Source organism: Vigna angularis, chromosome 5, assembly GCF_016808095.1.
Source record: "Vigna angularis cultivar LongXiaoDou No.4 chromosome 5, ASM1680809v1, whole genome shotgun sequence".
Taxonomy (NCBI): Eukaryota; Viridiplantae; Streptophyta; class Magnoliopsida; order Fabales; family Fabaceae; genus Vigna; species Vigna angularis.
In genome coordinates this window covers 33,613,973-33,744,154 of record NC_068974.1, presented here as the reverse complement: position 1 = coordinate 33,744,154, position 130,182 = coordinate 33,613,973, and the positions used below count along the sequence as shown (strand labels likewise).

At 32.4% G+C, this 130,182-nt stretch overlaps 7 protein-coding genes, 2 long non-coding RNA genes and 1 other non-coding gene across 13 annotated transcripts; 3 read left to right on the top strand and 7 right to left on the bottom strand.

Moving 5' to 3' along the window:
* Window positions 1-12,618: 12,618 nt before the first annotated feature.
* Window positions 12,619-18,112, bottom strand: LOC108322010 (uncharacterized). 2 transcript variants are annotated; one of them, XM_017553954.2, is made up of 10 exons: window positions 17,773-18,112; window positions 17,339-17,389; window positions 16,129-16,245; window positions 14,853-15,299; window positions 14,087-14,526; window positions 13,851-13,950; window positions 13,710-13,769; window positions 13,445-13,534; window positions 13,094-13,213; window positions 12,619-13,001 (listed from the first exon to the last, which is right to left on the bottom strand). In XM_017553954.2, exons 1-10 carry the CDS (start codon window positions 17,821-17,823, stop codon window positions 12,684-12,686), a joined length of 1,794 nt encoding a protein of 597 aa, XP_017409443.1. In that variant the 5' UTR covers window positions 17,824-18,112; the 3' UTR covers window positions 12,619-12,683. The 2 variants fall into 2 exon arrangements, with proteins under 2 accessions (XP_017409443.1, XP_017409444.1); XM_017553955.2 differs by having other exon boundaries at window positions 17,339-17,386.
* A 9,035-nt stretch (window positions 18,113-27,147) lies between these two features.
* On the bottom strand, window positions 27,148-33,441 carry LOC108322008 (ABC transporter G family member 28). Of its 2 annotated transcripts, XM_017553949.2 has the most exons (14): window positions 33,085-33,441; window positions 32,906-32,982; window positions 32,359-32,628; window positions 32,094-32,157; window positions 31,854-32,000; window positions 31,671-31,705; window positions 31,306-31,379; window positions 30,088-30,956; window positions 29,591-29,887; window positions 28,744-29,232; window positions 28,511-28,659; window positions 27,945-28,234; window positions 27,718-27,857; window positions 27,148-27,641 (listed from the first exon to the last, which is right to left on the bottom strand). In XM_017553949.2, the coding sequence occupies exons 1-14, from the start codon at window positions 33,324-33,326 to the stop codon at window positions 27,485-27,487; spliced, it is 3,300 nt and encodes a 1,099-aa protein (XP_017409438.1). In that variant the 5' UTR covers window positions 33,327-33,441; the 3' UTR covers window positions 27,148-27,484. The 2 variants fall into 2 exon arrangements, with proteins under 2 accessions (XP_017409438.1, XP_017409439.1); XM_017553950.2 differs by lacking the exons at window positions 27,148-27,641; window positions 27,718-27,857 and having other exon boundaries at window positions 28,070-28,234; window positions 28,515-28,659.
* A 1,971-nt stretch (window positions 33,442-35,412) lies between these two features.
* On the bottom strand, window positions 35,413-35,922 carry LOC108322003 (transcription factor TCP15). The gene has a single exon (XM_017553939.1). The coding sequence runs from the start codon at window positions 35,920-35,922 to the stop codon at window positions 35,413-35,415; it is 510 nt and encodes a 169-aa protein (XP_017409428.1).
* Window positions 35,923-47,657: 11,735 nt separating this feature from the next.
* LOC128196827 (small nucleolar RNA R71) lies at window positions 47,658-47,764 on the bottom strand. The gene has a single exon (XR_008249233.1). It is a non-coding gene; the product is annotated as a small nucleolar RNA R71 (small nucleolar RNA).
* An 11,701-nt stretch (window positions 47,765-59,465) lies between these two features.
* Window positions 59,466-62,707, top strand: LOC108322024 (ruBisCO large subunit-binding protein subunit alpha). Its single transcript, XM_017553968.2, has 8 exons — window positions 59,466-59,643; window positions 59,767-59,941; window positions 60,032-60,153; window positions 60,266-60,473; window positions 60,566-60,711; window positions 60,942-61,248; window positions 61,551-62,002; window positions 62,365-62,707. Exons 1-8 carry the CDS (start codon window positions 59,587-59,589, stop codon window positions 62,650-62,652), a joined length of 1,755 nt encoding a protein of 584 aa, XP_017409457.1. The 5' UTR covers window positions 59,466-59,586; the 3' UTR covers window positions 62,653-62,707.
* A 15,513-nt stretch (window positions 62,708-78,220) lies between these two features.
* LOC128196733 (uncharacterized) lies at window positions 78,221-78,710 on the top strand. The gene is made up of 2 exons (XM_052878246.1): window positions 78,221-78,599; window positions 78,676-78,710. The coding sequence occupies exons 1-2, from the start codon at window positions 78,221-78,223 to the stop codon at window positions 78,708-78,710; spliced, it is 414 nt and encodes a 137-aa protein (XP_052734206.1).
* A 14,113-nt stretch (window positions 78,711-92,823) lies between these two features.
* On the bottom strand, window positions 92,824-95,774 carry LOC128196538 (uncharacterized). Its single transcript, XR_008248953.1, has 2 exons — window positions 94,900-95,774; window positions 92,824-93,106 (listed from the first exon to the last, which is right to left on the bottom strand). It is a non-coding gene; the product is annotated as an uncharacterized LOC128196538 (long non-coding RNA).
* Window positions 95,775-95,789: 15 nt separating this feature from the next.
* Window positions 95,790-97,402, bottom strand: LOC128196732 (uncharacterized). Its single transcript, XM_052878245.1, has 2 exons — window positions 96,217-97,402; window positions 95,790-95,854 (listed from the first exon to the last, which is right to left on the bottom strand). Exons 1-2 carry the CDS (start codon window positions 97,400-97,402, stop codon window positions 95,790-95,792), a joined length of 1,251 nt encoding a protein of 416 aa, XP_052734205.1.
* Window positions 97,403-108,508: 11,106 nt separating this feature from the next.
* On the top strand, window positions 108,509-113,871 carry LOC108322023 (P-loop NTPase domain-containing protein LPA1 homolog 1). 2 transcript variants are annotated; one of them, XM_052878499.1, is made up of 8 exons: window positions 108,509-108,652; window positions 108,818-108,957; window positions 110,351-110,685; window positions 111,315-111,396; window positions 111,554-111,979; window positions 112,073-112,810; window positions 112,946-113,056; window positions 113,285-113,871. In XM_052878499.1, the coding sequence occupies exons 2-8, from the start codon at window positions 108,823-108,825 to the stop codon at window positions 113,654-113,656; spliced, it is 2,199 nt and encodes a 732-aa protein (XP_052734459.1). In that variant the 5' UTR covers window positions 108,509-108,652; window positions 108,818-108,822; the 3' UTR covers window positions 113,657-113,871. The 2 variants fall into 2 exon arrangements, with proteins under 2 accessions (XP_052734459.1, XP_017409456.1); XM_017553967.2 differs by having other exon boundaries at window positions 108,519-108,692.
* An 11,263-nt stretch (window positions 113,872-125,134) lies between these two features.
* Window positions 125,135-129,480, bottom strand: LOC108321997 (uncharacterized). The gene is made up of 6 exons (XR_001831558.2): window positions 128,446-129,480; window positions 127,952-128,232; window positions 127,679-127,836; window positions 127,320-127,531; window positions 126,910-126,943; window positions 125,135-125,683 (listed from the first exon to the last, which is right to left on the bottom strand). It is a non-coding gene; the product is annotated as an uncharacterized LOC108321997 (long non-coding RNA).
* Between the last annotated feature and the right edge of the window lie 702 nt (window positions 129,481-130,182).

Genomic DNA, 130,182 nt, shown 5'->3' with positions numbered 1-130,182 from the left:
CTGTCACTGTCTCCTCCACCCCTTCTGCAACATCCTAAAACCCGAAACTTTGAGGCAACAACATATGAAACATGTATGTATGGAGGAAATAAAATAACAGTTTCAATCATGTAATAATGGTTTGTAATTATTATCCATAGCTTTAACCTCACTTTTTGGGATAAAGTTAAGTTGTGCAATAATAATAAATCCTAAAAAGGAGAGAGAACTTCTCTTCATAATTATCTAAAGTCCTGAAAAGGATGGATTTTCTTCAACTAAAACATATTCAAACCTTGTCTCAACAAGCTTCTCAAAACCCACACTTTAACCAAGTAGCCCTATAATTGAAAAACTTTTCTTTTATGAAAACTAAAATCGATCTGAAACAGTCAAAACTAACCTTTTTTTCTCTCCTACCTAACGTGGGCCAAACATTTTCAAACCCAGAGAAAAATCCGAAAAATCTATACGCATGCTCCAAACCAAGAAAGTCAATTATTTTTTTCTCAAATATATAAATTTTCTTTTTCAGAAGTTTTACAGAAAGTGAATGACCATTTATAGAAATAAATAAATAAATCCAATCATATAGACCCACCCGTCTATGCTTCCAACATACAGATGTATGCAGATATGGATATCATTATTTAATATATGAAACTCTGGGTGTCTGCTTCAAAACATGAGGTTGAAAAGCTTGTATTTGTAGGTTCTAATTTTGCTTTGCTAAATATAAAATTAATAAACTCTTATCTTTTTGGCTTATAAAACGAAGATAATGGTCCTTTATATCCATGATTAAAACCTCTCATGAGAAACAAGAAAAAGCTATAAACATAGAATATTAAATTACGAACTTTTTGTTTTCTGATATGATTTAGCTTCATGTAAATATCTCAGGTTAAAAAGCATATCTCATTGTGAGAGTAGCCTTTCAAGCACTACGGTGTTCAGGAGGCTATTCCATCAATCAACTTCTTCAAGATTTGTAGCTTTGTACTCTATTCAACACTCTCAAGCGCAGCTTACTCATATTCTTCTATTCTCAATCTTTCAAAAAACAACTTGTTTCATAATATTAGGAAGTCATCCAACATGGCTAAATCAAAACACTCTGATACATCATTTTCTTTCCTTTATGTCATCTTTGATGCAGATAATGACACTGATATGGATGAAAATAAAATAAATGAGAAATAAAATAGTTAAAAAATATTTGTAAGATAAGATAATGAGAGATAGATATATGTTCCATGTGTACACAGTAAAACAGACTCTTGATGTTAATCATTGTCAGTAACAGTGTTTAACTCAGAAGTTTTCTTATATGTTTGTTTTTTTTTAACTGATAAAAGTTGGAAGTATTCTGGCAAGTCCTGGCCATTCATTTTCCGTAAACAAACAAACGTTGTCTCATCTCTCGTGTACTGTCAGTGTCTTTTGATTCTGTCACCGTGGGCTCTTTCTTCGCCTCATACTTCACCAAAATACCAAGTTCTCTTTATGGAAAATGGAACAAGTTATCTAGGAAAGAAAAACAACCAAACTCAACATTTCTTTTCACCCTTTTTGCTTGTTTATAAATTTTGTTAGCTTTAAGAAGTAAAACAACGATAATATTAGTGAGAGACAATATGCAAAAACTTTGCTATAATTAAGCTCATGAAAATCACAAAACTCAACTATATTTCAAAAATTGTTTTGGTAATGATAATAATAATAATAATAATAATAATAATTTACGGTCGTTTACATATGCATTGGTGTAAAAAAATGTGAAGAAAGTAGAGTGAAAATGGAAAATATCATAAAAAAAGGAAATTAGCTAAAAGAAAAAAAAAGTGTGCGGATCAAGTTTCTTCCTTTTTAATTTTTATGTTTGTAAATATAAGTTTGAAATTCTTTCAAGTTTATTGAAAAAGGAGTCGCCCCTAAAAAGTTATCATTATTTGTCAACTAAATTAAATAACTTGTATTATTCTACGAATATAAACATGGATTCAATTAGACTGAAAAAATCGAAAACATAGATTTAAAATAATAATTTAAATCTATAAAAATAAATATTGATAATTATGAAATTCACTTTTTTATATTTATATTTCTTTCGATAAAAAATAATTCAATTTAAATATCTTCATTCGTTTCCACTTTATTTAACTTATTTTCTCATCGAGAAAAAGTGAAAACGGTGATTGAATGAAAAATAAAAGAAATACTTAGAAGTGAAAAGGTATTTTTAGTTAAGTTAATAATGTCAATATAAAAAAATGGTGATAAACAATTGAAAAATATAATTGTTTTTTGTCAACATAACCTGGTGTTTAAATCAAATTACCCTAATGTTAATTGAATTTATTGGTCTGAAAAACAAGAATATTCAAAGTAACCAAACTGTCTGAAAATTGGAGAATGAGATTGAAAAAGATAGTTTGTTTTGTGTTATTGCAGAAAATGAAAATGATGAATAATGCAGTGTCAGTAACAAATCCCAAGGTTTAAATAAGAGTAATATAATAAGTGAGTGATTTGATGATTGAAGCTTACAAATCCACAAATACAGCTGACAAAATGTTGAATGGAGGAACTAATAATGATTGCGGTAACCGGAAGTGAAACGGAGTTAAGAATGTGACCGGCTTTTCAGTTTATCGGTAAATGGAGATATGATCACTGTCGTTAAGCAAAAGATCTGATCTGCTGCAGCAGGTGCAGGATAGGTTGGAATTGGAACCCAAAACGAAAAGAGAAGAAAATAATAATTAACAGTAATTAATGAGTGTGACAGAGAGACAGACAGAGTATAATCCACAGTTGACGTAAGCTTCATCAGATGAGATGCCTCGTATGTTGAACTCAACTCATCTCTTTCTTTTTCTTCTTTTCACATTTCAGCTCAGAATCTCATACCTATAAATTAAGCAAACTTGTAAAAATATGTCTGCATATTTCCACACCTCTGACATGCAACCTACTGTTCATTATACACTGCTTTTTTCTTTTACTTTCAAAAATTACATATCTTTGGAGACTGCTTCCATATCTTTTATCCTTTTCTTCTAATATATCAGGAACATATAGGTATATATTAATTTCTATATTTGTTTTGAATGTGCATATTTTATAATTTGAATAAAATAATATTTAAGGAGTAACTTAGGTGAAGGGGGGGGGGGGGGGAATATATTATAAAATAGTATAAATGCGAGTATTTATTTTTAGTGAGTAAGTAATTTGTATTTATGAATTTATGTTTCTATTATTCAAAGTTCAAAATATTATAAGTTTAAAAGATAGTTAATAGTAAGACAAGAATATAAAATACATAGGTAACATTTCAATGGCTTTAGTTAGAAAGATTCATTTTGTTGTGTGATATTCAATATTTTCTAAAAAAATTCAATGTTTTTTACTCGTCTTTTTATCCTTAATATTTATTTTTATTTTTATCATTTTTCATCAATGTTACTTATGAATTAGCAAAATTATTGTTTCTATTTATAACTCGAACTTAACTAAATAAATATTTTAATCTATACATATAGATTAAATTATTTGTTTACGTAAGTTTTAATTATATTTAATTTTTAATATATTAAAAGTTAAATAAACAATATTAATATATAAATATCCTGTGGAAACCAAATAAGATTTTAACATTAAAAACTGTAAAGTTAATATTATGATTTGAGATGCTATATATGTATAAGCTTTGATTATATTCGTAATATTTTCTGACAACCACTGAGATAAAACCATCCACAAATTGCAATAACCTACCTAACTACAGTATCGTATGCCATTAAGCCATACATACGAACAAGTGGCTAAGACGAGGAACTGTACGACAAATTTCTCAGAAACTACTGGAATTCACCAGAGTAAAAGAAAGTGAAAGATACAGTATGAATTATAAATTATAATATAAACCGCAGCCTGTTAACTAATTTTGTAAGATTTACAGTTTATTAGTTAATATTATTGTACCCACTCAAAGTGTAACTTTTCTAAAATAATATTCTCAATGGACTTATGGTTTGAACTAATCAATAATTGACTATATTTTTTGTGGTATCTTAAAAATATATTTGTTAGTATATATTTTTCATCTGTGAACAATTTCAGTAAATATTTTCCATGATATCTCTTTTTTTTTTCATGCTTCAACTTTCATAAAAATGTCTCCTGAAAAAAAATACTGTTTGTGACATACATTCTTTTTCTTTCTTTTATAAGTCCAAACCAACATTTCTAGCTTTCGTTGATGAATCGCGTTAATAAAGTATTATTTACATTATATTAAAGTAAAATAAGGAATTTATATGGTATTTAATTTAAAAAGTATTAGAAAAACAGTGAATCACAAAACATGTGTATCAATGAGAAATTATTCAAGCTTAATTAGCTATATAAAGTTATACGTTGAATACAAAAACAATATTTATAATAATATATTCTTTCAGGAAGATAAACCCCCGTTCTGTACAAAGAATGCAAGACGATGAAGCAGAAAATGAAAGTGTAACATAAATATAACAATGTTGTTTTAAAAAGAAGAGTTGAAAAAGAAGAAGAATTTGGATAATTGGAGGAGTAAACTGAAGTGAGGTCATAGCATGATGTCACTGCAGAAACCCTAGATAGGTTCCTATGCTAAGTTGTTGCAGGTAACACTGTAAAATAAATAAATGAAAGCACCAAATAATAAACAAATAAAGGTGATAACTAGCTATCTAGGGTTTGAAGTATGAAAATGTCACCTTCACTGTAAAATAAAACCTAGTTAGTTATTATTATTTGTAAATGAAAAATAATTGGAATGAAAAAAGGAAAAAAGGAAAAAAGAAAAAAGAAATAGCATTCGAGAGAACACATGTGGGGGCAGTCTGAGAGAGAGGAAGGGTTGGTGCTGAGTGCATGTCACTGTCAAGCTTTCATTTATTCATTCTCCTTTTTTCTCTCTCTCTTTGTTCTCTGTCTTTGGCACCTTGGTTTTCTTCTATTCACCCCACTGCCACTCTTCAATGGACGTGATAGCCTGTCCTTTCACCAAGACTGAATGAACACTCAACCATTTAAGCACTTGCACCTTTTTCCTATGCAAAAAATCCCACACTCCATAACCACAATCCCCTCTTCTTACATGCATTTTTCACAACATCTTCTAACCATACCACCTTCTCTTTCTCATCATTTTTTATTTCACTAATCCTCCAACCTTTCCTCTTTTACATTATCCTTTCATTCTACTCTTATCATTACACATTTTTCTATTTTATTAGTAACCTAACTTCTCACACAATTTCTCCAAACTCATAAATTATCTGCATGATGACCATGATGTATAAATAATCAAGTTGTTTGAAGATTAATCAGATAAGAAGAGAAAAAGTTGAAACGTGATGGATTTCACTTTGAAATAAGTAAAATTTGGAACACGAGTATATCACTTTCCTAAAATGATCTCTATCTCTTCCTATAGTTCTAAGATTTTTCCGTTTCTTCATGATTGGAGCCAAAACACAGTTGATTCTGTACACTATCATATATGGTTTAAATTTTATTTTTTCCATCAAATCAGACATGCCAAATATGTGTTCATACTGGGATGAAAGTTTTGTAATTGTTGCATTAGTGGCTAATTGTGCTTTTACTATTTTTAACACAACTTTTGAAGGAGAAAAGTGACAAAATGAGGTATATTCATGCACATGTGTAGTCAACAAGATAGAAAAGATAGGGTGAGGGATGAGATTCTGATGTACAGCTAGCTAGAGAATACAGTCTAACATATTTTATATATATATAATATGGTATGAGAAAGGAGGTAGAATGGAGGATTTATCAGTCAGATTGACCATTCATTTGCTTAATGACATGAAAGCATATAGATAAAGAAGTGGGGTCTGTGATGGACGGAAGATGTTGTGTTTAAGTTAATTTTTGAAGATGTAAGGTAGAGTCACAGTTCAATTGACATAATTAAGATGAGGAAGCAATGAATGAAGTGAAAGGGGTTGCGAATCACAATGATGAAGCTAATAAGCAAAGAGAATTTTGTGTAATGTAGGGATGTTGTTGAAACGCCAGCATCATAGCATGCGTTCTGTAATGTGTTGTGTTTTCTTGGCCCCTCTTCTTCCTCTTGGTGCTTAATTATGCTTTACTTTATTCTGCATCCCTTCACAAATCATATCCATCCATGCATCAACACTTTTCCCTTGTTTACTTTTTCATCATCATCAACAAAACTAAACTAAATTACCCTTCTTATTAACTTCTTCCCTTATATAATAACATCCTCATTTTATATAACATGGATGATAAATTTAACTTTTTTATTACATGCAACAAAGGTGATTTCGTGTAAAATTAAGCAAGTTCTTAAGTTTCTATTTTTTTTTCTTACAAAACATATTTTATCAATTTTGCATGAATCAAAATATGTTCAAATACTTCACAAATTAAATTTATATAAAAAAAAAAAAGCATCTTAGTTGTCAAAACTACTCTTGTTTTAAAATCTGCTCATTTGATCATTTTCTCTTTCTATTCTAATGGTGTCTTTAATTATTCTCACCACCTTTCGGTTCTCCTATTATTCTCGTCTTACCCCCTTCATTTAAAATTATGTGATTGAGTTTTATTTTTAAGGATTAAGAAAAGCAATAAGTACCTAAGTGAATAACCTTTTTAATAAATTGTCTTTATTAATCAGTATTTGGGAAATTAATGAATACAGTACAAAAAATAATCGTACTTGTCGTTTTGTTTTGGGTGAAATTAGCATAAAATATTTTTATTTTATTGAAAATGTCACTTTATTTTTAATTTAAAAGAATTAAATATTTAGTGTTTTAAAAGAAAAAATATATAAGTATAGGCATATCTAATGAAAAGGAGGAATAATGTTAAGAAAATATAGAATGGTTAAATATGATGGAATTGAAGTTAAGAATAATTATACAATAATATTTAATGTTTTGTAAATTTTTAAAGTGGCATACAAAAAAACAAGAAAAATGTAAGGTTTAATGTCTCCGTAGGTCCCTATTTTGGTCATGAATGTCAAATAGGTTCTCTTTCTTTTCGGCGTTTCAATTGAGTCCTTGTTTTTGTAAAATTGAATCAATTACAGGCCTGCCGTTAAATTGGAAAAACGACCGTTACAGTATTGGTTACGTGCAACGGTTCATTGCAATTACTATTCAGACGTGGCATTTAAAACGATTTTTGTATTAAATAATTGGTATGCACAGATGTATATTAAGTTTTGGGTAAGGGCAAACTAGGAAATTTGAAAAAATTAAAGGGCAAGACGACGATGAAGATTGCCCGAGATTTTGAAGAGGCCCTGCGCGGCCTAGGGCTGATGGGATTGACAGCTGCAAAAACCCCCCTCTCATGGGGTCGATCGGTGGTGGCCAGGACCGAGTTACCGCGAAGTAATCCCGGAAGGGCAAGTCCAGTTGAAAGCGTCGGGTCGGTGAGGCGTGACAGTGCGACGGAGGCGAGCCGATGTGAGGCGAAAATTATAGTGGCACCACTTGAGGATGGCGGATTTAAGGGCGAGGTTGGGGATGAGGGTGGAGAAATCGGGGGTAGTGCCGTCGGGGAGTTGTGGTGTAAAGTTGAGATTTTTACAGGCTTCGACGGAGGAGCGTTCGAAGGAGTGGCCGGAGGAGACGATGACGGGGTCGAACATGAGGGAACGGGAAACGGGGCAGAGGAACTCATCTGGGGGGGTTTGGATTTTGGGTTTGGTTTTAGTGTGAAAGAAGATTTTCTTCCATTTGAGCTTGGGAGTTGCAGTGGTGTTTATCGGTTCTGAATCTTTTGATGTTTTCTTTGGTGACGATGGCCATTTCTTGTGGATGGTGAGCTTCAGCGATTGTTGAATCTCCATGGATGGTTGAGGCTGTGCCCTCTCTCACACCGTTGAATGTGAGAGAGTTAATCGGAGGTTGTCATTGGAGTTCCAAGGATATAAGAACATTGAGCTGATGATGTTACTGAGGTTAGTGTTTTTTGGGCTTGCAGACGTTGAAGAGTAGAGGGTTTTGTGAGTGAAATGATGATTTGGTGTTGGGAGAGAGAGATTGGATTCCTTTGCTTTTGGAAAATCTGCCCAATTGGAAAGGGGTTAAAGGCAAAGTTAAGAACTTGTATGAGCAGTGATGATGATATGAAGAAATATCTTCAACATCAATGCAATGAGCACTGCATTAGCCTGTCATTATAATCAATCAGTATACTCTTTAGAAGTCCATCTAACCAAATTTTCTTTGTTTTTAGTTTTTTATAGGAAACAAAAGTCAAGAGAAATCCCAAAAGGAAGAACAAGTAAAGTTCAAGTCTTTCACTGGAAAGAAGCATACGTTAATGGATTGATCCTTAATGTAATTTATGGATTTTTAGAAGCATGATTCTGGGAGTTTTCGTCTTTCTTCAAAGCATACTACCTTTGCCTATTGTTTGAAATAAATATATAAAATTCTCCAACAACATCACTCCCGTAATTCGAACAAAATTTTCCATGAACCCTAAAACTCATATTTCCCCCTTCGAGTTCCAAATTTCAGAGAAGAATGGGGCTTTCAGTAGGATTTCCCTACTTTGCCCTTACTGAAATTATATTATTATACCACTCTGTACACATTATTTCTTAATTCAAAAATTAAAAAAATAAAATTAAACCACGTTTTTAATGCCACGTATATTAAATCTACATTGTCACCATGCCACGTACTACCCTCACTCACGGTGTTTGATCAATTTGGCGGAAGGCCTGTAATTGATTCAATTTTACAAAAACAAGGACTCAATTGATACGCCGAAAAGAAAGAGGACCTATTTGAAATTCATGACCAAAATAGGGACCTATGGAGACATTAAACCAAAATGTAAAGATGAAAATGGAGTGTAAATTATTTATATAACATTATACTATGTACAATGATAGTATGTTTTTATATGAAGTGACAAATACAGTACGGATATGTCTTGTCTATGATATTATTTCAATCCCTAATGGTTTTTGGAGCAATGAAGTTGGCAGAAGATTAAGAGCGTAATGGATAGTTAGAAATGACGTGGTGGGATAGACACTTAAAGCAGTCTCTAATGGCAGTCATCTTTCACTAAAATTGGTCATCACCTATGAAGACAAGATATATGTTCCTTGTCACACTTTGTTCCTATTAGCCTCACATTAACACCACACTTTAAAAAATATACAAACATGTTATAAGTGCTTTCTGCATACACTTTAATCTTTCTCTTTCTCGTAAAGTGCAATCTAAGTTAACACTCACCAAAATTTTTGTAAAATAGAAAATGATTTAGAGATAAAAATATTTCATAATTGTGTAGACTAGTTTAAGAAATATTATAAAAAGTTAAAAAAAAATTGGTCTTCAAATTATGTTGTATTGCTATTAAATGATTTTTCAAACTTACCAGTAATTATTCTTTAAAATTAGTTGTAAGCATTTTAATTATTTTGAATTTAAATTTATATTTAGTGTCTCTTTACTATAATAATTAATTATATAAATATGAAAACATTTATTTTGTAAGACCTCATAAGTAACTATAAGTACAAATGGACTCTTATAAATAATTTTTTAACATTTGTTATTAAAATACAAAATCTATAAATAAAAAAATATTAGTCAAGTTTGATTTTAAATAAATTAAAAATACTTCCTTTTTTTACGTTTTTTGTTCATTTATGTCCGATCAAAATTTTTATTCAAGTAAGTTTATCTTTATCTTTTCTTTTAGTTGATTTTTAGAAGTTTTGCGTTCATAAGTATATATATATATATATATATATATATCTCAAAATGAATCATGGTTTGTGTAAGACTTAGTATGTGTTAATATTATTCATATGAGTTTTTTTGTGTCCAGGTTCCATCATGTAAGACTTTCTTGAGGCTTTTTTAAAGTCAAATTTCGTCTAAGTAAAGGAAGCTAGTTTATTTTTTTACAAGTTTTATAAGTTAGTTTATCTATTGGTAGAGATGTTATGGTAATTATTAAAAATGTTTTTAACCTATTGATAAGTTCTTTATGTCTCGTGATTATTTGATTAACTGAAATATAATGTTTTGAATTGAGAATGTTCTTCATAATATAAGTTGAATTAAAGTGGTTCAATATGAAAATTTATTTTATGACTAAATGTATAATTTCAAGCATGATAAAAGATAGAAATACCCAATGGGAACAAATTTGATAGATCATCCTTCCACTAGAGGATTCATCCTCTCGTTGAGCAAAATTTGTTTATTCTTTGTTGTGTATGATTAGTGAATAAATTTATGTTTGAATGATATCCATTAAATTGAATGGATGAGAGTGCATGTTTGAATGGATGTTTAAATATGTATAAGTGATTGAAGTTGTTTTTAAAATAAATCTAACTTATCATTTTTGTGTTATTTATGTTGTTTTTCAACTGTGATAATTATGTATTATATGTGAGAAAAATATGTTTTTGAGTAGAGGATCTCAATAGTAAATTGTGTGAATGTCTACCAAATATGTAATTGTTAGAGAGGGTGTTATATGTTTAATCTTTAAAAGTAATTCTTTTAGCCATTATTATTATTTATTTTTCTAAAAAAATTTCAAAATAATATTAATACTATATTTTTATAATTTTTGAAAATATAAAGAATATATTTAATAAAAGGAATATAAATATGAAAATATCGTGTATATTGAATTTTTTTTTATATTTTTATTGCAAGAGGGAATGTATACATAAAAGAGTTTTACAAATTGAAGATTTTAGAATGATATTATAAGTACTTCATTTTAAACTCCAATATTAAAATATTATTAGTGACGTGTAGGAAATCTACAATTGAAAAAGAGGTAGTTAGGATTTTAATCATGAGTTTGGTCTAACATTGAATAGGAACGAGCATGAAGAGAAATATATAAGAAAGAAGCATACATATTTGTTTTTTAAGATTTTGGGTTGAAAATAATATTTTAATCTTTTTTCATGAAATGTTCATAATTCTTTGGTGTTGAATTTCTTTGATATTTTTCTCTATAAGAACTCAATAAAGAAAGATTTTTAAGATTTTAAAAATGAGTTTGGACTTGAATAAAAATAAGACTAATAATATATAATTAAAAGACTCATAAATATGTTATCTTAAAAGTTTGAATTTTTGACAATTTTTTTTATAAACACTCAATAAATGAATCTTACATTAAGGAGGTGCATAATTGAGACATGTTAGATTCTTCACCTCCTTCTACAATACTAACTAATGTAATTAAAGTTAAATAAAATAATGTGAACTAATCAAATTCTAAACTCAATTCAAAGTACTATTCACTAAAGCTATTTTCTTACACACATAAATCATTGTCTTAATTATACGCATCTTTTTTATATAAGTAATATATGCAACGATTGAACATATTTAATTTTCCATCACAACAATTAGATTTTTTTTTTTCAAAATACAATCTCAATTTAAAAAACATTGACTTCGTATTGCAAAGTTAAATAAATTATTATAAATAAAATATATACAGTTTACCAAAGAGACAACACAAAAAAATCTAACAAAAAAACTTAGACTCGTCAAATTATTTATAAACTCAATTCTACGTTACATATGAAACCACTCTAACCTTTTTTTAGACAAATTGTTATCACTTTTATTTTCTCGTTTTTTTTTGTCTTGTATAATTTTTATTTAACTATTCTAAAATAAATTATTTTGACTCTTAGCAAACAATTATGCAGTTTTTGATATCATACACCTATTTAAACAAATTCAACGGTGAGGACAATTCAAACTCGCTTTCATAGAGTAACCGAAGCAATGCCTTTTACGTTTTAATTTTAGATTTAGAGTTTAAAATTTAAGGTTTAAATTTGTATTGAACCCATCAAATTCAGTGTTTAGAGGTTGAAATCGTTTCTATTTTTAATTTTAAAGAAAAAACATTTGGGAAACAGTATAACAATTATTTTAAAATTTAAATAATAAAAATATAATTAAACCATAAAAATTATTATCTCTGGAAAATATAAAATTGATTGGATAAATTGAGGGAAAGGGGTATGCATGAAAATGAAACATATAAAGTATATATGCTTAAGAACTGTATTCTTGTCCTAACCTATATATAGCCTAGGCCCATGGGTCGTCATCAAATATTGACTGGGTTCAGATTTTGCTGTTCAATGCGCTACATATTTGATTCTTTAAATTAAAAATCAAGCATGGAATACTTTACAATTAAATTATTTAGATTAAAAATATGGACTGCAGCCAAATTATCCAGAGGTAACAATGTTCATAGAATTAAACGAAAACTTATTTAGCAAACTCACAGTATATTTCCTTTTTAATTTACAAAATAAAATTAAGAAACTTTGTTAACTTAATCAGCAGCATTAAATTTGGTAACAGTTCATATTATTTCTAAATTATACTTTTTTGGGTCATTTTAACTTTGTCTGATTTCTTATTTAGTTTTTAATAATTACGTATCAATAGATAAAGTTTCGATGACTGTGTCTGAAAATGGTGGCTCTGCAGAGTTTACAAACAGAGGAAGAGAGAAAGAGAATGGTGTAGTGCGAGATGGTTCAAGAATTTTCCTTTATGTTTTGTATACTCAGTTTTATTGGCTAACAAAAGAAGTGTTACAATGTACATTTATATTGTCAACAAATACTGGAATTCATAGTCATAGGGTATCTTTTCAACAATGGTAGAAATCTTCACAGAATTAGTATTATTGTGGCCTCTGAAGCAATCCACCATTGATTTCCTTAGAGTGCCTGATGTGGGTAACTGGCTACATACCCACTCCACCAATGATTCTATATCTGCAGCAAAATCAAGCATGTTCATGAGAAGAAGCTCTGGAAATCCTATTCTTTTGGTGCTAGTGGCTAGAATTGAAGCTTGAAGATAGTCTAGTTTTGATTTCTCCAATTCACTTGTAATTCCATCTGCCGTGTATATCCTCACCTGCATCAAGTGCACATCATTTTCCTTAAATTAGAAGCAATATTTTAAGAGGGAAAACCAATTCATAGATGTTATTGAGCTGAAAAACTTACACAAGGAGAAGAACGAGTTCCACAACACAGAGCAAATGTGACATTAGGATCAACAGACTCAAGTCCATAAAGTTCACGAACAACTGATTCTTTCTCTTCCCACTCACCCTTATGCTGAACCTAAACCACAACATGTATACATTGCTTTGGAGATATATCAATTGCAACAAAACTAAAGCTTAGTTTGGTTCAGTATTATAAGAAACGAATTTTAAGCCTAACTTAACTCATAAAACTGGTTTATAAATTAAGACTTGCATCCACTTATATACTATAAATTGGTTTTACCGTTATACGATGTAGAACTTCCAACACGGTGTTGAAAAGAGCTTATCATGTTTCATTGTTTACCTCTTTCATGCTAGAAATATCTCGTTTCCTCAAGATGAAATGCTCTATTGCTTGAGCATTTATTAGGTTGCCTCCTACATTGAGGGTTGCCTGCACAGAAGTGAATTCAGCATCAAGAAAATGTTTCTTTCAGACATGTTTAAAATTTGTATTTATATGCTTTTCAAAACAGAAACATAAACATAAACAAATTGTCTTAGAAAGTTAGTTGTCTTCTGTCAAGAAACAGGATAAGTAACATGTATATCAAGATTTTTTAATGTACCTTGTTCATCAGTGCAAGTAGTTTTTCTGGTGTGGATGGCACTCCATATTGGATAAATCCCTGAAACAAGACAATACATTAAGAATAGTCCTGATCTGTGTCCTATAATTCCCATTCATCGGATTGAAATTATTACTATACATGCATGATACAAGCATTGTACACGTTGATCCAGAATGCTAGTTTCTGTTGGTTTGTGAGGCTTTTCAAGTCAACTGTTTGAAGATTGCTCATCAAGATCCTGCAAACCACAAGAAACTAACTGTTACTTCAAAATTTGTTCACTTTACTATGTACCTCTTCATTGTAAAGTAGAACTTACAAAGTTTTCAACATTTTGACTCTTCTCATAAATGTAGATATCATCCATGCCATACCTTAGCTTCCTAAGTAATGGTATAGAGGATGGACTTGAGATAAACTTGGGATCCATAGAGCTGGAAGTGAATATAACCAGGTTCTTGTAAGGACCAATGTCCCTTGGAATGGACTCTTCTGTGTTAAAGATACCATAAGGGTCTTGCTGCCTAGATTCCTTTTGCAACAAGAGGCTTGGTTTTGGAATTGACCCAGTATCCACCCTGAAGCTTCTTGAACTTAAAGAAGAGTGCACAGACCTTGAAATTGGCCCTGATTTCTCCAATTCCATTGCTCTTGAAGTTCTGAGTAGTCTTACATATATGAAATTCAAACACTTCATGATGCTCTCAGATAGCTTGTTGGGTTGCCACTTGAGATCATTCTCTTCTGACAGAAGTGGATCCAACAGTGATCTAGTTGGAAGATCCAAGTACATCTCTGGATTGCGTTCCCGCAGCTGAAAATAGTCAAGTAATTGCAAATTAGCGAATTCACACTGTTGACAACAATATCTATGTCAAAGTAATACTGTTTTTTTTCAAATTTTGATAGTGTGTTATAGTTCATACAGTTCAACAATCAATATATGGTCTGAGATTAGTACATATATATAGTTTTGGTTAATCTTCACATGAGATATAATCAAACTTTTATAATATGTTCTTTTGAAAATGAACTTTATGGTAATTTTTTTCACACTAACAAAATGCTATGGCCTAAACATATTCTAACGTAGGAAAATGAAGCTACAACATGAATAAAAGGGAAAATTGTCATGCATACCTTGGGTGATGGATGACGTGGGTCACGCATAGGTGAGGGAGGTTTTACTGTCCCATTTTTTCTTGGAATTCTTTCATGAAATTTCACATCTTCTTGGAACTTATTTTCTTTCTGTTCTACGGAAGTTTTCAGAAAAGCTCTGTCATTTAGACTGAAATCACTGAGATTGTAATCACCCTTTATAGCTTTGCTTATGAAATGCAACGCCTTTGTTTCAAAGGCCATCCTTTCTTGAACACTTCTGCGAATAGGACTAGGATTTGGAACCGGAGAAGTTGATAAGTGATTGTTAGAATTACTCAAATTCCCTTGATTCCACGTTTTAGACTTTGATTCCTTGGTCACTTCTTGTTCATGTTTCAAACCAGCTTGAAGTTGGCTTATTTGGCTTTCTAGTCTTGCAATTTCACTCTCAACCATCACTAGCTCTCCTAACAGTTCTCTCATCTGCACAAATTGCATAATTAATTCCTAAACCAAGGTCAATGAATAAAGCCAAACAGAAAATAACTATGAAATACTTTGATAAATTTTGGCTAATCTTATTTTTGGTTTAATGAGTGTTTTCCTTATAATTTTGTAACTTTGAATAAATTTTAATCAATGATAAAATATTATCAAAATATATATCAGAGAATAAATTATAATCATTCTTCAATCAACAATATGCACATCCCTACTTACCCTTTTAAAGAATTGATTAAATCAACAATATGCAATCAACTATGAAATACTTTAATAAATTTTGACTGATCTTATTTTTGCTTGTTTTCCTTATAATTTTGCAAATTTCAATAAATTTTAATCAATGATAAAATATGTATTAAAATATATATAAGAGAATAAATTATAATCATTCTTCAATCAACAATATGCACATCCCTACTTACCCACTTTCTGCATAAATATCTTTACTTTAAAGAATTGATTAAATAACTTCTACCCACCTTAGATGTGCTCAACAACATTGAATTGAGATCAATTAAAACACTTTAGGAATTCAGTTGGTGAATTTATAAACCTTTATCGATATACTTAAAAAAGAAAAAGAAAATATTTCTTTTTTCAATTTTAAAAAGTAGGTCATTAAGAGCCCTATGCAGACATCACCATGGTCTAACTTGCTGTATCTATTGAGCCCATATCCCTACGCTCACTATCATAAGCCCATAGTACTTACCAAAACCAAATTTTGAATAAAGGGGTCTACCACTCTACCCAGAGAAAGAAAGAAAAACAAAATAGAAAATTGTGATTGTTAAGAGGATTATATTACCTTGGGTGGAAGAAAATTGGGAATTGATATAGCCGATCCATTTGGTCTATTATGCACCATCTCCAAAATCTCATGAAACTTTTCTTCTTTCTCCAACAGCCTTTGAAGCATAGCAACCTGTTATTACATAATAAAAAAAATCATGTAATGTTCTCACCATGTAGAATGGTCACATATGTCAGTAAAAACAGTGCACATTTCACAATTTGTCCCCATTAATTGTATGCACTTAAACGGTTGAACATCTAAACCATAACACGAACGTGTAAAATTTTTCCCATTTAAGGGTGTGCCTTCGAGGGTATGGTTCTCATTCACTGCTAGTACTCTGCATTGTCACAAATAGTAAACCTATAGTTCGAAAGTTTGTACGAAGTATTGCTATACTTTGACATAATGATGAATCCAGTGGTAGCTTTTTCAAAAGGAGAGCGACACTTTTCATTCCTACTTTGATTGACTAGTAAAAGTATCGGTTACTGTTGCAGACCAACAACTATGCCTAAAACCTATACAGAGCCATACTCCACCATGATCAAATCAATAATTTACTGCATATTTTTGGTTATGGGTGGCGTTAAATGGCAAGTGTTATGTTAATTAACCTTGATATGTAGATCAAATTATTGTGCAAATTGCAATTAGTATGCATACTCAAATTCTTAAATGTTGATGACCAGAGACAAAGAGGAGTTATATATATATAAAAGTGAATGCAAATTTTAAAATGGATTTTTTCAAGTTAAATTAGGTTTAAAATTCATTTTTTAACATTAAATTATAGTTTATTTTATCAAGATTTATTATTTGATGAATGTGATATTTGTTATTGAGAGATTTATTGTTTGTTGAGTCTATTTTAGGATCATATTATCAAATTATTTATTAACGTGTAATTTCATGTTAAATCTAGTATCATTTTGAAGATGAATATCACTCGCTACTAGGAATATGTTGAAGATGCCTGAGACTTCTTAACATATGTTTTCATGCGCAGAAAAAAACTCACCTATTCATGTGCAGAAAACTAATTTTGCTAATAAGTATATGAATTTAATCATCACTCGTTGAAACGATCATGCAGCAGTTGAAGAGATTAAGGCAATTTAAGAAATTAGCTTCTCATCCTCTGTTTGTACAAGATACTATTAATTCCACATGGTAAGTAGAATTTGCCATCAAAATGTGTATTACGTAAGAGTGCAAATACCTCTCTTTCAAGTTCCTGTCTCTTTTGCCGCCCAGTAATTTTCTTTTTCTTCTACAAACAAGAACAAAACCGGGAAAAGTGTTTTAGAACAGCGTACACGTATTTTTGTTATCTGAAATTCTGAATGCAAACAAGTGCATTGCTTTATCAAAGAATACAAAAGAAGCATAACCAAAACAAAAAGAGAGAGAGAGAAATACACATAAAACAAACCAACCACATGTGTCTTCATCTTAAACACTTTACATAAGCCATGTACGTATTAATTCCATTATATTAGAAAAGTTGAAACCAAAATTTTATTCATCTCTCCAAGATCACAATTTCAGCTACAAAACTATGGTTTATAGGATGAATTAATGTGATGTAACAAAACTATGATAAGGATTGCAATTTAAAACCATGCTAATTGTGAATGAAATGAACAGACTTACAATAATCTGAGAAGGAGAGTGAAGCGATGATGAGAAATCTAGAGGGTCCATGGAGGTGCAACCAAGCTTGAAGGTACCCCAACGTCTGGAAGAGACATTAAAACAACAACGGAGGGAGGGGGTGTGAGGTTCATGGAAATGGAAGTGTTGGTGAGAGGATGATGAGAGAATCTTGGGGCAAAAGAAAGAGGTTTTGAGGGTTGATGTAGGAGTAGTTGACGACGTTTGAGAGTGAATGAGACATAAGGGGATTTTGGTTTTGCAGAGTGTTTGAGAAGATGAGAAGGAGCTTTCAGGAGGGTGTTCATGAAGTTGGTTCAGACACACAGATAATAACCGTCTTTGTTGAGGTTGAGGATGCTGGTGGCAGTGGGACATCATGCACAGAACAAAAAAAAGAGGGTGGTGTTTGGTTTGGTCTCTTGGCGTAGCTTGCAATTCTGGTTTAATTTTTTAGAGTACCTGCTATTCGTTCATTCCCATCCTAAGTTCCTTTCTAATTACATCACTTTAAGTAAAGCTACCCTCTCCCTTTTTCTCTTTTACTTTATATATTTTTCTGGTTGGTTGATGTAAAGGTGCCTTTGTAGTTTCTACTTTGTAATTTGTATTACACACATAACTATCATGGGTCAATGTTGACAATTTTTTACAGTTTTCTTTCCCAATAATAAAATAGTTATAAAAAAATAAACTGTTATATTTATAAAAAAAATAAAAGATAATAAAAAGTATTATCAAAACAAATTTTGTATGTCAAATTATTGTTACTCTTTTCAAACCATTAATATTTAAATTCTTATTAAATATTTTTCTTTGAATAACATTTGTCTCTAAAATATATTTATAGAAAAGAAAGATAATTTTTTTATTTGAATATTTTTACTTCAGTTAAAAAAGTTAAATTTTCACAGCAACACATTTAAAAAAATTCAATTTTATAATATTTAATAACTAAAAAAATGTATTATTATTCCATGTATGAACTAGTAAGAATAAGAAGAGAAAGTAAAATTGGAGAGGCAACAAGAAACCAGTTTTTACTATTGGTTCCTTGTAAAGAAATTTCATTCATTCCATTCTTCTATATGGAAAAATAGGTCGTGTTTTGAGAAATGAACGGTGAAAATAATCCTACCATTAGAGTGTGGTGCCCATGCTTTGATGTCTTATTTACTGTTTACTCTCTTCCAAATGGTCCATGCTACCTCTATGTTGTTTCGTCATGCTACTGGCAGAATATTTATAACCAGTTTTTTCTTTGATGATTGATTACTCAATAAAGATTTATTTTGTATTTATCTGCCAAGTTTAGAGAGAGATAATATTGTGATTAAGTACTGTGTACTTATTTGTGCGGTAGTTTGAAACATTGAAACCGAAACTAATATGATTTCATAAACCTTGGCTAATATCTGTGTCTGTCCCAGGCTATGCAGCTTTTGTTTTCCTTGTTCAATCGAAGGTTTTATATCATGTAATGTCTGTGTGTAGATGCTGACATAATTCTGCAGAAGCTGTGGCAGATTTTGATGCACCAACTAGATTAATGCTAATACTTAATGCGTACGATACAAATGCTCTTTTTTGCTGCCTTATGAAGACAAACTTGCTTTATCTAAAATATGTTTATGAAGAAGCTAAGCTTAGTCAAGACGCTGGAATGATACACAGAGCCTGATTGGAGGGTTAGGTCAAAAGAAAAATGGAGCTATCGAGAAAGTCACGTGCAAAAATAGTAATAAGTCTAAACCACTTATACTCTATGTTTCATTTGATTTGTTAAAATATTATTATACGTTTATAATGTAATATATCTTTTACAATATATATATATATATATATATATATATATATATATATATATATATATATATATATATCAACATATATAACAATATAATATAAAGTAATATGAATTGTGTTTACATAATAAATGTTAAGAAGCCTATAGAAAATTTTGTTTGTGTATTCATTTTCCACTGAGCATACAAGCTAAAAAGAATTGTTCTATGTATTTTGTCGTGTGCTATAGTTTAATAAGATTTACGATCCACTTATTCAAATGTTAAAATAGATAAATAAATTTTGTTACGATTTAAAAATTATCTAGAAATAGAAATATTTTTTTATAAAATGAAATTAATTATTATTTTTATTTATAGTCCAGAGTTTTTAATAATCGAAGAGAAAGTGTTGTGAAACTATGTATAAGAAGATTATACGTGGGAGAAGAGGATACATTAGTGTAAAAGTCTTTTTATACCAACTAAAAAGAGTTTTTATATGATTTTTAGAATTGGTATAAAAGCATAGGTATAGAAAATATTAAATCAGTTTTAAAATTGATATAGAAAGTGTCACTTTTTATACTCGTTAAAGGTACATCTGGTATATAATAAATCTATTCAAATTTCGCTCGATGCAATGGTGGCGGAGGGAGCGACAACCTTAGGTAGTCGTGCTTGGCAAGTAGTATTAGTGTTGAAAACACAAGTATTGTACATGCGATTTCCATAACGTTTAGGAATGGAACCACCAACGATGGTGACTTTCAAGAGACGAGAGAGTTTAGAGAGCATGACGCTTCAAGTCTCCACTAACGGGCAATGGCGAACAACATTGCGAAAAACTAAATGAAAAACTACATATTCGATTATGGCTCGTCGAAGACAAAGATGCGATATCGAAAAATCTAAAACGTGAATTAGGGAATGGGAAGGAGCAAGCCTCTTATGAGAGAGAAAGGCTCGCCGATGGTGCAGATCCATGGTTGTAAGCTCGATGGTTGTGGTTGCAGCTATAACAGCGTTGATAGTGCTTAGAGGTATGTAAATGTGTAAATCCATGGTGCAAGGAGTGTGAATTGAGTAAAAAGGTACTCATAAATGTTGGAATTGTTAATGAAGGAAGAAGGTCATCGCGGGGGTGTTGCTGCTAAGATCGGGAAAATTTAGGGTTTTAGTGTATCCTAATTTAAAAAAGAAAAATATGACCTTTTAATCGCTTATCACGCCTTTTTTCATTAAAAAAATTATAAAAAATTGAAGTTGTAGGGGGTTGACGATTTCTCCTATTGAAGTCGTGCACCCCTACACATTTTTACTTTTTTATTTTTTTATTTTTTTATTAATTAAAATCATTTATAATTTGTAAATAATGTTTTTAAATTTATTTAAAATATTTAAAACTATATCTAATTAATAATTAAAGTTTTTTAATATTATTAAATAAATAAATTTCATGATTTTAATTATATTTGTAAATAAATTAATTTTTTTATAAAAAAATTTCACTTAAATAATTTATAACTATAAATATTGTAATTATGTAATTAAAAATTTTAAAAAAATTATATTTTATTATAATTTATTTTTTGAATTTTTATTATTATTATATTTTTTTACAAATTATAATTAATTAATAACAATTTTTTTTCATTATAAACTATTTAAATTGATAAAAGTATTAAATATAAACTATTTAAATTAATAAAAATATTAAATATAAAATATTTAAATTAATGAAAATATAAATAATTAAAATTGTAGGGGTTGACGACTTCTTGTCTTGAAGTCGTACATCCCTACACACTTTCATTTTTTTAATTTTTTTATTATTTAAAATGATTTATGATTTTTAAATAGTGTATTTAAATGTATATAAAATATTTTAAATTATATAAAATTAATAATTAATTTTTTTTAATATTATTAAATAAATAAACTTCATGATTTTAGTTACTTTTGTAATTAAATTAATTTTTTTATAAAATAATTTTAATTAAATAATTTATAACTATAATTATTGTAATTATGTAATTAAAAAATTTAAAAAAATTATATTTCATTATAAATTTATTTTTGTTTAATGTAATAAATTTACTTAAACAAATATTTATTATAATTATTTTTTTATAATGAAATAAAATAAATTTATGCATTTTTTTTATGGGAAGTTTATAGCATCTGCTTCCTCTGTCTAAAAGGATCTGACTAAATTTGAAGCTGTCAAGATTGCTTTGGGAAGACTGACATCTCTGGTTCCTCCTCCCACAAGTATAAAGCCTTCTAGCCGTGACATATAGCTAAATTTTTGTATTGAGGAAGATGAGAACATGACTATTGAAGGAGCTAAACATAGACTACACGAATACTATGAGAATAAAAAATGGTATAAGCCAGTATACATGTACTTTTTTAAGATGGGTTATTAAAGGAGTAATTGATTTTCATGTGTGAAATTTTTGACATGTTGACTAACTAGTTATTTATTCGCAATGGTTCATAGGATTGAGATGGTTTCGGATCCCCCTCATGAAAGGAGACTTATTTGTTTTGTTCAAATAACTATGGAAGAAGAGGCGCAAATCTTTCAAATATATGGCTACGAAAAATCTAGGGTGAAGGATACACAAAACTCTGTTGCTTCAATGATGCTTATGGCCTTATTTGAGGTGTAATCTCATAGAATGAGTGATGTTGTAATAAGTTATATTGAAATTACAAAAATAAAAAATGCATAAATTTATTTTATTTCATTATAATAAATTAATTATAATAATTTTTTTTATAATAAATATTTTTTTAAGTAAATTTATTATATTAAACAAAAATAAATTTATAATGAAATATAATTTTTTTTTGAATTTTTAATTACATAATTACAATAATTATAGTTATAAATTATTTAATTAAAATCATTTTATAAAAAATTTAATTTAATTACAAAAAAAATTAAAACCATGAATTTTATTTATTTAATAATTTTAAAAAACTTTAATTATTAATTATATATAATTTAAAATATTTTATATACATTTAAATACATTATTTAAAAATTATAAATCATTTTAAATAATAAAAAAAATTAAAAAACTTAAAGTGTGTGGGGTGCACAACTTCAAGACTAGAAGTCATTAACCCCTACAATTTTAATTATTTTATATTTTTATTAATTTAAATAGTTTATATTTAATATTTTTATTAATTTAAATAGTTTATAATGAAAATATTGTTATTAATTAATTATAATTTGTAAAAAAAATACTATAATAATAAAATTTCAAAAAATAAATTATAATGAAATATAATCTTTTTAAAATTTTTAATTACATAATTACAATATTTATAGTTATAAATTATCATAAAATTTATTTATTTAATAATATTAAAAAACTTTAATTATTAATTAGATATAATTTTAATTATTTTAAATACATTTAAAAACATTATTTACAAATTATATATGATTTTATTTAATAAAAAATTTAAAAATAAAAAAAGTAAAAATGTTTGGGGGTGCACGACTGCAATAGGAGAAGTCGTCAACTCCCCCTACAACTTCAATTTTTTTTAAAATTTTTTATGAAAAAGGGTGTGGTAATCAATTACAAATTTTTTAAACTTTTTTATGAAAAAAATGTGTGGTAATCGATTACAAGGCCGGATAATCAATTTCATGCCCTAAAATCGTTTTTGGAGTGTACGACTTCGCCTCTGACCACTGTATCTGTATCAGGGTGAAGTCATGCAGGGGTACGACTTTTTCATTTGAAGTCGTCTGGAACTCTTACGACTTGTCTATTTTCATAATTAAATTTTTTTTTATCTAAATCGGTAATTTATACTTCAAATTTGCCTAGTTTCGTACAAAAAAGTTATTGATTCCAAATTAGTCTTCATTTTTAAGGTAGAGACTAATCTAGAATTACTAATAGTAAGTAACTATAACCTTGGTAACTAATAATGTAAGGTACTGTAAAATTCTAATTCACAAATAATTATAACTTTTTATTAGTAATGTAAACTATTTTAGCTACTAATAATTTTTAGTTTATAATATAGTCTAACTTAGTAAATATAATGATTAATTAATTTTTGTTCCTAAATTTGGTTACTATTTAATTCTTGTAGTGTTTTACAACTTGTTACAATAGTATAATTGTAACTACCCAAATTTCTTCTAATATACATTCACTAAGTCCTCAATAATCATAAGATCAGTGTGATAATAATAATTGGAAATGAATTACCGTTCTTAAAGCTAAACAACACTGTATTTCAAAATACATTCAAAATAAATCATAAGTACTTCAAAACATTAAATAGGAACTTAATACAGTTTTTAAAAAAAGTTAAACATATTCTTTAAGATATTATTGTGTTAATCCTTTAGTTCCCTGTTACATATCCCACGCTAGTGTTATAAACTGTTACCATTATTCCCATATATAAAAATGACTTAAATATTTGTTTTGTTCTTGTTTCAGTTGATTTTGGTTAATGTGAGACTCTTTTTTTGGATCTTCAATGTGGTTCCTATTTTGATAAATTATGTTCAATTTGATATTTTTTATGATGACGTCTAAATTGGTAATAAAAGATAAATAATGTGTGCAATTACTTTCTTCAATGTGAGACTCATTTTTTTGAATGTTCAATGTAGTTCATGTTTTGGTAAATTATGTTCAATTTGATCATTTTTTATGATGTTGTCTAAATTGTTAACAAAAGATGAATAATGTGTGTCACAGGTCAATTCGTGGTGCTATTCATAACTTTTTAATTTTTTTTTAATATTTTCTTAATTTAAAAAATGTTGTCGACGTATCAAGTCAATATTGTATCACCTGACACTATTAGTGTCACATGAAAAGTTAGTGTCACTGTACATGTCAAGTTAGTGTCAGTGTCACATGTCGAGTTAATATCAGTGTCATGTGTTAAGTCGGTATCAGTGTCAATGCCACGTCTCAATCTCTTATATTTAATTTAGTCATAATTTTCGTTATTTTTTTTCAATTTAGTTCCAATTTTTGTTAATTTTGTTCAATTCAGTTCTAATTTTTTTCCTCTTTAAATTGAAACCAAATTTAATTTTTATTAAAATTTATATTTTTATTAAATATGTTTTTTTCATTATTTTTAAACCAACTATAACTATATTATTGAAATATAATTATTAGATTTATATTTGATATGTTCTACATATAAAAATTAGGGTTAGAGGTTGTTTAAAAATAATGAAGATTTTTTTTCAAATTTTAAAAATAATAAAGAATTCTCCATCTAACTAAAAATAAAGTAAATTTTTCCTTCTAATTTTAGAAATAAATTAGAATTTTTCTTCTAATTTTAAAAGTAATGAAGAGTTTCCGTATAATTTTAAAAATAATGAAGAATTTTCCTTTTCAATTTAAAAATAATGAATAATTTTTCTTCTAATTTTAAAAGTAGTGCAAAATTTCCTTCTAATTTTAAAAATAATAAATAATTTTCCTTATAATTTAAAAAATAATTTCTAATTTTAAAAGTAATTAATTTTTTTTTCTAATTGTAAAAGTAATTAAAAAATTTCTTTCTAATTTTAAAAGTAATGAAGAATTTTTCATCTAATTTTAAAAAAAATGATCAATGAAATAAAATTAATGAAAATGAAAACTGAATTGAATATAAGACATTGACACGTGCGACTAATACTTACACGTGACATTAATACCGACTTGACACGTGACAATGACACTAACTTAACATGTGATATTGATATTGACTTAACACATGACATTGACATTACCACATCACATAGTGTCGACTTGTCACTTGGATAACTTTTTTTAAATTAAGAAAAAAAAATTAAAGATTAAAAAAATTGAAAAAAAAAATTAAAAAATCATGAAGTAACACATGACACAATAACTTGACATGTGACATTAACATTGACTTGACATGTGATATTGACATTACCACATGACATAATGTTGTGGATAACTTTTTTTAAATTAAGAAAAAAATTAAAAATAAAAATCTTAAAAAAATTAAAAGAATTAAAAAAATCATGAACTGATACATGACACACTTCGTTCATCTTTCGTTAACAATTTAGATGACATCATGAAAAAAGACAAAATTGAACATAATTTACCAAAATAAAAATCACATTGAACATTTAAAAAAAATAAGTGTCACATATAACAAAGTCGACAAAAATAGAGATTAAAAGAGTATTTAAACCTATAAAAATATATGAACATCGTATAGAAAGGAAACAAAAGACACACAAATAAAAAGTAAGCTAATGAAAAAAAATTGATTAGAAATAATATACCAAAAATAGTAATATATTATGAATAATATCAAAGTATATTTGATAGAAAATAAGTTATTGAATCATCTTGCCTCATTTCTCCGTATATTACTACACAAATATTCGTGAAATGAACATTCTTTCTAAAAATCAACGTAAAAGCTCACATAATACATTTAGAAGAAGAAGTATAATATGAAAGCACTAATAACTTAAAATAAAAATTATGAAAACAAGCCTTTAAGATATTTTTATACGGACTAGAATGCAAACCCACAAGTCCATTATTACGCGGGATGAACTAATAAAATTAATCCACTATTCTTGTGCAAGGTGGGTCAACTAATAGACAAATTAAAATAAAGTGAATCAATATGTATTGTATCCTACAATAAAGGTAGAAGTGAATATACTTAGTGGTGATTACAATCTTATTACGATGAGGATATATAGTCTATGAACTTTGAATAGTTATAATGATTATATATAAATATGAGTGTCCTAGTGGCATAATAATAAGATATAACTTTTGGTGGGATGTTACATTTATTCCAAATAATAGTTTATAACTTTTAAAACAATAATATATATAACATAATATAAAAATATTAGAAAAGTGACACTTAAATATTTAAATTTTAAAAAGATAATCATCTACCTCATTATTAGTTAGTGAAATTTAAGTATAGAGTTGAGATATTGGAATACCAAAATTCTTTGGATAGGGAGGGAATATGGCGAGATGAATAGGACAACAATAGGAGTTGGAAACACATGGTTGTAGTGTAAGAGGGAGTAGAGAAAGTATATGAGAAGGTGCAAAAGGCTAGAATAAGGTGATATAGTTGTACTTGTATATCATTCTTAATAGTTTCTTGCCAATTATTAAATTATGTTTATGAGTAAAAATAAAAATAAAAAATCCCAAAACTTTACTTTTATCTATATAAAATTTACACGTCAACCCAATTCTTATTTCAATTATAACCTCATCATAGCAACAAAATGGATTATCAAAACTTTAATTTCCTTAACAAAAACTATAATTAAGATTTTTTTTTAAAACAAAAATTGACTTGGTTGTGAAAGAGAATTATATTTATTTAGAAAAAAAAAGTTTAGTAGCTCTAACTTTTTACATCAATGAGCGGCCAACATCTCAGATTCTTTTAAATTTAAGACATTATAGTACAATAAAAAAATTTCTTGTTCAATGAAATGAGTTATTATCATGTGTTCACAACTCCATACTAAGATATTATAGCATGAACTATCAGTTTATTACCACCAACCATTCAGGAAACTGTACTTGAAAGATAGAACAATAAAAACCTATACAAATTAATTGATAATGTCACCACTAACAGAGTGATGGAGTCATGAATGATAATGTTAAACTCAAAATTGTTGAAGCTTAGTCTTTATGCACAACTTGCTCAATAGCAAGAACAACGCAAAGTTATCCACACCTAAGACTTATCAAACTAGCTCTACCAAACTTTTTCATGTGATGTACTACTTTACATAGTTGTCGGGCACAGATTACAAGCTGTATCACCAATCAATGTTGTGGACAAAACATCTTTAATTCGCCCAAGATGAAATACAGGGATTGGAACTGTTGAAATTATTTCTTTTGGAAGGTTATCATGCAGAAAAATGCCAGCATGCGACTAATTATTCCCATCACGATAAGAAGGCCTAAGCATTGATACCAATGTTTAAGATCATACCCAGAAGAATAAAGAGCTCCACATCGACTTATTAACCAAACTCCAGCATATCTGCATGTGAGAAACTCGTCTTAAAATTAGCATATGGAAAAAAACAAGGGATGTTTTAGCATTTGATAAGTCAAACCTTTTAGCATTTGATATCACAAATGCTTCAAGAGCCCACTTGGTGTAGCACAAATCTGACAGATATTTAACATATTTGCTATCATCTTCGTTTTGATAGGTTGCTACAAGAGTCAAAACTACTGGAAGTAAGGCTGACCACTGCATGATGCCACAAATTACTTGTAAAAAGTAAAATTAATGAAGACAGCAAAATCACCTAAACTGGAACCAGATTTAAAAGCTTACCAGTTGGGCTGGACCTGGCTGTAAGAAGATTGCTAACACATAAGCTATGCCAGTGACACAATAGACTAAACATAGTAGAACAAAATAGTTATCTATGACTGATGATCTTGGATTGTTGAAGAAATAGAACATAGAAAGGTAAACTAGTGGCTTGATAACTGTGCTAAAATGGTCAACAGTATCCTTTGATAGAAAGTAAGCCAAACTGCTCATGCCTGAAGAGCTTTCCCGCCAATAGTGCAACTTATCCAATGAGAATGATCTCAAAGCCGCAATCTTAGAAAGGAGTGCTGCAAGTAAAGCATCAGTTACCTTACAAAGTAGATAAGCTGACATCAATAACAACAACAACAAATTGCTAGCAATACACTCATTTCAACACACTTAGTACTATTACTATTAGAAATCACTTTATTAGATGAACCCGAGTTCAGATTTAGTGAGTCACACTCATTATTTTGTGATTTCTAATAAATTTCAATCGATGAGGAAGGTGTGTTCAAAAGTATGTGTTAAAGAGTGTATTACTAACACTTTTCTGGTTAACAAATTGATATGAAACTTACATACTGCTATCACAGTGTATGTGTAACCAGTTGCTCCAAATGATTCATCACTCACTTTGGCAAGTGTACCTAAGCAAAGGCCAGCTAGTAGCAAAATCAAGAAATCCACAGCCTGTGTTCTAGCTTCTCTTAGTCTTTGCTTACCCACTCTGCAGTGAACCAAAATCAAATAAATAAATAAATAAACTGAAAACTGATTGAAATATTCCCTCCCTCTTCTTGTAATTTATTACCTTCCAAGAAAGTACTTGTATTGGTTGAACACTCCTGGTGTAACCCGATTGGACAGATCATGTGAAGCTAAGAAGTTAATGTGAAGGATATCCTTCTTCATCTCAACATTGCACTTTACATCCTGCCAAAGTTCTCCAGCAAAAGAAGGTGCTTCTTCTTCTCCACCAGTTGCTGCTCCACTTGATGAGCCTTCACCACTTGGGGCGGACATTCCTTCAACACTCTGTAGCATATCCATGGGCACGGGGTACCCATTATGAAGCATCCATCTCACAGGTAGTTGTTTATAGGTCACTCCTAAGCTTGGGCTTAATTTTACTATTCCTTCTAAAATGTCAATGAAGTAATCTGGAGGGTTGACACGGTCAGGGACATTGATTCCCATGCTTGAGAAATACTCTTCCACTTTGTTCACTGGTCCATGATACACTGTAAGACCTCCTTTTGCAAGTAGTATAAAATCGTCAAACATCTTGAACAAGGTGTAACTGGAGACCACACATGCACAAAAAGGCATTATTTTCAGTAGATGACACCATTGTGTGATATATCAGGTACATTTTAGCAAACTCACAGGTTAGACTAGTTAGTGTCTATCACTCTAGTTCATGAGATTTTCTAAACCTTTATTCAGCTCTAAACTCTGAAAAAAAGTCATTTATTTATCTTTTTATACTATATTTTTTTATTAAGGAGAGAGGTGAATGACTTTTTGCTGTCATGGATTTAAAGAGGGTCTAGAAAAGTGGAGGATTGAAGTAACCAAGGTTTAGAATTCCAAGAGACTAATCTTGGGGGTTCACTTAAGATGTGTTTTGATCTGTGTAGAAAAATTGTGAAAATTACCTCGGTTGGTGAAGGACCATACATATGTTTACACCTTCAAGAGCTTCACGTCTAAGTGCTCTTAGAAGTAATTGAGAAGATGAGCTATCCAAACCAGATGTGGGTTCATCCAAAATTAGAAGGGAAGGTTCCATGACCATTTCCAATCCAACGTTTACTCTTTTCCTTTGACCTCCAGAGATTCCTCGTTTCTCCACTGTTCCGACTAAAGAATCTCGTATTGCCTGTAGACCTAATGACTCGATGACTCTTTCAACCACTAACACCTTTTCTTCTTTTGGTAGATCGGCAGGGAGTCTACAGTGTCATACATAGTAAAAAAGTAAGAAGAGAAAACCTGATTGTAAGAAAAAATGTTCAATATAGTCATTAACGTTTAATCAACAGAACTCGTGAAAAATTGCAGCCAAATAATTAACCTGAACATGTTATAAAACGTACTTGTTTAACATAAAAAGTCGTGGTAGAGAACAAATGCTTATCATATTATAGTATACCTGCATCTAGCACTGAACCATAAATTCTCCTCCACTGTCAAATTTCCATGCACAATATCATCTTGTGGCACAAACCCAATGATTTTCTTGTATGACCTGATAGAAGATTCCTGACCATTTACATGAACTTGCCCAGTCGTGTGACATCCAGTTGCTTTTCCAGTTAAAGCAGAAAGAAATGTTGTTTTGCCAGCCCCGGATGGGCCCATGACAGCTGAAACTCTACCAGGATAAAGTTTACCGGTTACACATCTCAATAAATGTTTGTTTTTCCCTTTCAAAGTGAGGGTTAAATCTTTAAAAGCAACTTCAATAGTAGGTCTCTTCCTGATCTCAATATCACTAGCCATTGAAATTACTCCAGAAAAGGTTAAGTTTTTGTTTTGTTCAGCTAAAGCCTTTTCTTTTTCAATCTGACCATATGCATACTTGAAAATTTGACTTTGAGTATGTAATTGTTTGCCCCTTGGTGCTTGCTTTTTCACATTTTTATCTCCTATCTCAACATTAAACCCCTCTGGATTATCGGGGTTTTGCTCAATATCATTTAGTATTTTTGAGAGATTGTTTTTATCCTTTTTCTTGCCTTTACCAGCAGGTGGAATAGCAGAATCTGAATGTTTAGAACCAAAACCTTTCAACTCTGGCTTCTTTGAAGTTTTGCGTGAAAATGTACGTGATAGTTGCGATTGTAGTCCCACTGCATGCTTTTTAGCAATATCTTTCGCAGATTTCCATTTTTCACGGGCTTGGGTTTCTCTCACACTTTGAACAGCCCTCTCTCGTGTACTTGCTTGTCTTCTTTCTCGAGTTGCAAGAACTTGATCAGAACAATTGTATATGATAATAAGCAAAAAACACAAGCCAGCCTGTGTTGAAAAATGAAGAGTCAGTTCTATTGGATCATGATGGACCTGTAGCCTAAACGTGCTAAAAATTGTATCCAGAAATTTTTTAATTCTGTAACACTCTACCATTAAAAATATGCTTAGGATAAGGATATTTAAGTTAACCTATTTCAAGCAAAACTACTCCCCTTTGCAAAAGAGGTGTTGCCTAGAACTAGAAAATGATGAGAACAAATATCGTTTTGAAGTAAAACTAAACAAAATCATGGTTCACACTTCATAATGACTTTGTTGTTTGTTGTATGTCTATGCTACATAACTTATGTACAAGTAGTTCTTTTCAAAACAAAAATGTGTAAATAATACTCACAAAAATCAAGACACCATATGCAGTAATATTTTGATTCGCTGAATTAGGCTCACAAGTTGCCAATTTGAAACATCCTGAGATAGACAGAGAGAGATGATATTCATCAGAGTTATTTCATGCCACATTTCACACCCATGATGTCCAACAAATATATTGCTTGTAAAAAGTGATATATCAAAAGATTAAGAGTGATATATATGTTAACATGCTTGTCAACTCCTCTATTCGAGAATACTTGACACAACTAATAACTCACCTGCATTCACATTGTACAGATTTCCTAAACTTCAGAATAAAGAAAGAGAATGCTTACTACTAAAATCAACATAGAAAGATCAAATAATTAATAGGCTTGGACAACTTACGCTCTGGAGAAGTAGAACCTGTTCTGCAATAGTACCTATAATTCATATATAAAAGTAGTTTAGAATATACAAATGACGTGAGAAAATAAGAAGTAAAACAAGTGATTTATAACAGAGTCTGTAAAAGCATAGTAACATGATAAGCAGTGAGAAACTAAGAATTTCAGGAATAGATATCAATACCCTTTATTGCAAGGATTTTTTACAATTGTAGAGGGACAAAACGACCCTGGTGAGCAGAATACCTCACTGCTACTCGCAATATCTGCCCAGATATCTGCCCCACCACAAGTATGGTTAGGCTTTCCAGGAGGTAGCTGATAACGATATCTGCATATTGATTCTGTTGATAAATATTAAAGTGTGCCAAAAACAAGAATGTAGAACGATTAAAACGATTAGAACTAAAAGGGACGGACTTACGGTTGACATACTCCACTAGTCTTATTGAGTTGTCCAAGAGGACAATAAGACCCCAATGGGCAAGCTTCAGTAGTAAACCAAAAATACGCAACAAATGAATGAAATTAGAACATCCAAACACATTCACATTACTACTTATATACAATATTCTTTGGTTTGAACCTATCAGAGTGTATATCACATTAGTGGACAAGGCCAATAGCAGATAGATAAATAAAAGCAATGACTAATGGTATGATGTTGCTGTATGAACAAAAATGCTTACGTATCATGCAAGTGAGACCACGAGGGCAAAAGAACCCTTCACAACAAGGTAGGCAATCTAAAGATCTAACAGGGATATCTTTCTTGGTACTGTCAATGTCTACTTTTTGATTAGCTTTACACCCCCATCCGGGTTCACAACCATTAACCCATGAGGTCAAATTACAATTTATGTTGGGCTTCAAGAAGTTGGATCTTGACTTCCCACCAGCAAAACTTTGGCCATAAGCTAGTATTTCTGCTTCTGTGCACATGCGTTGTGTAATATCTCCTAAATATACCAAAACAGAACTCAAATTATCCCAAAAACTTGGGGAAAAAACTAAAACAACTTGACAAAGATTCATGCAAGGTGTGTCACAAAATGGTAACAAAAAGATCCCCACAACAACTTTTCCCCTGCATCATCATCAATACTGATAGGATCATATAAATTCTTTATATTTGTGTTACATTTGTGTGTGCATGAAATCTTTTGTGCATTTATCATCTACACAAACATCTCAATGGAAGTCTATTTTTTAATGATGAAGGTAATTAAGCAGAACCTCTCATTTGCTGGGCACAGATGGTCAAAAAGGTAAGATCTTTGCTGAAATTGAATGCCCCATTCCAATCAGCGTCCCTGGAGGAAAACAAAACGACACATTTGAATCAACATTATTTAAGACAATAATAAAGGTATTTGCTCATAGCTTGTGATGAAAACATTCAAGATGGGACTCACACATCAACTACGCAATAACCCAACTGTTGTTTTATTACTTTCTTGAACACAGATGTATAATTGGCCATGCCACTATATACATCTTGGGCTAATATTTCAAGAGCGCCACCGCCACCGCCACCACCTCCTTCTCCGTCACTACTCTGACCAAAAACTAGCTTTGGCCCCACAATGAAGCTTATTAATACAACAAATGTTACAAAAGGAACCTTCCTTGTCTGGTTAGGAAGATTCATCATCATATATATTATTTACAATGTGGAAGATTTATTAATTTATATCAGAAGAAAGGGAAAAAACTATAGGTACATAGGGTTGGATTCATGATGAAAAGAAGCATAATAACACATAGAGGCTAAGATGATAATGGAGGATTGAGAACCAGAATGTAAATGAAGAGAGAGAAAGAAAGCGCATGAGTTTTGTATTCACATTTTCCTAAAGGAAATGGCGACAAAGAGGAAGAGTTGGCTATGTATAGGGAAACAACATTTGCCGATATCATGATTGAATACACTTATAAATTCACCAATCAAAAACCAATGTATACAAAAACATGTGCATTTTTGCTAGGATGCTGTTGCAATTAAGACAAGTGTCACACTCATAATTTGGTTTCTTTAAATGACTCATTTCTAACTTCACACTACACCATATTTTAATTTTCACCAATACTAACATTTCAACATCTTTCAATCCACAACTTTTATATATATATATATATATGTGTGTGTGTGTGTGTACTTTTTAAATAGGCATACTTTTAATAAATATATCATAATATATAAAATATAAACATTAATAACCATATATAAATTGTCTAGTTATGCACAATGTAAAGTTTACTTTTATATATAGTTTATTTGGAAGTATGTTTTTATATGAAAAAATTATGTCAACAACATTTTTATAACAACTTTTTTATAACGTGTCATTATTTTATTATTTTATTAGTTTATTTGAATTTATTTTAAAAAAATACTTAAAACAGATTAATCATGAACTATTAGATGAACATTGTTAAAATATTCACAAAAATAAGTGGTTAAAAAAACGATATGTTAACGTAGAATGTAAATTCCATCCGTAATTTTAATAGAATGTAAATATGCATCCCGTAATTTTAATGTCAATGTGACTATTATATGTAAAAGTATGATTTCGTATATATTTTGTCAAAATTTAAATTTTCATGTGACATGAATGGTGTGATTTAAATATCAATTCATTTAAGTTTTCATTAATAACGTGAAACAAATTAATCTTTATCTCTATTTTAATACATTGTGATGTGAAAATGTACATAAAATGAGTTCTACAATGGTATGTAAAATAAGACACTACTTACATAAAGAATATTTGAAAGCAAGACTTGCTATTGGAATATCATTGTATAGAAAAAGGAATAGACTATAATGAAATATTTAGTATAAAAAATAGTAATAATAGGTATTTTTTTTTTACAAAGATGACAATAAAAAATGACATATATTTACCAAAGGAGACAAAGATGACAATTAAAAAATGACATGTTTACCAAAGTATTTTTATCTCTTTTACATTGTGCACATGTAATAGTCACTCCTTTTTATCTCTTTGACCTATCATTTGAATGCTTTTATACTTTATAAGGACATAAAGACCGATCTTGGTATAATACTATCACTTTAAGATTTGTGTACTTCAAAGTTTGGTTAGTTTTTGCTTTGGGTGAGATCAAACTAGATATATATATATAGTAAACTAAAATGCTAATTTAATTAATAGTATAAAAATGTTGTGCTTTAATTATGGTTTAGTTGACGTATTTCAAAATTAAAGGAATACAAAATATATATATTTTTTACAAAACCAAAATTGGACTTTACAATTTTTATAACAATAAAATATATAATTTATTCTATATTTACTATTAATGAATTAGTTGCACAAAAGACGTGATCTATTTTCTTGCTTCATTTCGTAATTTTGTTCTTTAATTTATAAAGTAAGAAAAAGCTACAAACTAAATCAAATTATTTGATGCGTAAAATTTTATTTTATTGTCTGAGTTTTTTTTAGTCTATTTAGATTAGATTTCCGAAGGGTGATAATTTTATTATTATATATGTTTGTTTATGAGTAATGATAAAATTCAGAAAAAAAAAACCAACACAGGACATTGTAAGCCCATGTGACTAGGGCAACCAATTCACAAAATATATATATATATATATATATATATATATGAATACCAAGACATGGATTAATTGGTAATTAAAAATAATTAAGAAAAACTATAGATATCATTTCATTCTTTGGCTTTTATCTCTTGACCACTTTTACACCTCAGCCTAACCTAGTCATCAATGACTGGAGCATTTCGATCTCACCAGCAGAAAACTCGACATTAAAGTTTGAAAACACATCAAAATCCAATGGCAGAAATGTCTCTTTAGAATTGATCTCATTGTCTATTGAAACGTGAACCGAATTTGCATGTTGACCAACAACAACGTTGTTGTTGTCCTGAGAAGGCAGTGGAAGTATCGGTAGTGACGAAGAAGACGTCGATGGTGATGATGAAGATGACGTTAAATCAACAATGGAAGGTGATATACCAGTCCCAGTGGCAGAAATAATGGAGGGTTCAGCCTGGCGCAGAAGCCAGCCTATGGTTTCTCCGTGAGTCTTGTAACCTAGCTCACAAGTGAGTTGGAAGATACGAGCAGCACACAAAGGTGGCAGAAGAACACGCCTTTCTCTGCCATTCACCTTCGTGTGCCGATCCTTCTTTGCCCTTAGAGGTGGTAGCTTTGTGTTGCTGCCTTTTAGAGAAACTGGGGTTGTAGAAGTCATGCTTTTTGCTTCGTTAAACTTTGATGTGAACAACACCTCATAAACTGAACCCTCTTTATACTAATCATCCCACTCAACCACAAGAAACGTTTATTGATACAGTAATATAACATCTCCTTCTATTTTTTTTTTAAATATTTTATAAAGAAAGTATTCATTAAAACAATAAATGTATTTAATGTCTTAAACATAAAAAATTTACTACTTATTTACCACATAAAACGAGTTGGATGATCAGTAAGAAATTTTTGCAAAAAATGTAGTGTCATTCCTATTAATTGATAGACTTCTGTTTTGGATGGTTGCTCAAATGGACAAATTTTAGTTGTAGTTCTTTAAATATTTTTTTATATTCTCAATTAGGATTAGGATTCGCTTTGGTAATTTTTATGTAATAAAGATTTATATTAAAAGTTAACATAAGTTACCATGGCAGTACTGTTTTAACAAATAAGGAATTGTTTTTAATTTAATACAAGTTTCTTTTCTCTTTGACGCACAGTTCAGCACTTCAGAGTTTCAAATTGGGAAGGTTTAAGCATAATCTGAGCTTGAATTTTTGGCTTGTGACTGAATGTGATAAAACCATGAATGCCTGATTTTGTAACGCCCCATAAAGCCTGAGCAAAATGAGCATTTTTAGTGTTCTTCAAAGGCTTCAATGTTTGGTGGTATTTGAAGGAAAGTTGGTGTATTTTTAGAAGTTTGTGGAAATTGCAGGTGCAACAGGCATGACAAGTAAGCAATGTGAGTGTTATTTAGGACTTAAAACGTTTTTTGAAACACACGAAGCTTGGTTGTCTTCTCTACAGTGGTTCAATCCAAGAGTTTCAAACGTTGCTCCTTAAAACATCTTAGTTGTCTTCTCTTTAGGCACTGTAACAAATCAAGTTGACAACTCACAAGCATGAAAGCATATAAGAACTCACGAAGAAACCGTTTCATAACACACGTCCTGCTTCCTGTTTTCAGATAAAAATATGCATGAAACCATATAGGTAACCTTTCTTTCATTATTCACAAAATAAAACAAGATGAATAAATGTTAATTAAGACAAAAAATGAGACTTGGATTTATAACATTTGATTATTTCATGTGACTTTTGTTTATATATATGTATAATCTTAAAATTGTGTACATATTTTTGGTTTTAAATTCATCAAATAAATTAAAGAAGAAAGATTTTAATGTGTGACATGTGTTTGAATTTAATGTAAACTTTGATTAAACAATTATTAAGATAAAAATTAAATTCTAATTAAAAGATTAATATCAAAATTATCTATGTATAGTTATTTTCTCTTTTTGCACTCATGAAATTGACATTGCACAAATAAGCACAAAAATATATGGAGATATTGTGAAGTAAATATTTTAATGTGAACATATGTATCTAAGTATACATAGGTTTCAATGTGATTATGTATAAAAACTCTCTGTTAATTGCTTTAAATACAAAATAATACTTATATATTGTATTTTTTTTAAATCAATTAAAGGGATGATATTTTGTATAAAAGTTATGTTAAATATAATTTGTATAAATTGGGAAATAAACAAAACTTATGGGTTAAAGGTCGAATTTATAGGAAAATTCATTTCAGGATTAGATGTTTTATCATCCATTTAGTAGGTTGGAAGAAAAAAATATCATATTCTTAATGTTTAATGTTGTAAGAACTCTTCTATTGAAATCTTTTTATTAATTATTTTTTATTTCCATATAAATTCATTTATTCTAATTGTTATAATATTGACATGTGTATTAAATGGTACGATTAAGAAAGTGAAAAGTTTAAATATAGTTTTCTTAAAATATTTGCGTTTGTTTAGTAAAATCATGTTTATTTACTAATTAAGGATAAAGCACTTTAAATAATATGGAAGGAATGAACTTAAAAAAATTAATTTTAGAAAATAATTAAATTTATGAAATTAATGATGCGTTAAAGATTTCATTGGAGCTGGATTTCATGTTCCAATTTAACGTGAAAACACTAAACAATATACTTCCAATGTTTATTCTATCATTTACCCAATAAGCTAACAAGCCTTAATTTTCTAGTGACAAGTTTAAACCTTAATAATAGAAACTCGAATCCTTTAGAGTTCACATTAAATTTATATGTTTAAAATGACTAATTGATAAAATTCTATATCTAAAGAAAAAATCTATTAGTTGTTCTATCGATCATAATCAAGGTTATAAACTATTCTCCAATAGTCAGATACCAGCAAATAAGAAATCAATAATCTTGTAATTAAGAATGAGAACAAAACACAAGAGTAATAGAAAATAAATATATTAAATGGCAGAAATCACAAAAGAGTTAAGATACATTATATTTAACTTCAATGAAGAAGGGAGACATTCTGAATACTAGAAAAGGGAAAGATGATGAAAATAATCAAGATGATGAGTTTAGAGTTACTTTCCTATTCCTCGAAAGATGCATTTTTAGTCTCTGACGTATCTATTTAATAAGTCATGTAATGTGCAGTCATTGGACGAATTAACCATAGCTCACTAGCAAATTGACATAGTTTGCTAGCCGAATTAGGCTGAACTAAGTGGGTCTAGAAAGTGTACTGGAATGATTTTTAACTAAATGAACCAATCTTGGAGATTTTCTTCAAGAGTAGGAGATTTTCACTTCTCTACAAAATATTTCACAAATAAAAGTCAAATATTTTTCTTTCCAAAATTATTTAATAAGACCTTAATTATTTTAAAAACACATAATAAAAATTCATATAAAAGATAAAAATGAGTAATAAAAATTAAAGATAATGACAATTATCACAAATCTTCATACTTTTTTGTTGTGTTTGTTATGTCTATCTCCTTTCACATGACCTTACTAAACTCAACACTCAATTTTTTAAATGTGTTTTTCTTGGTTATTCAAACAATAAAAAAGCTTTTTTTTTATCCTCATCTACAAAGGCTATAGGTTCTTAGAAATGTAATATTTCAAGAAGATACATATAACTTTGTAGGTAATAAAGGCAATATCTCTTCTTAAATTTTTATTTTGTCCTTATTGTCAAACACTTCTGTATGAAAACCAACACCTACTTGGTGTTCAAAAGACATTCAACTATTCCACTACCTATCCTTTTTATCAATCTTTGGTTGTTAATCCAATGCTTCACTATAAATAAGATCTTTTATGTGATAGTACTTGTATTCATAAACCTTCACAAAAGTATGAATTTTCTTCTCCTTTATCTTTGACAACAACTTTAGCTTATGTTCCTATTCATTCTTCCTTATAACCAAGCTATGGAGCATAAATGTTGGCAGGAAGCTATGACGTAAAACTTCATAGAATAAAATCAAACATGAGATGTTGTTTCTTATCCTCCATCTATTAAACCTATTAACATCAAATTTGTTTTCACGCTAAAACTTTGATCGGACGAATCAATAGACCGATATAACATTATATTGATCATTATTGGCTTTTGTCAAGAATTTGATACTGACTGATGTGTGAGTAAATGTAATTGCATTCATGTCTTAGTTTAGGTCATTTGCATGCATAATTGCATTCATTGAAGGATTTAGTCATGGATTATCTTTGTTTCGGATCATACATTGGCATTTTGTGTTTTTATTGTAGATTGATGATTCTAAGTGCCAAAATCACAATTTGGGAAGAATTGATGTACAAGATACCAAGATGAAACCAGAGAGTTCAACAACCAAGCTGTGAACAGTCTCACAACCTGTGGAGTTACATGTGGATGTTGCTTCTAAATGGAGTTGCAAAACAGAAAGTTCAACAACTGTGCTGTGAAAGTTCTCACAACCTGTGGAGTAATCTGTGGATTCACGTAAGAAAACAGAATTAAAGCAGAGAAGAACACAGGCAGAGTACGGAGTTTTCCATGGGCTGTGAAAGTTTTCAGGAGCAGTTATTGAGCAGTTATTGATCTCTTTTATGACTGATTTAAAGAGATTAAATTAAAGGAAAATTGGAGGAAGTTAGGGAAAAGGAAAACCACTCTCCTAAAAAGGAGGAATTTGTGGAAATGATGGGAGAGGAATAAAAACACGTGGAAGGGGGAGACAAAAAGGGTATTCACGCACAACAAAGGGGTTCTTCTTCTTCATCTTCTTCTTGGAGCTTTTTGCTGCAACTTTTTGCGGAACTTTTTGCTTTTTGATTTTTCTTTTCCATTATGCAGAACTAAATTTCCTTTTGTTAGTGGATTGATGTAGTGCTTTGGATTATATTTTCTGAACCTTTTTCAATTGATGTTAAGTTCATTTTAATTATCCCAGTGTTCTATTTATGTTTTAATGTCTATTCTATGAGCAGTTTCACAGTTGGGAGATTGGGAATTGCTTGCGTTTATAAATAGAACAGATTAGATGTTGTCACAATTGGGAAATTGGGCAGGACTAGTTAGTTTGAATTGAGATATGATTGTTTTTCATGATCTTGTTGAATTTGTAATTGGCCTAAGGGATTGGGGATTCAAATTCAAGGGATACGTTTGCCTACTAAGGGATTAGGGGTAAACAAGCTCTAAATAAACTCAAGGGGATAATTATAATTTACACATCGATTGAAAAGGGGAGGAAATTATATGAAAAGGTATGAAATCAATTCTCTAACATTGTTTATATCATTTGAATTTCCATCACTTGTTTATGTTCATCATTTCACTGGATAAATTTCATCACTCAAAATTAAGTAAGTTAGTAAACTGGTACTCAACTCATTCAATCCCAGAGGACGATATTTTGTTACTACAATTACGATTGGTACACTTGCCAAACGTACATCAAGTTTCTGGCGCCGTTGTGATGAAGCCCAATTTAACTTGTTAGCCGTTGCTAGGACTCGGGTTCAATCCCCAAATCCTTGGCAACGGCACTAAAAACTTGTTAGCTCAAAAAATACTTGTTGGGCTCGATTTCGGCAAGTGCACCGAATCGTTCAAGTAATAAACCGGTAAGACCGGGTATCGTTTTCCCAAGAGACTCGTAATACTAGAGAATTGTGCGATTAACAACTCATATAGACTCAAGAACATAACATCAATTTACAGAACAAGTGCAGAAATATAAATTCATACATAATTACAAGGTTGGACTTTGGTATTGAAGGCACTTGGAAATGGAAAAGACAAGAAATGGTATGAAATGACATTGTTAAGATTAGTTTTCACCAATGGACTCTTGTGTATGACCAATTTCGTCTCCTCTCTATCAATTTACTAAAGTCAATCCACTAAAACACTCTAGCCCTAATTCCTTAGGTGAAAGAGCCTAGGTTTTCCTTATCAAACCCCAATTCCTTGGCAATCTAACAAGCAAAACCCGCATTAAAGAATTGGGATCTAAGACAACATGTGAATCATCTTCCATTCCTAGAATCAATGACCCACAAGGACTCCTATTTCAGTTCCGGATTTCGTCTTACGTTCCCATAATCCATAAAACCCCAAAATCAAGCCATGAACGTTCCCATTACATGCAAGCTTTAAGATTGGAAACAAGAATACTAGCAATTGATAGAAAAAGCATATATATAATCAAATCATTCAACAATTACACAAGAAATCAAAGGTTACAACTAATCCCAACAAGATGGGTTTGGTTCTCCATTTTCATGGAGAACCCTAAAGCTTACAAAATGGCCATGGAAGAAGATGAAGAACCTAAGAGGAAGAAGGGAGTGTTCCCACGAACCCTAGCAGCCCTCCAAGCTCTCCTCTCAGTGAAATCGCGCCTCCAAATGACCAAAGACCCTTTCCCCTTCGCGTTTTAGGGTTAAATAAGCTGTCTGCCACATCAGTAAAAATCGCGCCCGGGCGCCCTCTGTCAGTCGCGCCCGAGCGCGAAGCTCTCGCAAAACTTCAAATCTGGCAAAAAGTCGCGCCCGGGCGCCCCTCTGTTTTTGCGCCCGAGCGCGAGCCTCTCGCATTTGGACGAACGTCCTTCAATCTGGCCGAGCGTCCTCCTTCCTGGACGAGCGTTCTGGACGAGCGTCCTCTGCCTGGCTGGACGAGCGTCCACTTCTGCCTGGCTGGACGAGCGCCCTCTGCCTGGGACGAACGTCCTCTCCTCTGGACGAGCGTCCTCTTCTCTGGACGAACGTCCTCCTCTCTTGGACGAGCGCCCGCTTCTGAGACGAGCGTCCTCGGACGAGCGTCCTCCTGGACGAGCGTCCTCCTGCCTGGACGAACGTCCACTGTCCTGGGACGAGCGTCCTCCTTCCTGGACGAACGTCCTTGCACTGCTGATGGCATTTCTTCGTGCTAATTTCTTGGTCCAGTTCTATAGTTTGTTGGAGAGTCTTCCAAGCTCATTTTTAGCTACAAAACAAGGGATTATTGATGAAAGTACATCAAGGTAGCCAAAAAACACAAATATTTAGAAAACAAGACAAAAGAAGAGGATTAAGCAAGTTATAAGTAAGAAAGGAGTTGATTTTGCCACTAAAATGATGCTTAAAATATGGTATAATTTAGCATTATCAAAATACCCCCAAACTTACAACTTTGCTTGTCCTCAAGCAAAAGTACTTCTCCTAGCAAACAATTCAATCACAATGGTCTAGCAACTCAAGCATAGTTTCAATCAAATAAACAAAATCAATCGTGCTTGCTCAACTTATAAATCACATTCAAGAGACAATATAGTCTTAGCAAGCTAAACTTCAATCATGGTGCTAACAGTTCAAAATCAAAAGATAGATGCAAATGATAGATCAACAAACATGGCAAGTTGTTTTCAAAGAGTGCATGGAACCAATCCTCACCAAGGAAAGTGTTTCACTCAAGCACAATGGTGTATAAGGATGTGTGTCTAACTCTCAAATATCACAATGTTACACAAATCAACTTTGCCTTTCGTTTCAACAATTTCAAACACATTAACAAGCAAGTAACATCACAAGGACTTTTTGAAGCTTGTATTGTGGCTAGGATAAGAAGAAAAATTGGTTTTTCTGGACAACAAAGCACCTTGAGATAAGAGACCAAACAATTTAGTTCATGATATAGCATAATATCTCTTTTTCTCCAAAATTGAATAAACCACTCTCAACTTATTTCCCAACTCTTTTTCATTGAATTCATGTTTTTGTTTTTCTTCTTCTTCTTTCTTCTTTTTCTTTCTTTTTAACTCAACTTATTGTTTTTCTCAATGCTCCCCTTTTGACAAGAAGAACTCCCCCAAACTTAGACCATTCTCCTCACTCTAAAATATATGATCATCTCAACTCAAGGTAAGGAGGTTAAGGATTTTTCAATAAGCTTAAGGTTTCGGGAATGAGAAAGTTTTCTTTAAGGTTCAAAGGTTATACATTGGCTTTTAGGCTCAAAATGTAGAAGAGGTGGAAGAACAAGATGGCCTTGATCATTTGTAACATGCAAGTAACTAGTTCAAATAGAGAAACTCAGGCAAAATCAACTGTGATTCCAAAGTAATAACATTCAGCAATAAACTCTGAGGCACAACATCTCACAGGTTCACTCAAGGTTCCAAAATTTGATAAACATCATGCCAAGAATATTGATCACAATTAAAACCAAGCATCTATCTAAACATATACAAGCAACCACAATCTCTGTTCAACAGGCTCAACCACATAATCTCAATTAGATTTTCAAAACAATTCTCATGGATAAAGAGCAAGCACAACAGATTTGTATTCAATTCAAGCATAGAAAATGATTCACTCAAATCACCAGACCAATTGCACAAGAACTATCCACAAGGCAAGTCAAAAAGAAATCCAAATTCAAAAACTGAAAGCAAATAAGAACTGGAAATTAAAACTGAAAAACCGATTAAAATGGACTCTTTGCAGCTCCAGCAGTGTAGGAGACTAGCTTCACTTTCATCTGCAACATCTTCCTCCAACAGTAGCTTATACTCCGCAACTGCTCCACCTCCCCCATCAGTAGGGGCCTGGCCCCCAGGCCATGCTACACGAGCAGCAAAATCTTCATTTCATATGGTGCTCAACTCACGCATGCCTCAAAGGTTGGCCACTGGTGGTTTTAAACTCTTTAATTCCTAAGGAAGATCTTATCCTGTAACAAGAAAGCTCAAAGCAAAATTAGTATCCCATAGTCAACAACTGAAGAGAAGAATCCATAAAACAAACTAAAAGAAAGATGCACAAGAAAGCAAAGAAACAAGACAAAGAAATCCAAAACAAACAAAGACAAAAGTACAAGAACAAAGAGGGAAGTCTTAGAATTAAGCTTCCCAAAGGTACCACAACACAAAAAGGTATAAAAACACATCAAAAGGAGTGTGTTAAAGAGTGCAAAAGAATGGGAAACTCATCATAAATCAAGAAAAACAAAAGTGCAGAACCAGAATTTTTGGTGTTGGACGCCCCTGGTGCTGCTCGCGCTCGGGCGCCCCTCAGCAGGGGGCGCTTGGGCGCCACTGGTGCATCGCGCGCTCGGGCGCCCCTCAGCAGGGGGCGCTTGGGCGCCATATCAGTTTTCTGCATAATGCAGATTTCTGCGAAATTGGCCACTCACCATGTGATTTTTGGTTCTAAACCTTCATTCAATGCACTCACACACCAAACAAACTAACCTAATACACTTATACAAACCACAAAAACAACATCAAAACTCAAAAATCACAAAATTGCAAAACTACACAAACATACAAAACATAAGCTACTAAAGCAAATAACACAAAAATCACACAAACACAAGTAAAAAGGGTAAGAAAATTGGGTTGCCTCCCAAAAGCGCTTGTTTAACGTCATTAGCTTGACGGATTACTCAATGAAGTGCAAACTTTGATGTTGGTGTGCTCCTTCCACCAACTCTTCTTGAATCACATTCTAGCCACCAAATCAACTCTCAAAGCTTGAATTCTTCTTTTTAGCCCTTTCACTACCTTGACATCTTCAAACACTCAATCCTCTTGATCAAATTTTGCTTGCTAGGCTTGAGTTCTTTGTCTCTCATCCAAGGGTGGTGGTGACTAGTCTTTCTCTTTTTCTTCTTCCTTTCTTCATCTTTCACTTAGCACTTGGAGCATCTTCAAGGAAGGAAGAAGTTGGGGCAGCTTGTGATGCTCACATAGTTGTCTCCTTGTGTCCTATAATTCCTTCAATCTCAGGGTCTTCATGATGTCTTTGAGGCTGCAGTCCTCCTTGTGTGAACATCCCCTGCATACACTTAGACACAACTAGGCTACAGCCACAAATTAGCCCAAGTAAAATTGAAAATCTATTTACAACAAAAGAGTTAGTTCTATATACAAAATCAAGTCTACATAAGTTAGAAACCTCACAAAAGTCTAGTATTGACACGAGTCCCCGGCAACGGCGCCAAAAACTTGATGAAGCCCAATTTAACTTGTTAGCCGTTGCTAGGACTCGGGTTCAATCCCCAAATCCTTGGCAACGGCACTAAAAACTTGTTAGCTCAAAAAATACTTGTTGGGCTCGATTTCGGCAAGTGCACCGAATCGTTCAAGTAATAAACCGGTAAGACCGGGTATCGTTTTCCCAAGAGACTCGTAATACTAGAGAATTGTGCGATTAACAACTCATATAGACTCAAGAACATAACATCAATTTACAGAACAAGTGCAGAAATATAAATTCATACATAATTACAAGGTTGGACTTTGGTATTGAAGGCACTTGGAAATGGAAAAGACAAGAAATGGTATGAAATGACATTGTTAAGATTAGTTTTCACCAATGGACTCTTGTGTATGACCAATTTCGTCTCCTCTCTATCAATTTACTAAAGTCAATCCACTAAAACACTCTAGCCCTAATTCCTTAGGTGAAAGAGCCTAGGTTTTCCTTATCAAACCCCAATTCCTTGGCAATCTAACAAGCAAAACCCGCATTAAAGAATTGGGATCTAAGACAACATGTGAATCATCTTCCATTCCTAGAATCAATGACCCACAAGGACTCCTATTTCAGTTCCGGATTTCGTCTTACGTTCCCATAATCCATAAAACCCCAAAATCAAGCCATGAACGTTCCCATTACATGCAAGCTTTAAGATTGGAAACAAGAATACTAGCAATTGATAGAAAAGGCATATATATAATCAAATCATTCAACAATTACACAAGAAATCAAAGGCTACAACTAATCCCAACAAGATGGGTTTGGTTCTCCATTTTCATGGAGAACCCTAAAGCTTACAAAATGGCCATGGAAGAAGATGAAGAACCTAAGAGGAAGAAGGGAGTGTTCCCACGAACCCTAGCAGCCCTCCAAGCTCTCCTCTCAGTGAAATCGCGCCTCCAAATGACCAAAGACCCTTTCCCCTTCGCGTTTTAGGGTTAAATAAGCTGTCTGCCACATCAGTAAAAATCGCGCCCGGGCGCCCTCTGTCAGTCGCGCCCGAGCGCGAAGCTCTCGCAAAACTTCAAATCTGGCAAAAAGTCGCGCCCGGGCGCCCCTCTGTTTTTGCGCCCGAGCGCGAGCCTCTCGCATTTGGACGAACGTCCTTCAATCTGGCCGAGCGTCCTCCTTCCTGGACGAGCGTTCTGGACGAGCGTCCTCTGCCTGGCTGGACGAGCGTCCACTTCTGCCTGGCTGGACGAGCGCCCTCTGCCTGGGACGAACGTCCTCTCCTCTAGACGAGCGTCCTCTTCTCTGGACGAACGTCCTCCTCTCTTGGACGAGCGCCCGCTTCTGAGACGAGCGTCCTCGGACGAGCGTCCTCCTGGACGAGCGTCCTCCTGCCTGGACGAGCGTCCTCCTGCCTGGACGAACGTCCACTGTCCTGGGACGAGCGTCCTCCTTCCTGGACGAACGTCCTTGCACTGCTGATGGCATTTCTTCGTGCTAATTTCTTGGTCCAGTTCTATAGTTTGTTGGAGAGTCTTCCAAGCTCATTTTTAGCTACAAAACAAGGGATTATTGATGAAAGTACATCAAGGTAGCCAAAAAACACAAATATTTAGAAAACAAGACAAAAGAAGAGGATTAAGCAAGTTATAAGTAAGAAAGGAGTTGATTTTGCCACTAAAATGATGCTTAAAATATGGTATAATTTAGCATTATCACGTTGCCGGGGATTGATTATTGTTGATATTAGTGATCTAATTGGCTTAAGATTTGAGTTGTAGATGTTAGGGAATTTTTGTTCTTATTTTTGAGTATTTTTATTTTTAATTTTATTGTCACCTAATTTCTGTTGCAGTATTGTGTGTTTTTTGTTTTAGTTGTTTACGCGAGGTACTGTTGGCCCAGAAGAATTGCTTTTCGATTCAGAAATTGAACGTACTGCTAGAAGAAATAGAAGTAGTGCAAGAAGAAGAAAGAGAGAAAGAAGACAAGAACAAAGATTAATTGAACAAGAAAAGGAGGCATTAACAATGGCAGACCAAGAACCTGTTAGAAAGACTCTTCGTGACTATTCAATGCCAAATCCTAATAGTTATCAAGGGAGCATTGTGAGACCTCCTATTCAAGCTAACAATTTCGAAATCAAGCCTGCATTGTTGCAAGTCATTCAACAGAATCAATTTGGAGGTGCAAATTCAGAAGATCCTAATTCTCACTTGGAGAATTTTCTGGCAATATGTGATACCTTGAAAATTAATGGAGTTTCAGATGATGCAATTCGTTTGAGGCTTTTTCCCTTTTCTCTACGGGATAAAGCTAAAAACTGGCTACAATCACAACCTCAAGGAAGTATTTCTACATGGGAGGATATGGCTACAAAATTTGTAATCAAATACTTCCCTCCTTCCAAATCAGCGAAAATGAGGAATGAGATCACCTCCTTCGTGCAGCAAGACAATGAATCCTTATATGAGGCGTGGGAAAGATATAAGGAGCTAATGAGGAAATGTCCACATCATGCTTTACCTGAATGGTTGCAAGTGCAGACTTTCTATAATGGTCTTTCACCCACTTTTAAGGCAATGTTGGATGCAGCAAGTGGAGGATCATTCATTTTGAAAACACCAGAGGAAGCTTTGGAGACTCTTGAATTAATGGCAAACAACACAGTGAATATGCAGTTTGACCGTCAAAATAGAAAAGCTGGTGTGTTGGAGGTTAATACATTGGATGCTATCTTAGCCCAAAACAAGTTGTTAACACAGCAGATTACAGATTTGACTCAGAAGATGGGAATTATGCAAGCGAATAATGTGAATACTAGATCTCCACGGTGTGATTTTTGCGGAGGAATGCATCAAAATGGTGAATGTCAGGCAACTCACCAAGAGGTACACGTGAATGCAGTAGAACAACAACAAAACCAGTTCTCTACCAACTTTAATGCAAATTGGAGGCCCGAACAACTTAGACCTTGGAGTAATCCAATCCAATCTAACCCACCAAGGCCTCAATATCAATATCAAGCTCAGCCCAACAATCAAGGAAACAAGATGTCTACGTTGGAAAATGCATTAGAGAAGTTAACAATGCAAACTTCTACCTTTGTGGACCAGACTTCAAATTTCATGAATGAGACAAGGACTAATTTCAAGAACCAGGAAGCTTCAATAAGAAATTTAGAGAACCAGATTGGTCAGCTTTCAAGACAACTCTCTGAGAGATCTCCTGGCACATTCCCTAGTGACACTATACCAAACCCAAGGGAACAATGCAAGGCAATTCAATTGAGGAGTGGAAGAGTGTTAGAGAATGAAAAAAAGAGTGAGATGGAGAGAGAGAAAAAGAAAAGAGTTGATGAAATAGTAGAAGAAAGTGCTGAAAAAGAAGTTGAGAGAAAATGTGAGGAGAAGGAAGAGGGAGAGAAAAATCAAGAGAGTGAGAAAAAGATGCGTGAGTATGTCCCTACCATTCCATTCCCTCAAAGGTTGAAGAAGCAAGAACAGGCAAAGCAATTTGCAAGATTTCTTGATGTTTTTAAGAAGCTCCACATTAATATTCCATTTGCTGAAGCATTGGAACAAATGCCAAGTTATGCTAAATTTATGAAAGACTTGCTGTCAAAGAAGAGGAAGCTTCAAGATGATGAAACAATTATGCTCACAGAGGAGTGCAGTGCAATAATTCAGCAAAAATTACCTCCCAAGTTAAAAGACCCAGGAAGCTTTGTCATTCCATGTGAGATAGGAAACATCACTGTGGGTAAAGCATTATGTGACCTTGGAGCAAGTATCAATTTGATGCCTTTGTCCATTTTTAAAAGGTTGGGTATTGGTGAAGTAAAGCCCACTATGATAACTTTACAATTGGCAGACCGATCAATGACTTATCCTTATGGAATTGTGGAAGATGTTCTAGTGAAGGTGGATAAATTCATTTTCCCAGCTGATTTTGTGGTTCTTGACATGGAAGAAGATGCTAAAGTCCCAATTATATTGGGAAGACCATTCTTAGCAACAGGAAGAGCATTGATAGATGTAGAACAAGGACAATTGATGTTAAGAGTGGCAGATGAAAAAGTCACATTTTCTATGACTGAAGCAGTGAAGCACAAACTTGACAGAGAGGACTGTTTCAAAGCTGAAATAATTGAGTCCCTTGTGTTGGAGGAGATAAATTTCCATGTAAAGCAGAATCCATTAGAGAGAACTCTACTATCAGGAATGGAAGCAAAGGAGTTGAAAAGAGAAATTAATGATGAAGAGGTGGTGAAGTGTGCTCATCAATTGGAAGTGCTGAAACCAATATTCAATTCCACTAGAGGAATAGAAGATTTACACAAGAGTGAAGATGGAGGAGTAGAAACGTCCAAGGTGGAATTGAAACAACTTCCTTCTCACCTTAAATACAGGTTCCTTGATGAGCAAAAGCGTAATCCAGTAATTGTGAGCAATGAACTTTCATGTACTGAAGAAGATAAACTTTTAAGGGTGTTGAGGGAGTATAAATCTGCCCTTGGGTGGAAAATTGATGATTTGCAAGGTATTAGTCCTATTGGGTGCATGCATAAAATTTATTTGGAAGAGGATTTCAAACCTGTGCCGCAACCGACCACCATTGCTGCTGAATCTGCACGCCCAAATACAATGCCACCAGTCGTGGAGCAACGTCAAAGAAAAAGGGCTCGTGCTTCTGCTAACTCCAATGGTATCACATTTCAAAATGAAGAACAACGATTGAGGTACGCTTCATTACTCAAGTGGAATATTGTGCCTACGCGGTATTTAGATGACAACACATTAAGCACGTTAGGCATGTCTGAGGAATTTAATGTGATGCTTGAGAATATTGGTTGGAGTTCCTTTGTAACTCTAAAACCCCCTGCCTACGAGAACATCACAATGGAATTCTTGAGTTCTGTGAAAGCGGAGATACTGCAAGGAAAGGATTGTGAGGAAGGATTGATTGAATTTATATTGCATAATTCTACTTACAGACTCACTCTAGTTGAGTTTAATGCCATCTTTGGTTTTCCAACTGGAGGTGCAAGGAGGTTTCCAAAACAATTTGATGCTGAGTCCTTTTGGTTTCAATTGTCTCAATCAAGCTCTTTTGTCTCATCTGATTCTAAGGAAGCAAATATTCAACACCCCTGTTTTAGATATGCTCACCAACTTATGGCTCATACGCTATTTGCTAGGGGTGACAGTCATTCTGCAGTTCGAAAGTCAGAATTATTATTTTTGTGGGGTAGGGTTAACGATGTTCCATTGGACTCAGGAGCTTGGTTGGCACGTCAGTTTCTCAAGGTAGGGAAAGCGTCATCTGGACAGATAGCAATTGGTGGGCTGATCACCATTATTGCTTTACATCTCAACATTTCTTTGGAGAATGACAAGGCAATCTCAGGAAATTCCCGAATTGATTTGGAAATGTTAATCCATAATGAGATGCTGGTGAAAAGGGAAGATCACTATTGCTTAGTCATGAGTGCTATCACAGGCTTGCAACCTCAACGTCTTCCAAATCCAGAGTTCACATTAGTGCGGGGTAAAGATAGATGGACCTTCTCTGCTTCTCAATGCCAAAATCCCCCTCATCATGATCCTGATCTGTCCTCTCACATACCTCCCATTCCTCGACCTTCTGCGGTTGACACTCTTGCTCATCTCCAGCAGTCAGTTACAGAACTCCAAGCCCAACAACTCAAGCATTATCAAGAGTTCATCCAATTTCGGGACACTCAGATTCTTCATCAACACAAGGTGGAACAACTCTTGCAAGACGTTCTCACCATGATCCACTCTAGTCATCACTAATTTTGTGAGTTTCATCCCCTGTACTTTTGACTTTCCATACATTAGGGACCATGTAAAAATTTTGTATGCATGACATCTTACATTGTATCTTACATTGTTCGCATTTGCATGTTGCATCTAATGTTTCACTGGAAATGTATCATCTTAGCTCTGAGTTCTATGTTCTAAACAATGATATTTTCTAAGCACATGGTGAATATAGTTTTGATTGCTTGTTGGGAAACTTCACACACTACACAGGAGATTTGACACAGACACTTAAGGAAGATAATTTTTGAGGTACAAGAAAGAAAATATTTTTCGTTAGGTTTCTATGGTGACACTCACTGCATTTGGTTACTGGAGAATTGTCTGTCCAATTTTAAATAAAAACTAAAAAAAAAAAAAAAACAAAACAAAAATATTGAGTGAATAATTTGACACCCCTTTGAGACTATATGTTACTGGGGAAGAGACACTCCTTTGAGACTGAGTGTGGCAAGTAAAAGACAAAATGAGTGGAAGATCCATACTTAGTTGGCAGGTAAGTGTTTTCTAAGTGAGGAACCTAATAGTAAATCTTTTTCAAGACACTAAAATGTCAAATATTATCTGCCTTAATGTCTTGTGTCATACCTCAATTCAGTAATTGCACTTAGGGTCCCAATAAGTTAGTCATTATGCTTGAAATTTTGTGAAGTATGGGCTTGAGGAATATCATTGTTTGAACTGAACTTGAAATGAGATGGTATGTTTCCATTTAGGTTTTATATCATTCTGTGTGCATAATCATTCTGTGTTAGTTGAATTCTCTTTGCTTGAGGATAAGCAAACGTCTAAGCATGGGGTATTTTGATGTGTGAGTAAATGTAATTGCATTCATGTCTTAGTTTAGGTCATTTGCATGCATAATTGCATTCATTGAAGGATTTAGTCATGGATTATCTTTGTTTCGGATCATACATTGGCATTTTGTGTTTTTATTGTAGATTGATGATTCTAAGTGCCAAAATCACAATTTGGGAAGAATTGATGTACAAGATACCAAGATGAAACCAGAGAGTTCAACAACCAAGCTGTGAACAGTCTCACAACCTGTGGAGTTACATGTGGATGTTGCTTCTAAATGGAGTTGCAAAACAGAAAGTTCAACAACTGTGCTGTGAAAGTTCTCACAACCTGTGGAGTAATCTGTGGATTCACGTAAGAAAACAGAATTAAAGCAGAGAAGAACACAGGCAGAGTACGGAGTTTTCCATGGGCTGTGAAAGTTTTCAGGAGCAGTTATTGATCTCTTTTATGACTGATTTAAAGAGATTAAATTAAAGGAAAATTGGAGGAAGTTAGGGAAAAGGAAAACCACTCTCCTAAAAAGGAGGAATTTGTGGAAATGATGGGAGAGGAATGAAAACACGTGGAAGGGGGAGACAAAAAGGGTATTCACGCACAACAAAGGGGTTCTTCTTCTTCATCTTCTTCTTGGAGCTTTTTGCTGCAACTTTTTGCGGAACTTTTTGCTTTTTGATTTTTCTTTTCCATTATGCAGAACTAAATTTCCTTTTGTTAGTGGATTGATGTAGTGCTTTGGATTATATTTTCTGAACCTTTTTCAATTGATGTTAAGTTCATTTTAATTATCCCAGTGTTCTATTTATGTTTTAATGTCTATTCTATGAGCAGTTTCACAGTTGGGAGATTGGGAATTGCTTGCGTTTATAAATAGAACAGATTAGATGTTGTCACAATTGGGAAATTGGGCAGGACTAGTTAGTTTGAATTGAGATATGATTGTTTTTCATGATCTTGTTGAATTTGTAATTGGCCTAAGGGATTGGGGATTCAAATTCAAGGGATACGTTTGCCTACTAAGGGATTAGGGGTAAACAAGCTCTAAATAAACTCAAGGGGATAATTATAATTTACACATCGATTGAAAAGGGGAGGAAATTATATGAAAAGGTATGAAATCAATTCTCTAACATTGTTTATATCATTTGAATTTCCATCACTTGTTTATGTTCATCATTTCACTGGATAAATTTCATCACTCAAAATTAAGTAAGTTAGTAAACTGGTACTCAACTCATTCAATCCCAGAGGACGATATTTTGTTACTACAATTACGATTGGTACACTTGCCAAACGTACATCACTGACTATGAGTTGACATTTGCACTGTGGCTAAAAGGACTACTCTACATATTATTATTGCATTATTGCTTCTGAATCTTTGCAAATATATTAGATGGATGCTAAGAATGAATTTGTCCATGGTGACCTCATAGGAAGTTTACATCACACTTCCTAAGGGTATGCTTTCATCCTTACCTAATAATGTACAAAATTAAAGCATTCATTATATGGTTTGAAATAGGCATTATAATATGGTTTAAGGTTTGGAAATTTTCATACCACATTTCTTGGTTTTTCATTCATAAAGTATGATCTTTCACTCACTACAAGAAAAAATAGTTTAAACGGATGTTTGCTTTTACAATATCCAAAGTTAAAACCTCTATTAAGTCATTTACACTGGGCTATACTTTTCCCTGGTAAACCATTAATTGGGAATGTTTTTGTTTAAGTGTTTTGAAACCCCCCACTAGTACAGTTAAGGGAAATGACACCGGTTATTTTTGTTGATAGGCACCGGTTCCTGAACCGAGGCATATTCAGGCGAGGTAAAAAGCGGTGGACTTTATGCCTCGGTTTTAAAACGGGACATATAATGATACCATTAGGCCTCGGTTCTAATAACCGAAATCGTTTCACTCCCTTTACTGCCTCGGTTGGAGCCTGAACCGAAGCAGTAAGGTCCTTTTTTTATTTATTTTTTCTTCTTTAGCCATTCCTATCATTTTGGTGCCTCAAGCTTGTTTTATGTCTTTGCTCAAGCTTCTTGACAAAAAAATTTCACAAACAAACTAAACCAAACAAGCTTAAATCACGCTTCAATGGCAGACAAAACAATTTTTTTGGTACAAAGGATCCTTCTCAGATTCAATTCAACAAATCAATTTAACAAGCAAAGTCAGATTCAATTTAACAAAGGAACCAAACAAATCAAAACAAAATCAAATCTTCGATGTGAACTCAGATTCAATTCAAAATGAACTCAGATTCAATTCAAAACAAAAAGAAATGAAATCTGGAAAAAAAAGCTTCTGGATTCGCCTCCGCCACCTCAATCGCCGCATCCGCCTCCGCCATCACCGCTGCCTCTGTCGCTTCTCCTCCTCCTCCGCCACATCCTCTGCATTCGCCTCCGCGCCCCCGCGCCCTCTGCATCCGCCTCCGCCACAAGGCCCCCATCCCCGCACCGTTCTTCTCCGTTACAGAGCCTCAATCCCAGCATTCTCATCACTGTCGATTCCTCCTCCGCCACCTCAATCGTCGCTTCTCCTCCTCCTCCGTCGCACCCTCCGCATCCGCCACCGCCATGCCGATATTCTCCTCCAGCCGCCGCATCTCATCGGAGATTGTCCACTCCTCTGTCGCGCGCTGCTCTTCCTCCGCCGTCGCCGACTACGCGATGCCTCTCCTTCCTCTTCATCGCGTGCTCTTTACGGAAACGGTGGCAGATCTGGGGCTGGCAGTGGCGTGGTGTGGTTTAGTTGTGGGAGGTTCGTGAGGGTAAGGTAAGGAAGAAGCGAGAGCGAGAGGAGAATCCAAGAGCGAGAGGAGGCGAGAGCCTGGGAGGGAGGCGAGAGCCAGGGGAGGCGAGAGCGAGGGGAGGGGAGGGGAGGGGAGGCGAGAGCCAGGGGAGGCGAGAGCCAGGGGAGGGAGGGAGGGAGAGCCAGGGGAGGGAGGGAGGGAGGGCCAGGGGAGGGAGGGAGGGAGGGAGGGAGAGCCAGGGGAGGCGAGAGTGCGGAGGGAGCTAGGTTAACTTGGGGAAAATTTTGGGGAAAAAAGAGAGGCTTATATGCCTCGGGTCTGAGCAGTAGAGGCTTATGCCTCGGGTCTGAGCAGCAGAGGCTTATGCCTCGGTCCTTCCTACCAACCGATGTCGTATACTTCTTTCACCTCGGGTTTTTCTTAACCGCGTCAAAAACTGTGTCAGACACTAATAATTAGGCACCGGTTGCCTTCACAACCGAAGTGATATCTCTTTTTGGCACCGGTCTCGTCTGAACCGAGGCCTATAAAGTCACGTTAATTACGAAACTGCCACCGTGTCTGAATAAGCAACGGTTTTGTATAAAAAGAGGTCTATTTGTGCGAGTTTAAAAGTATATTTTGTACTAGTGCCCGAAACACTAATAAATTGTTTGGTTTTCTAACCTCTAGTATTTAACGGAGGTTTTAAAACCTTTATTAAGTTTTGTGGATTTAAAAACCTCAATTAACTACCTTTCTAAAATATCATGGTTTCAGAATCTTTGTAAATTATCATTACTTTTAGAACTTTCATAAACTATCATAAGTTTCAAAACCTTCGTAAAGTACCATAGATTTTAAAACTATTAATATTATTTTGTTTTACTCTTTTATCATTTATGCATTCATATATACTTTTTCAACCATAGTTATTTATATTTATTGTATTCGTTTATCTATGTTTGATGAAGTTATACATAAATAGATATAATGCTCATCAAATTGACTAGTATAATATATGGATAACTACATTTAAATTTATATCAAAATATAAAAGTATACACATTAACATTCAAATTCAAGTACAATATGAACTAAGAAAAACTAGAAAAAATTGTCATGCCAACATCTACGTTATTATCTTAGCAAAGTAAAAGAGAAAAAAATAATCTACCATATATTAACATTACTAATAAATTTTATCTAAGGGAGCTACCACTATGCAATTTAATATAGTTGTGGTCTTCTATATGCAACTATAGCACATTTGAATCATATTGTCCCACAAAACATCGAGTTTCTCACTTCCACCAAAAGAATGTGGGTGTTTGATGTAAAGACTATTCAACAAAAGAAGTTAAACTATATATTCATTACATAATTACTAGAAAGCCAACCAATACCCTCCACCTAAACATAACACAAAGCCATCAAGTTTCAAACTTTTGTATAAAAATACTTTTTATACAAAAGGCCTAAAAAGGAATGGTCATATTGCTTGTTTACGTGGATGATTTATGGTCATTAGATCATATGATGTGGCTATCTTTATAATAAAAAAAATTGTTATATTCAACATGAAATATTTTGACCAACTTACTTACTTGTTAGGATTAAAAGTACAATTTTAGAAAAAAATACTATGTCAATCAATACAAATACATTCAAGATCAAAACTAGTTAACTAGTCTCACTAATGCATCTTTAATGGACTCCCATGGAAACTAACATAAAATTAACCGTGAAAATTAACATAAAATTAAGACAAGTTAAAAAGGAACTTCTAATAGACCCTACTTTCTACTAGAAGTCGATTAAAGTCTTATTTACCTAACTATCATTTCTTTTGTTGTCCACAAAGTCATCAAATTAATACTAACTTCTAAGCACTTTCATATCTTAACACACTGTATTATTAGATATATCTACTTGGCACTACCAATCATGGTTTTTCCTTTCCTACTAGTGTATCATTCATCACACCTTAAAGCCTACAATGATGCTTATTGGGCTAGATGACCCGACACAAAAAAATTTACTACTGGATGATGCATGTGTTTAGGTGATTTTATTATCTTTTGGAATTTCAATAAGTAAGACATGGTCTCTAAATCTTCCACTGAATTAAAATATCACACAATGTTTGCAGGATTTTGTAATATTATTTGGATATTCAGTAGGGATTTTGTGGAACCGAGACACTAACCTTTCCAACGTGACTTCGACGCTTGAGTTGTGTGCTCCACTTGTCTGCTTCTAGTATGGGCCACTCGATTGCCTTTAGTATTGGTCGTTCGATGGACTTCAATCCTGACCGAGGGGGAGGTACCTGCAAAGGCACTTCGACACTCAAATTAGGCGTCTGTTGAAGGAACTTTTGCTCACAAATGAATGTTTTGTATTTATTCTAATTGAGTATTGTGAACTCAGTAGAACGTGAATGGAACGTATCTGGCTGTTGGCTTTGACCTTATATTTATAATTTACCTCATGGATCCTAAACTGACACAGACTCAATAAAATATAAACAAACTTACCTTAAAATCCGGTCGGTTTCTCATAAACAACATATCTAATATCTTTAACTAGATATTTTAGATTTGGTGTTGACCGAACTGTAAACACTATATTTGATACATAATATTTTTTGGATACGTGGACTTCTTTCATAAATTGGTTTTTTACAAACAAGAACAACATAACTTCATGTTGAATACATAAATGTTATACAAATTGAAGCAAATCATGTATACAATGAAAGAACTAAGCATATAAAGGTAGATTGTAACTTAAGTAGGGATGCCTATGACCATCATATTATCACTTTACCTCATGTTTTTACATTAGTTCAATTTATTGACATATTCCGAAATCTCTCCCACTTCAGTGTCATGATTTCTTGATTGGAAAATTGTTACTCGTTGACTTACAAGCATCAATTGGAGGTGATGTGAACATATTTGATTTAGACAAATATTTAGAATTATTTTGTAGAATATTATCTATTCTTAGTACAAATTTGTTTATAATTAAACAATTATGGTTATGTTATTATTAGATAGCTTAACTGCAAAGTTAACATTTATAACATTAATTGTTATAATATAGAGATTTTATTAATATTATTTAAATGAGAATTACAGAGTACATAATTTTAAACCTTTTTTTAAGCTTAACATCTATCTTAAAAGGACATATGTCATTGGATTCTCTTACTCGACCACCTTTACATGGAAATAAATGTACAACTCTTGCTCTCAAAGAAAATGCTTAACAAATTATATATTTAAGGTTTAATTAGTCTTTATCCTCATTTTCGTTCAAAAATTTTAAATTGCCCTCTCAATTTTTATTTGTCTAAATTAGGCCCATAGTTTTGAAAATATAATATCATTTGGTCATTTTTACTTGTACTAACAACACTAAGATATATTATGTGCCATAATTTTTTATTTTATTTTTTTAAAATTAAAAAAATTTACGTGTCAAAGTTAGTGTTATGTTACATACAAGTGTTATTGTCTTAATTTTAATTTAGTCTATGTATTTATTATTTTAATTTAATTTAGTCTCATTTTTTTAATTAACAATTTTATCTCTCTAAATTGAAATCAAATTTAATTTTTTTATATGTTATACTGTTTTAATAAAAATATTTTTAGAACTATTTTTAAACCAACTCTAACATTCGTAAATAAATTATTAAATGTTATAATGTTATTTTTTTAATAAATTTATATTCAATTATTTGAAATATAAATTAAATAAAAAATATTAAAGTATGATGTAATAAAATATCAATAAAAAAAATTAAATTTAAATAAAGTTTAATATAAAATATGAACTTAAATTAACTTAATCTTGATACAAAATACTTTTAAATAAAGATAATTTAAAAATAATTTTAAAAATATTTAATCGAATAATATTTATATAAAAACTAAATTTGATCTCCACTTGAAAATAGACAAAATTGTTTCATTTTTAAAAATATTAAAATTAAATTAAATCAAAATAATAATATACAAACTAATTTGAAATTAAAAAAATTAAGATTGAATACTAACGCTAATACGTTATATTATCATTATCAATTTTTGAAATTAAAAAAATAAATAAAATAAAAAGTGACATGGGATACATATGTGGTATTATTAGTTAATAAAGTAATATTGAAAAAAACCAAATTATATCGTATCTTTAAAAATAAAAGGGCAATTAAAACAAATAAAAATTAAAAAATCAGATATTTTCGTCCGAGAATAAAAACCTAGGACATAATTATACCTAGATTTAATAAAAGAGTTAGTTGTTAAGACTACTAGATTCCATTACAATATTTTCACCTGATATTATTATTATTATTCTTATCACAAATTTTTATAATATTATTATTTGCGTTACTTTTATCTTATTATAATTCTTTCAGTGAACTTTATTATTTTAGAATTCAAAATTATTTTACGATGACGATTATGATTCTAAAACAACATATATAGTAATTCGGAAGAACTCATCGCTATTTAAAATGTGAAATAAGTAAAATACAAAATAATACAATTGTAATAACTAATTAACAGAAAAAACTGTAACAACTTCATAATTTATTGACCGGGCACACATATTATATTTTAATCAAACAATAATCACTTAACAAATTACATTTCACACATTAAAAAAATCCCAATTTTAGCAAATAAAATTGTGTAAAAAGGATAATATTACATTCATAAAGTCGATTTTACTTTTAGGAAATTGTTTTCTTTTTCTTACCTTAATAATAGTAAGCGACAAATACAAAGTTGCAATTTGCTTTAACAAGAGCCTCCTCAACGGTTCTGGAATAGGTGGAATTTTCTAGAACCCCAACCCTCTCCATAAAAACCCAAACCCTAATCTTCTTAACTCTGTTTCAGTGTATTCCCTTATCCATTTCCTTTCACTCCACACCATGGCCTCTGCAAACGCTCTCTCTTCAGCTTCTATTCTACGTTCCCCTAACCGCCAGGTTCCTTCTCCAAATTCAACTCAATTCCATTTTCCTCGTAACAACTAACATCCAAGATTTTCTCTTCATCTCTGTATGTGCGTGTAATTAATCGGTTTCGATTTCTCTTTTCTTCTTTTATAGTCTCTCACCCGAAGAGTCAACCAGAACGGAAGAGTGAATTACCGGCAACCGAATAGCCGTTTCGCGGTGAAGGCCTCCGCGAAGGAGATTGCGTTCGACCAAAGTTCCCGGGCTGCGATTCAGGCCGGCATTGACAAGCTAGCCGACGCCGTTGGACTCACTCTTGGGCCGAGAGGTGGGCTTTTTTGTAAATCCAGATTTGTTTGTTATGTTTGTTTTGTAGAACAGAGATTAATGATTATTTCATTGCTTACAAATTGTTTAGGGAGAAATGTTGTGTTGGATGAGTTTGGAAGTCCAAAAGTGGTTAACGATGGTGTTACCATTGCTCGCGCTATCGAGCTTCCCGATGCCATGGAGAATGCCGGTGCAGCTCTTATTAGAGAGGTTCGTGAATGTTATGGTTGTTTTTGTTGTTGTTGGTGTTTTTAGATATTTTTTGGAATAATGTTAATTAAGGTTGCTTGTAAGACTAACGACTGTGGAAATGTCAATTAAGGTTGCTAGTAAGACCAATGACTCTGCGGGTGATGGGACAACCACGGCTTCGGTTCTTGCTCGCGAAATTATTAAGCTGGGGCTTCTCAGTGTGACTTCTGGAGCAAATCCCGTGTCTCTTAAAAGAGGAATTGACAAAACTGTGCAGGGATTGGTGGAGGAGTTGGAGAAGAAAGCAAGGCCTGTCAAAGGTGGAGATGATATCAAAGGTATTGTTCTAATATTTGTATTACTTATGTTGTTGCTAGGTAGATGCTGCTTTAAGAGATTTTATTTATGTGTTTTGTTGGTGTTGTGGCAGCTGTTGCATCTATTTCTGCTGGGAATGATGAGTTGATTGGGCAAATGATTGCGGAAGCAATTGATAAGGTTGGACCTGATGGTGTTTTGTCCATTGAGTCTTCGTCTTCATTTGAAACGACGGTTGAAGTTGAAGAAGGAATGGAGGTGCGACTTCTATGCAGAATAATGATAATAGAAGATAAACTTTTCAATAAGTACTTGTAAAATAAAATAAGAAGACACCATGGATTTTATTTCTAACCAATTTATACTCTTTAATCTATTGAAGCTCTCTTATACACATAAGTTTAACTGATGTTCTTTTGTTAAGTTTATCTAAATAGGGCCAAAGTTTTGTCTTGTTTGAGTCTAATTGTACGGCTTTAATCTTGTAGATTGACAGAGGGTATATCTCACCTCAATTCGTTACAAACCCTGAGAAGTTGATTGTTGAATTTGAGAATGCTAGAGTGTTGGTTACGGATCAGAAGATTTCAGCAATAAAAGACATAATTCCATTGTTGGAGAAAACCACTCAATTGAGAGCTCCTTTGCTTATCATTGCTGAGGATGTCACCGGTGAGGCTTTGGCCACACTTGTTGTGAATAAGCTGCGTGGTATCCTTAACGTTGCTGCCATCAAAGCTCCTGGCTTTGGGGAGCGGCGAAAGGCCCTCCTTCAAGACATTGCTATATTGACTGGTATGTGAACTTACATATGTTTTAAGTTTGTAGTTGGATATTGTCTGAGCACAAACGTTATTTTGTGGCTAATGTTGATGATTTGTTAATGTTGTTCATATTGTCTGAGCACAGACGTTATAATCATGTTCAAAGTTTATTCTATAAGTAGGAATTGACACATTTTCGATGTCTATAATAAAGTACATCTATAAGCAGGAAACGCAAATTTGTTGTCAAAGTATCATTTTGTAGTATTATTGTATTTTATTTGCTTTTTTCTTGAGATACTTTGTTGACAACTGTGTACGTTGAACTGCTAGGTGCTGAGTTCCAAGCGAGTGATCTGGGATTGCTTGTTGAAAGCACCTCAGTGGAGCAGCTTGGTTTGGCTCGGAAAGTGACCATCAGCAAGGATTCTACTACTATCATTGCTGATGCGGCAACAAAGGATGAGTTGCAAGCCAGAATTGCTCAGTTAAAGAAGGAGCTGTCAGAGACGGACTCAGTTTATGATACTGAAAAACTGGCTGAGAGGATAGCTAAATTGTCTGGTGGAGTTGCAGTCATCAAGGTTGGTGCTGCTACAGAAACTGAACTTGAGGATCGAAAGCTACGAATTGAGGATGCGAAGAATGCAACTTTTGCTGCCATTGAGGAAGGTATTGTCCCTGGTGGAGGTACTGCATTGGTTCATCTCTCCACTCATGTCCCAGCAATCAAGAACAGGCTTGAGGATGCAGACGAAAGGCTAGGAGCCGATATTGTGCAAAAGGTAAGAATAATTATTAGCTTGCACATTCTTTATAAATTTGCACATTCATGGACGAGTATGGTGTAATTATTGCTTTCACAAGACGTTCCGCAGTAACTGCAAGCTACAATCCCATTCTAGCTGAAACTTATTAGTTGAGATACTTGTTGAAATCCCTTCACATCTCAGGATGCCTCTAGTGGAAAATGGTATCTACATAATCAAGATAAAATTGATCTTTTCTCCTTAGATAAATTTGGACGAATGTGTCTTCTATTTATGTTTATAATCTTAATAAGCTTAATATATCATGTGATACCGTGATATAAATCTAAAAAAATAGTATGAATGCTAATCCTTCTGACTTTACATGTACAATATAGGCTCTGGTAGCACCTGCTGCATTGATTGCTCAGAATGCTGGAATAGAAGGTGAAGTTGTTGTGGAGAAGATAAAGAATGGTGAATGGGAGGTTGGTTATAATGCTATGGCAGACAGGTATGAGAATTTAGTAGATGCAGGAGTTATCGACCCTGCCAAGGTTACAAGGTGTGCGTTGCAGAATGCTGCTTCAGTTGCTGGAATGGTGTTGACCACGCAGGCCATTGTGGTGGAAAAAGCAAAGCCCAAGGCACCTGTAGCTGGTGCCCCACAAGGCCTTACCGTTTGATTTTAGGTCATTAGGCTACGGCGAAGAACAGTTTTGTGCAGTAAATGGAAAGAGCGTAAGTGTTCCAAATGTCTGTTCAATTAAAAAAAATGTATTTTATAAACGGTTTTAGATTGGCTTGGGAGAAGAGGAAAGTTATTAATTGGATCCTAGTTATGGTATTTTTATGATTGAAATAAGGTAGTCATTTGATATTTTTACCGAAGTTTTAGTTGTGTAAGCATAGGTAATTTTGGTTCTTATCTTTCGTTTAAAAAATTATATCATTCGCTTTACCCCAAAACTATGGTTCTACTGTAACCTATTAGGGTAGATACCCTATTTACCACTGCTATTTTTTCTCACGGTTTAATGAAAAAACGTCGGTATTCGAATTTCAGGATTCTTTTCTGCAACAGTAAGGGCAGAATCTCGTTTTGGGTTGCAAATATACTGAACATTGTTTCTAGATAACTTTATATCTTCATCGAATGTATTCTAATTAAATAGATCTATTAGAATTATTTTCCATTAAGTGAATGAATTTTCGAATCATAAACCATATCAATTGTGAAAGTAGCTCCAGAGCTTTTGTTCTTTGATTTTGCAGAAAAAAGCCTTCGGCCATCAAGAGGACGTATCCTTGACTAGCACATAAGCAACCCAACGTTCTGTTTGTTTTGCGTTCACATAAGCTATTAGTTTTGCGGTAGAGCACAATTATCTCCGCGCAAGTGCAATCTGTGAGGATGTGTGTGGATGTGAAATGCATTCTAAATTATATCAGTTATTTCTACCATTTGATTCTACATGGGAGGATGCAAGGCTTAAAACTGAAATTTACTTTCACTGCTGTGAAATAGTGTTTAATTTTCTATTCAAGGACATGGTCAATGATCTTCATTCAGTATTTTGTCTAAGCCTTTAATAGTCTATGAAATGGTTTGTTATTTCAATATAAGAGAATTAGGTATGTTTTACACGATTAACCCGCAGGTTATTTTACACTTACATGTACGAGTTACGGAATCTAATATTTTTTTTTTGGTGTGTGTGTATGTTTTTCTTTATAGAACAATGCATAGTATTTCTTATTGGTCGTTTCTGACTTGTTCCTCCATTTCTTTTTACCCGGGCTCTATGTCCAGCCTGGGCTTCATCTCTTGAGCTTATATGGTTTATATGGTTGATAGCACTCCTATTTTACTAACACGCTCTCTTCTTTATTTTTGGAAAATGTTTCATGAATATTCAAAACATTAATCTACACCTAGAGAGAAAAATAAATAAAAGAAAAATATATATAAGTTTGGATATATAATGTGAGGAAATAAAAGAGAAAAAACAAATATAATAGGTGTATTTCAAAAATGTTTTGGGTGTAATTTCTCTCTACGTCAAACATCTCCTTTAATTTCTCTCTCTCTCTCTCTCGGATCTTCATGAAACGTTTTTCTAAACCATAATATGTACATCCTTTTCAGGCGTGATAGTGCACTCTGCAATTGCATAATTGGCAATAGTTTCTTCATAGAATGGAGGACCATGTCAAGGACTAACTTATTGCAAAACAAAAACTATATTCGTAACCATTCTTTTCTTCTTGCAGAGAAATAAAACTTTATACGAACGTTAAAGTTATGAAATCTATTTGGGATAAACCAATTTATCTCTGCATCAGATATTACTCTTTAGAATAATTGAAAAATCCAATTCAATCCTAAATATGTAAAATGTACCTGAAAATAACATCTTATATAATATGGTTTATGAGAAAATGGTTCTTAAATGAATAACAAAATGATGTTACGAATTTTAACAGGGTAGTATAATTGTTATATATTTTACACACTGGTCAATGATATTCTAGTATCTTCACAATCAATAATTAAAATAAAATAAAAATACAAAGGGTTCAATATAGTAAAAATTATGTATGTATATACATAAATTACTCTATCTATAATAAGAAAATATAAATTAAATATAAAATAAAAATAAGAAATAATAAAAAAATAAAATAAAATATATAATAATTTAATATATCTAACACAAAACCTGTACATAATACATATATACATACTTTTAAATTATATAATTTTCAAATACATAAATCTATATAAGCAAATAAAATATATACATACATACATATATATATACATACATACATATATATATATACATACATACATATATATATACATACATACATATATATATATATACATATATATATATATATATATATATATATATATATATATTTGAAACTATGAAAGAAAAATAAAACATTTATAAGAAAATTCTTGTTAACATGTATTATCATAACTACCAAAACACAATAAGCTAGTAAAATAATTTCAAATATAAAGTAGCATCAATAAAATATGTAAAATTCATAAAATATTACCAGTATTATATCAAATATATTTTTTACTGATTAAGTTTGGACATCAACTTATTTCATTATTTCAAATGGTAATCACATAACTGTGACAGTCTTTTTACACACTTATTTCCCAAAAATAGCATAGAAACAGTTTTTCTCCACCTAATACTTTTGTTACATAATTTAGGCTAGTTAAATATTTTATTTTGAATTGTTCAATCTCAATATTCATATAATACTTAAGTCTTTCTTTTTCTCTAGATTTTGGATTTCAGTCTTTCGGTTCTGCACGCATGAGTTATAAGATACTCCCACGTACGATATGATTAGGAAAGATGAATTTCGGGTAGGTTAGTTTTGTAATGATGTATTTGACTTTTTAATCAGGTTCATGTGTAAAAGTTATAATTTTTCTAAATTTGTCTTCGGAGTGATTCTTTTGAATGATGCAATATTTTTCGAAGTTAGAGAAGTTAACTAAAACTATCTTAAAACTTTGAAAATTCTAGGTTAGATAAATGTGGATGAACTATAGGGTATTAGATTGAAATCATTAGTTATCTTTTGATGATATTGAGCATTTAGTGGATAAATAAGATATGTGGAAAATCCTTAAGTTTTGTGTTGTTTATGTGTATTAGAGAATATAATTGATGAGTGAATTAGGTTTATATAGTTTATGAAAGTTGTAATTTTATTATGTGAATGAATTATTATTATAAAAATTGGGTGTCTTTTATTGAAATATTTTTTTATTGAGAAAAAAATGTTTGAAAGTAAAAGAAAAGTTTGTCTTTGTTGAATCAAACTTAATTTGTATGAGTATTACTTTAGCAATAAAATGACCATTTGATGTAATTTTCAAGAACACTATTACTAAAGTATTAAACTATTTATGTAAATGATATTAGTCGTTATTATAATTGTTAGTTTGAATAAGAAAGAAGCTATATATCCTTTGAAACTCACGTTGTTAACAAGATGCATAATTACTCAATTAAGAGAGAAGTCAAAATAATTTTAATACGATTATTCTGATTTATTATGGAAGAGACAAAGTTGCACTTAAGAGAAGATGTGAAAATGTATATTCAACTTAACTTGTTTACAAGAAAGGGATAAAACCAATATATATACATTAGTCATTAAACGCTCTTCAAAAAAAGAAAAAACCAAACACACCTACAACAGAAAATATTCAAAAGACATATTTGAGCCTAAGACTTATGGTACAAAGACAACTTATGTAATTATTTCCTTAAGTTGAAAGTAGATGTCATTCATTCCAGTTTAGAAGCTAACTTCTTAAAGGAAGTAGAAGGGGAGGTCTGGTGAACAAATATGTTGCTTGAGAGAAGGAAGGAATATAGAGGAGCTTAAGAAGACCTTTATTGAGTTGTTCCCAAACAATATGACAATTTATATCTATATGTTTGGTTCGCTCTCAAAAGGCCTGGTTTGATGCAATTTGGATAGTGAAAGTGTTATCAATGATGGCAGGTTGAGAGGGAGATAGGCGTAAATCCTGAAAGATGTAGACGAGCCATTGTAATTCATATGTAGTTAAAGTCAAAACTTTGTATTCCGCTTTTGAGGAGCTTCAAGAGATCATATGTTGTTTCTTTGATTTCCATGAAATGATGGAATCTCCATAAATTGAAAATCCAGTGATTACGTTATTTAAGACAACTAGTCCAGTCTGAGTCACTTTAGGTTTTGAAAGAATTATTGGTATTGTTGCATAGAAGGATGTCGTGGCTAGGAGTCTTCTTAAGGTAACGTAAGATGCGATAAGCCGCTTGTCAATGGTAAGCATTTGATGAGCCCACAAACTGACTAAGATTATTGACAGCAAAGACAATGTCGAGTCATGTGTTTATAAGGTAGACTATGCATCCTATAAGACGTATGTAAGATGAGAAATCAATATCAAATAAGGGTCAACATGTCAACTTAAATCAGATTAATAAATCAACCAAAGTCAACTTATGGAAAGTCAACATAAATAAATAAAAAATAAAGATAAAGAAGACAAAGAGACCTTGTTTTAGTCACTCTTTTTGAAAGATCCTCCATTGTTTTATGGTGAATCATGAACTCATCAATACAATACAATTTTATTAACATAAAATTTTTAAATATATATATATATATATATATGCAAAAATACTATAATTATATGATAAATATGAGAGATTACATATACCATCGTCATGATTCATGGACCTTTCCTAAACAAATTAAAAATTGATTAACACTTATAATTTATTATATATTACATATTACACTCTTATTTTAAAAGATGAGTTAAATATATTTTTAAACACGAAATTAAAATTCATACTTTGATGGATTTTGATCCTAAAACTTTAAAAATGAATAGATATAGTCATTTTAATCTAAGGAAATTGACCTTTTTTTATATGTTAAATAATGTTTTAGGTTGGCATTTGAGATAACACATGTTAAAATAAAGAGTTAAATATGTTTTTAGTCCCTCAACTATCAAGCGATTTTGTTTTTCGTCCCTCTTTAACTTTGTACGCTTTGATCTCACTCCTTAAGGAAACCATAATTTTTTGTCCTCCAAAACAAACGGTGTTAAAAATCAAGTGAGGTGGCTAACGGTGAAGTGCCACATCATTTTTTTTTTCTGACATTGAGTCAATCTGTCCCTCACCGTTCGGTCACCAACTCAGCCTAATTCTAACGGCGTTAGTTTTGGACGACGAAAAATTATAGTTTCCTTAAGGAGAGGGATCAAAGCGTACAAAGTTTGAAAGAGGGACGAAAAACAAAATCGCTTGATAGTTAGTTGAAGGACTAAAAACATATTTAACCCTAAAATAAATTGTGTAAATAACTGAAATGAAAACATGAAACACCATTTAACACATAAGAAAAGTTAACACTTTTATATTAAAATGACTATACTAATTTATTTTTAAAGTTTAAACATCAAAATAAATCAAAGTTTAAAATAAAGACAAATTGAAATTTTATACTTAAGTTTAGAAACTAAAAACATATTTAACTCTTATAAAATTAAAATATAAATTTTTACCAATATCATTATTTTTTTTAAGAACTAAATAAGGAGTAATTATTTATATATTTTTACATTTTGTTTTAGTTATAACACAAAATAAAAGTTAAATAGATAAAATAAATTCTTTAATTTGTCGACCGTCATTAATGGATCATAATATGAATGAATATTCTTAGCTTCTTTGAACCTCATCGCCGGATCTATATAACTTCCGATACTCCTTTCTTCAACTGTAAAGACATCTATGGCAATTAAGATTAGTATAGTATTTTCGTATTTTTACTCACATGTAAGATGAGACTACTACAATAAATATGTAAGACAAAGGCTCATTAACATTATCTGATAATATGATAGAATATAATAACTTTACATAAAATTAAACATTATAATTATATTTAATTTAAAATATTATTATTATACTCTCATGTCTTAGACAATAAATGTTATTCATCTTAGGTCTTTTACTTTGCAAAACTGATAATCAAATATTTCTCTCGTGTACGCAGTCAATAACTATGATTCTTTGTTTAGGTAGCATCTTCATTTATGCCAACTTATACAATTTCATATAAAGACCAACATTCCCCAGAATCTGATTCAAATTCAATAGACGTCATAGTCTTTAAAGAAGATTTTACACATAAAATAATACATGTAAAATTAATATATATATATATATATATATATATATATATATATATATATATATATATATATATATAATAATAATAATACATGTAAAATTAATATATATAGAAAGAGAGAAAGAAAAGAATGTACCATCATGAGAGTATAGTGTCTTAGGAAAATCTTTAAATAATTTTTAATTTTAGTAACAAAAAATAACTAATCATACTAGATATTATTTAGGGATTTTATTGTAATTTAATTTCTTTAAAATTTTCAAATTATGTGTATTATAATAAAAATTTATGGAAATTAAATTAGGTGAATTTATATTTCTTTTATAAAACATCTTCTTTAATGTTAATAAATAATAAAATGTTAAATTAAATATAAGAAAGAATACAATTAATAAGATATTTTTTAAAAATAAATAAGTTTTTGGTATGTGAAGTATTATATAAAATTAAAATTGGTCCATGATCAAAACTTTGATATTATTTGGTCCATGTACTTTCAGAAGCATGGGTTTTGGCATGATATTTTAATGACGTTCAAATTTATCCTACATAGCACACTGCATTTGAATTCAGCTATGGGACTATTGACGTGTGGGTTCACAAATATTTTTTTTTCTTAATTAAAATGAAATATTCAGGACTAATTTCCAAGTTTATTTAAAAAATTTAAAATTGTTGCGTCAATCTAGGCCATGCTTTTCTTGGAATGATAATTGTCACGCCCCATTAAATCCACTGCTGAATCACCACTCTGCATGCCACCGCCAGGTGTCAAATTGGAAGGTTCTGAGTTTGATAGTGGAAGCCAAGTGGCAGCGCAGGAGAGAGTGTCCGTTTGACTTGGGAAGAAAAATTAATTTTCTGAAACACTCTTCCCTTCTCTGCGTGCTCCTTCATCTTCCTCAGAAAACCAAACCTCCATTTTTCTCCTCCATCTCTCTAGAGACCTTTCTTCTTCTCTCTTCTGCAACTCACCCTCCTTTGCTCCGTTCACGTTTCAGCACCGTGAGAAGCGTCCCTGCACCGTGAGCTTTCCATCAAACCGATTGGTTTTGGATTCTGAAACGGGTAAGTTTCACGTCCTCAACCACTCTTCATTTTCAACATGCAAGCTTCGTTTTGATCTGCATGCACCTTCTCTGAACCAGTATTGGTTTTTCTGTAATTTTAGTTTGAGGAGTTTTGGGGTTTTAAACGTTAAGGGTAGAGGAGTATACTGGAATCTGTTTTCTCTCTCTCTGAAGAACGAACGCACGTTGCTTAATCCGGGTAAGGGAAGCTTATTGGTTTAATTCATGAAATTTCTGTACTGCATGTGCGTTATGTAATGCTTGAAATATGATTTATGATATTGGACTTTGGAGTTTATGAATATGATTCTGAGATGATATGAGAAAACGATGCATGTATGTACTGGAAATTATATGCTGAGTGTATGAATGTTCTGTAACGTTGTATGTGGATGATTTTGATATTTGAATGTTAGTATATGATGTTGATTAAAAGCATGAGAAGCATGGAAAAATACTATGGTATGATTGATTTAATGCATGAAAGTGTATACTGGAAAATATGGTTACTGTATGTGGAATGTAAATATGAAAATCCTATGAAAATGAACGTTCGTATCGATACGGTCATTGACCGTTCGGTATTATCAGTAAATTCTTGTAGTAGTCGGACCCTTTCATTTGGAAAGGACTCCCTTTGAGGACGAACGCCCTCTTAAATAGCTTTACGTTTGAGCATTTGGCCAGACGTACACTTCATGAGTGTTGCGTGAGAATTGAGAAACTTGATAACATCCTTTTGAACTCTTAGTCAATTTGTAAGATAAAAATTTTAAGTATCTTATCTTATAGAAATCCCAAACTTCTTTGATTTTGAATCAGTGAAAGTTCCCTACCTAAAAACGTACGTCCTGAAGTGGCGTTCGGTCTGATACCGAACGCTCGTCCCAAAAAGAGTGAATGATAAGTAACGCTCGGTCTTAGACCGAACGCTCGTCCCAAAAAGAGTGAATGATAAGTAACGCTCGGTCTGATGCCGAACGCTCGTCCAAAATGCGTATGCGATAAAGAACGCTCGGTCCTATACCGAACGTTCGTTCCTTCCTAAATTATCAACGAGCGGTAATAGCGTTCGTCCCAAATTTGAAATAACGTTCGTCCTTAAAATCTAAATAGCGTTCGTCCAATAATCCTAGTAACGTTCGTCCAATATTTCAGTGACGTTCGTCCAAAAGTTTCATTTAATGCTCGGTCATTGACTGGCGGCTGTCTCTTGAATTAAATCATGTTCGTATTCTTTATCTAAATAAGTTGTGATATATCTATCCATTTGATTCGTTCCAGAGTTATTGAATTTAAATTATTCTAAGTAAATTTCAGATTATTCTAGATTCAGTTCATCTAACTGATTCAAGTTCGTGAACAGGCCTTCTTGGTATTGCATTAACGTTCGTCCTCTATTACAAAGAGGGTTGGACGTTCGTTCTTTTATGGAAGTGAAACTAATAATGAAAGTGTTAATAAGATGAAATATTAAGATGTGCGAACACCATGAGAAATGGAATTGTGATTGTTGGTTTTGAACGAGCGTTCCAGGGAGGAACGACTCTTGACTGGATATTGATATTTGTAGTATGAACGTGGTAAGCTTAGATGGTGATCCATCCTGATATTCCGTGAGTGCCCGTTCTCAAGTAGAGATGAGTATGTCATGCGGGGGAATGGCAGGAGGTCTAGTCCATAACTGTAACTTGGACATAAAAGACTAACCTCAGGTGGCTACTGATGAGTATTCCAGTCACTCACCTGGGTGCACGGACGCCTTAGCTACACAGGTTTCATACAGTCCGGACGGTCGGTCTAGTATCAGGAATTTGGTTGAGTTAATGTATGATTTGAATGCATGTGGTGTGAATAAATTGATATGTTTGAGATGTATGAACTGTATGTTTGACTTGAATTAAATTCAATAAGCTTACCCTTGCATTTTCCATTGTGTTGTCTCGTCTATGTATACCCGTCTTGTCGAATGCAATGATCATCCGTGTGGATGTGAGCAGATGGTGAGGCGTTACTTGAAGAAACGCTGGAAGAAGAAAATTTGGAGGACGCCAACCTCGTCGAAGTTGAAGTGAAGGCCGAACAGTGAACGTTCGGTTCTAGTTAGTGTATTTAGAGTAGCGAGCGGCTGTGAGCGAGCGCTCTTTTGACTGTAGATAGTTGGACGTTCGGTCACTATTTTTGAAAACCGTTCGTCCTTACCTTTTTGTTAAACGCTCGTTAATTTATGTATGAAAGGCCGTTCGGCCATTTATTCAAATCTGTTTCCTTTAATTTAAAACTGTTTTGGGTTATTGATACGTGTAATTATTCTAGGTATATGGTTGATGACTGTATAATTTTGGGATGTTACAATAATCTTTCACATATTTCTCTACTGCAATTCTTTTGAACAGAGGAGGATTTTTTTTGGGTTTGTAAGGCTAACTGCAATTAGATTGAAGCTTTGCTCAACACTTTTGTTAATTAGCTGCATATTCCAATATTTTCTTTCATTTCTTCCTTTGCAATCTATATATACGCCCTTCGTCATACAAAAATTACCTTGTATTTTCTTTTGTCAAAAAATTAGAAACCCTTAGGGTTCTCTTCATCCTCCTCGCGAATCTAAAAATTGTTATCACCACAGCCACTACAACTACTCTTTCTCTGCTTTGGTTCTTGTTTTGCCCGTTGTTGGTAATTGTTGATTGTTGATTTTGATTCATCCCTCTTTGAATTCTTGTTTATTTTGTAGATCTTGAACTTTTTTATTAAGTAGATATATTGATTAAGAATAAATTTATTTTTTAAAAGCGACAAAAAAAAGTTACATATATGAAAATAAACACAATAGAAGAACAACACAAAAAAACCCAATAGAAAATTTGAATTGAAGAATAACATTCGAGAAGTTTCATATTAATTCTTTGGAACATGATGAATGAATTTTCAAGACAGATGATATTCGGTCAAGTCGGCCTCTATCTTCCAGCCACAACTTGACCTTTACCTTTCCGGCCGTAAGCAAGTCTGCTCCTACTTGGCCCTAACCCAATGTGTCAACATTCTTTAACTTAACACATTCTAAATTAGACAAATGACTTATGAGTTAAATGAGTCATTGGTCCACCCATGCCCATATAGGTAAGGATCCACAAACTCATAGCTATCATATACACAATACACCTACCAGAGTAAATAAGTTAAGTTCACATCTATAACATTTTTTGTTGTCTAATGTACCTTACTAAATTGGGTATCAAAGTGTCTTTTGCAGGTACACCACTATCTATCAATGAAGGACAAGTATCGAAACGAGGGAGAAAGAACACTTTATGCGTGGAGGGTTTAGGAAGTCCATGGAGCTCATCTTCTTGAGGAGTACTCGACTTTCTAAATACAATATTGATTGTGCAAGATTCTAAGTATTGGAAAATTTGTCCTTTCAATAACTAGTCAAATTGGTTAACAAAGTGATTATAAAAAACAAAGAGCATCATGTGCATGAAAACTAATTAATATTAAAATAATAATATAAATTCTCTATATAATGTTAAGCGAAAGAAGAGAAAATGAAAACCTTTCTTGCTTCTTTTATGTGGCTACATCATTCTCTTCCATCCTTTTGCACTTTCAATCCATGTTCTTTTTTCATTTCAAATAATAGTTTCGGAATTATTCAATTTAGTGTAATAGAATTTTGGTTTAATGTCACTTTAGGTCCCTATTTTTGCCCAGAATCTCAAATAGGTCTCCTTTCTTTTCGGCGTCTCAATTGAGTTCTTATTTTTGTAAAATTGAATCAAATAAAAGTTTTCCGTCAAATTGATCAAACGCCGTTAAGGAGGGTGTTACGTGGCATGCTGACAGTATACATGTGTAAGGGAACTTGACATGCTGACGTGGCATGCTGATACCCTAGTGGTCAGTCACTTGGTTTGATGGTCGGCCACTCGGTCTAGTGGTTTGACTATTTTAATAAAATAATTTACTAAATTTACTAAAACAATTTTCATTATCTTCTCATGGTTTGACTATTTTAATAAAAAGACTCTCAAATATCTGCTTTTCATCTTAACATAACCTTAATATATATATATTAATTTGATTATTTTGATTCTTTTTAATATTTTATTTATTATTCATTTTTATCACGTAGAATATTATTTTGATGATTTTTATATAATTAATTTTATTTTTTAACTCATTTTCCTAAATATAATTTCTCATTGTATAAAAATATTATAATATAATAGTTTATTTTCATAGTCATTCACAACATCCAATATTGATATAAATTTTAAAAACGAAAAATTTATATAAAAAATTTAAATTATTATTGGTTTAATTATTTTTATTTTTTGATTTTGTTTAATTGGTTCATAAAAGAAATATCATGTTAGAACTTAAAGAAAAGAAGTATCTTTAAAATTGAGTGTTTTTTTTTTTCTAATAACTTTTTACCTTTATTGATGGAGATGGTTTTGAGGATGCTCCTTCAACATAAGATTATCTCCATGATGAGTTGATGAAGCTTCTTCAAATAGGTAGACTCCATGTAATCAATGAAAGTAGCGGAAGAAAATAAAGATGAAGAGATGAAGGTGTTGGTGTTAAGTGGTCTTGGTATATGTTCTTCTAGGAGGTGAAGCCAACCATGAAGGAAGGAGGTCTAGAAAAAGACATTTCATAAAGTGAGAATAAAGAAAGAGTAGTCTTGCAATTTTAGCAAAATAACTTTATATTCAATTAAGTCCTAAAAATTACAAGAGGGTTGTATATCCTTTTATAGGTGAAGAAGAGAGCTAAAGTACAAAAGAGGAGCCTAAGGCATTTAATGGAAGAGTCTAAACATTAATGAGGATGAGTCTTTAACCAACTAGTCTAGCATTTAATGCATAAGACTTCTTGTAACTAACTCAGTTTCAAAACCCATTTTTGACTAATTTCTAACCCATTTATGTGTCACTTTCTTTCTAAGGTCCTATTGGTGCATTATCCTCTACTTTAAGGGCACTAATCCCTCAAGAATAAACAAAGTTTCTTGGCCAAATACAAGGCCTTATGAAACTATACTACATGTTTACAAAAGTGTTCAAGATAAAAGAATAAGACTAAAAAATGTGATCATCCACAATAGTAGAAACCTTGAAGTTTCATCTTCTTTCGTCTTCTTGACCATGGGTCTTTGTGAGTGATCCAAAGTCCTTTAAGGCTTAAGAGAAAGCAAGAAGAAGTTTGAAAGTCTCTATTCTTCTTCCAATCTTCTATCCTTAGCTTAAGTTGATCCTCCCTATATGGATCTTCATTTTAGTTTCCATAATGGATTTCATCATTTATCACCTTTATTTTTTTTAGTATTTGTAAAATTAATAGATGTTTTGGTTGTCACAAAATTTTATTTATGTGTAATATTTTATATAATGATTTTATTTTTATTTAATTATTATTTAGTATTGAGATTTAAAATTTATATACTTATAATTTTTTAAAAATATTTAAAATTGAATAAACCAGAATAAGTACTTTTGATATTGTTAGATAAATTATTTTATTTAATGTGATTTTTATTTGTTTTATAAAAATTAATTAATTTATATTAAAATTGTAAAAAAAATAAGAAGAAAATGATGGAGATGAACAAAATTTCTATAACCGTTGAATATGAATATAAAAGTGAGAATAAGAATAAAGTTGTATTTTTAAAATGAGATTAAAACAATAAAACTCGTTCTCAGTTTTGTCTGTCGTCTCCTTGTTATTCCTTAAAAAAAACAAAATTTTAGAATTTTTAATTTCGTAAGTATAAAATTGTACCATTTGAAACCTTTAATTATTATTATTTTTCTAATTTCCTATTCTGATAACACATTTTAACACAACATTAAAAATTATATAAAAATAAATTTATGAATTTAGAGTCGTGAACCAAACCTCACTCTGGTTGGTAGGCCCAATTTCACAACGTGAACGTGAAAAATGATTTTGGGTTTGTGAAAGATACTAATGCTTCATTATTGGTACATTCATGTCTCTGTGTCCCCTCTTCACCCTCTCGTCACAATCATTTGTTTCCTCTTTTGTATCTTCTTCTAATCATCTTACTCTATCTATCATTGCTTTTTTAAACTCCAAAACAATTTTCTTCAACTTAAACTCATTCATATAATAACAACTAACTAATAATCTCCATAAATTATAACTATAATATATCAATAATTATAAATCTTATTTCATAATATAATTTTGTGGAGTGAAATTAAATTTAACATTTATTTTTGTGATAAATTGAACCATAAAATGATGTGACAATAAATTAAAACTTCTTTTAAAAAAATATTTAGATCATGGCTGCTACTGTGTAAGTTTTCAAATGTAGATTTTTTTGGTCAAATGAGAAATCTTGGTTGAGCCTGGTTAGATGGGAAATCTAACTTTTTGGTGTTGTCATTGAATATTTATATTTTTATAAATAAATATAAATACAAATATAAATATAAATATAATGTAAAGAATAATTCATATTATATAATATTATATCTTTCACATTTATTTTTATTCCTTTTCAGTTAATATTATAAAGCAGTTAATATATATTCTGAAAGTGGTCCATTTATTTTTAAGATAAAAAACCGTTTTTAAAAAACGTGCCCATGATTCTCCACCACAATCTCTTTTAACGTTATATACTCTGTGATGGTTTTTGGAGTAATACAGACTCTTTCAGAAAATTTCATATCAGGTCACCGAGCCTACTCTTTCCTTCATACATACATCACCATCGTGTTTTAAGAGCAAGGGTTCAGAAACCAGAAATTAGACAAGCGTACAACAATGGCTGGAGGTTGGTCTTTCTGCTTCCGCTTTTATTCTTATAAATCTGAATATGATTAAATGTGCTTGTTTGATATATTTAGATTTATTGAATCTTCAGTATGAATTGTATAGACATGTTTTTACATTTGGTATCAGAGCATGTTTATCCTCTGCCTTGTTTGGTTCACTCCTTTGCGTATTGTGTTTTTAATTTTATTAATTGTTTTGAAACTGGAGAAAGAAGAAATTTTTGGTGAAATTTTCTGTAAAATTTTCCGTGAAAATTTTGATGCTGAAAGGTTGAAGATGATTGAAACGGCATTTGGCATTGCGTTTCATTTTGGGTATCTTTCATAAACCTATATTTCAATTTTTTATTTTTCTTCTTTACCTGTTGGATACGTAGGTGCACTGGAGGTTTGGAAGTGAAAGTTACGCTTCTGCTTCTGGTTTTAATTCAGATTTTAATCCAGAATTGTCTTTTCACTTTGCACACTGATTGCTTTCCATACATATATTTTAATATATATTATTACGTTTTATTGGGTGTCTTTTACGGTTACTGATATATGCACGTTTGATAGGCATTTAATTATGCGCGTTGAACATTTAGATTAAAAGTGAATTTCGCTGCTTTTCATGTTACTGTTACATGCTTAATATATTTGTATATATGTTAGGCACTTTTATAGGCATGTTATACACTTTATTAGGATTAAAGTGCGCGTGGAATATTTACTAATATTTTATATTAGTATAATAAATTTTGAATATTAATTATATTTATAATATAATTCTTATATTTAGATTAAATATAAGACCTAAAGATAATTTAATGTTTAGTGATAAATATAATTTTTAATAATTAGAGAGTAGTCACAACATCTTTAATTAGTTAAATTATATTATATAGATCACTTTATTAAAATATTAATTGTAGTTAATTATATATAGTGTGATGAAATATACCCACAGGATTTTTGTTACATTTGTATAATTAATTAGGATAAAATATTAATTATAATTCTTAATTTTCCCACAGGAATTAGGAATGAAATATAATTTAATAGTTTTATCATAAAGTTAAATGAGTCTAATTGAGTAAGACTTTAGCCCAAAGGCAAGTTTTATGTTAATAGACTTATTAGTAAAGACATGTTTTACATTGGTAAAACATGATATTTATTTTAGTCTCAAATTATGATAATGAACATGAATATTTGAATTTGCAGTTTCTCAATCTGTGAATATTTCTGATATCAAGTGTGGTATTCCCGAATTGAGAGGAGATAATTATAAGATTTGGAAGGAGAGAGTTCTTCTTCATTTAGGCTGGATGGACATAGACTATGCTATTAGAAAACTAGAACCACCGGGTATTACTGAGACCAGCACTCCAGATGCTATTGAACTTTATGAAAAATGGGAGAGGTCAAATCGTCTCTCCGTAACGTTCATAAAAACCAATATTTCCGCTGGAATCCGGGGTTCGGTTGATCAGTATGAGAATGTCAAGGATTTACTGAAGGTTATTGATGAGCAGTTTACGACATCTGATAAATCTCTTGCCAGCACTCTTATAATGCAGTTTTAATCCTTAAAGTTTACTGGAATTAGAGGAGTGCGTGATCATATCATGCGCATAAGGGACATTGTGGCTCAACTAAAAGCTTTGGAAGTTACCATGTCGGATTCTTTCCTAGTGCACTATATTTTGTGCACTTTGCCTTACCATTACGCTCCCTTTAAAATCTCTTACAACACACATAAGGACAAATGGTCGATTAATGAATTATTGACCATGTGCGTTCAAGAAGAAGAAAGGCTATTGATTGAAGAAGGGGAGAAGGTGAACTTGACTACTTCATTTAAGAATAAGAAGAACCAAGTTAATAAGAAGGGAAAGATTCCTGCTCAGCCAGTTATTAAGAAGGAGTCCAGATGTTTCTTTTGTAAAAAGAAGGGACACATGAAGAAGGAATGTCAAAAGTTTAAGGATTGGCTGGAAAAGAAAGGTAACTTGTTTGCTTTTGTCTGTTATGAATCTAATTTGACTAGTTTTAATCATAACACATGGTGGAAACCTTGCAGGGTATGGAAAATCTAAGGAAACCGATGGGAAGTGAACAACACATCTATTCAGGAAGCAAGATGAGTTCACATGTTGAAGCCATTGGGACGTGCAATTTAGTTTTAAGCAGTGGTTTTGTTTTATGTTTAGAAAAGACCTTTTATGTTCCTAGTTTTAGCAAGAACTTGATTTCTATTTCACAACTTGCACCTTTGGGTTTTTCATTTAATTTTACGGATTCTGGTTTTACTTTATTGAATAAATCCAAGGTTATTGGCTTTGGGGAATTATGTGATGGTCTTTACTTTATTAAATTGCAAAACAACGCTGCCTATAGTTCTATGCATGTTTCCGCTGGGTTAAAAAGATGTGTTATGAATGAGGATTCTTCTGTTTTATGGCACCGAAGATTGGGACATATCTCCATTGAGAGAATTAAGCGATTAGTAAGTGAAGGAGTACTTAGTACTTTGGATTTTACTGATTTTGAGACTTGCGTGGATTGCATAAAGGGAAAGCAAACTAACAAGTCTAAAAGAGGTGCTAAGAGGAGTTCAAATTTACTAGAAATTATTCATACAGATATTTGTTGTTCGGATATGGATGCAAGTAGTCCGAAATACTTTATCACCTTTATAGATGATTACTCATGATACATGTATCTGTACTTACTTCGTTCTAAGGATGAAGCCTTAGATGCCTTTAAAGTTTTTAAGGTTGAAGTAGAATTGCAATGTGGAAAGAAAATTAAGATTGTTAGATCAGACAGAGGTGGAGAGTACTACGGTAAATACACGGAGAATGGACAAGCACTTGGTCCGTTTGCTAGATTTCTTCAAGAACATGGGATTATTGCCCAATATACCATGCCTGGCTCTCCAGATCAGAATGGTGTAGCAGAAAGAAGAAATCGAACCTTGATGGATATGGTGAGAAGTATGAGGAGTAATTCAAAACTTCCTCAATTCTTGTGGTCTGAAGCACTTAAGACGGCTGTGTATATAGTAAATCAGGTCCCAACTAAGGCTGTTTTAAAAACACCTTTTGAGTTATTCAAAGGTTGGAAACCTAGTTTACGACATGTACGCGTTTGGGGATGTCCTTCTGAAGTGAGAATTTATAATCCACAAGAGAAGAAACTAGACCCAAGGACTATTAGTGGGTATTTCATTGGAAGACCCAAGGACTATTAGTGGGTATTTCATTGGATATGCTGAAAGGTCCAAAGGTTATAGATTCTATTGTCCAAATCATAACACTAGGATTGTGGAATCAAGAAATGCAAAGTTTCTTGAAAATGACTTGATTAGTAGGAGTGATTTAAATCAAGACGTTGATCTTGAAAAAGATCACTATGAAGCTCAAACCTCTCAATCAAATGAAAGATTGGTAGTCATTCACGCTCCTTCAGTTCAAAAGCGTATTGAACAACCAATAATTGATGTTCCACAAATTGCTGAAAATGATAATATAGATCAAGTTGTTAACGAGGAGCAACAAGTAAATGTTGAACAACAAGTTTCTCATCAAGATGTTGACACAACATTAAGAAGATCTACTAGAATCAGAAGATCAGCAGTTTCTAGTGATTATGAAGTGTATTTACAAGAATCGGATTACAACATTGGAGCCGAAAATGATCCTGAAACGTTTTCACAAGCCATGAGTTCTAAAGAATCAAACCTATGGTATGATGCTATGAAAGACGAGATGGATTCTATGGCATCCAACAAAGTCTGGGATCTCGTTCAGTTGCCTGATGGTGTAAAATCCATTGGATGTAGATGGGTCTTCAAATCCAAGAAGGACTCAAAAGGCAACATTGAGAGACATAAGGCAAGACTTGTTGCCAAAGGATTCACTCAAAGAGAAGGAATTGATTATAAAGAAACTTTTTCTCCTGTGTCTAAGAAGGATTCTTTAAGAATAATCATGGCATTAGTAGCTCATTTTGATTTTGAGTTACATCAAATGGATGTGAAAACAACATTCCTTAATGGTGATCTAGAAGAAGAGGTTTACATGAAACAACCTGAAGGATTCTCTTCTAAAGACAGTGAGCACTTGGTATGTAAGCTTAATAAATCCATCTATGGATTAAAACAAGCCTCCCGCCAATGGTATCTAAAATTTGATGATGTTATCACTTCATTCGGTTTTGAAGAAAACATCATGGATCAATGTATATACCAAAAGGTCAGTGGGAGTAAAATTTGTTTCCTTGTTTTATATGTGGATGACATTTTGCTTGCAACCAATGATAAGGGTTTGCTATATGAAGTGAAACAATTTCTCTCAAAGAACTTTGACATGAAGGATATGGGAGAGGCATCTTATGTCATTGGCATTAAGATCCATAGGGAAAGATCTCGAGGCATTTTGGGTTTGTCTCAAGAGACCTATATCAACAAAGTTTTAGAGAGGTTTAATATGAAGAATTGTTCACCAAGTGTAGCTCCCATTGTAAAGGGTGACAAACTTGATTTAAGTCAATGCCCGAAAAATGATCTTGAGCGGGAACAGATGAAAAATATTCCATATGCTTCAACTGTCGAAAGTCTTATGTATGCTCAAGTTTGTACTAGACCTGACATTGCATTTGCAGTTGGAGTTTTAGGAAGATATCAGAGTAATCCAGGTGTTGACCACTGGAAAGCTGCAAAGAAAGTAATGAGATATCTTCAAGGAACAAAAGATTTCATGCTCATGTATAGACGAACTGCTAATTTAGAAGTGATTGGCTACTCCGATTCAGACTATGCTGGCTGCGTTGATTCACGAAAATCAACGTCTGGTTACATTTTTATGTTAGCTGATGGAGCAGTATCTTGGAGTAGCAAAAAGCAGACCTTGACTGCTACTTCTACTATGGATGCTGAATTCGTTTCTTGTTTTGAGGCTTCTTCACATGGTGTATGGTTAAAGAGTTTTATATCTGGGCTTAGAGTTGTGAACTCAATTGCTAGGCCACTGAAGTTGTACTGTGATAACTCTGCTGCTGTTTTCATGGCTAAGAATAATAAAAGTGGAAGTCGAAGTAAGCACATCGACATTAAATATCTAGCCATAAGAGAACGTGTTAAAGAAAAGAAAGTGGTTATTGAGCACGTTAGCACTGAGTTGATGATTGCTGGTCCTTTAACTAAAGGCATGCCACCAAAGAATTTTAAGGATCATGTAACGCGAATGGGACTTGGTTCCATGATGTGACAATCATTGTAAGTACTTTCATTTTGATAAAACTCTTATTCAGTTTAATGTTTTCTCAATTATTTGTGCACATAATTAATTATTTTGAGAAAACTCATTTAGTTGTGACCTAGAATAGACATATGGTTTATTCATTAAAGTTAAGAGATTGTGATGTGAGACTAAATACATCGTAATACATGGGAGATAATACTCATTATTAGAGGAACTATCACCATGATTCATATATTTGATGGTTGAATAAAATGGACCAAGTGGGAGAATGTTAGCCTTATACAGAAGAGAGGTTACATTTTAATATTATATTATATAATATTATATCTTTCACATTTATTTTTATTCCTTTTCAATTAATATTATAAAGCAGTTAATATATATTCTGAAAGTGGTCCATTTATTTTTAAGATAAAAAACCGTTTTTAAAAAACGTGCCCATGATTCTCCACCACAATCTCTTTTAACATTATATACTCTGTGATGGTTTTTGGAGTAATACAGACTCTTTCAGAAAATTTCATATCAGGTCACCGAGCCTACTCTTTCCTTCATACATACATCACCATCGTGTTTTAAGAGCAAGGGTTCAGAAACCAGAAATTAGGCAAGCGTACAACAATGGCTGGAGGTTGGTCTTTCTGCTTCCGCTTTTATTCTTATAAATCTGAATATGATTAAATGTGCTTGTTTGATATATTTAGATTTATTGAATCTTCAGTATGAATTGTATAGACATGTTTTTACAGTGACAATAAATTAAAACTTCTTTTAAGAAAAATATTTAGATCATGGCTGCTACTGTGTAAGTTTTCAAATGTAGATTTTTTTGGTCAAATGAGAAATCTTGGTTGAGCCTGGTTAGATGGGAAATCTAACTTTTTGGTGTTGTCATTGAATATTTATATTTTTATAAATAAATATAAATACAAATATAAATATAAATATAATGTAAAGAATAATTCATATATAATGGGCATGCATTTAAAGTTATGTAAATAATAGAAATTTAGAATGCAGGATTATGGAAAGAGTTGCATAAATTATAAAATTAATTTAAGATGTATAGAAAGGAAAAAAATAAAAATACCTTGAAACTAAATATTTTTACACGAAACCTTAATAATAAAAGCTCAAAATATTCATAATTATAAATGTTATAATTTTAAGTTCGTCAAATAATATAATTAAAATTAATATATAATTAGATTTACAGTTTTATTTTTAAGAAACTTCAAATAATTAAAAAGATTTTTTTTTAAGTTTTCTTAAACTTAATTTTTAGTTGGGAAGCTATTGGATGTATCAAGACAATAAGTACAAAATTTGAGATTAAAGAATTTTTTTGATAAATATTAATATTAATTTTCAATCAATTCATAAATCTATATTAAAAAATAGTTTTAAAGACGAGAAAAAAAAGTCTAGAGTTGAAGAGAAAAAAAGGAAAAAGAAAAAGAAAAATGGGTCAAGTTTCTCATGCTTGAAAGTTTTATACTTGAAAAGAAAAATAGACTTTAAATATAATAATTTTTTTTAACGTTCATGATCTTAGACAAGAAAAATTGAAAATTATTAAGTATTATTGGTTAAATAGATTACTGTTTTCAAATACAGTAATCAAGTTAGGTTACGTGTTAGGTTAGCTTTCTGTTTTCAGTTATTTTCCCTTCCCCTTCATAACTCTATAAATAGAGTTTTCCCCTTAACATTCAACTCTGTAAGAACGTACAATACTCAAGCAATAATATTAGACATTCTTTTCTTCTAAAGAGCTAACAGAGATCTCTTTCACTAACCTTTAAACCGTGCCTTTCCTCTTCTTCTTTTCGGTCTTCTCTCCCATCGTCTCCGGTGAAGACAGCTGCTTGCTCCGACGACCGGTTTCCATGGAAGCCCTAGAACCTTCCTTTCCATTCACGAGATGCGTCCCACGTTGCCAGCCACCTACCATCTGATTGCGAGGGATCTTCTAACGCAAGTGAGTTTTGCGTTTTGGTATTAGTGGGTGCGTTTTGGGTTGAAGCCATTGGGCCCGCTCTTTACAAGTCTGGCCCATTCTCTTTATGGTATCAAGAGCAGAAACCATACCCACCTCATTTCCGCTGCCCAGTTTTTGTTCTTTGATGATTCTTGCATAGTTTCTTGCATAGTTTCTTGTTTCCTTCTACCATGGATACCACAGACCAATCTGCCAGTCCTTTCTACTTGCACCCAGGGGAGAATCCAGGATTAACCCTCATCTCTCAAGTCCTGGGTGAGAATAATTACTCCTCTTGGAGCAGAAGCATGAGAAGAGCACTCCTATCCAAAAACAAGATCAAATTTATAGATGGGTCTATCAAGAAACCCAAGAAACATGAAGCTTTGTTTGATACATGGGAAAGATGCAACATGATGGTACTCTCGTGGATTATAAAAACACTTTCTCCAGAAATTGCAGAAAGTGTAATATACGTTGAAGAAGCTAAAGAATTGTGGGAAGAGCTAAAGGAGAGATTTTCTAAAGGTGATTATTTTAAAATCTCTGATCTTCTCCAAGACATTCATTCAATCAAACAAGGGGAAAGAACTGTTAATCAATTCTTTACTGACTTAAAAATTCTCTGGGAAGAATTGGAATATCTTAGACCCATACCAAACTGTACTTGTGAAATACCTTGCAGCTGTGAACTCTCAAAAACTTCTCTAAAATACAGAGAAGTAGAGCACGTTATATGTTTTTTAAAGGGGTTAAATGACACTTATAATACTGTCTGGACCCAGATTTTGTTGATGGAACCTCTGCCAAACATCAATCGTGTTTTCTCTCTCATTATGCAACAAGAGAGACAAGAAAGGTCCGAATCTAGCACTGCAAGCCATAATCACTCCACTGAAACCAGTAGAGTCATAGCCAATGTTGCTAACAAGAACAGCAGTTGGAAACCAGACCAGACCTGGAAAAATCAAGGTCGTGGTGTTGGGTCACACGGTCTGGGAAGAGGCAGAGGAAAGAATCCCAATTACGGGAAACAGTGCTCTTACTGCAACAAGATGAATCACACTGTGGATGAGTGCTACTCCAAGCATGGTTTTCCACCTTGGTACAAAAAGAATGACAACAATCCAGAGAAGAGAAGTGGCTGGAATTCTACCAATGTCTGCCAAAGCAGTTCTGGACCAGATAATACTCATCAGGGAGATACCAGCACTACTTTCGACAAACTCACCCCAGACCAGATTGAAAAACTCCTAAAAATGATTGAGAAAGCTGATGAACCTACACATAAGATCAATCAGATGCAGAGGAATGACAAGGAGGACAAACCAGGTACTTTCTCTTGGATTATTGACACTGGGGCCACTGATCATGTGACCCATGAGAAAAGGAATTTTGTTACCTTCTATAAGATTAAACCCATTACTGTTAAATTGCCTAATAATTCTGTCATCACTGCCAAACATGCAGGAACTGTTCAATTTTCTAGAGATTTTGTGATTTTTAATGTGCTTTATATCCCTGATTTTTCTTTCAACTTAATCTCTGTTCAAAGTCTTATAAAAGACTTGAATTGTAGCCTAATTTTTTCTTCTGAGGTTTGCCAGATAAGGGAGAATTCTACATTGAAGATGATTGGGTGTGCTAACTCTTACAAGGGTCTCTACTACTTACAAACTTTTCCAGATTCTGATCAGGACCTTGTTCCAAAAACTGTTTTTTCTTTTAAACATGTTGATGTAAATCTATGGCACTATAGACTAGGCCATCCTGGACACAAGGCTGTCAAACAGATTTGTGAACATTTTCCCTATGTCAAAATGAATACTGATACAGTTTGTGATGTTTGCCACTATGCTAAACAACATAAATTGTCTTTCCCTATAAGTAATTCTCTATCTACTGAATGTTTTGAGATGATTCACTGTGATATCTGGGGTCCTTATTCTATTTCTTTTGTTCATGGACATAAATACTTTCTTACTATTGTTGATGATTATAGCCGACATACATGGATTTTTTTGATGAACAATAAGGGCCAAACTAGAGACTTATTACAGAATTTTATTATCAAGATTAAGAATCAGTTTGGTAAAATTATTAAGACTGTTAGAACTGATAACGGACCTGAATTCAACTGTGTCAACTTCTATAACTTACATGGTATTAGTCATCAAACTAGTTGTGTTGAGACCCCTGAGCAGAATTCAGTTGTTGAACGTAAGCACCAACACATTTTAAATGTCACCCGTAGCCTTATGTTCCAATCCAGTATACCTAATGCCTATTGGTCTTATGCTGTTAGCCATGCTGTATGCCTAATAAACAGATTGCCTACTCCCATTCTTAACAACAAAACCCCTCATGATCGCATCTACGATGTTCCCCCCACTTATTTAGATTTAAAAACTTTTGGATGCCTCTGTTTTGCTTCCACCCTTGCAGCTGGCCGGAGCAAACTTGACCCAAGAGCAAGGAAAGGAATTTTCCTTGGATACAAAAGTGGAGTCAAGGGTTATATTGTCCTTGACATCAATACTAGAGAGCTGTTTATAAGTAGGAACATTATTTTTTATGAAGATGTTTTTCCTTGGAAGGATCAGCAGAACAACATAAGAGTGGATGGTGAAGAAGTTGACAGAATTGCCTTTCTTAATGATTCCTTAGGCAATTCTACCTCTAATAATGATGAAAGGTTTGCAGAAGAAGAAATACAGCATGACATTGTCGAAGAGAATAGCATTGATAATGAGATTGATAACGATGAAGGGGATCACGGATACAGGAGATCTGACAGGATCAGAAAACCTCCAAGATATCTAGATGACTACATCCACCAGGTTAATCAATCCTTGTCTATGGAAAATAAGTTTACAACCCCTTACCCCATTTCTAATCTATTATGTTGTGATTCCCTGACAGAAAAGCATTCAAGATATACCATGGCTATCACTGCTAACAGTGAGCCCCACTCTTACAATGAGGCCAAAGATGTAAGTGAATGGGCAGAGGCAATGCACCAGGAAATAAAAGCCTTGAAGGATAACAACACGTGGTTTCTAACACAGCTTCCTCAAGGGAAAACTGCCATTGGGTGCAGATGGGTATACAAGATTAAATACAGGGCTGATGGCACCATAGAAAGGTACAAGGCCCGTCTAGTTGCTAAGGGCTACACCCAGCAAGAAGGGATAGATTATTTAGACACCTTCTCTCCCGTTGCCAAGCTAACTACCGTTAGACTACTAATTGCGCTGGCAGCTTCTAAAAACTGGTTTTTACATCAACTGGATGTGAATAATGCCTTCCTTCATGGAGACTTAAATGAGGAAGTCTACATGGAGCCACCTCCTGGTCTTAATATTCAAAAGGAAGGCCAAGTCTGCAAACTCACTAAGTCATTATATGGCCTAAAGCAAGCTAGTAGACAATGGTTTGAAAAGTTGTCCACTTTTCTTACCTCTGTTAGCTATATACAGTCAAAGAGTGATCATTCTCTCTTCATCAAAGGGACACCTACTGGTTTCACAGCCCTACTTGTTTATGTTGATGACATCATACTAGCAGGGAATTCTATGACAGAAATTAATCACATAAAGAGCCTTTTGCATAACCGGTTCCAAGTAAAAGATCTAGGAGAACTCAAATATTTCCTAGGATTGGAGGTGGCAAGGTCCCAGAAAGGAATTCATTTGTCTCAAAGAAAATATGCCTTAGACATACTTGAGGAGACAGGAATGCAGAGTTGCAAGCCCTGTTCAACCCCTTTTTTGAGTGACACGAGCACCCTATACAAAACTGATAGCTATTTGAAAGATCCAACCTCATACCAAAGATTAATAGGGAAGTTGCTCTATCTCACTAACACTAGACCTGATTTGTGTTTCTCTATTAATTTATTGAGTCAATTCATGCAATCTCCAACTGACTACCATTATCGGGCTATTCAACATGTTCTTAGGTACATTAAGTCTAAACCCTCAGAAGGACTATTATTCCCAACTGATTCTCCCATACAGCTAAAGGCCTTCAGTGATTCAGATTGGGCAACCTGCCCCACCAGTAGGAGGTCCACTACAGGTTTTTGCGTCTTCCTCGGGTCATCACTCATCTCTTGGAAATCAAAAAAATAGAGCACTGTTTCCAGATCCTCCACTGAGGCTGAATATCGTGCTTTGGCAGCCACTACTTGTGAGCTACAATGGATACACTATCTCTTAGAGGACTTACAGATCAAGGAAGCTGGGATCCCAGCCCTATACTGTGACAACAAATCTGCCCGACATATAGCCCATAATCAGAGTTTTCACGAAAGAACCAAGCATATAGAGCTTGACTGCCATGTTGTTCGTGAAAAGGTGCAAGCTAATCTTTTACATCTTCTCCCCATTCGCTCAGATGAACAACTAGCAGACATATTTACCAAGTTTCCTCACCGTGTTCGGTTCAAATCTATTGTTCCCAAGCTTGAACTGGCAACTATATGATAATGCTAAATTATACCATATTTTAAGCATCATTTTAATAGCAAAATCAACTCCTTTCTAACATATAACTTGCTTAATCCTCTTGTTTTGTCTTGTTTTCTATATATTTGTGTTTTTGGCTACTGTGATGTACTTTCATCAATAATCCCTTATTTTGTAGCTAAAAATGAGCTTGGAAGATTCTCCAACCATGTATAGAACTGGACCAAGAAGTTAGCACGGAGAAACGCTCGCCACACATGCAGGACACTCGCACAATCAGGACGTCCGTCCAAGATTCAGAACGTTCGTCCAAAAGAGAAGAGAGGGCGCTCGTCCAAGAGAGCGGACGTTCGTCCAGGAGGACGCTCGTCCGAGGACGCTCGTCCCAGAAGCAGGCGCTCGTCCAAGAGAGGGGGACGCTCGTCCAGAAGCAGCAGGCGCTCGTCCAAGAAGCAGACGTTCGTCCATGCAGAAGGAGGACGTTCGTCCAGGAGAGGTCGTTCGTCCCAGGCAGAGAACGCTCGTCCAGCCAGGCAGAAGTGGACGCTCGTCCAGCCAGGCAGAGGACGCTCGTCCAGTACGCTCGTCCAGGAAAGAGGACGCTCGGCCAGATTGAAGGACGTTCGTCCAAATGCGAGAGGCTCGCGCTCGGGTGCGAAAACAGAGGGGCGCCCGGGCGCAACTTTTTGCCAGATTTGAATTTTTGCGAGAGCTTCGCGCTCGGGCGCGACTGACAGAGGGCGCCCGGGCGCGATTTTTACTGATGTGGCAGACAGCTTATTTAACCCAGAAACGCGAAGGGTTAAGGGTCTTTGGTCATTTGGAGGCGCGATTTCACGGCTGGAGCTCATGGAGGGCGTGAGGAGCTTGTGGGAACATCTCCTCCTCTTCCTTTGGGTCTCCTTCTTCTTCCATCTTCCATGTTTGTAAGCTTAGGGTTCTCCATGGAAATGGAGAACCAAACCCATCTTGTTGGGATTAGTTGTAGCCTTTGAATTCTTGTGTAATTGTTGAATGATTTGATTATATATATGCCTTTTCTATCAATTGCTAGTATTCTTGTTTCCGATCTTAAAGCTTGCATGTAATGGGAACGTTCATGACTTGATTTTGGGGTTTTATGGATTATGGGAACGTAAGATGAAATCCGGAACTGAAATAGGAGTCCTTGTGGGTCATTGATTCTAGGAATGGAAGATGATTCACATGTTGTCTTAGATCCCAATTCTTTAATGCGGGTTTTGCTTGTTAGATTGCCAAGGAATTGGGGTTTGATAAAGAAAACCTAGGCTCTTTCACCTAAGGAATTAGGGCTAGAGTGTTTTAGTGGATTGACTTTAGTAAATTGATAGAGAGGAGACGAAATTGGTCATACACAAGAGTGCATTGGTGAAAACTAGCCTTAACAATGTCATTTCATACCATTTCTAGTCTTTTCCATTTTCAAGTGCCTTCAATACCAAAGTCCAACCTTGTAATTATGTATCAATTTACATTCCTGCACTTGTTCTGTATATTGATGTTATGTTATTGAGTCTATATGAGTTGTTAATCGCACAATTCTCTAGTATTACGAGTCTCTTGGGAAAACGATACCCGGTCTTACCGGTTTATTACTTGAACGATTCGGTGCACTTGTCGAAATCGAGCCCAACACGTATTTTTTGAGCTAACAAGTTTTTAGTGCCGTTGCCAAGGATTTGGGGATTGAACCCGAGTCCTAGCAACGGCTAACAAGTTAAATTGGGCCTCATCAAGTTTTTGGCGCCGTTGCCAGGGATTTGGGGATTGAACCCGAGTCCTAGCAACGGCTAACAAGTTAAATTAGGCCTCATCAAGTTTTTGGCGCCGTTGCCGGGGATTTGGGGATTGAACCCGAGTCCTAGCAACGGCTAACAAGTTAAATTGGGCCTCATCAAGTTTTTGGCGCCGTTGCCGGGGATTTGGGGATTGAACCCGAGTCCTAGCAACGGCTAACAAGTTAAATTGGGCCTCATCACTATACACCATCCAGCTTGAGGGGAGGCTATTAAGTATTATTGGTTAAATAGATTACTGTTTTCAAATACAGTAATCAAGTTAGGTTACGTGTTAGGTTAGCTTTCTGTTTTCAGTTATTTTCCCTTCCCCTTCATAACTCTATAAATAGAGTTTTCCCCTTAACATTCAACTCTGTAAGAACGTACAATACTCAAGCAATAATATTAGACATTCTTTTCTTCTAAAGAGCTAACAGAGATCTCTTTCACTAACCTTTAAACCGTGCCTTTCCTCTTCTTCTTTTCGGTCTTCTCTCCCATCGTCTCCGGTGAAGACAGCTGCTTGCTCCGACGACCGGTTTCCATGGAAGCCCTAGAACCTTCATTTCCATTCACGAGATGCGTCCCACGTTGCCAGCCACCTACCATCTGATTGCGAGGGATCTTCTAACGCAAGTGAGTTTTGCGTTTTGGTATTAGTGGGTGCGTTTTGGGTTGAAGCCATTGGGCCCGCTCTTTACAAGTCTGGCCCATTCTCTTTAAAAATATCAATTATTTTGGATATGAGGTTTAGTTACTTCAAATACATGTATATTTTTTTTTTTAAGTTTGATCTCTAAATTAAATCTTTGCTTTTACTTATGGTCTTGAAGGATATCTGTCATCAAAAGTTCTTGGAAGTTAAAGTCAACAAAATATTCGGTAATTCAGCGAAGTGGTAATAAATACACAATAAATATGATCACCTATTTTTTAACTTTAACCTGTATTTATATTTCTGACATGAACTTAAGACTAATTTTGACTCAATCTCAGTTCAATTATCTCTAATTATCATTTACCTTAATCCTTGTAAAAAAATCTGTTTATTAACTTAAAGTTGGACTTCTCTATTCCTGGCCTCCTACACCTTGATTCTATCACATTCAATCACTCTTTAGCTAGTTCTTCTTCTTCCAAACTGTTCGGCATGCTTGGTGTAGGATAGCCGTGCGGGCCATAAATACATCAACAATTTACAAATATTAAAATATCCACGTAGGAACTATTATACGTTATTTATGCACTAATTTTGCAAACAGAATCGTACATAAAATATTAAAGAAAGAAAAACTGAATGTATCGGAAGTCCTGAATGGGAAACGGACTTTCCTGATTGTTGACCCTTCATCATCGTTGCTGTAAAGTATCTACCTGTACGCGCGTCTCTTTTCAACAAATTGAAAATTTTAATTCAATTAAAATTATTTCTCGTATTTTTAAAATTTTACTTTGGAGATTTATATAATTTCTTTTATTTAACCGTAATTTTTTTATCGATGAATTATGAAGCAAACTTTAAAAAGAAGTATAGATGGTGGAGAAATGAAGTAGCAATGAAATTAGGTCATAAGAATAGCCCCACTTTGAAGTACTTAGGCATCCCATCATATATGTGATAGATGCTTCTTTTCTTCAATCACACCCTAAACAAACAAAATGCATCTAAATAAAATATTTCCAAACGCACCCTTCAACCATAAACATAGCATCAAATTCCTCTTTCATGGTTACCATTCTCGCATTCCCCTACATCATATTATATACACCTCTTTACATTTTTTATCTTTTTTTCTTGGCCGCGTTGTTTCCCACTTCTTTTTCTATATTAAAACATATCACTTCTTATGCATTATTCAGACATGTAAAAAATATATAGAATATTTTATTTTAAATTTTAATAGTTGAAAATCTTATATCAACTAAAAATAAAACTAATTTATAATATGTAAATAGGTACAAATCTCATCTTATAAATTGATTTTATCAAATTGAATTAGATTATGCAAACGTTATAATCAATTTTGTGAAATTTAATTTAATTTCATTCCTCTCTATAAAATAGAATTTACTCTCATTTATACATTATAAACTACTCTTATTATATTTAGTTTACATTCTCTTTTAAATTTATTTGTTCAAATGGAAACATTCTTAACTAGTGCAAATTTGGAGTTGCCAAATCAAAAGGTACTAAATACAGCTTAGAATAAATTCCGTGTCAACCAATGGCGGATAATAATTATACCAAGACGGACTTTTGAAGTTTTTTTCTTTTGTATTTTTGGTTTTGGTAGTCGGAACGCGCTTTTTTGATTTAGCACATCATGTTCATAAATGTATATTCTCCTAATTAAAATAACAAATTTCTCTTTCTGGACGATCCTAAAAGCACGTCTGAATAGAAAGTTGAATAACGTAAATTATATCTTTTCTTTATCGAAAAAATATAATTGCGTCAATGACTCATTCATCTAAAAGTTCAGAAGCATATGTTCTTTTTATTTTATTTAACTGTGAATAATTTTAATTTTATTTGATTTATTTTAAGAATGGTTGTTTTTTCATTTTTTACTGCTTCACATTAATTAATTATTTGTACGGAAGAGTTTCAACCACTTAACTATGCGCCTAAACTTGTTTAAAGAGGAAACAATTAGTAAGATTAATAAATACACTTTGAAAGTGATATAAAAAAGAAATTCGTGAAGGTTTGACAAAAATGGATTTATATGTGTTCTGTAACATCCCGATTATATAATAACAAATATTACATAATCAAGACGTCAACATTCCAAATATAGAGAACAGTCGGATCATGACGTGTAATTAAATGTAAAATTACAGTCATCCAAAAATAAAAGAAAACGGAAATTCAAACTTAAATAGCTTAAAGAGTCGAACACTACACGTGCTCAGATGGGCAACTCCTAAGAAGACTACTCCGCAACCTTAGTATCCTCCAGCTCTTGCTCCAAAGGAATCTCCGCGACAACATCTGCTCCCATCCAAGTGGATGATCATCGCCAAAGACACATACCCAAACAGCACATAACAAAAACAATGCAAGGGTGAGCTAGATATAAAAGCATGTTAGAAGTACAACACAGTTACTTCATGTCATCATATACAGGAACAATTAAAACATACTCATAAACCACATCTCATAACCTCATACAACTCATCCTTACACCTACATAGTTCAGCTGGCACACTCCAACACTATGCAGAGTAAGTCATAACTCATATTTACGCTCGCATAGTTCAGCTGGCACTCTCCAACACTATACAAGGTAAATTCCCAACACACGACTCATCCGGATTTGTATAACTGTCGAACTATCAGTCGTCTTTGCACTTGCATAGTTCAGCTGGTCTTTCTCCAACACTAGCAAGGTAAATCCCCCAAGCTGTCTATGTCTAAATTCAAAGACTATAGACGAGGACCTCCCTCTACTCTCACCACTTACATTGTTCTCCTCTACTTGAGTACCAACAATGCTTTGAGTGTAGGGATAGACAGACCAAAATACAAAGTTCACTACAGTTATACAGAACAACAACAACGCCCCTCATAACACTTTCGTCCATCTCTCCCCGAGATGTCCAAATCATACTCCAATTCATTGTCCACATTCACAATTATATTTTCACAATAAATTAACATATCTCATATATTCACATACTTTCACGTAAATTTCATCACAGCATATATTCCAAACATTATTACACATAGTTCAATTTAAAAGCAAAGGAACTTAAAATTCAACATATTTGAAAAATACTATTTGGACGAGCACTATTCACTGGACACTATTGGACGAACGCTCACTCACTGGACGAACGCTCCATATTCGGAGGAACGCTCACTAACTGTTTGGACGAACGCTCAACATGCACGGACGAACGCTCAACTATTCGGACGAACGCCAACTAACTGTTTGGACGAACGCTCAACATGCACTCAAGGACGAACGCTCACTCACTATTTGGACGAACGCTCAACTATTCGGACGAACGCCAACTAACTGTTTGGACGAACGCTCAACATGCACTCAAGGACGAACGCTCACTCACTATTTGGACGAACACTCAACTTGCAACTCAAGGACGAACGCTCACTATTCGGACGAACGCCAACTATTTGGACGAACGCTCAACTTGCAAGGACGAACGCGCTCCGCAGCATCTCGCGCTCGAGCGCGACATACTGGGCGCGGCGTTTCCAGTGCCACTCGCGCCTGGGCGCGACAGGGGCGCCCGGGCGAGAATTCTGCAGAATGCAGAATTCTGCAGATTTGAGGCCAGAACCTCGTTTTACCATTTTCAACCCTTTTTATTAACTTCTAACACCCTAAATTCATGTTTTATATTAGGTTGGACTCATCTAATTGATTATAAACGTCCCTTATTCAATTCTTAAGGGATTCATACTCAAATTCAACCACAAAATTCCAATCTTCACAACTTAGATACCCAAAATCCAATTCTACAACTTTGCACCTATTTTGATCAATTTGATGGCTCTAACAAGTCACAATACAGTGGATGAAACTGTTCCAAAGGCTCAATAACACTCTAGACCCCAAATACTCAAAATCACTACCTCACTTCTTCTCCAAAAGACTAGAAAGCTATGAAATTCCAATTTCCTTCCAATTCTAAAAACATATACGATTACATACATGAATCAATACATAAATTTCAGTCCAACCATACATACAACCACAATTTTCCAGCATTCTACTCATGCAACCACTATCAACATCCCAAAAATCCAACTCCCCTTACCTCTTGAAGACCTCCTAGCAAATCTTGAATTCAGTAAAGCTCTGGACGTTCTCTGCCTCACCTCTGGATGTAGCACCCAACACTTCACTTGAATCTACCTTCCTCAAGCTTGCAGCTACAACGCCGGACGACCTCTGCCTCACTTCTCCCAAGTCTGCAGCAAGCTTACTCTCCTCTCCAGCTGCAGCATCCAACCTCCTTCAATCCCTGATTTCCCTTTTTAAGAAGAAAGGAATTGGTGTACTCCACTGCTGGTGCCAGCTCAGCCGTCCCCCTTCTCTATCCTCAGTGCTCAATCCCACTATGAAGGTAAGTGATGATGGTGCTTGGAGCACTTCTTGGTGGCTGGAACACTTTCAAAGTGGGAAGACCCACCACCACGTTTGCTGCCCAAAAGAAAATAATGCTGATGGAGGCTTCCTGGTGGTGCTTGGAGCACGTTCAGCAAAGGTGGAGAGACCCACTTCCAAAAATGCAGCCGCCCCTCCTTCTTCCAGAAACGTGTAACCACCCACATGAGGCCCACCTCCACCACTATTCTTTTCCAAAGAATAGACGGTCCTTACATTCTCCCCAACAACAAAAATTTTCGTCCTCGAAAATTAAGCTTTACCAGAACAAGTAGAGGTAGGTTTCTCTCATCTCACCTCCAACTTCCAGGTAGAATCGATTGTTCTACCATCCCAGATGACCTTGACTCACTTGACAGTTCGTCCTTAATTCTTACTGGTTGCACTTGAACTGACAAATCTCCTCTTAACGTCAAGCATTGTCCTAAGGTGATCTTCATGCTTACGTGAAGGAGGTAAACCAGAAACTTCTTCACGAAACTTACTGTAAGGTTTTACACTCCAACTCTCCCGTTCCGCATGCTTCGAAACTTGAGTCGCTTACACCGGTGATAACAGTAAGAAGTAACTAACACCTTCCAGAGGTCTTGCTTCACGACGCCGATCTGCAAAGACATTTTTGTCTTAATCCGGAAACGACAGCTCCTTATCATCACAGTTGATAAGGATGCGCTTGATGGATAGCCAATCCATTCTCGAAATACTTTTAATCCTTGCAAAGGTAAATGGGTGAAGTCTACCTTGAACTGAAGTCTATCTACAACAATCGGATAACGTACACACACAAAAGACGTCCCAAACAATCCTGATGTTGGTGTGGACACCAACACATCCATGCCTAACTCTTCTACACACATCCCCAACTTTCAACAACTGCCTTCGATACGAAGGAGTGTGTTGTCACCCAATCGAAAAGAAACAACAAAAGGCACACCAAGAAATAAACAACTAAAGATGAGAACATTACCTGAGCTGACTGCCTCTGATCCCACCAAGGCGTAGACTCTGCCTACTGTCGGAGGTCTGCTACCTCCTCTGGGTGGAGGCAAACCAGTCCTCTGTGCCTGAGAACTTGGTACTACTGTAGAAGTACATTCTACAGCAAAATGCCCCTCTTTGCCGCACTTGAAACACTTCTTTGCTCCCCTTCCCATAGGGCAGTTGTTCCGATAATGAGGTCCTCCACAGGTATAACATCTCACGATGCCGGATGGGCTGGCTGGTCCTGCCTGCACTGATGGGTGATAGGATGAACCCCTAGACTCATGAGAAAATGATGGTCTAGCATAAGGGGTCTTCTTAATGCTGACTTCATTACGAGTTGCAGATGGTCCCCCATTCCTAGTAGGTCGACTCTGCTGTCTCTCAGATTCATTCTTTGTCTTCTCCATATCCCTAGCCATTTCCACAAGAGCTGGAAACTCTCTCAGACGGTGACCTCTCACCAAGAGCTTGATGTCACCGCGCAACCCGTTTTCGAACTTGCGGCATTGCCACTCTTCATCCACTTTCATGGTGTTAAATCTAAGAAGATGTTTAAAGCGGTCAGTATACTCAGATACCGACATATTTCCCTGCACTAGCTCCAAAAACTCCACTTCCTTAGCATATCTAAGTGTGTCAGGGAAATATTCCTTATAGAACTTCTTCTTAAATAAGTCCCATGTGATAGGGGTTCCAGTTCCCTCTAAGATCATCTGTGCACTACTCCACCAGTGGCTTGCCCCTCCAGTCAATAGATACTCAGTATAGGACAACCTGTTTTCATCAGGACACCTCTTGGCGTTGTAGACTCTCTCCATATCACGAAGCCACTGATCGGCTTTATCTGGTGAGCACTTGCCATCAAACTTGGCGGGATGATGCTGCAAGAAATTTTCCAAACTCCATTCTTGAGTTGGAGCAGCCGAAGAAGAAGGACCGGTGGGAATCCTGCCACTAGTCATCACATCCAAGAACTGTCTCTGGGTGGTATCGGCCGACGCTCTGGCGTTCTCAGCAGACACTCTTGCAGCTTCCAGATTCTGCAAGGCTATGGAATTCTGCTGAACTAGTGTAACATTTTGTTGTTGCAACGCCTGAAGCACAGCATTCAACATCTGATTAGAGTCAGACGGATCGACATCGGAGGGAGGAGGAGATCTAGATGCCATCTTCTGTTCAGAAAGAAAGACTATCAGTCCAACTTAACCAACACAACTCCCAACACGAAACCAGAGTACACAAACATAAACGAAACACACCCACAACCTACAGGTTTCTAAGGAAGAACTGCTCTGATACCATTAATGTAACATCCCGATTATATAATAACAAATATTACATAATCAAGACGTCAACATTCCAAATATAGAGAACAGTCGGATCATGACGTGTAATTAAATGTAAAATTACAGTCATCCAAAAATAAAAGAAAACGGAAATTCAAACTTAAATAGCTTAAAGAGTCGAACACTACACGTGCTCAGATGGGCAACTCCTAAGAAGACTACTCCGCAACCTTAGTATCCTCCAGCTCTTGCTCCAAAGGAATCTCCGCGACAACATCTGCTCCCATCCAAGTGGATGATCATCGCCAAAGACACATACCCAAACAGCACATAACAAAAACAATGCAAGGGTGAGCTAGATATAAAAGCATGTTAGAAGTACAACACAGTTACTTCATGTCATCATATACAGGAACAATTAAAACATACTCATAAACCACATCTCATAACCTCATACAACTCATCCTTACACCTACATAGTTCAGCTGGCACACTCCAACACTATGCAGAGTAAGTCATAACTCATATTTACGCTCGCATAGTTCAGCTGGCACTCTCCAACACTATACAAGGTAAATTCCCAACACACGACTCATCCGGATTTGTATAACTGTCGAACTATCAGTCGTCTTTGCACTTGCATAGTTCAGCTGGTCTTTCTCCAACACTAGCAAGGTAAATCCCCCAAGCTGTCTATGTCTAAATTCAAAGACTATAGACGAGGACCTCCCTCTACTCTCACCACTTACATTGTTCTCCTCTACTTGAGTACCAACAATGCTTTGAGTGTAGGGATAGACAGACCAAAATACAAAGTTCACTACAGTTATACAGAACAACAACAACGCCCCTCATAACACTTTCGTCCATCTCTCCCCGAGATGTCCAAATCATACTCCAATTCATTGTCCACATTCACAATTATATTTTCACAATAAATTAACATATCTCATATATTCACATACTTTCACGTAAATTTCATCACAGCATATATTCCAAACATTATTACACATAGTTCAATTTAAAAGCAAAGGAACTTAAAATTCAACATATTTGAAAAATACTATTTGGACGAGCACTATTCACTGGACACTATTGGACGAACGCTCACTCACTGGACGAACGCTCCATATTCGGACGAACGCTCACTAACTGTTTGGACGAACGCTCAACATGCACGGACGAACGCTCAACTATTCGGACGAACGCCAACTAACTGTTTGGACGAACGCTCAACATGCACTCAAGGACGAACGCTCACTCACTATTTGGACGAACGCTCAACTATTCGGACGAACGCCAACTAACTGTTTGGACGAACGCTCAACATGCACTCAAGGACGAACGCTCACTCACTATTTGGACGAACACTCAACTTGCAACTCAAGGACGAACGCTCACTATTCGGACGAACGCCAACTATTTGGACGAACGCTCAACTTGCAAGGACGAACGCGCTCCGCAGCATCTCGCGCTCGAGCGCGACATACTGGGCGCGGCGTTTCCAGTGCCACTCGCGCCTGGGCGCGACAGGGGCGCCCGGGCGAGAATTCTGCAGAATGCAGAATTCTGCAGATTTGAGGCCAGAACCTCGTTTTACCATTTTCAACCCTTTTTATTAACTTCTAACACCCTAAATTCATGTTTTATATTAGGTTGGACTCATCTAATTGATTATAAACGTCCCTTATTCAATTCTTAAGGGATTCATACTCAAATTCAACCACAAAATTCCAATCTTCACAACTTAGATACCCAAAATCCAATTCTACAACTTTGCACCTATTTTGATCAATTTGATGGCTCTAACAAGTCACAATACAGTGGATGAAACTGTTCCAAAGGCTCAATAACACTCTAGACCCCAAATACTCAAAATCACTACCTCACTTCTTCTCCAAAAGACTAGAAAGCTATGAAATTCCAATTTCCTTCCAATTCTAAAAACATATACGATTACATACATGAATCAATACATAAATTTCAGTCCAACCATACATACAACCACAATTTTCCAGCATTCTACTCATGCAACCACTATCAACATCCCAAAAATCCAACTCCCCTTACCTCTTGAAGACCTCCTAGCAAATCTTGAATTCAGTAAAGCTCTGGACGTTCTCTGCCTCACCTCTGGATGTAGCACCCAACACTTCACTTGAATCTACCTTCCTCAAGCTTGCAGCTACAACGCCGGACGACCTCTGCCTCACTTCTCCCAAGTCTGCAGCAAGCTTACTCTCCTCTCCAGCTGCAGCATCCAACCTCCTTCAATCCCTGATTTCCCTTTTTAAGAAGAAAGGAATTGGTGTACTCCACTGCTGGTGCCAGCTCAGCCGTCCCCCTTCTCTATCCTCAGTGCTCAATCCCACTATGAAGGTAAGTGATGATGGTGCTTGGAGCACTTCTTGGTGGCTGGAACACTTTCAAAGTGGGAAGACCCACCACCACGTTTGCTGCCCAAAAGAAAATAATGCTGATGGAGGCTTCCTGGTGGTGCTTGGAGCACGTTCAGCAAAGGTGGAGAGACCCACTTCCAAAAATGCAGCCGCCCCTCCTTCTTCCAGAAACGTGTAACCACCCACATGAGGCCCACCTCCACCACTATTCTTTTCCAAAGAATAGACGGTCCTTACATGTTCACTCTCCATGTAATTGGTATCAGAATCATTCCATTATAAAATTATAATAACATCGATAAGTCGTTCTTTTATTTAAGTTCAATATATCAAAAAGTTGAATTTCAATCATTTTATTTTACAGCTAAATTTCTTAAGTTTGAATAAGGCTTAAAATTTATTTATTTTTATTAGAATTATAATTTATTCTAAACTTATTCGTTTTCCTGTTCTCCTTTTCTTTTTCCCCATTATTTAAAGTAATAATAGTTAAAATAACATTATAATAAAGTTCCTGCCCGGAAGTTAAAGCAAGGAATATTGAAAAAAAGTCTTTCATTTAAAAATTAGGTAATAAACTGGAGACATTTTAATTAACTTTTTATAGAAAAATAATTTATTAAATATTGAAAATATTTTCATGATTGTATTATTATTTTATTGTTTAAGCTTCTCTTCAACGGATTTATTTTTCTTCAATTCTTTCTCATTCATCAATTAACTCATCCTTAAGAGAAGAAATCTCCATTGATGAATTAGAAAAAGAAAAAAAGAACATAACAGTTTAAATAGAAGTTGTTTTTTTTAATAAAAATTATTTAAAAATATATTAACAGATTAATTGATTGAAACTTAATTATGTTTTTTTAATATTAAATAAAAATTGATATTTAAATCATTATAAATTCAAACTTACTTGAAAATGTAAACAAATAAATAAATCAGTTGATATCCACGTTGAATTCAAACTTATCTACGCAAAATGAAACGGTGTTAGAATATATGAAAATGTGTGCGTGTGAGTCTATCAACCCTACTTCTGTTACTTACCCCACGTGTTGCCATTTCACAGTGTCAATGCACACGTGTGTCATTCACGATGCTGACGATGAAGTTGCTGCAACGTTCTTTTTTCCTAAATCACAAGCTTCCCACTTCTACCGTATATGCCCACTGTTTTCGCCCTTAATTGCATCAAACCATCTTCACAATTTCATAGAATTATAATTTATAAAATCATACATGTATATATATTTATATTTTATTATCGTTATTGTAAAAGAAAGTAAAGTTTAACCTCTGTGTATTTGCATGTTAAACTGCAACATTAATAAAAATAACAAGCGATGTTTAACATATATTTTTATCGTTGACAAAATGAGATTAACTATGGAAATCTCACATTAATTACAAGATAAATAAACGGTAAAACTATAAGTAATTGATTTTCTCTTTATTGATAACGAGTTTATAAAGTTGTTTATGGATGATAGTCAAAATAACAACTTGAGTCTTCATCCTAATATGAGTACAATGTATCAATATTTGATATAGTCTTTATGGTGGTCAAATATGGTTAATTAAGTATGTATTTGCTTGTTTGACTTTTCAAAGTTCAAAGGTAAAACATAAAAGATTAGGAGTTATATTAAACTAGTTAGATATACCAATTTGAAAATGAACATCCACATTAGCATTAAGTGATAGTGAATGGTGATTGTAACATTACACATTAATTGAACCTGGCTTAGTGAGTTATAGCTTAAGTAATATTAAACTCAAAAGGAATGTTATTTAGATTAATAAAGAAACTAAAAACAACTATAGTTTATACTTCAATTCATTCAAAACACCATTTAGACTACTACTATGCTTTAAAACAATACTATTTCTTATATGATGAACATATCTTCTATCCATAAATGCATATAAGTTTATTTCCACAATCACATGCTTATCGTATATCTAACAATTAAAAAATGTTTATTAGATGTAAAATATTAAATCATCATACCTAGATGTAATGTAGATCCGTAAAGTTAAGGTTCACTTATTACTACAAAAAATTCCAATAGATATCCATATAATCTTTCAACTATGGATCTCTATATCAATAACATCTCTCATTTACTAAAACCCCAAAAAAGAAAGAGAAAAAAAAAATCTTCAGTTGGGACTAAACTGCTTACCAAAGCTCACTATGATACAAAAACCTTGTTCATTTTAGAGTTATAATATAACAAAATTACAACAGTCACACTCTTCTCTAAACTTCAAAGTATTTAGAAAACAAAAAATTGTAGATAGATAGAATTTTTAATAAGATAAAGAATAAACGTCTAACGCTTCCACGTCTTTATTCATTTAAAACTTAACTTAAAAGACAATATCTTACCTATTATATACAAAATATTGAACTTTACATCAAATAAATAATATATACAAAAGGTAAAATTTTTCAAAATGTAATATTTATCTTAATTTCTTTGTATAGTTTTTGGACAATTTCTTTGATACAAAACTCCATTTACTCTTGTATTTGATCATAATGATCAAACAACAAAAAATAAACAATAATAAGCTAACATAAAAATATTTCATAGCAAATCATAAACTATTATATCATAGCAAATCATCATACCTAGATATAATATAATAGATATCCTTAATAATCTCCATATTTAATGGAGCTCATTAGTCCTAAGGAAAAAAAAAATCAAAACATGTATATCTATTATATTAACATATATAGGACTAAGAAAGACACCACAATAATTGAAAAAAATGTATCAGAAACGGTTTCATTATATACCAACAACTTGAGCATATAAAAACCTATGAGAAACCTGAAAGCAATGCACTAGAGAATTGAATACAATAACCTCTTTAAACTTTCCACTACTTAATATCTTAATCTACATAATTTAAAGTATTAATGACACTAGGATATTTTCTTTATGTAATGGATTGTAATACTTAATACCACTAGTTATAAACTAGGTTAAACTATTACCTTAAGTATTTATTGTCCCTCATTCAATTCAAATAACACCTAACTTTATTAAACTCAAAACTCATTCAAACTATAAATATAATTACATCAATACCAATCTATACTCATTTAATTATCATATCCATCTCATAAACATATATAACATTTAACCAATTGTGCAAAAGGATTTATATAATTTAAACACACCATTGAAACAAAGGAATTTAAACATTGATGTTACTTTAGTACAACATTCTCGCTTGATTAACATTCTTCACTTGATAATGGAAAGTTATTTGATTTTCTTAATGTCGCTTAGTGACACTCATGAGGTTTAATGTTATATTCTTAATGGAGAGAGAGTTGTTATGTATTATCTCTTGTCTGATTTATCATTTATAATTTGAACAACAAAAACCTCACAAAAAGAACAATTGATTCAGTCAGTCATTTGCTTGAGCATCTAAAAAGTATTTAGGTTTCTAATTCCTCAAAAGAAGAGATAATTATCTTTACATTTTTCTTCCTCAAATTATAAACTATGATTTAAATCATGGAGCTCTATCACTTAAGTGATTGGTTGGACATTTGAGCAAATGTTGTATTAAAACATTAAAATGTCACTATTTGAACATTCTTTGTTGGAAGTCTTACGTTATGGGATTGAGTTAGGTTTAAAATCCATTTCTTAACATAATATCAGAGTCAAATTAAAACTTCATCTAGCGATATTTATTATTTGTTGAGCATATTGTTTCACCCACTTTAGTTCTAAACATTTATTCTTTAATACAAATCAAAATATATCATATCTTAATTTAGTTTGATTTAAAATATACATTCTTTCATTATAAAATACTCAATTTTTATTTCAATATTACAAATTCATCATCAAAGTATATTTAATATTAATCCCAGTTCATTTTACAGAGTATCTAAGTAAGAATTCGCAATTTCCTATAAAACTTAACTTCATAACTTCAGTTTACTTTCCTTACCATAAAATTTTATACGCTTCATTTCAGCCACATAAAAAATAACAAAAAGTTAGAAAACTCCTAACTTACATTTTAGTAACCTGATTAACAAATATTAGGACACATACAAAAATGAATCTCAACCAATGCATGAAAAAATCTTGAAATCTGAGAGAAAAAGAAAAATTTATGCTAATTAAAAAAAGAATATATTTCACATAACATATGTTATAATGAATAGATTATAAAGATAAGAATGTTTTAAAGAATAAAAACTTATTTAGTTTTTTATTTATAAATTTGTTAAATTATTTATTCGTCAAACCTTTCTCTAAACTCATACAAAATGGATACTTACATAACTCGCATAACTTACATTACTAAAAATCAATCGATACATTTTATTTTCAGTGCTATTTGTTAATAATAGTTTTTTAGTAGAAGTAAAAATATTAATATAATTATTTTTGAATTTTCATCAAAACAAATACATATTCGACAATACTAGTATGGAATAATACTATAGAGTTGTATTTTAATATAATAACGATCTTTTATCAAACAAAATCTATATACTAAAAGACAATTTTAGTGACAGATGATTAATAAATACATTTTTGTTTCTTTAGTGGATAGAATGAAAGATATTCTTTTGTTTCTAGTATTTTTTTCAATTAGATGAAAGCAAAATATATTATTTTAAAATATATAAATTTTTTAAAAGATGTTAAATATGAAGATATTTACATGTGTTTTTTTTTTATCTCATCTATTAATAGACTGATCTTCCTCTCTTGCTCGTTCAAAGTCCAAGTTCTAACTCTGAATATATATATATATATATATATATATATATATATATATATATATATATATATATATGTATGTATGTATGTATGTATGTATAGAATGTGACAAAGCAATTAAAGAAAGAAGATAAATGTCAGTATATGCATGCAAGAAATACGACAAAAGGAAGTTGCATAGATATGATATATCGCTATCCACCGTCAAAATCAACTGCACGTTACATGGTTTAGGAACAATTTATAAATAAAGAAAAATGAAGGAAGTAAATTAGTTTATATACAAATTAATTTATAAATGGTAAAATATATTCTTTTTTTTAACTTAATTTACAAAAATATATGTTTATCATTCGTTTGTAATTAAATTAAATTTATAAAAAAATTATCTCTTTCTTTTATTTCTTTTTTCTGTTATAAAATGTTTTATCTAAGAGAGATGTTTACAGATTGATAAAATATACAATGGTGAAAATAATTAAAAGAATCAATACATTAAAATAACATCAAAACACGTTCAACCATTAGTAAGAAATCTAAACAATGACAATAGATCTGATTCTGGATAAATTTGACTTTTTTCATCTTCTCGAAAGGGGCTACATCAGTTTTAGTTCATATTTAAAAGAAAAGAATAATCTAAAATTTCAATGTTTAGTCAGGTTTCTAGCAAGTTAAGTAGATTCAATAAAGAATATAGAAAAATGGTTTCCACCGTTGTTTTATTATTCTAATTTACTTTTATATTTCAAATAAGCTCTAAGATAATTAAAAAGCAGAATGTAGGAAATTTTTTTTTTCAAATATAGGCTTTTTTTTATTTTACAAAAATTAATAGTGAATATTTTTTGTGTTAACAAGAGTCATATATATATATATATATATATATATATATATATATATATATATATATATATATATATATATATATATATATATAGTTTGCTGATGTATCAAATTTTAGTTGAAAATAAATTTTATTTCCAAAAAAATACTTTAAACATAAGAATATTTTAACAATTTTTATTTTTAATTTAAAAAAACTAAAATAAAAAATTATTCAAATATCTTTAACCTTAAAACTTAAAATTTATAATATATGAAATTATTTTTGTCAATTAAAATTTAATACACGAGATTATTTATATATATATATATATATATATATATATATTTTGGATAGATTGAGATGTTAAATTGAAATATTTAAATTTTTAAAAAGTAACTGATAAAGGTTAGTTATTTTTTATTTGTTAAAATATCAAATTGAGATATTTAAATTTAAGAAAATTATCTGACAAATTGTCACATAAAAAAATCATGTTTCCATATGTGAATACAATTATTATTATTGTTTTTTTTTTCATCTCCATAAAAAAGAAAATTAAGAAAAAATTAAAATGCTAAACAAATAAAAGATTAGAGACTAATTCAGTTATTTTAATAATTGTTTCAGTAGTCAATCCTTCGGGATATGTTTCTCTTTTTTATAAAAAAAAAATTAAAAGCTGTACTATTTGAAAAGGTTTATTATTTATTAATTAATCTGTGATTAATAAATCTAATATTTGAAGTTTAAAATTTGAGTTTCAGTTTATCTAAAACAAAGCCCAGTTGAAAATAAAACCATTAAAATAAGGAAAGGAGTGTAATAATAGGTTGAAGTTGCGTTTTAATTAGCAGTCACCTAACCGGAGAGAAAAAAGGTTCCTTCTTCTTTGACAAACGCAGACATATAGGAACCGTTCTTTATTTATTTGTTATATTTACTTAGTCAACTTCTTCTGCTTCTTAAAGTAACATGCTTCAAACATAATGTTAGAATATTGAAAAATAATAATTATAAAATAAAATAACGTTCAAGAAAAAGAGTTTAGATTGTACAGAGTATGAATTTTACAACAAACTTAACACCGTCATTCAATGAAAACAAATACATTATTGATATAATTTTTAAAATATTTATTGTGAAAATGTTTTTTTTAAAGGTAACTATGTTTGTAATTCAATGCAAAATTTGAATTCATTATTTTAAATTTTAATACATACAAATTCATAAATTTTGAAAATAAATATATCTTCTTTTAATTAAATGTTGTTAATGTTTTAGATATTAAATAAAGTTTCTGATTAATATTTAAGTCAAACAATATAAAAGGAATTTAAATATCAATTTAAAACATTGTTTGACACTTCAAACAAATATAATTTAATCATGCTAAAATAACTATATTTTTTTCTAATTTAAAAATCAAAAGATGTGAAATAAAAATTTCAATTTCATATAAATTATAAAGATTAAAAACATATTTAATCTTTATTAAAAATACGTATAAAATAATTTTATATTGTAAATGTATAGTCCATTATCTATTTTTTACACATGTAAATTATATTTATTAACTTATAACTAAAAATATTACATTTTTATATTTAAAAAAATTAACTACTTTTACTTCAGTTATTGATTTTATTAAATATTTTAGTTTTAATTAATATTTGATACATGTAGAAATTAGTAGAATTTAAAATAAATAAATAAATATAATTAATTATAGAAAATAATTTTTTTACTAATAATAACTATATATTTAACTATATATGCATATATTACGTGACACATTTTTTTATGTATGATGAATAAAGGAGTCTGATTAATTTATTACTTGAATTTAAGTTAGTATAACTTTTTTTATTTTGGTCAGGAGACGTGAATATAATTAGAACGAAATATATATCCTCTTTTTTTTTTCTTTTATAAGAATAATATATTAACTTCAACGTATTCATATCTGAAATATATTCTAATTGGAATTACATTTTGATTATAATTTAAATTACGTTTCCATTATTATATATATGCCGAGTCTTGTAATTCAACACATTTAGCGATTATGTTGATTAAATACTGGATTATAATATGGGTATGTTAATTAAATACTTATGAATTAAATTCGCATAAAGATTCTGATTGTTTGTTTAGTTTTATTTATGGAGACAAAAAATCTTATAAATGCATGTATTCACTTATCTTTCTTCTTCTTATTTATTATTATTATTATTAACCTAAATGTTTTTCATCAAAAAAACCTTTTATTCTTCATTAACAATAAATACGTTTCGTTATCACTTCTTAATAAATTAAAATTACTGACGAGAATATATCGGATGTTTTATACACCTATTCCATAGTACACACAAAAAATATTAAATTTTCGTTGAATAAAAAAAACTGATGTATAATTAAACTATGTACTTTTTAATCATGAGCATCAATTCTGCTAATGATGGATGAAAATAGTTCAGTTGAATATTGAGATTTATTCCAGACAGATTCCATCGTTTGACATGGAAATGTATTTCTTTAATTGGTAATTCATCAGTTGGAAATATGACAAGAAAAACAAATAATTTTTTATTTGAGCCATTTTAAACAATCTAAAATTACATATAAGAACAAAATTTTAATGAATATAATTTGTAATTATGTAACCATAAAAGGAAAAGTATATATAAATTTGATAGAAGTTACTTTAATATATTATTACATTATTTGAATATGCATAAAATATATGTGAGTTTTATAGTAGTTAGAAAAGAGGTGATTGATATAATTAACGTGGGATATGGGATAGGACTATTGATGTAATTGAACATGGTGATACTGAAGGAGGTGAAGGGGACCAATGGGTTTATCGGTGAGATTCCGAAAAAATAATAATAATAAAAATAATAACGCGGCAAAAGAAATTCGCGGAAGAAAAGAGGGCAAATCCGTCATTTGGAAAACCTGGATCTGCTATTTAAATTGAAAATAGAGAGAGAAATAGAGTGGTATCGTGAGAATAAGGGAGGCGAGAGTGAATTGGACATACCAGAATGCCGCACCGTTCAATCCATTCATCGTCAAACAATGGCGGAGGAAAATCCATGCCCTAGGCTTCCTTTTCAATAACCTTGTATTGTTTCATCGACATTGTCGTTGTTGTCGCCTCCACGGTTTTTCTCTCTTGCGTTGCTGTTAAAGTTCCTTTCGTGTGGGCCCGATCGCATAAATGTCGGGCACATTTGTTTTTGGTTGTCTTTTGTTGTGCTTTTGTTTTGAATGGATGAACAATCTGTAGGTGCGATGGGTGAGGTGGGGAAGATACTGTACATAGTGGTGGTGGATGACGCGCAAAAGAAAGAGTCCTTTCGCTACACGCGCCCCGTTCTTCAGAGCACGCTCCAGCTTATGGGGTGCAAGGCCCGTCACGCCTTCAAGGTAAACCTCTCACTTTTCTTTTTTCTGTTTTTTTTTTCTTTTTTCAATTCTTATTTGTAATTCATAGATATGTTTCTTTATGTCTCATGATTATCAATACGTCTGGTATTTCGACAATATAATAATTTTCAAGATTTTAGGTTTGTGATCTGTGTCAGGTTCTGGATTTGAGGGGTTCTTGTGGGAGTTTTGAGGTTTTTTTTTTTTTGTTTTTTTGGATGGGGAAGGGGTCGTTGTTACCTTGTTGACCGAGGTGGTTTGACCTGTTTGTTCTTTAGCTTTGCCCGTAGTCCACGACGTGAATAACGTCTTGGGAGGTTTTGTCTTCTTTTCCGTTCGTTTGACTGCGTTTCATTTGGTTCTTGCTTTCTTGATTCAACTGCGTATGGAGATTGGAGACTGAAAAGGGTTATCATGCGTGTAAAATTCAGCCTATTTTTAATATATTCTTTTTTTTTAATTGTGTTTTGGTAATAGATGATGCATTGTAGGTGACCTATTATTGTACTCAGAATGAAATCCCATGATTGAGAGAGAAGATTCTATCAAAGATAACCAATCAGGTTTCTCTCAATTAGTTGAAATTAAATGAGAGAAGATTCTATTAAACATAACTACTCAAATTTTTCTCAGAGATCGATTATCGATAAAAAATTTGATACTTAGAATTTAATACATAATTTTAAAAAATAATTGAATTTACGAAGTAGATTACCAGTCATTTTGTTTTGAAATCCTTTTTCCATTTGAATGAAATAGGGTTTGAATCTTATTCCCCTTGCTAAGTTCAACTTGGAAAGAAGAGATATATCACCAATCATTAGTTGGTCCTTATTTGATAAAAAAACATGTTTTACCTTTCCAACTTAAGTATGAAAAGTTCCAAATTATATGGACCATGGCGGGTTATCTTTATTCAGTTATAAAAGAACATTTTCAATTGGAAAATCCTTGTTTCTTTTTGGAAAGGTCAACCTAGTATGGACTGTGGATACAACATTTGGCCACTTCTCAAAATTACACGGTACAGCATTGTTATTAATATTAGATTAGCTATTGCTTGCATCTTAATAAAATAAAAATGTTATTGTCTGTCTACTAAATATTGAGGTACCACGCGGGTATTGGAAGAAATATTCAAAAAACAAAGTAAAATATATTGTATGAGGCAAACTGCTAGAGGTATTGGTTTATGTTTGAAGATTATTTGACACCCATATGGTAGACACGAATATTTGATATGCAATGTTTGCTTTGTTTTGCTATTTGTTTGTGGCATCTTTTAACGGACTTCTATTAGCCAATTCTTATATGTCTTGGGCAGAAACTGCATATATCATCTGAATTTTTCTACAAACTATTCTGACCATGTTTTTCATTTTCCTCGTATCAGATCAGCCAAAGAGTTTTTGAACTCACAAGGAAAGCAAATTCTACTGATATTTTGCAGCCAGAAATAGAGGCTTTATCAGCTTTTGATGCTTTCAAGGGTAATCCTTTGAAGAAAGAGGGTCATGATGCTGATGCTGGCCTGGATATAGCTGACTTACGCAACCAATTGCTTTCTGGGAAAGATTATAAATTTAAAAGTGTACCTTTTGAGTTGTACAAAAGGCGCACATCTGCATTCATCCGACGAGAAAATTTTCTAGATATTGTCTGTGATTCCCTGTCAGAGTACAAGTATGTGGGTCCTAACCAGAGAGCAGACTTGGTCTTAGCCTGCAGGTATTGCATCATATTACTCGCTAATTCAAGTGCAAAAGTAATTTGAACCAGATGTAGCATATGAGCTCCTGTAGTAATCTGTTAAGTGATATGATTTATTGATCAAGATTTTTGGGTAATTGTTACCGTGTTCTTACTTTGCATGATGTATTTATTGAGATTGGATTACATTCATTTTATTAGGCATTTTTCTTTGGACATTATGCTGCTGTATGGCTTTTGAAAATGTCAACGGATATCTACCATAAAATGTTGATTTACTGATTTCAAGAACATTCAAAATGATCTTGCATACTGATTTGGTTCCAGTGACCTGGTTAAAATAATATCTATTCGTTTTCTAGAATTTGTTTTAGTAAACATTTTCTTCTTGCACTATTGGTCTTATTTCCATGTTGAAAACCAGGATCTTTGGACTGGAAGTTCAATTGCCCCCTTTTGATTCCCTATTCTGAGTGAATTATCGATCTATAATATGAAGAAAAGCACACAGCATGGCAGCATTTTGATATGTGATATTTCTTTCGCATATGATTTTACCCGAATGCTATACATATCACGAGTTGGTTTTTCAGAATGTGGTTTTTTTCAGAATGTGGGTCAACTTGAACTGTTTTGTTTGGTTTTAGGATCCGTGAGCGCAAAGAGTCTGTGACAGTGCTATTGTGTGGTACAAGTGGCTGTGGCAAATCCACGTTGTCTGCATTGCTGGTATTTTGACAGAGAAACAGTTGTTTGTTTTTCAAAATGCAAAAAAGATAATCTAGGTTTTGCTTATATATTGTTGTAGAATATGCAAGTCGGTAAGTTAAAACTGAGTAGTATTTATGCCTTAGAGTTCAATAACTATTATTTTTATCTTCTTCAGGGTGGTAGGTTGGGAATCACGACAGTGGTATCAACTGATTCCATTAGGCACATGATGAGAAGTTTTGCTAATGAGAAAGAAAACCCCTTGCTGTGGGCTTCTACATACCATGCTGGGGAGTGTTTGGACCCTGTCGCTGTTGCAGCAGCAAAGGCCAGAAGGAAAGCAAAAAAGCTGGCTGGTGTGTCACATTCACTTCCGAAGGATGAAGCAACTGAGGGTAACAATTCTAGCAAATCTGATAATAGGATGTCAGAGACTAACCCTGCTCCTACTGAACTGCTAAGTCCCAAACAAATGGCTATTGAAGGATTCAAGGCACAGAGTGAGATGGTGATTGATAGTCTTGATAGGCTCATCACGGCATGGGAAGAACGAAAAGAGTCTGTAGTTGTCGAGGGTGTTCACTTGAGCCTCAACTTTGTTGTATGTTGGATTTCCGTTATTTTGTCCTTCTCTATTTCTTTTCTTATTGATGCCAATTTATGTTTCATTCTAAATTCTTAAATTCTCGTGCAGATGGGACTTATGAAAAAACATCCTTCAATCATACCGTTCATGATACACATTACAAACGAGGACAAACACTTGGAGAGATTTGCTGTACGTGCGAAGTATATGACACTGGATCCAGCTAAAAACAAGTATGTGAAGTATATTAGAAACATCAGAACAATCCAGGATTATCTCTGCAAGCGTGCTGAAAAGCATTTCGTTCCCAAAATAAATAACACAAATGTTGACAAGAGCGTGGCAGCCATCCATGCGACTGTATTCAGTTGTCTTAGAAAGCGTGAGACGGGAGAACAGCTATATGATCCTGTTAGAAATACTGTGTCAGTTGTTTATGAGGAATATAGAAATCAATGTTCCGCAAATGCTTTGACCGCCAAAGGAATGCTTCAGTTGATCCAAAGACAAGGCTCTTCAAGGAATCTAATGGCTCTTGTTAATACTGATGGGTCTGTAGCAAGGGCTTGGCCTGTTAATTTAGTTGACAGTAATGGGAAGCCTGTATGGTGCCATGGACCAGAGAATGGAATTTGTCATCCAATGTATGGTCCGTTAAGAATTGGGAAGGCAGAACCGGTAAATCTTCAGTTTGGTCTTTATGGAATCAGTGCTTGGCCCAGTGATGGTGGCACTAGTCGTGCTGGAAGTGTAGATGAGTCTAGAGCCGATGGAACTGATACCGGTAGTAGATATGTATCCTCTTGCTGTAGCTCACCAAGGATGTCAGATGTCGCTTCAAAAGAGGTAAACTCGAACATTTTTTTGTAAACTAATCTATGTTCAATATCAGAATAAGGGTTTGTTATTGTCAATGGTGCAAAAATTGGATAAGACCAAAATCATTCTATCAGTTGTTTACGATTTTTTGTGTTGTTTTAGCTCAAAGAGGACTTCTCAGTGCATGGTAGTGATGAGGAGATTGACGATCAACCTGAGGTTGGAAGTGATGAAGATTTCAGTGATGAGCCCGACAAACATGCCCACGAAGAGGTATAGACTTTGTGCTTTTATCTATTTCTATGCGATGGAATTTAATCTATAGAAGAATTTCAAATCTTGGTTTCATTTATCAAAAGCAATATTCATCGATGTTGTTTTCCATGAATCGACTTATAAGGTTGTCTTTAACCTGCATACCTTAATTTAGTTAACATCACAGGTTTTGATCTCCGACATAAACAATATCTGGATCTTTTTTAATGTTTTTTTACTATTCAGGTAGGATCAGTTGACGAGGAATCAACAAAATCTGATGAGGAGTATGATGATCTTGCAATGCAAGACGTGGTGGAGAATGGGTATTGGTCGGACGATGATGATGAGTTTAGGAGTAAGGTTGGTCTTGTTGGCGGGGAGTTAGGAAGCAAAATGCATGGGGGAAACAGGTATCGTCGAAACCTGGATCTTTTCTATAGAAGTAGAAGTGAGCCAGTGGCAGTTCCTGAGCCGCAATGCTCTTATTCTTCTCTGCTCGTTGAAAAGAACGAGAGGAAAGCCAAATTAAGAACACGTTCCCTTAGTATTCCTGCATTAGGAAAACACAGACCAGCAATGAATGATCCTATCCTTTCTGGTGCTCCTCAGAGGTAGCATCACATTCCCTCTTCAACGCAACAACTAAATCATTTTGATTTTTTTGGTGCATTTTCTTAACTGTCTTACGATGATGTCTCGTGTAAATAGTAGAGCGTCCAAAACCTTAGTCATCTTCCAGTTATTTCTTTGCTTCATATGGATGAACTTATGTTTTCAAATTGTTCTTGAACATTTTTCTGAGGATGTATATAGAGTATTGAATTCGTGAAGTCAACCATCTCTGCTATAACCTACACAACGTCGCCCTTATTATGATTTGCTTTAAATATTTCTTTTAAGCATTTTAGTATAAAAGACTCGTATATATAATTAGATAGTATCGCACAAAAAATGTTATTTATTTGGTTATATTCGTGTTTTTCTATCAATCATGGTTTACAATTTATATAGGCAGTATTTTTATGTAATCATGGTTGTTAAAATTGTCTTTAATAACTTATCAGGTTATGACTTTCTTTTAGTCGAGACGACGGCCCAAAGGCCGAAAAACAGCATTTCAAACTGTCATTAGTTTAGTCAACCGCGGCTAAAATAAGATTTTTGTACAGGTTTTAATTTTTTTATTCTGAAATAATTTTAAATCAGTAAATATTCATGTATATTTCTCTATCATCCAAGTATTTGTTTCAGATATAAATAATATATTGTTTATTCAATCTGACTTCCTCTAGATCAATGTGATAAATAAGAGTAAGTGGCTCGTCAAAGTCTTGTACTTTAACATAACGCCATTTCTGACCTTCACAACGACAGAAACAGGGTTTAGAGAAAAAAAAAACCCAAAAAGTGTTTATTTTGAACTTATCAATTTGATTGAATAAAAAATGGTCAATCGAGAAACAGGTTTTGAAGAATTGCAGATTTGAATGGGAACGATTATTAAAATCAATGTTGTAAGTAATATATAAATGTAAACTTAAGTGAAAGCACTTAAGTGCCATTTGTAGTTAATTCATCTTTTATGACATCATACACAAATCATTCGATGGAGATAATTCTACAAGATACTAGAACATTCGTAAAACTTTTGCTCCTTTGTGTTAAGACTTCATATTACTATATAAAAGTTTATGCCAACAATTTAGTATTATTTATTAAGTTTAATCTAATTTTTAATCCTCACAATTCAACATTTGTTTTAACGTATTTCTTAAAAGAATTAATATGCCCCTTTTGTTAAATAGAATTAACTTAATTAAGAGAGTAATGATTTCGCTGAATGATATGTACACATGACAAATGATATGGACACATTTTGTTATAAGTTATCTTCCTCTTCTCTTTTCTTGTTCCTGTTTTCTTGTTGTTTTGCACTTGTAGAAGTAGGGTGCAATTTGGTTGGATTCAATTTTGTTGGGTTGAGTTGGGTGGGATGGGTTGGATTGGGATCAGGTCAAGTCGGGTCCGATCCTAGGTTCGATCGGGTCAGGTCAGATCAGTCTGGTTTGGTCGAGTTAGTCTGGTCAGGTCTGGTCCAGTCCGGTCGGGTTCAATAAGATCGGGTCTAGTTCGGTCAGATCGGTCTGTTCGATTTAATCTAGTCACGCTCGGTCCATTCAGGTTCGATTTGGTTTGGTTTAGTTTAGTTTGTTGTTTCTGTTTTCTTGTTAGTTTTGCCCTTCTTGCAAACGCACGTACGACGCAATCTCGGTGGATTCGATTCAATTTAGTTCGGTTTTGACACTTCAAAGTGCAGCTAACAGTATTCATCTCATCCAAATCCAAACTCCATTTATGGCGTTAAGCTCTGAAGTCCAATCTTTGTCTGTCTTAAATTTTTAGAATCCTCAATCCTTCAATTTCACTCCTCGATGTGTTTCTTCTCCGCTTTTTACCCTCCCAACTGTCTTTTAAGGCTTCAATTTCAGTTTGAATCATTACGTATCTTGGATTTGGGTTTCAGTCATTGGGTTTTGTTCATATCAGTTTGCTTCTTCATATATATGCTGCCTGTAGTTACACTGAGAATCCGTACAAGGTGTTTGAGTTAATGAAGCAAAGAGATCTCGTGGCTTGGAATTCTGTGATTAATGGGTTTTCTCTTAGGCTTTGTTCTTTTGAGGTGATTTGGGAGAGATGATTTGGGGGAGATGATTTGAATGAATTTGAGTGGATTTGAGGGTAATATTTTTATTGTTTTTTGAGTGGATTTATGGGTAATTGAGAGTAGATTTGGAAGTAAAGTTTGTGAAAATTAGTGTAGGATTTGATTGATTAAAAAAATTTGTATAATTGATAGAAATGAAAAATTACCAAAATGCTCATAGTCATTAAAGTTATAGAAAATTTATTTATTATTATTATATTTAAATGTTAAAATTTGTATAAAAAAACTAAAATTATAAATAATTATTTAAATTATTTTATAAAAATTAAAAAAATTATAATGTAAAATGAATTTATTTTTAAATGTAGTAAAAATTATAAAACTATATATTGTGGAAAATTTAAAAAGAAAAGAAAAAGTAGAATTGGGGGTGGAAAGTTTCTGATGAAGCTGCAGCAGAGAGTTTGAAAAGTGTCCCCAAAAAGGAGCCCCAAAAAACAATACCAAGCGTTGGAAGAAATCGGTCGAGGCAAATTCACCATCGTCTTCTGCTGCTTCCACCCCTCCTCCAACCAATTCTACGCTCTCAAACTCATCAACAACCGCCTCCTCACCAACCGCCACTGCCTCGAAGTGGAGGCCAAGGCCATCATGACCTTCCTCTCTCCCCACCCCAACATTTTCAAAATCATCGACGCTTTCCAAGACGCTCACACCTCCACTATCGTTCTCCAGCTCTACCAGCCTCGCACCCTCTTCCCGAGGGGCTGCATGTACAGGTTCATGGATCCCATTGTGATCCCATTTCGAAGTTCTTCTCCAAGCTGGAACCGGATACGCTTCCCGTGTAACCGAATACGCCTCGCCTCTGCAACTCCTTCCAAAAGCTCGAACCGGTTACGCTATTCTTTGTAACCGAATACACATCCCTCTAAATGGTGTGCTTGGAATTTTAGTAATAGTACATGGCAAAGCAGTCTTTTACGTCAAAATTCGCGCAAATCTTCTCAATTTAGCGAGATGCTGTAAACACTTAAAACTCGCAAATCTTAGCTTTTCTGTCCGACCAAATCGTCGCAAGCGCACGACACTACTAGAGCAAATCTGTCTTTGCTATTTCATGTAAACAATGAAATACTTTCAAACGAAGGCTTAATGTAGCTTTGAGTTTGTCTCTCGAGTGGAGCCTAATAATGAGTTCACTGTGTTAGCTTGTTATGTTCTTGTGGTGGCCTTGGAGCTATTGAACTAGGACGCAAACTTGAAGATCGGGTGGAGGGAGAACTCGTATAGAGCTAGAATAGGAAGCAAAAGAGGACAACATGGAGAAGCCAGAAAGCGAAGATTGCAAAGACCATACATGAGAAACATAAGAGAACAAACTAACAAACTTCATACAAGAGCAAAGTTTCATGTGTTCCTCCTTAAACAATGTGTCACCTCCATTTCAACTGTCAAATCATCGCTTTCTAATCAATATTAATGCTAATTTAAAAGAATTATATTAAAGAAGTTAGATATAAAAAATATTAAATGATTGATTATTAACAAAAGAAATTATCTAGTAGTGGAAGACTTGAATAATACATTTTTGTCACACTTTGTAGATTGTAACCATCAAATTAATATCAAAATTAAACATATATTTCCATTAGGTTTAATAATTATCAATAAAAGTTTGTACATAAAAGCATTTAGATATACATTTGGTATGAAAAATACATTCTGCAAAATAAATTTTTTTATAACTGTTATGGTCATGACTAATATATAAAAAAATGTGTATATCCTTATCATTTTTATTCGTGTTTGTTTTTCAATTGTCTTGTCCATCTTATAATGTCCTTAATTCCTTAAAATATTTACTTTCGTATATATTTTCAGTGATTTGTTCCTCAAAGTTTAGGCTTAGGATTCGTTTTCATTTAATTTATGGATCATTTTACTATTTTTCAACTATTTTACTTTCATTCTTTTCTTGCAACAAATTATATTTATGCTGTTTATGGCTATAAAATTATTTTATAAATAATTTATGCATACCTCTCTCATGTCATAAATTCTTAACATCATACATCACAAATACTTAATACTATTTTTGAAAGACTCATACATTTAATTAAATTTACAGATATGCACTTATTATACTATCTTTACTAAATTATTGCCACAACAAAGGTTACATTAACATGAACACATTTCACCCATATGACGAGGTAAATCTATATGACATACTAGATACTTTTTTACATCACATACTAGGTATAGGAAACTTCTTCGACTTTTAACACTTGACATTTTTTTTAGTTCAATATCAATTTAATTTAGATTATCTCTTTCAGAATTCAATTTCAATACCCAACGTAAACCTCTCAACCCCACCATGAGAATAACCATGTTCAAAACATACCACTCATCATATCATCACTAAATTATCCCACATTCTCATTCATATACATTTCATCTTAAATCTTTCTAATTACCATAATCCATTAATCACATTTGATAAAACTCAACTTAATTATTGATCAAAACAGAATAATATTGTGAAAAATAAACAAGTTTTAACATTTAAAAGCATTTAAAAACCTTTTTTCAAAATAATTGAAACACTATCTCACTCAATCACAAACTTGTTCACCCAACAACCAAACCAGTGGAAGTTTTATGTAAAAACTCATACAGCGACTAATCCTCTCTTATTTTCAATTAATTGAATCTTTCCCAACGAGAGATAATTAGGCCAACAACTAGAAAAACTCAAAAACACACTTAAACTTATCAATTGACTAAATTGGCTCAAATTGAGTTGTTCTCCTCATTTATTATGTCAAATCTGATATATATTTAGTCTAAAAATAGTACCAGCGCAAACCAATTTGACCCAAATAATAAGTTTTGACTTTTACTACTCAATATACCACAAACAAATCAAACATATACTATTTAATCAAACACATAAAACTTATTTAAAATCAACTTTTAGTGATGGTCACTTCCAAATTCAGATCTTTTATCCTAGGGTGCTATAAAAAATTTGAACTAGTTTCCTCTTGTTAAGGTTGTTGGCTTAAGTTTAAGTTTCAAAATTCAATAGAAAAGTTAAACATTTCAAAATTCAATAGAAAAGTTAAACATGAATGTAAAAAACTCTAATTAAAGATTTAAACATTGTTATATGATTCTAGACTAATAGAGATTTAATTTTGTCCTAGAAAAACCACGTACAAAATGTCTTCACCCACACGCATGCCAAACTTACCAATACAAACTAAAAAACAGAGACAAAAATAAATTTACTTAGAAAGAATATTTCATCAGACAGGGTTGTTCTATTTTATATAAAGATTTCTATAAGAGATCTTGATCCTTAAAAAGATAAACAAATTTATAAGAAATCTAAAAAGAAGTTGAATAAATTATTTGTACATTAGGATTTTTTAGTGGTGTCAAAATGGATTGTGAACCGAGTTGAATTTGAAAAAAAAATAACTTTTTTATGTGGGCTAGTTTTCAACCCGGTGAACCGACTCACTTAGAATCCGGTTCACTGGGTTGAACCCATGGTGAGTCGGGTTGGCTAACCAAACCACTTAATTTTATTTAATTATTTATTATTTTGTGTTTCAATATTATTAGTTAACATTTTTTGTATTATATTGTAGATGATGATAAAGAAGAAGATATTTCAAGAGAGAAAAATATTATAAATTTATTTATTCAAAACTCTAATATTATAAATGGAAAAGTGTTACAAAAATTATCAATATTAAAAACTTATTTGTTTGTCTATTGTACATGTTTTTGGATTCCGCTTGGATTGTATATACTTTTTTATTTATTTTGAATTGTTTATGGAGTTTAACATCATTTTAGTGTAACTTTTATTTAGATTTGAATTTTAAAAAAAATTGTAATTTTTTTATTTTAAAAAAAAAAACTTATAATTAAATGAGTCAGTGAGCCAACCCGTTTAAGTCACCAACCTGTGGTGGGTCGAGGCGGGCTCAAATTTTTTCAACTCGCTAATAAGTGAGCCGAATTGAGTGACACTAAGTTATCAACCCGTGCTGAGCCAGGCCGAGTAGAGCCAGATTACCCGTTTTGACAGCTCTAGGATTTTTCATGAAATGAAATTTGAATAATCAATTTTTTTATTTATTTATAAGCTTCTCACAATAATAATAAAAATATTCATATTTCATTTCATATCACTTTTACTCTTAGTCATATTCTAGGTAGTTACAATTATGTTTAAAATATAGAATGTTTTAGTTACTTTGATCTTTTTATTTAGTTAGTTACTTTTAGTTCACAGTATTAAAGAATGTATTAAAAATGAATTTTAGAATATTTGCGGTATGATTTAATTATTTAGAGATAATTAGTATATATATATTATTTTGTATTCAATTTGATTATCTTATTTATATGTTTATTTTTGTGTTTTGAAAGATAGTAAAAGTGTAATTTATATTGAAAATTGTGAAGTTCAATATTATTTAAATTGATATTGGTTTTACTGGTTCTTTTGTTGAACGTATTATTATTGAGTACATATAAATTTGATCCCTACAAATTGTATTATTGTTTAAAATTTTGAAAGTGTTATGACAATCCTAAACAAAGGTCTTCAAAGGGGCACTATGTTACATAGTATGTCTCTCCCCTCTCATATAATGAAAGTTATGATAGAGAAGATTTGTCATTATGATATTATGATTCTTGTAATGACATTCAAGGTTGCAATTATGATACAAAAACTCAAGACTTTCATTACTTAATGCAAAATTCTTGTTATAGTAGTTGATAAAGTAGAGCATAGTTTTCACAATCTTGCTTAATCTTTATAATATTTTTAATTATGTTTTAGTACTTTAATTAAACATTTAGTAAATCATCTCTTTATTTAAAATGATTTTGGACTTTAAATATGCTTTATTGATTTTAAAATGGTGTTGGACTATTTCTATATAATTGTGCTTGTGATGTCAATTATAGTAGAATTTAATTAATTGTGTTAATGGATTAGAAGGTTCGACATATATTAGTTAATTTCATGTTTGAGATAGTTACAGAACAGAAATAAAATAAATATAAGAAAGGTTTTATATACAGTAACTATTTTTATTGTAATCATTATGAGCGTCTTACACTTACAATGAATGATGGTTTGAATGAGAATAATTATTACATTTTTTTTTACAATGTTTATATTAGCAAAAATTTTAAGCTTATTGATTTGGAATGGTGTGGACTATTTATGTATAAATGCGATAGTGACGTGAATTATAGGAAAACTTAATTAATTGTGCTAATGGATTAGACAGTTTGACATGTAGTTAATTATAGGTTTATTCATTTATATCGGTAATTTTTTTTAAATAGATTTATCATTTTTTTAATTGATTTTTTATTTTTGAAAAATTAAAATAAATTAATTTTTACTATTAGTTTTATACTAATACCGTTAAAGAGGTGTCATGTGTCATGTGTCATGTGTCAGTTGGTGGTGTTTTTCATTTTTTAAATATATCATACCAATTCACAATCTAGTTTTGTATTAATACCGTTATAGAAGTGTCACGTGTGAACTAGTGTATTTTTTTTAAATATTTGTTGAATTAGGTCCTTACCAATTCACAATCATACATACACAAACATCACTCATAAATCCTCAATTTATAATACATTTAACAAAACATAAATCTCACAACCTATCAAACATATATTCATTCTTCTTAACAAGAAATTAAAGTAATTTTAGCTTCTCTTACCTTGTTGGAAAGCTCAAACAGTTCTAAAAAACAAATTACCCCTACCTTCACTTAGGTAACTCTATCTGTACCTACAAACCATAGAATTATGATTAGGGTAGGTCCTTAAAGATACATTCAAATATCTCAATTGATTGACAAAGAACTAGGAAAAAAGGTTGAATGACACATACATTCAAATCTATTTGCATGTATCTTAAACTAAAAATAAAATAAAAAAGTAGAAACTAACTTATTTATAAAGAAAATTGATGGAATGATGTTGTAGATATCATTTTTGTGATCACATAGATACTTTCTCATCGTCAAAAAAATCACTTAAAAATTAGAAATTTTAAAAAAATATTAAAAAAAATTATAAAAAAAATTATATTTATTTTTTATTATAAAATTTATTTATTAAATTATATTTATATTATTGAATTTTTAATATTAAAATAATTCATCTTATTATTTTAAAACACTTATTAAAGATACGGAATAAAAAGAGAAAATTTGGATGAAATCAGTTTGTACTTACGTCCAGGAACTTTAGGTTTAGGAAAAAAAGTATTATTTGACATTCACTTCTTATCTACATTTAATAAAGTATTCTATTAGAATAATAATAATAATAAATATAAATAAAATGAAATAGTAATTTAAATGTAAATTAAAAGTGAAGGTATGAGAAGCATCGATCAATCCAAAATTTTAAAGGAATCATAAATGTGAATTAGGAAAGTAAAGGGTGATATTTTTAGGTGTTTGTTTATAGAAGGTAGTCTTGGAACGTGTGAATAATTAAAAGATTAGAGATTAAAAATAAAAAAGTTAACGGAATAAAAAAATAGAGATTGTAAGGAAAATAAAAATAAAAAAAAAGATAAAGACGATAGATATTGAGGTACAGAGAGATCTCGTTGATGGGTCACATTGTACGACAAGTGGGGACCAAATGCCTTACACGTAATCATAATCATTACTCTTACTCAGACCAACCACCAACCCATCTCCTCCAATCTACCAGAGAATCATACTTTTACAACATTTCATTAAATTATTCACACATTTTTTCTTATTACCCAAACTTTCTGTTTTATCTAAATTTATATATATCTAATTATATAAAAAAATTAGCACTATTTTTAAATTAAAATTTTAAGATAATAAACTTATAAATTTTTATCTTTATTTTTATATACTATTTTGTTTTTATTCAATATAAAATTTAAATTTATATTTAGATTTCCAATATTTAAGATCCTTAAAACTCAATATATGATTTAAATGAGTGAAATAAATGGACATGTAAAAGAAAATCCATCATGTTTATGAGGAACTATATGTCATTTACTAATATACGATAAATTTATTCTTTTTTTACACAATTATGTTACAAGTCTTATTAACATTATATTTTCTTACTGGTTTATTGTGTAATGGTGTAACACAATAAAGATGGAGATAAAAGAAAAAAACTAAAAAGTATGTATGTAATTTTAAATGTGAATAACATCTTAGGTGAAGGCTGAAATGTAACAGTGTTTAAAAAAAGTGAAATTATTGAATATCATGAAATAAAGTAATAACTCACAACAGATACAAAAAATAACACATGTAATAGTCGTTAAATGTAATGATTATAAAAAGAAAAAATATTACAATCTTAATTTTAACAGAAAATAATAACACCATCTCTTAAAATAGAAATAAAAAACAAGTATATAAAAAACCTTAAAAAATTACTATTTCTCTTAATTTCTTTTTCAAACACTACAATAAAAAAATAGAAATGAAAATATAGAATTTAAAATCAAGATTAAATAAATAACTAAAATTTACTTTTTACTCTTATATCTAACAAACAAAAGTGGTTGATCTATAACAAATATTTTATGAACACCTCCTTCCAAAATCATAATTCTATTCTTCTTTTTTTAATAAAACATTTGTAAATGACCTATAGCATCAAAGTTGAAATATATCATTGGTGGTTTGAAACAATGCGAGTCAGCTAGGTTAGACATATCCTTGTAAAATAACTTGTATCATAGCCTGATTATTAAATGTTGAAACATTTTCATAAAATAAAGGAAATTTTTGAATTATATCCCTATAAGTGGTAGTGGGAGTTTGTGTGAGGAGAAAAGGTAAAATAATAAGAAAAAGAAAAGGAAAAGCAAATTCGAAAAGCTTGCATTATTGAGAAGTAGAAATGCAGAGACCATGATAATGCCAAATCTGCTCAGAAAGAACACTCTGCTTCCAAAATTTGGATCCTCATTGGTCTGTCTCTGCCAGAGTATGATAAGCCTCACCTTCGTACCACAAACAATTTTCTATTATTATTATTAAAAACTTCATCTTCATTATTACACTCACAAAATTTCACATTTTAACATAAATTCAGGATTAAACTTTATTTAAATAACATATAAACTCACTTTTATCAACTTCAAAAGAAAAAAGAAAAATTAACTAAAAATAACTCTTTTTGTTAATTTTAAAAAATAAATGGTAAAGTAATACATTTACTTGACACATAAAAATAAAATAATTATAAAAAATAAATATTTGTATTTAAAAAATAAAAAATAATATCAAATAAATATAAAGAATTTATGTAGGTAAAAATATTATTTCTCATCTAAAAGAATATAATCCATACTAATAATAATAATAATATAAAGTTATGAGGTGAGTAAGTAAGTAGTACAGAAAAGCTTGGCTTCCATGCTACCACTGTCCTGCAAGCAAGCGACAACTCCGAGGCTGATAGTAGTTTCTGTCAGACTCTGTGAACTCAGCCTTAAACCTACTCCAACCTTTTTTTCCTTTTTTTTAAATAAGAAAAATTAAACGTAATAAATTATTTAATCCACAAAATAACACTCACAAACTACATTATATAAATTTTTGCATAAAATATTACATGAATAATACCTAGCTCAGAAAATTGAAGAATAAAAAATAAAACTACTCTGATAATATTTGGACGAAAGAATTCAAACACATACTTAAATTTTATGCTCTTAAATATATAATAAAAAAAAATACGTATGTACGATACATTTAAATTAAACTGCTATTATCTGAATTCTCCTTTTTTTAAGTTTATATTAAAACATTTTTTTTTTCAAAATTAAAACAACCATTCATGAATTTATGTTTCGACAATTCTAATTGTTAATAATCGTACTTTAATTAATGGACTCTGCTTTTTAGAACTAAGTCAGTAATTACTGTGCATTGCAAACACTAATTCCCGTGTTTGATCCATCCTGTCTGAACAGATACTGAAACATATCTTCTACTACACTCTTTGGTTTTCTCACCAGTTGCCAATTTCAACGACCTAATTAATATTATTCATTAAATTCATTCTCGAAATTCTTAAATATATTTCTTCAGATGATAATAATTGATCAAAACTAAAATAAAATTACATGATAATGAACATGTGCATTTAACACCCCCAGAAGTTCTCCTTATTCAACCAATTAATCTTTTTCAAAAGCAAAACTACATCAGTTATTCATGATTTTCGTTTTTTTCTTCTCGACAGGTTTATCCACACAAAATCATAATACCTAACCATGCATGAAATTACATACAATGAAGAACATTACTCAAAATCTCTGATCATATATACAAGGGCAAAATGTGACTGTCTAAATCTTGTCACTATTTCAATGATAGATCCCAATATGAATGATGTGAAAAAGAGAATTCACTTCACTCAGCAGATAGTTCCAATAGAGTAAACGTGGTCAAATATGTTTATCTCTATATTCATATTTACAGAATAGCAATTGAAGATTTGAAGGCGAAAAATAGTAAAAGCTGAAGAACTATATCAGTTCTTCCTTTCCACAATATGTTTGCATGAAAATCAATGTGTACCTCAGCAACATGACGTGATACGGGAATCTCGTCAGAACATTTTGTACCACATATCAAAGTATATAAAACTTAGGGTCAAACAAAACAGTGTGCTATAGCATCTTACTTCAAACAAATGAATCCTTCATGATAGCTATAGAATATAGAATATTACAGACAAACTGAAAGGATTCCATTTGTTTTTCTCCTTGCCAAAGGAGATACAACCACACACTCAATAATGGAAGCAATGTATGCAGTACTTCACAGTGGCATGTGATTATGTCCATTTTGACGCAGAAGCCACAACTTATCCTCACGTGCTACTTCTGCCTGAAAATTTAGCAACAGTGAAATTGTGACATTCATAAACCTTACACATTACTACAACAGATGGTTAATATTCTTAGTTTTGGATATCAATTGAGAAAGATGCTGCCAGCGTTATAAGCACATCGCTGATGTAATTTCAAGTTAACAAAAACTGTTCAATGCAGGGAATTTGATAGAAAGAAGTTCAACCATGTAATATTTATTAACAAGTTAAGTAATTCACACAGAATTTCTTTCATCAGTAATGCTGCTTAGCATAAGCCCAACCATGAATTAACCTATGTGTTTTACAATTATTAGAGTTTTGGTTCAGATAATGGTTCCTTTTGTAAAAATAAAGTACAGAGTTTGTCGGTATACTTAGGGTTTCCCATATATTCTCTTCAAAATTTCATGTTTTTCTTTAAGGTTAACACCAGAAATACGAGTCTTACAATTTATTTGATCTTGAGTTGATAAATATTGTTTGAACAATGAGCACGGACAAGAAGTTTTTTGAAATGTACATGTTATACATCTCAGTATAAATAAGACAGAAAGCAAAAGATGTGAACAAAATACATAGTTGAAGGTTATTACTATACTAGTGTGTTACTAATCAAAATCAAAATGCCATCAGATCATGCAAGTATAGATATACAGATGCACATAAGTAGCAGTTAGACATGAATACTTTATCCTTTGCACCATTTCTAAAGATTAAGGAATATTAACTGGCTTTTATATTTTATATTGTAGATCTTTAATATGATAAATGTTTTTCTTCCTATGAAAAGCTTTAGTAAAAAAAAAATATCTTATACATGAATACTTTAATTAAACAGAAACAAAAAGCGCAAATGTATTCCTTGGAAATTAAAACTAAGAAAACTGAGTAAATTGTTTCAAATATTGCTACATTGGCCAGAATGAGTGAATGCATCATGCCTCATAAAAGACATTGTTTAACGGGTATTTCTTGAATCTCTTTTTCTATTATTATTGTTGTTCTTGTTTCATGACAGCAATATCACACTGTATCAATCAGTTATCAAGTTCAGAAACTAGATAGCCACGGATGAATTCATAAAATACTAAAAGAAGCTTGTAGATTCAATGAAATGGATGCTGAAAAATAGTACTATAAGGAGGAAATATACATGCAATAGGGAGTTGAAAAAAACCCATGTACGTGATCCATTTCTCCCTAAATTATAAGAAACTGTTGTTTCAATTTAAATGATCACCTGAAAACAAGGATTTAAATGATCCATGTGCTCCCTGAAATTAAGCATGTACTTAGTGCATTATCTGTCTGTCACTTTCAATAGAAATATATATATAGCCAAAGATTAAATAATAAAATCAGATTCATCACATGCATCCTCTCATGCTCTTTTTCAAGCATATTATAATTCGAGGAAAAAGTAATTTTATGTACTCAGTCAGGTTTATTAAACCAGTTTGTCCTTCTCCCTCGTGCACACAGAAAAAAAGAACCAAAGTAGTATAGCTTGAAACATGTACTCAACATTAATTACCAGCATATCCTAAATACAAAAACACAAACACACACAACAGTTTAGGAGACCTAATTGCATAGGAGAAACTACCCTTATCAATGTAATAAAAAGGCCAAAAAATTGTGTGGCTTTACCTATGAAGAGAGAGAACAAGAAGATGAGTGGGCCTGATGCATGTATGATCCACAGCCTTCTCTACAAAGAAATAGGGCAAGCTGTTTCGGGCAAAGACAGTGTACACAACATATTCATAATGATGGAGCAGCGAGAATATGACCAAGAGTTGGACAGTGATGGGGGCACACAGATTTCCATAAGATAAAATCTTGAATATACTGAATGATCACTATCATGAATAATGAAGTTATATAAGCATATATGTGTTTTTATTTTATTCTATAAAATAACTTGTACTATTTAACTTTGAGCATTATTTCTAGGGAGGTAGGTAAGTAACAGATGCACTGAAACATCTCTCCCACAGAAAGGGTACCTTAGAGAGTCCAACTTGTGTGAAGTCCTTGGTCCACCAACCGCAGCTACAACTGATTATTGGTTCGTTCTAAAGCCAAAGCCTTCAACATTGTTCATACCAAAGCTAAAGCCAAAGCAAAATCCTATCACGTTTTCATTCACTCTATACGCTCGAAACTGCATAAGATTTGAATATCAGTGCACTATTTACTATATAATAGTTAGCGATATAATATTGAACATATATGTAGATCTAATTAAAGGCGAAAAATCTCATCAAAGTAAAAGTTACCGTCACTTATGAGCATCAACACTAGCTTCTGAGTACACCCTAAATTCCAAATAATAATTTTAACTTTCTGTGTGCTTGAGTGAGTCTCTAACATTCTCTCCGGATTTGGATAAAGTGGTATCTGCATCTATATTTAGAAACTGAAAAGACACCATTTAGATCCCAGCATTTCTGTTGGAAAGGAATATTCATCATAGATCTGTGAAGTCAGCACATATAAAGGACCCAACAGCCGCTCCTCTCGGCCTCCAAATAGCCTATACTTGAAAACCTAGGATTGTCTGCAAAACACAGAAGAGCTAATTAATGTAAAGCAAGCTACAAATTGTGATGATAACAACAACAGTTATAAATAAATTAATAAATAGATAAAAAGACAGAACTCAGAAAGCACTGGAAGCAAGCCCATACCATACCTGTATCCATTAATGTAGAAATAAAAAACTAGCAGTACCATAATTTGAAAAATCAAAGGTTAAAACAGCAAAACCCACCTGACAGCAACAAAAAAGCAAAGTGGGAAAGGTTGCCTCTCGGTTTAAACGCGCAGATCAGATCATGTCTGAAGGGGGTTTTGTTTTGCTGTGTCATGTGAGTATACCTCAACAAATGTTTCTCATTTCTCTTTTTTTTTCCTTTTTTTTATATATATATTTTTGGCCCACTTGTTGAGATTATTAGAATAGTCCTTATCCAACTTTTGAAAGTAGTCGTTTATGGCTGATGCAGCATCATCAAGATTCTCACTTCCAAAAGACCTATGGCATGGTTGGCCTACAGCTCTCAGATTGCATCACAGTCCCACCCACCTGCGTTTGCATGTGAATCTTGATGATGCTACATCCGCAAATAACGACTGGCAAACTCTCCATGCATCTATAGCTACCAACAAAACCTCCTTAAACAAACTATGAAGACAACCTATGATATCATTTTGCCACCCTCGTCCAAAACTACTTAACAAAAGCCACAAGTTTCACAGAGAAAAGCCAAATCTAACGGAAAATTTTCCAAACACAAACTGCAAAAGGGAACATATTACATAGAGACTAATTAATTAGGAGTACAGATTAATGACAGCACGAGATGTGGGTAAGAGAAAAATAGAGATTTTATGCGCAAATTCATGTTTGATTTCGGTAAACGAGGACCTTTCAGTGGATGAACTCGTTCCTCAAGAACCAAATTGAAAAAAAAAAGAAAAAGTAATACACCTGTGAAAAACATAGTGTCAAAAAAGAACAAGAAATGATGCTTTAAGAAGAAACCGTAGATCGAGGAAAACTGGAAGAAATGTTGGGATTAAAACACATCCTTTTCAATTGAAGCGAATGAAAGAAAAGGCTTTCCCAGTAAGAAGGAGAAGAAAAAGAGAAGCATCGTTGCGAATCAAATCTAAACATCAATCCCTCTGAGGAGTCATAGCAGGTAAAGGTAAAGGAAAAGTGCTTTGAAGAAATAAAGGTATATGCAAAGATTGGTGAAGTGCTATGAGAAGAATCAAATATTTATATATAAACTACAATACCTAGAAAATATGTCCATAATAATAATAATATAATTTAACATCCAAGATAAAGGATAAAGAAAGGGAAAATGAGGAACGAGGTGAGAGAAGGAATTTGATTTTGGAATTAGATGGTAAGTGGAAGAATAAGGGTAGGTTTGGTGTGTCTATATATAATATATACATAAAGGGACACAACGCGTATTGGTTGAAAAATATTGCTATATGATTGCTATAAGTGGTGGAAAATATATCTCTCTACATCTTTAGAAAACCAAATTCATTTTATCGTTTTTGAAAAAAAATATTTTCATAAAACTTATTTTTTTAAAACCTAACTCGCCCCTTTACGTGGGATATTTTTTCAATTGGCTTAATTGTTTTTCGCTCTTATAAATCAAACTGAAATTTTATTAATTACAAAAATTAAAACATCTAGTACATTCATAACATTCACATAATGGAATAAATAAAGCTAGATATGTACTCTAATTGTTAAAAAATAGTTATGTCAAGATTAATTTTATTATTTGAATAAAACGAATTTTAATTATCACATAAAAAGAAACGGATTCAAGGCATGTGAAAGAAACGAGATTGACATCATCAAATTGTGGCTTTTAACTAAATTTCTCGACCCTGAAATATTACTTCATTAAGTCAAATTAATAATTTAACTGGGATACCAGACGAGGTCAATATATGTGTATTTAAAAATCTTTTT

Bases quoted from the DNA above. Each gene is read 5' to 3' on its own strand.
- LOC128196732 (XM_052878245.1), bottom strand. From the start codon at position 97,402: ATGGCATCTAGATCTCCTCCTCCCTCCGATGTCGATCCGTCTGACTCT. The intron at 95,855-96,216 runs GTAATGTTCTCA...ATGTCTTTGCAG, and splicing joins ATCAGAGGCAGTCAGCTCAG to ATCGGCGTCGTGAAGCAAGA.
- LOC108322023 (XM_052878499.1), top strand. From the start codon at position 108,823: ATGGGTGAGGTGGGGAAGATACTGTACATAGTGGTGGTGGATGACGCG. The intron at 110,686-111,314 runs GTATTGCATCAT...GTTTGGTTTTAG, and splicing joins GACTTGGTCTTAGCCTGCAG to GATCCGTGAGCGCAAAGAGT. The intron at 111,397-111,553 runs GTATTTTGACAG...TATCTTCTTCAG, and splicing joins CCACGTTGTCTGCATTGCTG to GGTGGTAGGTTGGGAATCAC.
- LOC108322024 (XM_017553968.2), top strand. From the start codon at position 59,587: ATGGCCTCTGCAAACGCTCTCTCTTCAGCTTCTATTCTACGTTCCCCT. The intron at 60,154-60,265 runs GTTCGTGAATGT...ATGTCAATTAAG, and splicing joins GTGCAGCTCTTATTAGAGAG to GTTGCTAGTAAGACCAATGA. The intron at 61,249-61,550 runs GTATGTGAACTT...TTGAACTGCTAG, and splicing joins AGACATTGCTATATTGACTG to GTGCTGAGTTCCAAGCGAGT.
- LOC108322010 (XM_017553954.2), bottom strand. From the start codon at position 17,823: ATGGACCCTCTAGATTTCTCATCATCGCTTCACTCTCCTTCTCAGATT. The intron at 15,300-16,128 runs GTAATATAATCC...CAATTTGTGCAG, and splicing joins CCAATTTTCTTCCACCCAAG to ATGAGAGAACTGTTAGGAGA. The intron at 13,214-13,444 runs GTAAACAATGAA...GTTGTGGTTTAG, and splicing joins ATATTTCTAGCATGAAAGAG to GTTCAGCATAAGGGTGAGTG.
- LOC108322003 (XM_017553939.1), bottom strand. From the start codon at position 35,922: ATGACTTCTACAACCCCAGTTTCTCTAAAAGGCAGCAACACAAAGCTA.
- LOC108322008 (XM_017553949.2), bottom strand. From the start codon at position 33,326: ATGATGATGAATCTTCCTAACCAGACAAGGAAGGTTCCTTTTGTAACA. The intron at 32,158-32,358 runs GTAAGCATTTTT...TTACTACTGAAG, and splicing joins TGGTCTCACTTGCATGATAC to CTTGCCCATTGGGGTCTTAT. The intron at 31,706-31,853 runs GTATTGATATCT...TATGAATTATAG, and splicing joins AAAAATCCTTGCAATAAAGG to GTACTATTGCAGAACAGGTT.
- LOC128196733 (XM_052878246.1), top strand. From the start codon at position 78,221: ATGCGCATAAGGGACATTGTGGCTCAACTAAAAGCTTTGGAAGTTACC. The intron at 78,600-78,675 runs GTAACTTGTTTG...GAAACCTTGCAG, and splicing joins GGATTGGCTGGAAAAGAAAG to GGTATGGAAAATCTAAGGAA.